The 144,179-nt window shown below is 45.0% G+C and overlaps 6 protein-coding genes and 1 pseudogene across 14 annotated transcripts; 4 read left to right on the top strand and 3 right to left on the bottom strand.

Moving 5' to 3' along the window:
- Positions 1 to 30,501: 30,501 nt before the first annotated feature.
- Positions 30,502 to 34,287, top strand: LOC127316518 (uncharacterized). The gene is made up of 11 exons (XM_051346933.2): positions 30,502 to 30,779; positions 31,557 to 31,651; positions 32,071 to 32,128; positions 32,256 to 32,450; positions 32,607 to 32,683; positions 32,802 to 32,884; positions 33,057 to 33,108; positions 33,262 to 33,330; positions 33,411 to 33,497; positions 33,628 to 33,692; positions 33,787 to 34,287. The coding sequence occupies exons 1-11, from the start codon at positions 30,632 to 30,634 to the stop codon at positions 33,962 to 33,964; spliced, it is 1,107 nt and encodes a 368-aa protein (XP_051202893.1). The 5' UTR covers positions 30,502 to 30,631; the 3' UTR covers positions 33,965 to 34,287.
- Positions 34,288 to 38,731: 4,444 nt separating this feature from the next.
- Positions 38,732 to 40,063, top strand: LOC139833216 (protein ALP1-like). Its single transcript, XM_071823414.1, has one exon. It carries the CDS (start codon positions 38,734 to 38,736, stop codon positions 40,051 to 40,053), a length of 1,320 nt encoding a protein of 439 aa, XP_071679515.1. The 5' UTR covers positions 38,732 to 38,733; the 3' UTR covers positions 40,054 to 40,063.
- A 748-nt stretch (positions 40,064 to 40,811) lies between these two features.
- Positions 40,812 to 48,226, top strand: LOC127316520 (uncharacterized). Of its 8 annotated transcripts, none has more exons than XR_007860468.2 (3): positions 40,812 to 42,422; positions 46,120 to 46,174; positions 46,274 to 46,610. XR_007860468.2 is itself a non-coding variant. In XM_051346940.2 (2 exons), exon 1 carries the CDS (start codon positions 40,956 to 40,958, stop codon positions 42,381 to 42,383), a length of 1,428 nt encoding a protein of 475 aa, XP_051202900.1. In that variant the 5' UTR covers positions 40,813 to 40,955; the 3' UTR covers positions 42,384 to 42,422; positions 47,555 to 48,226. The 8 variants fall into 8 exon arrangements, 5 of the variants coding, with proteins under 5 accessions (XP_051202900.1, XP_051202898.1, XP_051202896.1 ...); XR_007860469.2 differs by having other exon boundaries at positions 40,813 to 42,422; positions 46,125 to 46,174; XR_007860467.2 differs by lacking the exons at positions 46,120 to 46,174; positions 46,274 to 46,610 and adding exons at positions 45,577 to 45,699; positions 45,851 to 46,045 and having other exon boundaries at positions 40,813 to 42,422.
- On the bottom strand, positions 42,944 to 47,898 carry LOC127316519 (toMV resistant protein Tm-2 netted virescent-like). Its single transcript, XM_051346935.2, has 3 exons — positions 47,638 to 47,898; positions 46,292 to 46,506; positions 42,944 to 45,353 (listed from the first exon to the last, which is right to left on the bottom strand). The coding sequence occupies exons 1-3, from the start codon at positions 47,896 to 47,898 to the stop codon at positions 43,217 to 43,219; spliced, it is 2,613 nt and encodes an 870-aa protein (XP_051202895.2). The 3' UTR covers positions 42,944 to 43,216.
- A 3,733-nt stretch (positions 48,227 to 51,959) lies between the features above and the next one.
- LOC127316521 (protein FAR1-RELATED SEQUENCE 5) lies at positions 51,960 to 55,981 on the bottom strand. 2 transcript variants are annotated; one of them, XM_051346941.1, is made up of 7 exons: positions 55,564 to 55,981; positions 55,236 to 55,475; positions 54,647 to 54,911; positions 53,866 to 54,553; positions 53,313 to 53,770; positions 52,934 to 53,221; positions 51,960 to 52,833 (listed from the first exon to the last, which is right to left on the bottom strand). In XM_051346941.1, the coding sequence occupies exons 1-7, from the start codon at positions 55,635 to 55,637 to the stop codon at positions 52,177 to 52,179; spliced, it is 2,670 nt and encodes an 889-aa protein (XP_051202901.1). In that variant the 5' UTR covers positions 55,638 to 55,981; the 3' UTR covers positions 51,960 to 52,176. The 2 variants fall into 2 exon arrangements, with proteins under 2 accessions (XP_051202901.1, XP_051202902.1); XM_051346942.2 differs by lacking the exon at positions 55,564 to 55,981 and having other exon boundaries at positions 54,647 to 54,925; positions 55,236 to 55,395.
- A 2,750-nt stretch (positions 55,982 to 58,731) lies between these two features.
- LOC127316523 (ankyrin repeat domain-containing protein 2A-like) lies at positions 58,732 to 63,644 on the bottom strand. Its single transcript, XM_051346943.2, has 8 exons — positions 63,455 to 63,644; positions 62,377 to 62,495; positions 62,018 to 62,227; positions 61,768 to 61,916; positions 61,502 to 61,676; positions 60,000 to 60,092; positions 59,168 to 59,307; positions 58,732 to 59,086 (listed from the first exon to the last, which is right to left on the bottom strand). Exons 1-8 carry the CDS (start codon positions 63,486 to 63,488, stop codon positions 58,987 to 58,989), a joined length of 1,020 nt encoding a protein of 339 aa, XP_051202903.1. The 5' UTR covers positions 63,489 to 63,644; the 3' UTR covers positions 58,732 to 58,986.
- Positions 63,645 to 82,290: 18,646 nt separating this feature from the next.
- On the top strand, positions 82,291 to 91,664 carry LOC127316524 (disease resistance protein Pik-2-like; annotated as a pseudogene).
- Positions 91,665 to 144,179: the final 52,515 nt, after the last annotated feature.

The raw sequence follows: 144,179 nt of genomic DNA, 5'->3' as shown, positions 1-144,179 counted from the left end.
AAGATACGCTTCCACAGAGCCCAATTAGGTTGGACCCCGAGGAAGCACTCACACAATATGATAAAAATCAACACGTGGAGGATGGAATTGGGCGTCAACTGATGTAGTTGAAGCCCATAGACAAACAAAAGACCCCGACGAAACTCGTGGATTGGGGGAGTGATACATCTCCAACATACCTATAATTTCTGATGTTCCATGCTTGTTTTATGACAATACTTACATGTTTTGCTTGCACTTTATAATGTTTTTATGCATTTTCCGGAACTAACCTATTAACGAAATGCCGAAGGGCCAGTTGCTGTTTTCTGTTGTTTTTGGTTCCAGAAAGGCTGTTCGGGCAATATTCTCGGAATTCGACGAAATCAACGCCCAGAACATTATTTTTCCCGGAACCTTCCAGAAAGTCAGAGGGGGACCAGAGGGGAGCCCTGGGGGCCCCACACAACAGGACCGTGCGGGCTCCACCCTGGCCGCGCCGGCCTAGTGTGAGGAGGCCCCATGGCCCCTCTGACTCCGACTCTTCGCCTATTTAAGCCGTCCTGACCTAAAATATCGATACCGATTGACGAAACTCCAAAAAGACTCCAGGGGCGCCGCCACCATCGCGAAACTCCAATTCGGGGGACAGAAGTCTCTGTTCCGGCACCCTGCCGGGACGGGGAAGTGCCCCCGGAAGCCATCTCCATCAACGCCACCGCCTCCATCATGCTCCGTGAGTAGTTCCCCCATGGACTACGGGTTCTAGCTGTAGCTAGTTGGTACTCTCTCCCCCATGTACTTCAATACAATGATCTCATGAGCTGCCTTACATGATTGAGATTCATCTGATGTAATCGGTGTTGTGTTTGTTGGGATCCGATGGATTGTTACATTATGATTAGTCTATCTATAAAGTTTGTGAAGTTATTATTGCTGCAATCTTGTTGTGTTTAATGCTTGTCACTAGGGCCCGAGTGGCATGATCTTAGATTTAAGCTCTATAATTATTGCTTAGATTGTATCTACAAGTTGTATGCACATGTCTATGTCTGGAACCAAAGGCCCCAAAGTGACAGAAATTGGGATAACTGGAGGGGAAGGCTTAGATATGAGGATCACATGTTTTCACGGAGTGTTAATGCTTTGCTCCGGTGCTTTATTAAAAGGAGTGCCTTAATTTCCAGTAGATTCCCTAGAGGCCCGGCTGCCACCGGCTGGTAGGACAAAAGATGTTGTACAAGTTTCTCATTGCGAGCACGTATGACTATATATGGGAAACATGCCTACATGATTAATAATCTTGATGTTCTGTCTTAATGCTATTTCAATCCTATCAATTGCCCAACTGTAATTTGTTCACCCAACACTTGTTATTGGAGAGTTACCACTAGTGTAGATAGCTGGGAACCCCGGTCCATCTCTCATAATCATATACTCGTTCTACATGTCCTTGGAAGTAGTATCAACTATTTTCTGCTGCCATTGCTCTCATATTATCTTTGCTGCTCGTGTTATCTTATTACTCTTTGCTCTCATATTACTGCTGCTTTCACATCACCCCTGTTACTAGTGCTTTTCCAGGTGCAGCTGAATTGACAACTCAGTTGTTAAGTCTTAGAAGTATTCTTTACCTCCCCTTGTGTCGAATCAATAAATTTGGGTTTTACTTCCCTCGAAGACTGTTGCGATCCCCTATACTTGTGGGTTATCAAGACTATTTTCTGGCGCCGTTGCCAGGGAGGCATAGCTCTACTCATAAGTTCACCTGGGGAGTACACTCCACATCTCTCTCTGTTTTATTTTATTTTGTTTTGCTTAGTTTACTTCTGTCTAGTTTATTTGTGCTTAGTTTATTTCTGTCTAGTATTATTTTGCTTAGTTTACTTTCGTCTAGTTTATTTTTGTCTTGTTTTATTTTCCCTATATACCCAAAAATCCATAAAAATTTGAAAAATCAAAAAATTAAAATCTGCTATTATGGGAGAACCTACAACCTATTTGGATCTTATAGAATTATATAATAATTATAGAGAATCAAGAACGGGAAAAGTTATGAGTGCTGTGATAGAAAAATTGAATACAATTGCTAAAATCTTGCTTAAACGCCATGATATAAACTGTTGCTCAAGACAGGATACTAAACATCTTAAATTTCAATGTGGCTTTAGTGAGGAAGTTTTAATTAAGAACTATAATTAGAATAGCTATCTTCATTTTGGGTTCAAAGAGGTAGAACAATTTGTCATATTTATGGGAGCCTCTGAGATAGAATCCTTCATTGCTAAAAATTATGAAACTTGTGTTGTTTGTAAGGACCTTAAAGATTATGTCTCTTCTATCCTTAATTTTTGCATAGAAAGCTACAGTGATAATGCTTATATCATTGATTATAAAGAGAGACTCATTAATGCACAAGAATGCACTCACAATTTGCAGGAACCAGTGGAAGAAGAAATTGATGAACCTGAAAGCTCATTGGATGAAAAAGAGGAGGAAATTGATGAACCTGAAAGCTCATTGGATGAAAAAGAAGAGGAGAGTGATGAACAAAAGGAGGAAGAATGGATTAGCTACCCATGCCAACCTTCTAATGAGAGTAACTCTTTATCTCTTGCACTATTTGATTGTCCTCCATGCTTACCAAAGGAGGTTGAATGTTATGTTCCTGTGGATTCTCTTGAAATATTTCCTATTAGTAAAACTTGTGAAAATGAATATGCTACTGTTATTTATGATAATCCATGCTATTTTGATAAATCTTATGATAATGCTTTGTTTGTGCCTGATGTCGAAATGCATGGTACTAAAGAGTTTTGCTTGGCAAATGTTTATGATAAATCTCTAGATGATGGTCCTATGTTACTTGATACTATTAATTGCACTACTAATGAAAATGGGATTGGAGAGTTCTTAACTTTATCTATGAGTCCCATATCTTTTGAGATTGATCAATCATCTTATTATATTATTGATAAAAGTGAGTTTGAAAGTTTTGATCCTATTATTTCTGAGCTTGATAAAAATTATGTGTTTATGGATCATGAAAAGCATGCTTTATGTGATAGTTATGTTTTTTTAGTTTATCCATGAAGCTACTGAAAATTATTATGAGAGAGGAAAATATGGTTGTAGAAATTTGCATGGTACTAAAACACCTCTCTATATGCTGAAAATTTTGAAGTTACTCTTGTTTTATCTTCTTATGCTTGTCACTTTGTTCTTCATGAATTTATTTGTGTACAAGATTCCTATGCATAGGAAGTGGTTTAGACTTAAATGTGTTTTGAATTTGCTTCTTGATGCTCTCTTTTGCTTCAACTCTTATTTCTTGCGAGTGCATCATTAAAACTGCTGAGCCCATCTTAATGGCTATAAAGAAAGAACTTCTTGGGAGATAACCCATGTGTTTATTTTGATACTGTTTTGTTGTGTTTTGGAAGTTGTTACTACTGTAGCAACTTCTCCTTATCTTTATTTTATTGCAATGTTGTGCCAAGTGAAGTCTCTAATAGAAGTTTGATGCTAGATTTGGATTTCAGCGCAGAAACAGATTTATTGCTGTAACGAATCTGGGTATAATTCTCTGTAGGTAACTCAGAAAAATCTGCCAATTTACGTGAGTGATCCTCAGATATGTACGCAACTTTCATTAGTTTTGAGTTTTCTGATTGGAGCAACGGAAGTACCTCTTAAAAATTCGTGTTTATTGGCTGTTCTGTTTTGACAGATTCTGTCTCTGTTTTTTGCATTGTCGCTTGTGGACTTTAAGTGAGGCTTTCTAGACGTGGAGAGCTGTAGCTAATGTTTTATTGAGTTCTTGAAATGTGTCACTACATGGATAAAGTGGATTAAAGTTTTTTGAGTACTAACCCCTCTAATGAAGTTTATGAGAAGTTTGGTGTGAAGGAAGTTTTCAAGGGTCAAGAGAGGAGGATGATATATGATCAAGAAGAGTGAAAAGTCTAAGCTTGGGGATGCCCCCGTGGTTCATCCCTGCATATTTTAAGAAGACTCAAGCGTCTAAGCTTGGGGATGCCTGATGCGCGTGAGACACACGTTCGTTGGGAACTCCAAGAGGAAGGTATGATGCGCACAACAGCAAGTTTTCCCTCAGTAAGAAACCAAGGTTTATCGAACCAGTAGGAGCCAAGAAGCACGTTGAAGGTTGATGGCGGCGGGATGTAGTGCTGCGCAACACCAGGGATTCCGGCGCCAACGTGGAACCTGCACAACACAACCAAAGTACTTTGCCCCAACGAAACAGTGAGGTTGTCAATCTCACCGGCTTGCTGTAAACAAAGGATTAACCGTATAGTGTGGATGATGATTGTTTGCGAAGAACAGTAAAACAAGTATTGCAGCAGATTGTATTCAATGTAGAAGAATAGGACCGGGGTCCACAGTTCACTAGAGGTGTCTCTCCCATAAGATAAATAGCATGTTGGGTGAACAAATTACAGTCGGGCAATTGACAAATAGAGAGGGCATGACCATGCACATACATGATATGATGAGTATAGTGAGATTTAATTGGGCATTACGACAAAGTACATAGACCGCTATCCAGCATGCATCTATGCCTAAAAAGTCCACCTTCAGGTTATCATTCGAACCCCTTCCAGTATTAAGTTGCAAACAACAGACAATTGCATTAAGTATGGTGCGTAATGTAATCAATAACTACATCCTCGGACATAGCATCAATGTTTTATCCCTAGTGGCAATAGCACATCCACAACCTTAGAATTTTCTGTCACTGTCCCAGATTTAATGGAGGCATGAACCCACTATCGAGCATAAATACTCCCTCTTGGAGTTAAGAGTAAAAACTTGGCCAGAGCCTCTACTAATAACGGAGAGCATGCAAGATCATAAACAACACATAGGTAATAGATTGATAATCAACATAACATAGTATTCTCTATCCATCGGATCCCGACAAACACAACATATAGCATTACAGATAGATGATCTTGATCATGTTAGGCAGCTCACAAGATCCGACAATGAAGCACATAAGGAGAAGACGACCATCTAGCTACTGCTATGGACCCATAGTCCAGGGGTGAACTACTCACTCATCACTCCGGAGGCGATCATGGCGGTGAAGAGTCCTCCGGGAGATGATTCCCCTCTCCGGCAGGGTGCCGGAGGCGATCTCCTGATTCCCCCGAGATGGGATTGGCGGCGGCGGCGTCTCAGTAAGGTTTTCCGTATCGTGGCTCTCGGTACTGGGGGTTTCGCGACGAAGACTATATGTAGGCGGAAGGGCAGGTCAGGGGGCCACACGAGGGCCCCACACGCTAGGGCCGCGCGGCCAGCACCTGGGCCGCGCCGCCCTCTTGTGGCGGTGCCTCGTGGCCCCACTTCGTAAGTCCTCCGGTCTTCTGGAAGCTTCGTGGAAAAATAGGCCCCTGGGCGTTGATTTCGTCCAATTCCGAGAATATTTCCTTACTAGGATTTCTGAAACCAAAAATAGCAGAAACAAGAATCGGCTCTTCGGCATCTCGTTAATAGGTTAGTGCCGGAAAATGCATAAATATGACATAAAGTATGCATAAAACATGTAGATATCATCAATAATGTGGCATGGAACATAAGAAATTATCGATACGTCGGAGACGTATCAGCATCCCCAAGCTTAGTTCCTGCTCGTCCCGAGCAGGTAAACGATAACAAAGATAATTTCTGGAGTGACATGCCATCATAACCTTGATCATACTATTGTAAGCATATGTAATGAATGCATCGATCAAAACAATGGTAATGACATGTGTAAACAAATGAATCACAAAGCAAAAACTTTTCATGAATAGTACTTTCAAGACAAGCATCAATAAGTCTTCCATAAGAGTTAACTCATAAAGCAATAAATCAAAGTAAAGGTATTGAAGCAACACAAAGGAAGATTGAGTTTCAGCGGTTGCTTTCAACTTATAACATGTATATCTCATGGATATTGTCAATGTAAAGTAATATAACAAGTGCAATATGCAAGTATGTAGGAATCAATGCACAGTTCACACAAGTGTTTGCTTCTTGAGGTGGAAAGAGATAGGTGAACTGACTCAACATAAAAGTAAAAGAAAGGCCCTTCGCAGAGGGAAGCATTGATTGCTATATTTGTGCTAGAGCTTTGGTTTTGAAAACAAGAAATAATTTTGTCAACGGTAGTAATAAAGCATATGTGTTATGTAAATTATATCTTACAAGTTGCAAGCCTCATGCATAGTGTACTAATAGTGCCCGCACCTTGTCCTAATTAGCTTGGATTAACACGGATTATCATTGCATGACATATGTTTCAACCAAGTGTCACAAAGGGGTACCTCTATGCCGCCTGTACAAGGGTCTAAGGAGAAAGTTCGCATTGGATTTCTCGCTTTTGATCATTCTTCAACTTAGACACCCATACCGGGACAACATAGACAACAGATAATGGACTCCTCTTTTAATGCTTAAGCATTCAACAGTTAATATTCTCATAAGAGATTGAGGTTTTATGTCCAAACTGAAACTTCCACCATGATTCATGGCTTTAGTTAGCGGCCCAATGTTCTTCTCTAACAGTATGCATACTCAAACCATTTGATTGTGAAAACCGCCCTTACTTCAGACAAGACGAACATGCATAGCAACTCACATGATATTCAACAAAGGTAAAAAGTTGATGGCGTCCCCAGAAACATGGTTACCGCTCAACAAGAAACTTACTAAGAAATAAGACACATAAGTACATATTCTTCACCACGATAGTTTTTAAGCTATTTTGTCCCATGAGCTATATATTGTAAAGGTAAAGAATAGAAATTTTAAAGGTAGCACTCAAGCAATTTACTTTGGAATGGCGGAGAAATACCATGTAGTAGGTGGGTATGGTGGACACAAATGGCATAGTGGTTGGCTCAAGGATTTTGGATGCATGAGAAGTATTCCCTCTCGATACAAGGTTTAGGCTAGCAAAGTTATTTGAAACAAACACAAGGATGAACCGGTGCAGCAAAACTTACATAAAAGACATATTGTAAACATTATAAGACTCTACACCGTCTTCCTTGTTGTTCAAAACTCAATACTAGAAATTATCTAGACTTTAGAGAGACCAATTATGCAAACCAAATTTTAGCAAGCTCTATGTATTTTCTTCATTAATAGGTGCAAAGTATATGATGCAAGAGCTTAAACATGAGAACAACAATTGCCAAGTATCAAATTATTCAAGACATTTTAGAATTACTACATGTAGCATTTCCCGATTCCAACCATATAACAATTTAACGAAGAAGATTCAACCTTCGCCATGAATACTATGAGTAAAGCCTAAGGACATATTGTCCATATGCAACAGCGGAGCGTGTCTCTCTCCCACACAATGAATGCTAGGGTCCATTTTATTCAAACAAAAACAAAAACAAAAACAAAAACCAACCGACGCTCCAAGCAAAGCACATAAGATGTGATGGAATAAAAATATAGTTTCAGGGGAGGAACCTGATAATGTTGTCGATGAAGAAGGGGATGTCTTGGGCATCCCCAAGCTTAGACGCTTGAGTCTTCTTAAAATATGCAGGGGTGAACCACCGAGGCATACCCAAGCTTAGAGCTTTCACTCTCCTTGATCATATTGTATCATCTCCCTCTCTTGATCCTTGAAAACTTCCTCCACACCAAACTCGAAACAACTCATTAGAGGGTTAGTGCATAATAAAAATTTACATGTTCAGAGGTGACATAATCATTCTTAACACTTCTGGACATTGCACAAAGCTACTGGACATTAATGGAACAAAGAAATTCATCCAACATAGCAAAAGAGGCAATGCGAAATAAAAGGCAGAATCTGTCAAAACAGAACAGTTCGTAAAGACGAATTTTAAAGTGGCACCAGACTTGCTCAAATGAAAATGCCCAAATTGAATGAAAGTTGCGTACATATCTGAGGATCACTCACGTAAATTGGCATAATTTTCTGAGTTAACTACAGAGAATTAGGCCTAGATTCGTGACAGCAAAGAAATCTGTTTCTGCGCAGTAATCCAAATCTAGTATGAACCTTACTATCAACGACTTTACTTGGCACAACAATGCACAAAACTAAGATAAGGAGAGGTTGCTACAGTAGTAAACAACTTCCAAGACTCAAATATAAAACAAAATACTGTAGTAAAATCATGGGTTGTCTCCCATAAGCGCTTTACTTTAACGCCTTTCAGCTAGGCGCAGAAAGTGTGTATCAAGTAATATCAAGAGATGAAGCATCAACATAGGTGTTGGGAGTTTTCTCAACTATACATTTTATCTTATCTATGTGAGTTTCAGAGGCTCCCTTTTCATTATTCTTAGGTTTGCTATCCTCGTCAAACAAATTTTCAGGAACAAGCCAACCATAGTTATTTTCTAGAGCGTCATTCATTCCCAGGAGCTTACAAGGTATTGTTGTCTTAATCTCCCCACCATCATTAATATTATTAGTGTACCTTACTCTCTCCATATCCATCTTTTCAAGGATACTAACAAAATTGGTATAAGAGCCAAGCATATTGTATTTGATAAAGACCTTTCTAGCCTCTCTTGCTACACCACCAAATTCTTTAAGAAGGGTTTCTAAAATAAAATCTTTCTTTTCCCCTTCCTCCATATCACTGAGTGTGAGAAACATGTGTTGGATTATAGGATTGAGATTAATAAATTTAGTTTCCAACATGCGAACTAAAGAAGCAGCAGCAATTTCATAAGTAGGAGCAAGTTCTACCAAGTGTCTATCTTCAAAATCTTCAACTTTACTAACATGAGTGAAAAAATCTTCTATATTATCTCTTCCAATTATGGACCCTCGGCCTACCGGTATGTCTTTTAGAGTGTACTTAGGAGGAAACATGATGAAATAAACAAAAGGTAAATAAAGTAAATGCAAGTAACTAATTTTTTTGTGTTTTTGATATAGAGAACAAGGCAGTAAATAAAGTATAACTAGCAACTAATTTTTTTGTGTTTTGTTTTAGTGCAGCAAACAAAGTAGTAAATAAAATAAAGCAAGACAAAAACAAAGTAAAGAGATTGGATTGTGGAGACTCCCCTTGCAGCGTGTCTTGATCTCCCCGGCAACGGCGCCAGAAAACAGTTGCTGGCGTGTAGTTGACGTGGGAGTTAGAAATCTTTGTGGTGTAGCTTTTCTTCAGTTCCCCGGCAACGGCGCCAGAAAACAGTCTTGATGCGCGTGAGACACACGTTCGTTGGGAACCCCAAGAGGAAGGTATGATGCGCACAGCAGCAAGTTTTCCCTCAGTAAGAAACCAAGGTTTATCGAACCAGTAGGAGCCAAGAAGCACGTTGAAGGTTGATGGCGGCGGGATGTAGTGCGGCGCAACACCAGGGATTCCGGCGCCAACGTGGAACCTGCACAACACAACCAAAGTACTTTGCCCCAACGAAACAGTGAGGTTGTCAATCTCACCGGCTTGCTGTAAACAAAGGATTAACCGTATAGTGTGGATGATGATTGTTTGCGAAGAACAGTAAAACAAGTATTGCAGCAGATTGTATTCAATGTAAAAGAATAGGACTGGGGTCCACAGTTCACTAGAGGTGTCTCTCCCATAAGATAAATAGCATGTTGGGTGAACAAATTACAGTCGGGCAATTGACAAATAGAGAGGGCATGACCATGCACATACATGATATGATGAGTATAGTGAGATTTAATTGGGCATTACGACAAAGTACATAGACCGCTATCCAGCATGCATCTATGCCTAAAAAGTTCACCTTCAGGTTATCATTCGAACCCCTTCCAGTATTAAGTTGCAAACAACAGACAATTGCATTAAGTATGGTGCGTAATGTAATCAATAACTACATCCTCAGACATAGCATCAATGTTTTATCCCTAGTGGCAACAGCACATCCACAACCTTAGAACTTTCATCCTTTGTCCCAGTTTAATGGAGGCATGAACCCACTATCGAGCATAAATACTCCCTCTTGGAGTTAAGAGTAAAAACTTGGCCAGAGCCTCTACTAATAACGGAGAGCATGCAAGATCATAAACAACACATAGGTAATAGATTGATAATCAACATAACATAGTATTCTCTATCCATCGGATCCCGACAAACACAACATATAGCATTACAGATAGATGATCTTGATCATGTTAGGCAGCTCACAAGATCCGACAATGAAGCACATAAGGAGAAGACGACCATCTAGCTACTGCTATGGACCCATAGTCCAGGGGTGAACTACTCACTCATCACTCTGGAGGCGATCATGGCGGTGAAGAGTCCTCCGGGAGATGATTCCCCTCTCCGGCAGGGTGCCGGAGGCGATCTCCCGAATCCCCGAGATGGGATTGGCGGCGGCGGCGTCTCGATGGGTTTTCCGTATCGTGGCTCTCGATGCGGGGTTTCGCGACGAAGACTATATGTAGGCGGAAGGGCAGGTCGAGGGGGCCACACGAGGGCCCCACACGCTAGGGCCGCGCGGCCAGCACCTGGGCCGCGCGGCCAGCACCTGGGCCGCGCCGCCCTCTTGTGGCGGCGCCTCGTGGCCCCACTTCGTAAGTCCTCCGGTCTTCTGGAAGCTTCGTGGAAAAATAGGCCCCTGGGCGTTGATTTCGTCCAATTCCGAGAATATTTCCTTACTAGGATTTCTGAAACCAAAAACAGCAGAAAATAGCAACTGGCTCTTCGGCATCTCGTTAATAGGTTAGTGCCGGAAAATGCATAAATATGACATAAAGTATGCATAAAACATGTATATATCATCAATAATGTGGCATGGAACATAAGAAATTATCGATACGTCGGAGACGTATCAATGCCCAAGGCATCCCCTTCTTCATCAACTTATCAGGTTTCTTCTATTGAAACTATATTTTTATTCGGTCACATCTTATGTGCTTTACTTGGAGCGTCTGTGTGTTTTTATTTTTGTTTATGTTTGAATAAATTCGGATCCTAGCAATCCTTGTGTGGGAGAGATACGCGCTCCGCTTTTTCATATGAACACTTGTGTTCTTCGTTTTACTTTTAATGTTCAATGATAAAAGTTGGAAGCTATTGCATTTATTGCTATTTGGTTGGAAACAGAAAATGCCTCATATTGTCTTGGATAATTTGATACTTGGCAATTGTTTTGAGCTCTCAAGTAGGTCATGATTAAGCTCATGCATCATGTAGTTTAAATCTATTAGTGGAGAATTACCGTAGAGCTTGTTGAAATTGGTTTGCATGATTGGTCTCTCTAAGGTCTAGATATTTTCTGGTAAAAGTGTTTAAGCAACAAGGAAGACAGTGTAGAGTTTTATAATGCTTGCAATATGTTCTTATGTAAGTTTTGTTGTACCGGTTCATACTTGTGTTTGCTTCAAACAACCTTTCTAGCCAAAGCCTTGTACTGAGAGGAAATGCTTCTCGTGCATCCAAAACCTTGAGCCAAAACCTATGCCATTTGTGTCCACCATATCTACCTACTATGTGGTATTTCCTGCCATTCCAAGCAAATACTTCATGTGCTACCTTTAAACAATTCAAAAGCTATTATCTCTTATTTGTATCAATGTTTTATAGCTCATGAGGAAGTATGTGGTGTTTTATCTTTCGATCTTGTCATTTACTTTTGACAGACTTTCACAATGGACTAGTGGCTTCATCCGCTTATCCAATAATTTTGCAAAAAGAGCTGGCGCGGGGTTCCCAGCCCCCAATTAATCAACCTTCATTAATAATTCTCTTCACATGTTTTGCTCTGATTCATCAGTAAGCAACTTAATTTTGCAAATAGACACTCCTTCATGGTATGTGAATGTTGGAAGGCACCCGAGGATTCGGTTAGCCATGGCTTGTGTAAGCAAAAGGTTGGGAGGAGTGTCAACCATAAATAAAACTAAAATACATGTGTAAACAAAAGAGAAGAGGGATGATCTACCTTGCTGGTAGAGATAACGTCCTTCATGGGAGCCGCTCTTGAGAGTCTGGTTGATGAGGTAGTTAGAGTGCCCACTACCATTCGTTGACAACAACAAACACCTCTCAAAACTTTACTTTTATACTCTCTATACGATTTCAAAACTTAAAAAGCTCTAGCACATGATTTAATCCCTGCTTCCCTCTGCGAAGGGTCATTCTTTTACTTTATGTTGAGTCAGTTTACCTACGCCTTTCCATCTTAGAAGCAAACACTTGTGTCAACTGTGCATTGATTCTTACATACTTGCTTATTTGCATTCATCATATTACTTTGTGTTGACAATTATCCATGAGATATGCATGTTGAAAGTTGAAAGCAACTGCTGAAACTTATATCTTCCTCTGCGTTTCTTCAATGCCTTTACTTTGAATTATTGCTTTATGAGTTAACTCTTATGCAAGACTTTTGATGCTTGTCTCGAAAGTACTATTCATGAAAAGTTTTGCTATATGTTATCTATTTGTTAGCAACTATAGATCATTGCCTTGAGTCACTGCATTCATCTCAAATGCTTTATAATAGGATGATCAAGATTATGTAAGTAGCATGTCACTACAGAAATTACTCTTTTTATCGTTTACCTACTCGAGGGCGAGCAGGAACTAAGCTTGGGGATGCTGATACGTCACCAACGTACCTATAATTTCTGATGTTCCATGCTTGTTTTATGACAATACTTACATGTTTTGCTTGCACTTTATAATGTTTTTATGCATTTTCCGGAACTAACCTATTAACGAGATGCCGAAGGGCCGATTCTTTGTTTCTGTTGTTTTTGGTTCCAGAAAGGCTGTTCGGGCAATATTTTCGGAATTCGACGAAATCAACGGCCAGAACCTTATTTTTCCCGGAACCTTCCAGAAAGTCAGAGGGGGACCAGAGGGGAGCCCTGGGGGCCCCACACAACAGGGCCGCACGGGCTCCACCCTGGCCGCGCCGGCCTAGTGTGAGGAGGCCCCGTGGCCCCTCTGACTCCGACACTTCGCCTATTTAAGCCGTCCTGACCTAAAACATCGATACCGATTGATGAAACTCCAAAAAGACTCCAGGGGCGCCGCCACCATCACGAAACTCCAATTCGGGGGACAGAAGTCTCTGTTCCGGCACCCTGCCGGGACGGGGAAGTGCCCCCGGAAGCCATCTCCATCAACGCCACCGCCTCCATCATGCTCCGTGAGTAGTTCCCCCATGGACTACGGGTTCTAGCTGTAGCTAGTTAGTACTCTCTCCCCCATGTACTTCAATACAATGATCTCATGAGCTGCCTTACATAATTGAGATTCATCTGATGTAATCGGTGTTGTGTTTGTTGGGATCCGATGGATTGTTACATTATGATTAGTCTATCTATAAAGTTTGGGAAGTTATTGTTGCTGCAATCTTGTTGTGTTTAATGCTTGTCACTAGGGCCCGAGTGGCATGATCTTAGATTTAAGCTCTATAATTATTGCTTAGATTGTATCTACAAGTTGTATGCACATGTCTATGTCTGGAACCAAAGGCCCCAAAGTGACAGAAATTGGGATAACTGGAGGGGAAGACTTAGATATGAGGATCACATGTTTTCACGGAGTGTTAATGCTTTGCTCCGGTGCTCTATTAAAAGGAGTGCCTTAATTTCCAGTAGATTCCCTAGAGGCCCGGCTGCCATCGGCTGGTAGGACAAAAGATGTTGTACAAGTTTCTCATTGCGAGCACGTATGACTATATATGGGAAACATGCCTACATGATTAATAATCTTGATGTTCTATCTTAATGCTATTTCAATCCTATCAATTGCCCAACTATAATTTGTTCACCCAACACTTGTTATTGGAGAGTTACCACTAGTGTAGATAGCTGGGAACCCCGGTCCATCTCTCATAATCATATACTCGTTCTACATGTCCTTGGAAGTAGTATCAACTATTTTCGGGTGCCATTGCTCTCATATTACTGCTGCTGCTGCTGTGTTACTGTTACTACTGCTCTCATATTACTGTTGCTTTCACATCACCCCTATTACTAGTGCTTTTCCAGGTGCAGCTGAATTGACAACTCAGTTGTTAAGGCTTTGATGACCCACAAGTATAGGGGATCGCAACAGTCTTCGAGGGAAGTAAAACCCAATTTATTGATTCGACACAAGGGGAGACAAAGAACACTTGGAAGCCTTAACAGCGGAGTTGTCAATTTTTTGCACTGAAACAAGACTTGCTCGCAAGAGTTTATCGGTAATGTAACGGTTTATAGCAAGATGGCGATGAGTGAAATAACAGCAGCAGAGTAACGGAGACAGCAGTAGTGATTTTAGTAAACAGCAGGATTAAAATACTGTAGGCACGGGGACGGATGACGGGCGTTGCATGGATGAGAGAAACTCATGTAACAATCATAGCAGGGCATTTGCAGATAATAATAAAACGGTGTCCAAGTACAAAGCAATCAATAGGCATGTGTTCCATATATAGTCGTGCGTGCTCGCAATGAGAAACTTGCACAACATCTTTTATCCTACCAGCCGGTGGCAGCCGGGCCTCAAGGGAAACTACTGGATATTAAGGTACTCCTTTTAATAAAGTACCGGAGCAAAGCATTAACACTCCGTGAACACATGTGATCCTCACATCACTACCATTCCCTCCGGTTGTCCCGATTTCTGTCACTTCGGGGCCATTGGTTCCGGACAGCGACATGTGTATACAACTTGCAGGTAGGATCAATAAACAATGAATATCATGATGAAACAATAACATGTTCAGATCTGAGATCATGGCACTCGGGCCCTAGTGACAAGCATTAAGCATAACAAGTTACAACAATATCATCAAAGTACCAATTACGGACACTAGGCACTATGCCCTAACAATCTTATGCTATTACATGACCAATCTCATCCAATCCCTACCATCCCCTTCGGCCTACAGCGGGGGAATTACTCACACATGGATGGGGGAAACATGGCTGGTTGATGTAGAGGCGTTGGCGGTGATGGCGGTGATGATCTCCTCCAATTCCCCGTCCCGGCGGAGTGCCAGAACGGAGACTTCTGGCTCCCGCGACGGAGTTTCGCGATGTGGCGGCGTTCTGGAGGGTTTCTGGCGACTTCGACTTCTCCCCGTGCGTTTTTAGGTCGAGGCCGATAAATAGTCCGAAGGAGGGCGTCGGAGGCCGGCCGAGGGGGCCACACCACAGGGCCGCGCGGGCCCCCCTGGGCCGCGCCGCCCTATGGTGTGGGGCCCTCGGGCCTCCACCTCAATTGTCCTTCTGGCTCCGTCATTATTCTGGGAAAATAGGGCCTTCTGCATAAATTCTGAGGATTTTCCCGAAAGTTGGATTTCTGCACAAAAACGAGACACCAGAGCAGTTCTGCTGAAAACAGCGTTAGTCCGTGTTAGTTGCATCCAAAATACACAAATTAGAGGCAAAACAATAGCAAAAGTGTTTGGGAAAGTAGATACGTTTTGGACGTATCAGGCTTATAAGTATTCTTTACCTCCCCTTGTGTCGAATCAATAAATTTGGGTTTTACTTCCCTCGAAGACTGTTGCGATCCCCTATACTTGTGGGTTATCAGGGAGAAAGACCTCGGATGAGGTGGTCAATGAAACTGACCTGATAGTCGATTGGAGGCCTTGGATAGCTTTCCTCCTTGGGGAAGCGGAGCGAGTTGTCTTTCTTGCTGAACCCCATCTTCTTCAGCAGGTTGATGTCTTGGGCAGAGATCTTGGATCTCTCCCACTCGGCGCTTCCCAGATCCACCGTCGCCATCTTCGACTCTGGAGTGCTGTGCCTAGTCAAACGGATGCGAGGCGGCATCAATGAGCTTGGCGGCAAAGGGTGTGATTGTCAAAAGGTAAATGCATCAAAGTTATACCACAATCAATCATATTTTGAGACAAGCATATTATACTAAGAATGACAGTCGTGCTCTCAAGATAGTGCTCAAAGAAATAATGGAGACACAACATAAAAGTAAAAGATTGACCCTTCGCAGAGGGAAGCAGGGATTAACATGCGCTAGAGCTTTTCATTTTTATAAAGACAGGAGTAAAATTATTTTGAGAGGTGTTTGTTGTTGTCAACGAATGGTAATGGGTACACTAACTACCTCGCCAACCGGACTTTCAAGAGCGGCTCCCATGAATTATTGCATATTTATGTGGCACTCCTTCCAACCTTTCTTACACAAACCATGGCTAACCGAATCCTCGGGTGCACTTCAACAATCTCATACCATGAAGGAGTGCCTTTTTATTTTATTTTTATTATGATGATGACACTCCCCCCAACCTTTGCTTACACAAGCCATGGCTAACCGAATCCTTCGGGTGCCGTCCAACAGTCACAAACCATGGAGGAGTGTCTATTTAAGTTAATTAATTCGGGACTGGGAATCCCATTGCCAGCTCTTTTTGCAAAATTATTGGATAAGCGGATGTGCCACTAGTCCATATGAGAGTCCGTCAAAAGTAAATGACAAGGTTGAAAGCTAAACACCACATACTTCCTCATGAGCTATAAAACGTAAACACAAATTGAGAAGCATTTTGAAGGTTTTAAAGGTAGCGCATGAGAATTTACTTGGAATGGTTTGAAATGCCATGCATAGGTATTTATGGTGGACACTTTTGGAACAACTTGGTTTTCAGGTGTTTGGAAGCACGAGCAGCGTTCCCGCTCAGTACAAGTGAAGGCTAGCAATAGACTAGGGAGCGACAAATCAAGAGAGCGATAATCGTCATAATCATGCTTGCGGCAAAATAAATTAACGGAGGCATAAAAGTGATACAAGAACTCTGAAGCAATATAGATCATCGAGGCTTAATTGACTTTTTGTTCAGTCATATGCATGCGTGAGCATGTGCCAAGTCGATATAAATGAATTATTTAGAGGAGGATACCACAATGCCATACTTACTTATGAATAAAACAATGCAAGCAAACATCCATGACATGCTACTCATATTAATAGATTGGAGCTAAACATGAGAGATCATAAACTACTAGACTTTCTCAAATAACATATACCTCACATGAACCAACTAAGCATGCTCACATGGATGAGTATATGTACAAAAATGAAAACAAATAGAGTTCATACCAGCCTCTCACCACAATCCAATTGTCGTAGATCGTCATTATTGCCTTTCACTTGTGTAGCTTGGATAATATAAAATGAAAACCACGCTCCAGCCACCGAAGACCATTGAACTCAAGATGAACTTTACAAAACAAAGAAGAACAGCAAATATTTTTGGTGTTTTCAAATTGCAAACAAGAACAAAAGGAAACAAGCAAACAAAGCAAAATCTTTTTGGGTTTTCTTATAGCGAACTAGCAACAGCAAATGAAGCGAAACAAATGCAAGAAACCAAAGCAAACAAATGGTGAAGAGAAACAACAGAAATATTTTTGGTCTTTTTGTGTTTTGGGAAGGAAACAAAGCAAAAACAAGAAATAGCAAACTAGAAGAAACACAGAAAAGCGAGATGGCAGAAATCTGCCAAAACCTGACAGCAGTACAGAAACCGATTTTTACAAAAATCTTACGTTGCTCAGCTCGAAAAGTGTTCAACTAATGAAAGTTAGATAACAACCTGGGGAACCTGCACAAAAATTGGCAGCTCAAAATAACGCTCTGGCTGTGCGCACGAATTTTTCTAGTAACAGTCCAGAATCTGTTTTCAGGCAGCATTTCCCCAAATATCATCTCCCTCTCATTAGAAAACCACTCAAAGAAACTAAACAAGTATGTACGAGTATCCAGCAATCATAATATGCAAAGAATGAGTGATGCCGGTATACCTCCCCCCAAGCTTAGGCTTTTGGCCTAAGTGGAGTTCAATCCCATCGATCCCATGAGGTAGTGTCTCCGTAGTACGACGAAGATGGATCATCTTCCGGGTATGTGCTAGAAGAAGCACCGGGATATGTGACGGTGTAATCATAGGAGGGCTCGACGTCCTCGGAGTCATGCTGCTGGTGGAAATCTTGTATCTTCATATGTTCATCCACCTCCTCCTTAGTGCACGACCATGATTGCCTGTCAATACTGAACAAACCTGGTTGGGGAAGAGGGATTTCCTTCTCCTCCCCGTCAGAAAACAACATTCTATACATCATATTATCTAAAGTAGAATCAGCGGTAACAAAATGATGACTCTTCATAGCAGCAATATCGAGTCTCCTAGGGGCCAATGGCACATCATTAGGATCAATAGGAAGCCTTAGATAAGTTAAAACACGCAGCGCAATAGTTCCTCCAAAAATAGGCCCCCTGTTAGTCAGGCGGTGAGCAATAAGAGCACCAAGGTGATAGGATGTCTGACCAGTAAGTGCAATATTCAAGAAAGCAAGATGGTAGCTAGAAATATTACTAGTGTTCTCCCTACCAAGAATGCTAGTAGCAATGTAATATGCAAAATACTTAATGGCGGGGAGTTGAATGTTCCTTATCTTGCCCCGCTGAATGGTGCGACAATCATCATCGGTGATCCCTCGGTAGAGCTCCAACAAGTCCCGGGGGTTGTCATCAATCCTACTTGCTGTACCTACAGGGGCAATATCCAATGCACGACAAAAATCCTCTAATGTCATAGTAACAGGATTACCATAGATCTTGAATGCCACTGTCGGCTCATATTGCTTGTTGTTGAACTTGAAGCTTTCAACGAAGATTTTGGTGAGCATGTAGTATTGCTCCCTTTCATCTCCCACATAGGTGGTTAAGCCCGCCCTGTTGACAAGGGTAGAGAAATCCTCCAATATTCCTGCATTCCTCAAAAAATCATAGCATGGAAAAGACGAAGCATTAGGAGCCCCGTTGTCCTCTTCGGGCGCGAAGCTAGGCGCGATGATATCTTCATTGTATGATCGCCTAATCCGGGTGGCGGCCCTAGAAGGCCTCCCGGTGCTGGTTGTTCCTTTCTTGAACAACTCTCCAAAGTTGAACTTCTTCATAGCTTCTCTGAAATTTTCAACAGGTGATATAAAATTTGGTTTGGTGACATATAATTGAGGGAAACTACCATAGGAACTTGCTAGGGTACTAATCATGCATCAAAACAAGTTTATATAACTTAGAACAAGCATGCAAGCTCACTAAACATGTTACCTATAGCAGCAAAATATTCAAGATATACTCAACCAAACAAAATTCTACTTGGATGGGTGGAGGAGTCACATACCGAAGAGCAAATGTGCCAAATTTCAGCAGGAAATCTGGGCTGAGCAAAGAGATCGAGAAATCTGGAGCTCTGGAGCAAAAACGCGAGAGAGAGGAACTTGGTACGAGTTTTTTCGGGAGAGAGAAGGTGCTGGGAGAAAGAGATGGCAAAGTGGGGCAAGGAGGGGCCCACACCACATGGTGGCGCGCCCACCACCTTGGCCGCGCCGGCCTGTGGTGTGGCACCCTCTGGTGCCCCATAGGTCATCCTCTGGTGCTCCCAGGTGCCTCGTCGAAAAATAGGACCAACGGTATAATTTTTGTGAATTTTTGAAAACTTTGAAAAATGCACATTTCTGGGTATTTAATTTATTATTACTGGCCAGGAAAAATTTTGAAATCTCCAAATAACTAAGGAACTTTGCAAATTAAAAGTGCTACAGCAACTAGAGCAAGTGGAGGAAGAAAGAGATGTTGTTTACCTCCTCTATGCATATAAAAGGTATTTGTTAACAAGGTTGATCAAGTCTTGCCACCAAATAAATTTTACATAGCATAAGAAGAAATAAACCTCAAATCAATCATGTTACCTTGAATTGTATTGATATGGATCCAATCACGAGAGTTTGATATTCTTCCTTAGGCTCATATATGGGGCAATCAATAGTTCCCACTTTGATAGTTCTCACATTAAAAATAGTATTAACTCCACATACTTTATCAATCTTCTTGGGGAAATAAATGGTATGCTCCCTATCATCAACATTGAAAGTAACCTTTCCTTTATTGCAATCAATAACAGCCCCTGCGGTGTTAAGAAAAGGTCTCCCAAGAATAATAGACATATTATCATCTTCAGGCATTTCCAACACAACAAAATCAGTTAATATCAAGCAGTTAATAGTAACTTGAACAGGAACATCCTCACATATACCAACAAGAATAGCAGTAGATTTATCAGCCATTTGCAAAGATATATCAGTAGGTATCAACTTATCTAAGTAAAGTCTCTTATAAAGAGAAAAAAAGCATAACACTAACACCGGCTCCCAAATCACATAGAGCAGTTTTAACATAATTATTCTTAATAGAACAAGGAATAGTAGGTATACCTGGGTCGCCCAACTTCTTTGGTACTTTGCCATTGAAAGAGTAATTAGCAAGCATAGTGGAAATTTCCTCATTGGGGATTTTCCTTTTGTTAGTAACAATATCTTTCATATACTTTGAATAAGGTGGCAATTTAATAGCATCAGTCAAAGGAATTTGCAAGAATAAAGGTTTCATCCAATCACAGAATTTATTATAGTGTTCTTCTTCCTTTGATTTTAGTTTCTTAGCAGGAAAGGGCATTTGCTTTTGCACCCAAGGTTCTCTTTCATTACCATGTTTCTCAGCAATAAAATCTTCTTTAGTATACTTTTTATTTTTAGCATGCTTTTCAGGTTCATCTTCTACCTCTTCTTTATCAGAAGCATCATTCTTATCATTATCTTTATCATGTTCATTACCACTTTCAGTTTCAGCATCAGAAATAGAAATACTATTAGGATCATTAACAGGTTCAGAGGATTCTACAACATTTTATGTTTCTTTTTCTTCTTAGAATGAGCACTAGGTTCAATGCGTTGAGAATCTTGTTCAATTCTTTTGGGATGCCCTTCAGGATATAGAGGATCCTGGGTAGAGACACCACCTCTAGTTGTTACTTCATAAGCATGTTTCTCTTTAGAATTATTCCCTAACAAGTCATTTTGCACTTTAGTGAGTTGATCAATTTGAGTTTGAATCATATGAAAATGTTTAACAAGCATCTTAACATCATTGGAGGTTCTCTCCACAATATCATGCAATTCACTAATAGCTCGAGAATTTTCCATTAAATGATTCTCTACTCTCATATTAAAATTTTCTTGCTTAACAATATAATTATCAAACTCATCTAAGCATTGTGCAGGAGGTTTCGAATACGGAATATCTTCCCTAGTAAAGCGTTGAAGGGAATTTACCTCAATCATGGATGAAGGGGGAATTATCTCACATATATCTTCTATAGGAGGTAGATTCTTCACATCTTCAGATTTAATACCTTTCTCCTTGAGAGACTTCTTGGCTTCCCTCATATCTTCATCATTCAATTTAATTAAACCCCTCTTCTTCAATATTGGCGTTGGAGTTGGTTCAGGCGTAGTCCAATCATCATGATTCCGGCTTATTTTAGCCAATAATTCCTCAGCGTCGTCTGGAGTTCTTTTCCTGAAAACACAACCAGCACAACTATCTAGGTATGCCCTAGACTCAATGGTTAGTCCACTATAAAATATATCAAGTAAATCATGCTTTTCCAAATCATGATCAGGCCGGGCTCTAATAAGAGAACAAAATCTCGCCCAAGCCTCAGGCAATTTCTCTTCATCTCCCTGGTCAAAATTATAAATTCTCTGCAAAGCAATATGTTGAGCACTAGCAGGAAAGTATTTGCGGAAGAAAACATCAAGCAGTTCTTTCGGACTTTTAATAGAATTAGGTGGCAAACTATTATACCAAGTTTTAGCGTCATCCTTTAATGAGAATGGAAATATTTTAGCAACAAAGTAAGTACGCATCTTGACATTATCAGAAAACAAGCTACTCAGAGTAGATAACTCAGTCATGTGTTCAACAACACTTTCTTTTTCAGTACCACAAAAGGGTGTTTTCTCAACAATAGCTATATGAGATAGATCAAGAGAAAAATCATAATCTTTATCCTTAATGTTTATAGGAGATGTGGCAAACTTAGGATCAGGAGGCAGCTTTATATCTAACAGCATGTTCTGCAAGCAACTTTTTAATTTTTCTTGCATCAGTAGTAGCATTGCATTTTTCAATAAAATCATCATTAAGCTCCACATAATCTTCATCAGGATCATCACTAAAATAATCAAGTTCAGGTGAATTAACAGGTGTAGTAACATTAGGAGTTTCAGTATTTTCAATTTGTCTAGACCTAGCAATCGTAGCATCTAGAAAAGATCCCAATGAACCACTATCATCAAGCACAGCAGAAATATTATCAATATTATGAGAGTTTTCAGATTCAGCAGAAGTACCCGCATGCGAAGCATGTGGCGGTGAAACAAGTTTATCAATCACAGATGGTGAATCAAGAGCAGCAGAGGTATTCGTAATTGTAACTTTTCTTGTAGTGGATGGTAATATGGCGATCTTAGTATCGCGAGGTTTACCCATGATGGAGAATTTGCAGCGAACAATATTAATCCAAGTGAACTTCCAAATAAAGCTATGCTCCCCGGCAACGGCGCCAGAAAATAGTCTTGATGACCCACAAGTATAGGGGATCGCAACAGTCTTCGAGGGAAGTAAAACCCAATTTATTGATTCGACACAAGGGGAGACAAAGAACACTTGGAAGCCTTAACAGCGGAGTTGTCAATTCAGCTGCACCTGGAAACAGACTTGCTCACAAGAGTTTATCAAGAGGTAACAGCTTTATAGCGAGTAAAGAGTGAAATAACAAAGAGAGTAACGGAGACAGCAGTAGTGATTTTAGTAAACAGCAGGATTAAAATACTGTAGGCACAGGGACGGATGACGGGCGTTGCATGGATGAGAGAAACTCATGTAACAATCATAGCAGGGCATTTGCAGATAATAATAAAACGGTGTCCAAGTACAAAGCAATCAATAGGCATGTGTTCCATATATAGTCGTGCGTGCTCGCAATGAGAAACTTGCACAACATCTTTTGTCCTACCAGCCGGTGGCAGCCGGGCCTCAAGGGAAACTACTGGATATTAAGGTACTCCTTTTAATAAAGTACCGGAGCAAAGCATTAACACTCCGTGAACACATGTGATCCTCACATCACTACCATTCCCTCCGGTTGTCCCGATTTCTGTCACTTCGGGGCCATTGGTTCCGGACAGCGACATGTGTATACAACTTGCAGGTAGGATCAATAAACAATGAATATCATGATGAAACAATAACATGTTCAGATCTGAGATCATGGCACTCGGGCCCTAGTGACAAGCATTAAGCATAACAAGTTACAACAATATCATCAAAGTACCAATTACGGACACTAGGCACTATGCCCTAACAATCTTATGCTATTACATGACCAATCTCATCCAATCCCTACCATCCCCTTCGGCCTACAGCGGGGGAATTACTCACACATGGATGGGGAAAACATGGCTGGTTGATGTAGAGGCGTTGGCGGTGATGGCGGTGATGATCTCCTCCAATTCCCCGTCCCGGCGGAGTGCCGGAAACGGAGACTTCGGCTCCCGCGACGGAGTTTCGCGATGTGGCGGCGTTACGGAGGGTTTACGGCGACTTCGACTTCTCCCCGTGCGTTTTAGGTCGAGGCCGATAAATAGTCCGAAGGAGGGCGTCGGAGGCCGGCCGAGGGGGCCACACCACGGGCCGCGCGGGCCCCCCTGGGCCGCGCCGCCCTATGGTGTGGGGCCCTCGGGCCTCCACCTCAATTGTCCTTCTGGCTCCGTCATTATTCTGGGAAAATAGGGCCTTCTGCATAAATTCCGAGGATTTTCCCGAAAGTTGGATTTCTGCACAAAAACGAGACACCAGAGCAGTTCTGCTGAAAACAGCGTTAGTCCGTGTTAGTTGCATCCAAAATACACAAATTAGAGGCAAAACAATAGCAAAAGTGTTCGGGAAAGTAGATACGTTTTGGACGTATCAGGCTTATAAGTATTCTTTACCTCCCCTTGTGTCGAATCAATAAATTTGGGTTTTACTTCCCTCGAAGACTGTTGCGATCCCCTATACTTGTGGGATATCAGGGAGAAAGACCTCGGATGAGGTGGTCAACGAAACTGACCTGATAGTCGATTGGAGGCCTTGGATAGCTTTCCTCCTTGGGGAAGCGGAGCGAGTTGTCTTTCTTGCTGAACCCCATCTTCTTCAGCAGGTTGATGTCTTGGGCAGAGATCTTGGATCTCTCCCACTCGGCGCTTCCCAGATCCGCCGTCGCCATCTTCGACTCTGGAGTGCTGTGCCTAGTCAAACGGATGCGAGGCGGCATCAATGAGCTTGGTGGCAAAGGGTGTGAGTGTGGTTGAGCGCTTGAAGCAATGGGAGCAATGGATGATTTTGCAGAGGAGAAGCAGAGGTGCGGCGCGAGCGAAAGGACTAGAGGAGGAAGACGATACCTTTATATAGAGGTGCGGTGAATCGACGCGCCGTTGGATTGAGAGATTACGGGACAGATGGTGTACACGTGGACAAGGGGTAAAAAGTAATTTCATACAGATGAGAAAGCACAGGAGCTACAGTACATGGGCCAGGAAAAGCGGAGGACGTGTGTCCCCCACTTGCAAGACGTGTCAACGTGGTACGAAATTTGGGCCCACGAGACAGAGGGAGAGATGTTCTCGCGTTTTCCCGATACAGTGACCGTGGCTATCGTCAGCAATGATGTCACCTTGGCAAGAGAAAAACTCGACTATGAAGCTTCATAAAAATGGCGACAGCAGAAGAGTATTGATTATTTCGAGAGCCTTTGAACAAATACAAGTTTTTGCCCAAATGCTCGGGGGCTACTTTGGGAAAAAGAAAAATTTGAGTATGACAAAATAGAAATGTCGAGAGCCTATGACCAAATGCAAGCATTTGTTCATAGCCTCGGGGGCTACTCCCATCGGGAGCGCTGGTCGCGCACCCGATAAATATAAAAAGTTCGAGAAAGAATGAAAATATATTGACATGAGGCAATAAAGTGTTGAGCCTACAACCAAGCACAAGTCCTTGGCTGTAGCCTCGGGGGCTACTCCCATCGGGAACGCTGTTTGCGTGCCCGATGAAATTATAAAGAAAAAAAGAGAGAGAAGAGAAAAAAAAGAGATGAAGTGAGCATATTTCGAGTTAGGTAAAATAAGTCATACATTGACTCGATAAAATGTGCTATTCCAACAGCCGAAAAAGCACTCGACAATATATTCTCAAAGCGCCAAAGTAGCGAATAATCTCTGAATGCCGCAAAACATTGCGAAGGTAAGACCCCAGATCCGTTCTGAGTGGCGTAGCGCCGTCTCTGACGTCGGTTTGCTACTTTTTTCCGTATCAACAGATACGAAGAAAAATCCTAACGGACGCGTTAGGTACCCGATAAAATATGACTGGGACTCGACAGAATGGTAAGACCTTAAGCGGCACCTGTCGAAGTTTACACCAGTATCCCGAGATCATGTCCAGGGACGTGATCTTGAAGTAGGTTTTTGCGGATTGCCACTAGAGCAGTTAACTAGTACCTGATCTGTCAGATGAACTAGCCCCAACTACCATTATCCCTGTACAATATAGAATTGCGTATTTAAAGACATGTGATAAATTCGACAGATGTATTGCACGAATATAAAGTTGGAGATTTTCCCTGACTCTGCGATTCAAGCAAAATCTCGGGGGCTACTGACATAGGCATCCCCAATGGGCCTGCCGAAGATGGTACCCGGGGTTTACTGAAGGCCCACGACCCGAAGGATAAGAAGAATCAGAAGCCCAAATTATTATTAAGGAAAGCTAGAGTTGTATTAGGAAACAATACTTGTAATCTTGCGGGACGGGTCAGAAACCCTCCCGGACTCTGTAAACTTGTGTATTACGAAACCCTCGGCTCCACCTCCTATATAAGGGTGTTGTGGATATACTTCATAGGTATACCATCGACATGGTCCGATTCCGGCAAGCCCGGGTGGCCCACAGATGGTGGTGATGGCTTATGGCCCACCGGGCAGCCCAGTTGCTGTTGATCCTAAAGGATGAAGTCCAGCCCAGGATAGGGAAGCCGGATCCCAACCGACCATCGGAGGAAGTCGGATCCGTGAAGGTCCATGTGGAACCCGGATCCATGGAGGCCCAGGAGTAACCCGGATCCATGGAGGCCCAGGAGTAACCCGGATCCATGGAGGCCCAGGAGTAACCCGGATCCATGGAGGTCCAGGAGTAACCCGGATCCATGGAGGCCCATGTGGAACCCGGATCCAGTACGACGTAGGGAGGAAGGCAGATCCTTGACGTACACGGCAAGACCTTGTACCGTAGTTAGGCAACCAGTAATCCGGCTAGGACTCTCCATGTAAACCCTAGATCCGTGCGCCTTTATAAGCCGGATCCTGGGAGCCCTAGAGGCACGTTCATGTTGACGTTCACGTTCACGTTCACGTGCACGTTCAGAACAACCACAACTCATTGTAACAACGCGAAAGCGCCCAGATAATTCCAGACAAGCAGCAGTAGGCCCTGTCATCGTGCAGGTGTTCCGAAGCTGGGTAACTCGCGTACCACCGTCCCGTGAGCACTCCGCCCTATGGCCCCTACTTCTTCTCCCCCTCGTGAGGATCCCTCCTCCGAGGTACCGTCGATTAGGCAACGACAGTTGGCGCCCACCGTGGGGCCAGCGGCGTCTGGAGGCCGGAACCGGGCGGGTTCCACATCTTCATCTGCGAGACCGTTGATTTCGACGGAAACGCACTGGTAAGTAATGTAGCTACGACCGCCGCCGAGCAGGACGCAGCTGCAAAGATCCGATCCGAGTCGCTGGAGCTTTCCACGGAAGAATCCGCCTTAGACCCGGAAATTTCAAATTCTGGTTTTGGTAGCCGGATCCGCGCCTACGTTTTTGGTAGTCGGATCCGCACCTATGTTTTTGGTTGCCGGATCCGCGCCTACGTTTTTGGTAGTCGGATCCGCACCTATGTTTTTGGTTGCCAGATCCGTGCGTACGTTTTTGGTACTCGGATCCGCACCTATGTTTTTGGTTGCCGGATCCGCGCCTACGTTTTTGGTAGACGGATCCGCACCTATGTTTTTGGTTGCCGGATCCGCGCCTACGTTTTTGGTACTCGGATCCGCACCTATATTTTTTGGTAACCGGATCCGCACCTCAATTTTTGGGTAGCCGGATCCGCACCTCAATTTTTGGTAGTCGGATCCATACCAAAATTTTGGTATGTGGATCCGCACCTAAATTTTTGGAAGTCGGATCCACACCTAAATTTTGGTAGGTGGATCTGCACCACTGCGACAATCAATCTCGCACCGGCTCGACGGAACGCCGAAGAAAAACCGCCACGACCGACATTGACTCCGCTCAAACAGCTAAGTCCCTATTTATATTTCATATTTTAATATTTTATGATCATGAGATTAAGATTGGTTCACTCATATCCTGAGTCTTTTACCGCTTTCGCTGTTGGTCATATCTTTCCCACGATTTGCCTTGCGCTCGTGAAAAACTTTGTACTGTTTTTGCCGCTTAAGGCTCCAAAGATTGCAAAATTTCCGCCTTCGGGCGTTAGCTTGAGTTTTCTCGCCTACACGTTTTCGTTGTTTTATGTGTGGATTCCTTAGTAGTGACATCTCGGTACTTAAAGCCGGCCTCTGTTTCTGAGGTTCTTGATTGTTTCGCTATTAAGCGCTATCGCCTCAGCAGATGTTCTGTGTTTAAAGTTTGCCGTCTCGCGAAAAGTCAAGCATATAAACCAGAAGAACGGATAAACCAGCACTTGCTTAAAACATATAAATTACATTAACTGTTCAAGATAGTCGAGTTGTTTCCGCCTTGACAGTTTTATGTTGTTCAACTGCTGCATAGTTTCAGCTTTAAAACATTTGTTCAAAGGCCGTTTTTGTTCCGCCTTACATTTGTTCGTTGAACATGATCAAAGAAACAATTTAATACAAATATGTTTTTATGTTTATGTATCAGGTACATGACACTTGGACGTACAACAATCTCCCGAGGTTAGGCGGATCCATGGCGTGCACAGCTGGAAAAGCAACTTGAGTCTTGATTCCGCTATGCTTAGCCGGAACCAACCCTCGGGGGCTGCGGTTTGATCTTAGGTGAAAAGTGTGTTTCCTTTCGGGTATCAGTGCTGGAAATTTCCGCCTAGATGCTTGGGATTTACGCTATTCCTAAGTCACATATAAAGATAAAGCTACTCTAAGAGCTCCAAGCCGGATTTTCAAGTAAATTCACCTTGGCGCTCGGGGGCTACATCGATGAAGTTCTCTTTGGAGCAACTAACCGAAAAATTTCCACCTTGACGCTTGGGGGCTAAGTTTCTGAGCATCGAGTCTCCTTGGAGCAAGCCGACTCAATGCTCGGGGGCTACATACATATGGTTATGTCAAGAAAATTTCAAAGATGGCGAAAATCTGGCTAACTAGTCGGATCCGGACCTAATTTTTGGTAGCCGGATCCGCACCTCAATTTTCGGTAGCCGGATCCGCACCTAATTTTCTGGTAGCCGGATCCGCACCTAATTTTTTGGTAGCCGGATCCGCACCTAACTTTTGGTAGTCGGATCCGCACCTCAATTTTTTGGTAGCCGGATCCGCACCTAACTTTTGGTAGGCGGATCCGCACCTCAATTTTTTGGTAGCCGGATCCGCACCTAATTTTTGGTAGTCGGATCCGCACCTCAATTTTCGGTAGCCGGATCCGCACCTAATCTTTTGTTAGTCGGATCCGCACCTATATTTTGGGTAGTCGGATCCACACCTATATTTTGGCTAGTCAGATCCGAACCTACATTTGGCTAGTCGGATCCATACCGAAGATTACGTTGGATGGTGTCTCCGAAGAATCTGACCATTGGATCATGAAGTTTCCGACCAATACTTGGTTGGAGATACGAAGTTTGGAGTCCTTCAAGATTCTCTATTATTCGTTCCAGCCAAAGGATGAAGATACATGCGCAAGCTGAGCTGGATGGAAGAACGGTGAATCTTGGAGAACTCCGGGCTCTTGTTGTGGATATACTTCATAGGTATACCATCGACATGGTCCGATTCCCAAAGCCCGGTGGCCCACAGATGGTGGTGATGGCTTATGGCCCACCGGGCAGCCCGATTCTTTGTTGATCCTAAAGGATGAAGTCCAGCCCAGATAGGGAAGCCGGATCCCAACCGACCATCGGAGGAAGTCGGATCCGTGAAGGTCCATGTGGAACCCGGATCCATGGAGGCCTGTGAGTAACCCGGATCCATGGAGGCCTGTGAGTAACCCGGATCCACGCAGGCCCCGGAGTCACCCGGAACCATGTAGGTCCCGGAGTAACCCGGATCCATGGAGGCCCATGTGGAACCCGGATCCAGTACGACGTAGGGAGGAAGGCAGATCCTTGACGTACACGGCAAGACCTTGTACCGTAGTTAGGCAACCAGTAATCCGGCTAGGACTCTCCATGTAAACCCTAGATCCGTGCGCCTTTATAAGCCGGATCCTGGGAGCCCTAGAGGCACGTTCATGTTGACGTTCACGTTCACGTTCACGTGCACGTTCAGAACAACCACAACTCATTGTAACAACGCGAAAGCGCCCAGATAATTCCAGACAAGCAGCAGTAGGCCCTGTCATCGTGCAGGTGTTCCGAAGCTGGGTAACTCGCGTACCACCGTCCCGTGAGCACTCCGCCCTATGGCCCCTACTTCTTCTCCCCCTCGTGAGGATCCCTCCTCCGAGGTACCGTCGATTAGGCTACGACAAAGGGGGAGTCGAGGGACAAAGAAAGGATGGAATTTACTGTTAACACAACCCTAGTTTCATATTCGTCGAGTACTTTTCGGCTGAAACCTTCGAGATCTACTTGTCCTCTACATCCAACTAAACCCTAGTCTATAATCCGTAGGTATTGACAAGTTAATACCTTGTCACATGGGCAAAGGATGGCCCATCGGCAAGACCAAGCATGCCCACGAGGCTAGCTCGTCTCGGGCGGATAAGAAGAAGGAGCAGGACCGCCGCTAGGTCTCGGTGGACCATGCACGACGACTATTCGACGAGGATCGCGCGGTGCCCTGGCCGAATGTCAACCTTCCGACAGGTTGGCTCTCTACTCGCGGCGGGTGTCGGTGCCTCCGGTCCCACGCGAGGGCCGCGAGCAGTGCGCCGAGATCTGTCGCCGGCGCTTCATTCTCTCGCCATATATGCGTGAAGATGGTCAAGGGCGTTTGACCCGCGTCGTCGAGCGGGCTACCTCGGTAACGTGTGCTTCTTTAACCAGGAGCGTGACGCCTGCTCCGCCTATCGACGCGAGGCCGGAGGTCCAACCATCGAACCCCACGAAGGATGAGGGAATGAAGATAGCCATCCCCAAGAGCCATCTAGACGAGCTCGCCCATAAAATTGCTCCGTATTCAAAATTTTGTAGATTTTTTTTTGCGAAACTCAGTACATACCCAGACGCTCATACATACGCACATACACTTACATGTATCAACGCACACGCACCCTAATTCCATGACTACCGTTTTCGCCCCTACGGGCCTACTCCTCCGGAGCTGGCACGAGTGAGAATCTCCGAGACGTCAGACTCGATCACCAACCCTACGATTCCTACTTCTTCTGCCATACCGGCCTTCCTTTTTCTGTCTGTGACGCCGCCCTTGATAATCCCTCCAAACGCAGGCCCGCACGGCTGTTGTTGTTGAACTCTGTTTGTTTCCTACCACACCAGAGGACCAGGCGCGGCAGCTGCTGCGACTCATCTTGTTGGATGGCGGCGCCGACCGAGGAGGAGAAGGGCGGTGGCTGCTGCGCTAGGTGGCTGCGGCGGGAGGTGCTGCTGGCCCTCGCGCTGGGGCAGATCGTCTCCCTGCTCATCACCTCCACCGGCTTCTCCTCCTCCGAACTCGCCCGCCGAGGTGCGTTCATCCGTCTCATCCTCCTCCTTTCCTTCCTTCCCCGCGCGTCTCCCTGCATGCCCGGCGACGGACGTGCTGCCGTTGGCCGGGTGACGGCTTACGGGAGACGAGTGCTTGGGATCGTCCTTTTCGTTTTCTATGTCTGTAATTGTTCTTTAATTAAGATTATGCCGCTGTTAGTTTTTCTCCTGGATGATGATAAAAGCCCCTGCAATTGTTTTTTCCCTTCTCTTCTCTCCAATTACGGCGATTTGCGGAAAGATTGTTTCTTTTTGACTATTTGAGTGGCGCTGAGGCAAGAGTTGGGGAATCTCTCCCCCTAGATTAATTGGTCGCCTACCTCGTTTTGCTGAGTTCCGTTGCTTTTGCTCGACAGGAAAAGGGACTCTTTGGAGCCTCTCGATTAAATATGGGCTTCAACTCCTTTCCCAGGACTTTACAGTTTACAACATCTGATGCTGCGTGGTTCTCCTCTTTTAGTTTCTAGGGATTAAACAAATCACCATCCCTGCCTCCCTGGGAAAGAAAAAACAGAAACAGTTCTTATTTTATTTGAGCTCTTCTGTGTCAGTTTGGATGCTGTTACCAACTTGCTTCAGAAGGATGCTGCACTTTCTTTAAACTAATATATTCAAGTGCCAAAGTCTTCAGACAGTAGTAGTATGGAGTGCAGAACCGAGATAATTGTTGACTAAATTCAAGTGCCAAAGTTTTAATACAGGTATTAGCATGCCACGTATGGGACAAACTGGGACTGACACTGCAATTGTTTTTCAGGCATCAATGCACCAACATCGCAGTCCCTCTTGAACTACATCCTCCTCGCTCTTGTCTACGGCAGTATACTCCTCTACCGGCGAAAGCCGCTCACGGTAATGATCCACCATCCTCTCTGTTCATCATCTCTGCAGCATACCGGTGTGAAAAGAATCAGGGATTCCTACCTGTACCTTTCAGCATATGAGCAACGTCTAAGCTAGTTTGTTCTTTCTGACTACTAGTAGGTAAAGTATAGTTTGATTTGTGTTGTGTTGTGTTGTTTTCCTCATAAATGATTGATGACTGTAGGCTACAGAGCTGGCACATCTTATCCCTTTAGACTGGACCTATGATTGCCGCCTTTCTCTATGCATGTACAACACGATTTATGCTTATTCTGATTCTGTTCTTAAGAGTTTTGCTTACACTCTTCTCCTTGGCACAAGTTGTCAAAATGCTAACAAGTGGCACGATCATGTTAAATTCTGCTCATGAGGACATAACTGAAGTTTGTTACTTTCTTTTGGTGCAGACAAAATGGTACTACTACTTGATCCTTGGCATTATTGACGTTGAAGCTAATTATATTGGTATGTAATTAACACGACTGAACATTTTAGTGTTTGCATATGTGCCGCTAAGTGTCGATGTGGATTTTACATGCTAGCATATTTTGGGGAACAAAATGCATTTCTTATTTTTTTTAGTATTATGCAGTTGTGAAGTCTTATCAGTACACATCTTTGACGAGTGTGATGCTTCTGGATTGCTGGACAATTCCATGTGCCATTCTTCTCACATGGATCTTTTTGAAGACAAAATATGGACTCAGGAAGTTCATAGGCGTTGGAGTTTGTGTGGTTGGCCTTATATTAGTAGTATTTTCGGACGTCCATGCCTCTGATCGAGCTAGTAAGGATAGACTTTTTTTTATCAAGCTATTACTGTTCCATATCTACATTTCAGGAAGTTATGTCATAAATTAGGATTACTAATACATTATAAAATCTTTGGATTTGTGTGCTCAGTTGTCAAAATTATAAAATTTATTTATGCAATATCTTGCAGAAGGACCCAACCCTTTGAAAGGTGATTTGCTTATAATTTTTGGCTCGATGCTTTATGCTTGCAGTAATGTTGCTGAGGTAACCAGCAATCCTGGCCACACTAAACACTTCAGTTTACTTTGTTTTACTATTGCATCTCAGATTTATTTCATCACTTGTTTGTTGTAGATACTCAGTTTTCTCCCCAATATTTCAGGAGTATCTGGTCAAGAAGAACAACAGGATTGAGTTGATGGCAATGTTGGGACTTTTTGGAGCAGTTGTCAGTGGCATACAGATGTATCCTTGGATTATTCTTCTAGTTTATCTGATAATATTCTGTTAAAATGATCCAATCACATTTAGCATTTGCATGATTTCCAGCACATCCATCAGTTCTGATAAACTGATCACGTACTGCATTATTTTTCCTTTTTGAGATTCCATTTTATTCTCCTTGACAATACTACAGAAGTATTCTTGAGCGAAAAGAACTTCAATCTATTAAATGGAATGCTGGTGCAGTAAGTCCCTCTCACTATTGATTCAATTTCCCTAAAATTTTGTATACAAAGAACATTTGTAATGAAAAATATATTACTTTTCACCGTATATAAAGTATAGATCAACACTCTTTTTTTAAAGTCCACTTCCTTTGCCCACTAATACTGTTTCAGGTGCTCCCTTTTCTTGGATTTGCGCTAGCAATGTTCCTGTTATACTCAACTGTACCTACAGTGCTGAAGGTATTGGAGAAACTGTTGAGCATTACCTGATGATCCTGGCAGAATTGTCTGATAATCATACATTTCCTTGCATGTTGCAGATTTGTGGGGCGACCATGCTAAACCTCTCACTCCTGACTTCTGACATGTGGGCTATTCTCATCCGCATATTTGCCTACCATGAGAAGGTCTGATCGGCCGCATTCCTTACAACTGAGAATCTCGGACTGATAATTGTCACCTTTACTTTTGCATAAACATGTGGATGCATGAAGCTCGATAAACTATACTCATCGCATGCTGTTTCCGCATGGACAGGTCGACTGGATGTACTTCATTGCGTTTGGCTGCACAGTCGGGGGCCTTCTGATCTACTCCTACAGGTAAGTGCTCATTTGCTTTCCATTTGATCTGGTGCTGCTGCACTGCACTCTGATAGGCCATTTGCTCACCTCTAAGATCTCTGGTCGCACGCAGGAGCTCGAAGGAGGCAGAGGAAACGGCGCAGGTCGTTGGAGCTAGCGACGAGCACAGTAGGGAAGGGGACGAGGAGGCTGGAATGCAGAACCCGGTGGGAAGTTCCGTTGCTGCCGGGAACCGTGACCAGATCTCCTACAAGGAGTTGCCATCAGCAGGCAGCCCCTCCAAGAATTAGGCAGTAGGGGCATACGGCAATAGGCAGACGTAACAATTCTCGGTGAGGAAATCTTTATCTGTAGAGTTGAAGGGAAAACCGTTCGGTTCGTGATAGTCGGCTTTCTCATCTTGTTACAAAATTTTGACTATTTTTCTTTGAGATGCTATGGCCAGACAATATCCAGGTAGCAACCACGCGTCCCTGCATAGGAAAGTGCAACAATTCGTATATGCATTTTTAATTTTTTTTGGGTGAATATATACATCCAATGTATGGTGGAGGATTATTTGGCCCTTGAACTGAAAATCCTTGTGAAGAAACGGCAACCTTGCCAAGCCCAAGATCATGATCTCCGCAGGGCTTTCGTCCTCCCAATTCTTGTGGGCACATTAACACCATGCTCATCCCATGGTCCTGAAAGATTATGGTGGAGATCGCAAGGACATTTTCTTTATGCTGCTCGCCAAAGACATTCTAAGGACTTGTTTGATTCATAGGATAGAAAAAGTAGAGAAATGAGAAAAATAGAGGATTGCAAATGTTCTGTGTATACAAAATTTTAGGGAACTTCAATCTATTAAATGATAAAGGAACCTAAAAATTGGTACAACTAGTTGTGAGATGGTAGCATAGGAACCATAGAAAATTTCTATAGAGAGTGAGTGCATAACATAGTCTTTACTATTAAATGAGAGTTGGTCGTTTGACACTCAACGCACTTTGGTGGTCGTCATTGAAAAGATCCTGGCCGTTCAATCAATCTGACGGTCTCCAATTCGTCCGATTTAATTTCTGACAGCGCAATTATGGTATCATCAATCACGCTATCAATTAATTAATTGGAAAAATATATTTCTTTGCCCTGAAAAGAATCTCGCAGCCATTCTAACACGGTAATTGAGATCTAATTGATCAAACCCTCTGCGCTCACGGTCTGCCTTTATTTCTTTTAGCTCACTATCCATATCAAATCAATCTTTACTTCCCAAAATATCTCTAATACTACCGAATATATGCTACCGCATCAAATATGCTACCGTATCAATTGTAGAAAGAAAAAAACCCATACCAAATCTCAATTCCCAAAATCATTGATCTCCCTCTGTGCTAAACACGGCAACACTGCCACATCGACAAAAAAATTCAATTCACCATCGCCCCCGCCTAGCAAATACGAACTCCTTCATGTCTTCCACCCCCAGGCCACCTCTTTATCTTCCTCAAGTATTGGCTGATGGGTTCACCATATCCCTACTCTGACAATCTCGATCGACTATAGATCATGTCATCCACCTCATTAGATCAAGGTAATGTGATTCTCAGTTGATGTTCTATTTAGTATTTATGCAATCTATTCCTGCAGGGTGGCGTTGAGTCACACCACTGTCCTTGCCCTATCATCGTCATCGTCCGTCGCCCCTACCATCATCCACCGCGGCCTAGCCTCACCGCCGGCATCTGGCCCTTCTGCTTGCGTAGTTGTCATATATCGAGGACAATGTCGAGGACCTCGGACATGCTGCCATCCTCGCCACGTCCTCGCGTATCCATCAGAATTTGAACCAGAGGGCCGACGTAGCGCGCCCTTGCCCGTCATGGCGTCATCCATCCGCAGTTGAACAAGTCCCCGCCGCCAGATAGCAGCATCCTGGCCTCTCCGCTGGGCACGCACCTTGCATCCACGCCGTGTTTCTCCGTTGGGTACAATCGTGCAAACTTCTTGCAGGTACATGCCGTTCAGCTCAATTACCGAATTTCTTAGCACATGATTATTGTTGCCTTCACAATTGCAGTTTTTCATTAACTGGGATCACCCGTAATGAACAAAAACCGGACACAGCTTGAGTTTTTTTTTGAGAGAGACATAACTTGAGTTACACATGTGTATGCCATGGTTCAGTTATGATTTAATTGTCTATTGTTTACGCTAATGCTATGAATGGTTTAGAGGAGATCGACAAATTCATTTCTCTAGAAAACTACTACTCCATACATCTCATGAAGTATGTCTGAGATTTCTCTAAATTCAGATATATCTAGACACTAAATAGTACTTAGATATATCTAAATTTTGATAAATCTTAGACAAATTTTGTAAACAGAGGGAGTATTTTCAGTTCTGTACGATACATGTAAGACACATTTCGGCTGGAAGATTACAGGATTAGTGTTCAGTGCTTAGGCCCCAGCATGTTGACGTTTACAATGTTCTTTTTGGAAATTGCAATTTTCCATGAACTAATTTAATAGAGGTTTTCATAGGTGCGTGCTAACAAATGCAGAAACCGTACTATGATAAAAAATAGTTCTTAAATATTCGTGTTCGTAGTATATGCGCTTTAATTTATAATAGCATTGTGAAGGCCAAATTTGGCTTGTAAACTACCTTATTTTGAATACAGTTTTCTTCTTTTGTTTGAGGGGAGAAGCAGGAAATAAATCCACATTGCCATACACGTATAAATGATATGAGACGATTTTTTCAACTTCAGGTTAACTAATACACGCTGTTGTTTTAATCATATCATGTGCAATGCCGTCAAATTTTTATATAGTTTGAAAATTCTGAAAGAGATATCTGTAATTATTTTTGCTACTTCCTATGGCAGATGTGAGGAGTCTATGAACGAAAAACATGTTGGACTGTTGGTGTTCCAATTAAGAAATTTTGAAGCACGATTTTTCCATATAAGCTGGATGGGCTCTTACTGCAGCTATACCAGCCCGGTAATCTCAAGGAGAAGGGTGTAGAGATCATCTGAGGTGTCGAATCAGGTGGAACAAATGCAAATCTATCTTGCATGAATAGGTAGGTGGTTGTACTGTTTTTGGTAAATCAATATCATTATCAAGCAATGGGAGGAGATTCAGGAGCGCATCAAGGAATTGGGTGGATAAGAATGCATAGAAGGAATGAATTGAATCATACGGTACATCACTTTGTGCCTAATACATCATCGTATATTCATTCTTTCCCAGGTGTTTGATCTTTCAATTAGCTCTGATCACTTGAGGTAATGTGCATTTTTTTACTAGATGCCCTTTAGATACAAATAGTGCATTAAAAAAAAGTGTGCTGCCTCATGGAAGTTATGTCACTACAAGAAAGTGTATTTTTCCATTTCTCTTTATTTATTAATTTTTTGAAAACAAAATTTCTCAATGAGTCGATGATTCAATTTGAAGCAAGCTACTTCATGCGAGGACCCACGTGCTATTTTGTCTCGAGTAAATAAAAAAAACTTGAGGTTTAAAGTCTTATGTTGTTGTATAAAATAATTTGATCTTTTTTTTGTCTCATCTCGACCATTAAGGCCATTATTTTAGACACGATCAGCCCGACAACATATCAACAATGGCGAATGTGCAAGGAGATAATATCTCCTCCAGGATAGACATACCAGACTAGGTCAAAGAAAGGATAAAGAAGAAGACACTCTAACTTCCATTATGATGCTCCTGAAGCATCTTTATCATCATCGTCCTCAGATGTGAGCACGAGATTTCCATGCTATATTTTCCTGGCTGTACAGAAAGATGTAAAAATCCTTAGAAAGTATCTATTCGTTCATGGTTAGGAAAACATGTGGAAAGAACCAATAGGCTCAAGAGCAGTAGCGTGGTTATTGTAAACCTCTAGATGACAAGCTAGCGATAAAGTCCTGATAAATCCTTATAACATTCGGTTCAACTATATCATTAGAGTCTCTACAAGTTTAGTTTTCCTCAAAGAAGCCTCTGCAAATTAAGGAAATTTAGGTTTGTCAATTTAGAGCTGACGACCTCTACAATGTTTGAAAGTTATGTCGTCTAGGCAATTCATTCGCGTCGCAGGTTAAAATCATTGCTAAAATGGCTTGTTTTGTCTCTTCATAATAGAGAAGGACGATGACTTGAATTATCTTTAGACCGATGTTTAAATGTGTCTTTATTGATCCGTGCCACTGGTATTATAGTATTGTTATTTCATATTTGTTGCATTTATTTCATGCGATCATTTTCTATGATAAAAGAAAGTTAAAAGAACGTGGCAACGTATGGGCATTTAACTAGTTGTTATAGATAGAGAGAATTTTTTTCAAACTATTTAACCTTTTGTTAGAAGTCCTATAAGATTGTGGTATAGAAAAACAATCCACAAGTACTTTGAAGGATTCAATCTTTCAAATCGAACGGGCTCTATAGAAGAAATCCTATAGGTAAAAATTCTACAAGATTTATTTGAATTTTTTTTAAAATCAAACAAGCCCTAAATCTAGTACTTACTTTGATTCATATTAATTGATGATAATATAGTTATATCTACTAGATATCTTTTAGTTGTAGGTCGCTCAAAACACATGCTTTCAGCTACGATTTCGCGCATAACATTTTCGACTCGGCAGAAGGAAATCGATGTTACGAGTACTACCTCCATTAGGCTGGTGCCAACGCGGGCGGCAGCGCGGGCGCTAGCGGCGGCGACGGGGCGAGAGAGGGGCGAGAGGCAAGCGGCAGGCGACGGCGCGGGCGCCCGGCGGTAGCGCCCGCTACCGCCCGGCTAACGCCTGCGTTGGGGGCGAGAGTGAGGCGAGAGAGGGGCGGTAGCGAGGCGGCAGCGTTGGCGGGGCGGGGCGAGAGAGGGGCGGGCGAGAGGGCGGGCGAGAGCGGGCGGTAGGCGGGCGAGAGCGGGCGAGAGGCGGACGGTAGTGTGTAACGGCTAGCTGAGGTGGCGCGATCTGATTCGTCCACCTCAGCTAGCCGTTGGGGTTCAAAAATGCCAAACCCCCCCTGTAAATACCCCCCATATGGTTTCACTCATTCCACACCTCACTTCATCAGCTCCACTCTCCATTTCCACTCCTCTCAACGCCATGTCTTCGTCTAGCAGCAGTTCGAGCGACGGAATGGAGGGTGATATGATCGAGCAGTTCCAGGAGGAGTATGAGGAGGAGATGCTCAACAAGGAGGTGGTGCCAAGACGTCGACGCCGCCGAGAGTTCATCAGGCGTGATCGTCTGGGTGCCCACGATCGGCTCTTCGAGGACTACTTCGCCGACGACTGCAACTATCCTCCGAGCTACTTTGGGCGAAGGTATCGGATGAGGCGATCCCCTTTTCTGCGCATTGTGGATAGATTGGGTGAATACTCTCCGTATTTCACCCAAAGAGTTGATGCTCTCAACCGTGCTGGTTTTTCTCCCCTACAAAAGTGTACTGCGGCTTTGCGTCTGTTAGCTTATGGAGCCGCTGCAGATACGATAGATGAGTGGCTTAAGTTAGCTAGACAAACTTCATCAGATTGTCTAGATAGATTCTGTGAAGGCATCATTGACTGTTACGGGGAGACGTTTTGCCGTCGCCCAACTGTGGAGGATACTCAACGTCTGTTAGCGAAAGCCGAGGAGCGTGGCTTTCCGGGCATGTTAGGGAGCATCGATTGCATGCATTGGCAGTGGAGGAACTGCCCAGTGGCTCATGCTGGTCAATTCACAAGGGGAGACATCAAACACCCTACCATAATCTTAGAAGCCGTGGCGTCGTATGATCGTTGGATCTGGCATGCCTTTTTTGGAGTGGCCGGGTCCAACAACGACATCAATGTACTCAACCAGTCGCCGTTGTTCACTGATGTGCTTAGGGGAGAAGCACCCGTAGTGAACTTCACGGTGAATGGACACGAGTACCACTATGGTTACTACCTTGCCGACGGCATCTACCCCTCCTGGCCGGTGTTCATGAAAGGTGTTACTCTTCCACAAAGTGAAAATCATCGAGTGTTCACTGCTGCTCAATCAGCTTGGCGCAAAGATGTCGAGTGTGCCTTTGGAGTGCTGAAGTCTAGGTTCAACATTCTAGCAGTTCCGGGACGCTCCTACTCGAGGCGTACTCTTGGGTTGATCATGCGTGCATGTGTCATTCTGCACAACATGATCATCGACGATGAGCGTGGTACAAATTTGGACAACATCTATGAGACAGTTGCTTCAAATGTCGGCCCTGCAATACACCACCATGCACCACCAAGCCTAGCAGCCAGGATTCAGATGGACACCGAAATGAGGGAGTCACCGATGTATACACAGCTCCAGCATGATTTGATTGAGCATGTGTGGGCTAATTCCTAGATTATGTAATTTTTTCAAAATTTTATGTAATATTTTCAAATTTTTATGTAATTTTTTTATGATGTAATCGGTAACAATTTTAGTTCAATAAAATAATTTCCTTGCATTATTTATATTGTTGTAATGTGAAAAAGAAATGCTGATGTTGAAGAGAGAGAAAAGCTGACGTGGAGGAGAGAGAAGTAAAGCTGGCACTATAGCCTGTGCATTGGCACCGTGAGGTGAGAGTGGGGTGAGAGTGGAGTGAGAGTGAGGGAAAAAGCTGACGTGACGGATGAGAATGTAGTGGTGCATTGGCACCAGCCTTAGAGCATCTCCACTCGTCTCCCCACAGAGCCCCTCACGGCCACTTTTTTTCATCCGGACGGCGAAAAACGGCCCAGTCAGGCCCCCGGTTCCTCGTTTTGGTCCGGATTTAAGCCTATTTTCGTCCGGACTCCCCATGCCATCCTCGGTTTCCCGGGGGTCTCCCGGGGACCGGATGAAGCTAAACCAACCGCCCACGCCCACGTGTCTCCTCTTTCGTCCGGATTCCCCGAGCCATCCTCTTTTTTCCCGAGAAACGCCGCTTGGGGAGCACACGACTGGGAAACTACTCCTCCCCACGCCAAATCTTCCTCCAATCCGGACGAAAATTTCGCCGGATATGGGCGTGGGGAGCGCCAACGAGTGGGGATGCTCTTACTGGCTGATGATGTTTTAGATGGTTGGATTGAACCATGCTTCCTTTGACAAGTTACAGGGCCTGTACAATTTCTGCCACTCCCTGGGCAGTGGGCAGTCTGCATTTTCGTAGACTGACTGACCCTCCTTGAACCAGGACCCGTTGTACAAGATACAGGACCAGAACCAGAGCAGAACCGGACCAGATCTCGCTGCCGTTCGTCGCCGTCGCCGTCGCCATGGACCCGAGCCGGCCGCTCCTTGGGCGCGGCGGCTTCCTCCCCTCCTCCGCCCACGCCGTCGCCGCCATGGCTCTCATTGCCTTCCTCCTCCTCACCCTACTCCGCCTCCCCCTCAGCCTCTCCATCTCCATCTACACCCCTCCTCCCCCGCTCGCCGTCGCCGACCAGCACCACCACCAGGAGGACCAAGAGCAGCAGGACGACAGCTCCTCCTGCGACCTCTCCTCCCCGCTCGACTGCGCCGACCCGCGCCTCTTCCACCTCATGATGCGCAGCGCCATCGACGCCTTCCCCGCCGTCCACTTCGCCCGCTTCGGCCGCCCCGTCCCCGGCGACCCGCCCTCCACCTCCTGCGACATGGCCTGGCGCGCCCGCTCCAACTCCAACTCCTCCGCCTCCACCGCCTCCCCCACCGCCACCACCAAGGACTACCGCCGCTTCGCCATCGCGCGGGACCCCCGCACCTGCACCTACTCCGTCCTCTCCATCGGCGACTACCACTCCGGCCCCAACGCCCGCAAGCCCCGCCCCGGCGTCACCAACGCCACCACCGCCGCGCCGCCCCCGCCCCCGCTCTCGCGCTCCCAGTTCGCCGCCGCCGCCTACCTCTCCTACCACGGCGGCGGCGACCGCTGCAAGCCCATGCCGCACTACATGCGCAGCCTCCTCTGCGCCCTCGCCGAGGCCCGCTACCTCAACCGCACCCTCGTCCTCGACCTCACCCTCTGCCTCGCCGCGTCCTACACCGCCGCCGGCATGCCCGAGGAAGGCAAGCGCCTCGCCTTCTACATCGACGTCGACCACCTCCGGTCGTCCGTGGCCGGCATCGTCGAGGAAAGGCGGTTCTGGGAGGACTGGGACAGGTGGGGAGCGCAGGGCCAGCTCGGCCTCCGCCTCGTCGAGGACACCAGGGTTCCCCCCACCAAGTTCTCCAAGGCCAAGGACATCCTCGTCGTCAGGAAATTCGGGGACGTCCAGCCGGGGAACTACTGGTACCGTGTGTGCGAGGGCGAGGCGGAGCGCGTGCTCTCCCCGCCACGCCGTGCCATACGCCTGGCACCAAGTCTGACGAGCATCGTCGATGCTATCATCTCGAGCATGCAACCGGACTTCGATTCAGTCCATGCTGATGCCAATGCCGAGGACCTCAGGCGGAAAATCGAGGAGAGTGTTGATGCGGGGCGGCAGGTGTATCTTGCGGGAGAGGGGATCAGCATGGTCTTGGTTGAGGCGCTCAAGGCAAAATACAGCAACCTGCATTACCTGGATGATTTCCAGGGCCTCTGGAGGAAAGACAGCAAGTGGTTCGTGGAGATGAAGAGGCTCAATGGTGGAGTCCCCGTGGAGTTCGATGGCTACATGCGCGAGCTGGTGGACAGGGAGGTCTTCCTCAAGGGCAAGAAAATGGTCGAGGTGCACCGCTGATTTCTAAGCTGTTTGGGAAACACGGCATACTCTTCTCAAGTGAGTCTTGTACAGATCGTTTCTGAATTTTGTTGCTAGCTTTGCATTTATGTAGATGATCCTGTCAGTATCACTTTGAGGGGTAATCTTGGCAATCAGTAACGTAAAGCTCAGTGCCTCTGCTAAGACTACTTGTTCCCCTCAACCCACTAGTTTCTTAGCACTAGTCGCTGTTCATTTCCTGTAAGGAAATATTCTACTAGTTCATATTATCATGTCCTTTTGGCTATATAGTTCGTGTTTCTCCAGTTCATTTCAACACATGGTAGTTATGATTGGTTCATGATTTATTGCTTTAGCATCTACATGGTGTTATGGGCATCTACCTCAGAATTGCTGTAAGAAGCACATGAAAGCAAATCCACGCTCAATGCACAACAAATTAAGATTTGGCAATACATCCAGAATTTGCATCACAATGTCATGGACACAAAACTAACTCGGTCCAAGATTGCTCTGTATGCTTATTAACAAGAAAGTAATAACTACTGATGGACGCATTTGTACTCACTTTTTTTCTTGCTTTCATTTGACATACATAACCAGTTGGCGTACACCAGACCAACATGAATGGATAGAGTTTCAGTTTGAATCAAACAAGACAAATCAGCAACCAAATTAAATACATACTGTTTCATTGAAGAACATTTGAAAGGATAAAACACAGAACACCTTATTCTTTCACCAATTCTTTTCGCTGCTTGAGATCCTTAGAAATCACAACAAAAACAATCGGTAGGGAAGGCAATTTGCATGAACATTGAGTAGGTAGAGGAACCTGCAGTTTCTGTTACTTAGCCCTGGACCAGTATCTCCTTCAGTTGCTGCTTGATGCTCTGTGGCATGTGAGAGATAGCACCATCATTCATTTTGATTTGAACGAGGTTCGGTCGAACCTTGCGAAGAGGACGATCCGTCACTGGGAGGACGATGTCGTCCCACTTCACGTTCCCACTTAGCTCCATGGTCTGCAGACATCGGAGGCTTGGCTCGGTGAAGACACATGAAGGGATGTCGTCACCTTGCAGGCTCAGGTGGCGAAGGAGATGCATGTTCTGGAGAGCAGCCTCGAATGCAGGGCCTCCGTGTTTCACGTGTTCGAAACCGTGCATCTCTAATGACCGTAGGCTTCTTGTCATGTTGTTGTCCAATGGACTCCACTCTCCCGATCCCGAGGCAACGGGCTTTACGCCATGGAGCGTCTGTAGCTCACTGCCAGCCTCCTCCTCATCATTATCATCACACATTGCAGGAAGCGCAAGGCTCTTTGCGAGCACATGCCGCATCGTCTTGATCTTCCAGAAACTCTGGTCAATCTCCTCGACCTGAGTGTTGCTTATGTTGAGCGTCTGCAAGTTGATTAGTCGGCCAATGCCCGGCGGGAGGCAGCGCAGGTCTGGGCAGTCGAGGCGCATGTACCTCAAGTGGATCATGTCACCAATCTCATCCGGCAGCTCCACAAGTCTCAGTCCCTTCACGGAGAGTACACGAAGGAACTTGGACCAGCGCAGAAACTTGAGATCATTGTGCACACGCTTCTTCCACCGCTGCTGAGCTTCAGCCTCCTTGTGACGCTTCTCATCTACTTGGCATATAAAGGAACGCAGCTTAGGGAACTTGTGGTGGGTGGTGTACATCGTGCTCTTGTCACTGTGGACACAGAGGCGGCGCACCGATGGTGATGGCACAATGACATCATGTACGTCGACGTCGTGGACGATCTCCATGAAGCCAGCCTCGGTGATCTCCGACTGCAGGAACCCCAAGATGCTTCTGTGAACTCTAACAAGCCCGACGCTGCCGTCTGGTTTCGTCTCCTCCAGCTCGACAAGGCATCTCAAGACCAGTTCCTTCAAGTAGTCGTGGCCCACCTCCTCCAGAGTCTTGCGATGGTACGGGCTCTTGTTGATGATGAAGCCTTCCGCTATCCACATCTGAACGATCTCATTGGCATCTTGACATGTGTCATGGGCAGCGAGGTAGAGGAAGCATGACTTGAGGTCGTCAGGGAGGTCCTCGAAGCTCGTCCAGAAGATGGTCTCCATCCCCCTTTTTGTCCGGCCCAGCTGCTGCTGCTGGTAGTGGTAGCCGGAACTCCCTGAAGGATGCATCACTGCATCCCACTGGACCGGATTCTCCTTGAACCGGAGAAGCCCGGCTAGGAGAACGATGGCCATGGGACATCCGCCTGTTACATTATGCACAGAACTCTGGACATTGTTATCTCTTTGCTCCTGCTCCTCCTCTTTCTGATTTCTTCTCATTGAGTGGTAACCTCCTTGATAAACCTCCTGCTCCTGACTTCTCCGTTTTTCGTAGGCCAAAAACCATGGCTCGTACTGTGCTTTCCTCAACACTTTCCAATAGAATAGCTGCATACTTTTTTCTTGATCCAATCGGGTCATCAGGTGTACTCCGTTGAAGCCCTCTCTATTCATGGTATTAGCATGACAAGCGACCTCTTCACTTGCGGTGTCCAAGATGAGCATCACACGGCTGCCATTGCCATTGTTGTCTGGAAGGCTCGCCCTCACGAAGTTGAGAGTGCTTTTGGAGGATGTCCCGCCCAGAATCAACAGGTACCTCTTTCCACTAAGCAAACCATGGATCTTGTCACCGATACTGTCAATTCCTGCTTTTTCCACCTCCAGCTCATAGCACTGATCTGCAGACTGTCGCAATGCCATTTGGTACACATTTGTAAGGAGATCCCCTATGCTTGAACCGGGCTGCATGTCACACCTGATTACAACATCCATCTTTGTAGATATCTGGTTGCAGACAAGTTTTACGAGTGTGTTCTTTCCGGCACCACTCTCCCCAACTATGGAGATAAACCTTTGGTGCCTGCTATCCTCATATTCATTGGCCAGCATACGTTTGAGAATCTCCAGGTCTTTGTCAAACACAGTGTTCTCCATGTCAGCCTGCCTGTTCATTGAGTAGATAGATACAATCAATGTATTTTATTAATGTCCACACATATTTTCCTTGATTTAGATATTTTTCATGCTTAGAATACTTGGAATAGTTTTCAACAAAAACTACAGGAATCCATGGTAGTGTAATAAATATGCAAGAACCCAAATTCGATTCCAGAAAGAGCTTAAACCCAGATGGTTCTTTTAACTGAGGACATTCATCTGCTTAACAGGATTTGGAGGGGCAACTCAAAATGTTCCTCGTGCAGGACGAGAACATTAATTTACTGTGATTTTTCTCATATTGGATGGCAAATTGACCAGTGGGCAGTGGCATCTAACTTATATACTCGAAGGTTTGCTAACATTTTTGTCTTGATTGAGGGGATTAAGCAAAAATTTCAGTGCTCTTATATATCCTGGTTAGGGCTTGGCTCTATGTTAGTCACCGTGATTTTCTAGAAATGTTGCCCTACTTTCAAAAGAGAACTTAATTCTCTTCTGCAGGCAAATATATGCATGAACTCGTTCTAGAATTGGTCTATGCGTCAGCGACTGGAGAAGTGCTAGATTGTGATGGAGGCCTGATGGTTGTAGGGACCTTTTTGTCAGCAAAGCCGCAACATGATTTTAAAGGAGCTTTTGTACCTACTTTCATCTATCGTGATATGATTGACTCATATTGAGCTGGAGAGCTATTTATCCGATTGTCCAGTCTTAGCATGAAAATTTGCCTTCTTTGGCTACTTATCATGTAGGCTTCTACTTTTTTATAGACCAGGTGGTTATATAGGATGTTTATAGCCCCCATGCAATTTTGGAAAACTTCAGGTGAAGCATGTTAAGTTCTGTTTTCCATTCGGAGTTTGCTCTTTATAATTTCGCACAAAACACTAACATAGAATTACTTATATGCTTAATTAACACAAGGTGAAAGGGGTAACGTACCATGCTGCGATGGCTGTGGTGGAAGATGCCGGTGTAACCGACGGTGTATCCTCGGCCCTGCCGTACAATTGGTTCTCTGAGATTTGGTCAATCATGCCTTTGGTTCTTGCGGTTTGACCGGACAACCCACGTCGAGCAATGATCTGGGTAATGAAGCCAGTGAAGTATCTCACGGGCGTTCTCCAGCTTTGGTATTCCTGACTTTTTAGGGATACCTGTAATTAACCAGGTAAAAAAACAGTGTGCATGTGAGTAACAAACAAGCAAACATTTCTGAAGTGTATGTTTCATCAACTTGTTAAGAGTTGTAGTAGTGTCATTGTTGGCCAAAATATGGGCCAGTCCTATACACCGACCAGGTCGGTGCCGATGCGGGTTGCCGCACACCCCTGGTCGGGTATTGGGCCTGGCCCATTTAACTTTTTCGCTTTCGTTTTCTCTTTTTTTTTCCTTTTTTCTTTTTCCGTTTTCTGTTTTATTTTTCTTTTTCTTTCTGTTTATTTTTTCTTTTGTTCAAATTAGAAAAGTTTTTATTCAAAAAACGTCAAATTTGAGAATTACGAAAATTCGAAAACTGTTCAAATATGAAAACTGTTTAAATTCAAAATTTGTTCAAATATGAAAATCGTTCATATTCGAAATTTGTTCAAATTTGAATTTTGTTCAAATTTGAAAATTGTTCTAATATGAAAATCGTTCAAATTCGAAAATTGTTCAAATATAAATTTTGTTCAAATTTAGAAATGTTCAAATTCGGAAATTGTTCATAGAAAAAAAATACATTTTTTGTTCAAATTAAAAAATGTTCAAATCTGAAAATGTTCAGATTTTTTAAAAAGTGATTTATTTTTAATTTGATTTTTTAATTTTTTTTACAAATGTTCAGATTTTTAAAAAAGATTCTTTTAAAAAAGAAAACAAACAACAGAAAAAAAAGAAACGAAAAAGAAAAAACCAGCTTACCTGATGTTGGGCTGCGGCCCAGTTTAGTAATCCGGGCGCGGGGTGTGCGGCAACCGGCTTCCGCGCCGACCAGCTCGGCATACAGCAGCACCCAAAATATGGTCCTAACAGAACTTATTTATGCTGGACATTTAGGAAACAGAAGGACCTATATAAACATAACGCCGCTGTACATAGTTGACTTAAAAAAAAATTATCCTTAGTTTTTTGAAGAATGAAAACTATCCTGCGTTCTATTAAGCGTGTCTATTTCAAAGCTGAAAACTAATAGGTGTCATGTGCAAATTAATTTGTAACTAGCTCTAGAGTGAGCTAGATCTGGAATGCAGGATCATGCTTTGAGATGCGCGTCAAGTCAAGGTGGGTAAAGGGAGGGCGCCTACCTGGCGGTGCAAGATGAGGTCGTCAAGCACGTCCTCGGCGTCGAAGGCGATGCCGCGCGTCCTGCGCACGCAGTCGCGGCCGAAGCCGTCGCCGGCCCGGCGTTTCCGGTCGGCGTCCCGGAGGTACGCCCGCAGCGAGTCGAGCCGGTCGCGCAGCAGCGCCATCTCCTCGCCGGGCTGGAGCGACGCCTCGTCCTCACGTGCAGCCCGCTGGGAGAGCTCCGCCGGCGCCATGACCGGGCCGTAGCCGCCGTACGGCATGGATTAAACGCTAACCTGAATACTACTCCCTAGCCAACCCTGGTGAACAGGTAGTGAGCATAAACTGCAAGTATTACTGTATAGTATATATAGCTAGGTAGTGCCTTGGTGGGCACGTTGACGGACCTAACCCATAGTCGGTGGATCACTCACCAGCCAGCCGCACAAGCAATGCAAGTACGTCTAGTTTAGCGTATTAGTAAGTCGGTTTGCATACTAAATAACAACTACTAGCTCTCTAGAGGGCTGTTAGCATATTTCAAGTTAATTTCAACAACTAGCTCTCTCGAGGGCTGTTGAGCATGGCCACTTGGCCAGTTGACCACTAGCCCATGTGGATGTGGCGGACACCGTAAGTCGCAGCGCACGGTATCTCTACTATTGACTGGGCTCACGTTAGGAATCATTACATTAGCAGTATATACTGTATAAACAGGTTCGTGTCTTATATATATGTTAACACTCAACCTCTAATCATCATGTTGGCTAGTGATCCGTTATCACAAAAAAAAACCCGACTCTTAAGCGAAAAGTTGATCAAGCCCCCTTCGTATCCCGCATAGATCAATGCTATTCCTTCTTTGATTCTGCTTATGTCAACCTTTATTGGAAACGTGGCGTTCCTATTCTTCCAGATTTCCCAGCAAACAAGGATCACCAAAGGGTGCAGTCCTTTGGTAGGGATGCCAGCCTGATGTGCAAAATTGTCTCAAATGACTTCCATAGATAGGCTTAAATTCAACAACAGCGGTTCAGAGAACATCTTCGGATCCCAATCCAAGAAGATACCATCTCCCAAATTGCTTAGAGTATCTACACCCCAAGCAGAGCTAGGTCGGAGAAATAAGCTCTCAAAATTCTTCTTGACAGAAAAGAAGTGTATTCAACCAAAAAGATCAAAATTGATTTAATTTGCATATTTCATCAAGTACAATTACAAAATGACTATCAAGAACAAGATCATACAAAATAGAGCTACATTTTGATTTTGATAAGATAGTATGATACCATTAATTTGTATCAATTATGGCAAGTCGAAACTGTCGAGGAAGATAACCTCTACGGTTACGGTAGGAATGGAACGTAGCATAATCTTTTGTCATCAATTTTTGCAAATATCTATTTCTCAACATAGCAAATCATCAAATCATTGAGCCAAGCATCCCCATTCTGTTTCGAAGATTGACCAAATTTTGTTTTGGGAAAATTATGACCAATTAAACGATTACAGCCTCTTGACAAATAAGCCCATCTCATATTATCTCTGATTTCAAGGATTTCATATTCATCAATTGGTCTCTGAACTCTAGGATCGGCAACGACATTTGCTAGATCAAAGATTTCAGAGACTTTTGATTGTGCATTGTCCTACAACATTTGAGATCGAAATCAATCTTGAGCAATCTCTTACACACTACTAGTCCCTAGACAAGTACACATAAAAAATGAAACCGAAATCTGAAGTAAAAATAAGAAATCAACCTGTTGTTGGCGTTGTTGTTGTTGGCGTGTCCTCTTTCTTGCTAAGCTGCTGGCTCTGCCTCCTCATACTGAATCCACTAAGCTTCCTCGTCGGCGTCCATCAGAGTGGGGCAGACAGGGGAGCAGGGCGTGGCGGGGCAAATGGGCAAGATGTGATGGGGCGGGGTGCTGCCTGCTGCACTCCTCTTTCTTGAGCATTCTGTCTCTCTTTCTTGCTAAGCTAGAGCAAGCGCTGCTCCTTCTTCCTCCTCATACTGAATCCACTTAGCTTCCTCGTCAGCGTCCATCAGAGCGGGGCAGACAGGGGCGCATGGCCGGCGCTGCCTGCTACAGTGCTACGTGACGTGGCGGTGGGTTGCCGGCGAGAGAGGAGGCGCGGGCGGCCGGCAGGGTATGGCGGCGGTCGGGCAGCATGGACGGGGGAGGTAGAGCGACTGAGGTGGAATTTGGGGGCAACACTACCTTGCATAGCTAGAGGATTGTGGTGTCATAGGTGGTCCGCCGTCCGCAAACATTTTGCATTTCGGTGGGGACGTCTTTTAAAATTGCAACATATGTGTTATTTTTTCCGAAATGCTTATAGCAGCTTCTCATGCCTACTTAGTATGGGGATTACTCCCTAATTTAGTCCTTGGTGATGTGTAGTATGACGATGGCACCATCTTTTTTTTTTGTCGAGGAGCTTCGCTAGGAATCTGACATGGATTAACCTGCTTTCTGATCCCCAAACGCAACCCTAGAAACCCAGCTGCCAGTGTGAACTTAGTTGGTTAGTCATGTTACTCGTGTGGTTTGTTATATCTGTGATTGCAATGAGCATGTAAAATGAGTACCCATGATGCAGTTATACTGCCTTCGTTCACTAATATAAAATATTTTACGAACACTTTAAACCAGACTAGATACAAAATAAAAGAAGTGAACAGACACACTAAGAATAAAATAGATACAAACAAAAGTGAGTGAACCTATAAAATGGAACATCTTATAAAACTGTACGAAGTGAGTAGTACGGATAGTAACATGTATGTACGTGATTGCTTTACCAGCACCATACCCTACCCGTTGGCATCTTAGTTAAAATCCACAGGTATAGCGAAAATGCAAAGGAGCTCACGAGCTCGCCTACTCCTGGACAGCGATTGGGCAAGCTGGCACATTGGGAAGTGGGCCTCGGTATTCCAGTCATGTATTCCCCTGTTAGCTACCGTATTCATGATGCTGGCCACACAGCTGCACGTTGGACCCATTTACTTGGCGAGGCGGTACAAGTTTGTCTCCGATTCTGTACCGCGTTATGTGATACTGCGTACCACCGGCACAACAAAGCTTTTATTCGCCACTGACCCGTTCGTGTATATTTTTTTTTTTTTTGAAAGCGTAGAACTTGTATTTAACCAAGTAGGAAAACAGTACAGGTACGATTACAAATACAAGAAGAAAAGAACAGCGAGGATACAGAAGCTATCGCTGTAGATCCGCCATCTTCCTCGTTTCCACCGGAGACCAAAGTCCTCCAACGCCGGCAGAGACGGCGGAGAAGAACAGCGCCCAAGTGGCAAACCCTAGGAGCAGGATGAGCTCCATGCCCGAAGGCAAAAACGAGCCGCAGTAGCCACCATCTCCGTGGAGATGGATCTTGACGCAGAACGACCAACAGCCGGGGACTCACCCCGAGCTCCATCCACCCCGGATCTGGCCAGGTGAGCACATCTCGCCGAAGGAAACCAGATCCCTCCCCTGCAGACCTCCTCCCACAGCAACAGCCGCCGACCTCGCCCAGGCTCCCAGAGCTCCTGGAGCCCACCTCACAAGCTTCACGGAGACGATGGAGCGGGCGTCGCCGTGGCAGGGATGAAGCCGGAGGACAAAAGTCCAAACCGTGGTCGCCGCCGCCGCCTCGCCGACCACAGCTAGACACCAAAGGACCATCGATTCCTCGCCGCCCTCCCAAGGAAGAGCAACGAGAAGAGGAGAATCGAGGCCACCTTATTCGCCGACGCGCCGCCGTCGTCCCCATCCGAGCCGCGGCGCCCGACACACTCCTCCTACTATCTACACGCCGAGACCAAAGCCACAGGGTTCCCCCACCCTCCCGCCGCCGGAGCGGCCGGCGGAGGGCGAGGGAACCGCCGGACTTGGCCGCGGCGGAGCGAGGAACGGGAACCTCCCTGGTCGCCTGCCTTATCGCCTGGAGCGAAGGGATAAGGGAGAGAGAGAAGAGTGCGTTCGACTGAACTTTTGAACTGGCGACCGGTTCGTTCGTGTATATTAAAATCACATCTGCGAACTCCCAACTGCTCTCTTCTCCTTCTAGCTCTCTCGTCTATTTCTCATCCGAGCAAAGGCACCTGCAAATATCCTTTGTTTTTAACTAAGGGGCTTACACATCTCCAATTCAGAAAAAAAAAAGTTCTTCGCCATTGCAGCACCACTCTCTGCTAAAACCATTACAGAACATAGCATCAAAGAGAAAAGTATCTCCAGACTGTACTAGTCCACTACAGGTCTACAGCCACAACATCCGAGAACAGCACTACCAGCATCAATCCTCTTTCTGTTTGGGTACCATCCAAATCTTATACTGAAAAACTGTGAAGACACCCGTAGGTGTTTTCACTTTCCTGTTACCCAAGTACCTATAGTTGATATAACAATCTGTGGACACCAAACAGTGCCTAACTGCCTAACCAGTAACCACAGCCTTCAACACAGCCCAGTACCACAATATTTAAATGTAAAATGAAGTTCTTTTTGAACAATCTAATTTTTTCGTCCGACAGGCAAAATGATGATTTACATGATAACACCGCCATTAGCTCTAAGGACATCAGCGGAATGTTTAGAACATGCGTTCTTTCGGTGACCTGTCAAACCACACTGACTACACCTAGCTTCTTTCCTCGGTTTTTTTGGCATGTCGCCTCTCTGGGGACATGTTGTGCTCTTGTGACCTCTACTACGACAAATACTGCAGAATCTCGAACGCTTGCTGATATCTTCATAAGGTGTCTTGTCACGACTCGTCGTTGGTCTTCCCGCTTTTCGATTCTTCATTGGTGCCAAAAGACTGGACAGCCTCATTGGTGCCGCTGACTCTGTCTCACTATGATAGGCCGCATTTCCTTCAGACGTACGGTCCCGTGCCTTGGCACCCTCCCGGTCTTCCAAACCTAAACCATCCCTTTCAAGGCTTAGTGGTGTCACTGTCACAATCCCATTCTTCAAAATTTCCATAGCTTTCTCATACGCTGCCACATTGGCATCACCGATTCTAACAAGCTCCATTGCATTCACGTACAGGTTCGAGTGCCTAAAAGTTATTGACCGAGCTGCATTCTTATCTCGCTGATACAGCTGGAGGTGTTCAGGCAACACATCTCTTGCATCTCTCGTCCACCTCTTCACAATGTGATCTGGAGGTATCTCCTTAACCTTTAAATACTCCATCACCTAATTAATCATTTCCATACACAACTACATTAGTAAAGCTGGTTGTTTCCATCGGGCTCCCTTAACAGGAAATCACACAAAAAAGAAAAACAAACTATACCTTGAGTGCATGGCAGCACAACAGACCCGTATGTTCAAAATTTCCACACTCGCACACAAATTTTCTTCCATTATCTACCACCTGCACTTTGAATGACACCCTGCACCACGCTTCTCTTTTATCAGCCTGGTTATGCATGGCAACATACAACTTATCCTTCTCAGCTTCCGTTACTTCATAAGCACTGGCTTCGTATAGTTCCTTCCCAAACTGTGTGAACATGGCCCTGGTGTAAATCTTGCTAGCATGCCTCTCAAGCAATGTTTTAGTCTTCAGGACCACTCCACCCTGCATTTTCCAAAAGAAGTAATAATTAAATTTCCATCGGTGAAAAAATTGGCACAGGAAAAACTAGAGCCACAAACTTAGTTATGCTTACAATCTTAGTCATCTTCTCCTCGTAGCTCTCATCAGTGTCCCTATCAAACTGAAGCCTTATATATTGCTTCACAAACATGTGCATTGCACATCCTGGAGGGACATACGACTTCAACATGTGGTTTGCACTCTCACTCCTCTGTGTGCTCGTCATCTTGGCACAGAAAACTCCTTTGAAATATGGCTTTGCCCACTTTTTACGAACTTCATAAATCTGTGTTAGGAATGGGTTATCTTTGACACTGTATTTGTCAATCAATAACTGCCATCCCGTCTCAAACTCATCCTCCGTTAGCATGTGATTCACAACTTTGTGGAAGTCAGATCTAAATTCATTTCTTTTCGCGTACAACTGACCAAGGCACTCGTTAGCTTTTCTCAGCACATGCCACTTGCACCATCTGTGTGTTGTATCCGGCAAGACGTTTCGTATCGCGATCTCCATGGCTCGGTTCTGATCTGCAACAGAACATTGGCGAGAAGAAAAATTAGCACACTAAGCAATGACAAATAAAACCGGCCAGACATACAAGCTAATACTACACATTACTAACCTGTCAGTATTGTTCTTGGTGCCTTCCCTCCCATCATCCGGACAAATTCAGCGAAGACCCACTCAAAGCTTTCCACTTTCTCATCCTGAACCAACACGCCCCCTAGAATAATACTCTGAAAGTGATTGTTTACACCGACAAATAACCCAAAAGGCATATCATATAGATTTGTCCTGTACGTGGTGTCGAAAGTAATCACATCACCAAAATACTTGTACTGATCCCTGCTTGTACCATTGGTCCACATAAGGTTCTTGATACGGCTTTCCTTGTCTGGCTGTACACGATAGCAGAAATCAGGATCCTTTGCTCCCAGCTCCGCAAAGACCTCCATGGTTTTCTTCACGTCATCATCAGCCTGGTTCCGGCTCTGTCCACACAAGCTTCTCAGGGACCTCTTTGTGAATGGTACGTTCTCCATATTGCCAAAAAAACTGCTGATGATGTTGTACACCTTGCTAATGTTGATATTGTTCTCCCTCAACTGCTTTACCAGATCTTTTGTGTAAATGTCAATGTGCTTGTGTGATGGCCAATGCACTAGCTCACCGCAAGTCTTGGACAACGAGTGGTTGTGCGTAGACCGGTGCTCGCTAATATACCAACCATTGTCATCTGTCCGGAGCAAACGAATCATGGCAGGGCACTCGCACCTGCAGGACCGGGTGTTTGTCCTCTTCGGCTTCCCCTGTTTTCAGTTTTACCAAATTTCAGTCCAAAACCAGCCACATAACACTAACTACCCAAAACAACCTCACTAGAGAAAAGTCGGACGACTCACCGAGCATCCGCATACTATTTCTTGCATGCATTTAGTCCTCTCCACATTCAGCCGACTTTTGCCGTACCTTATCCCAAAACCATATTCCCAAGAATAGAGATTGTAGAAGTCATAGGCTTCGCCAATAGAATCAAAGGTCATCCCAGTTTCAGGGTATACCACGACTTGGGATTTCCTTTCAGCGAACCCTCGGATTGACTGCTCAAGCGCCCCAACTCGTGTTGCGCAAGGTGTCCTGTCGGGTGGCATTGAAGCAGCTCGGACCCTGTGATAGATCATCTTTTTCTAAAGGCGTGAGCTCGGTTCATCAGGCTACAAAACATATGCTATGCAATTATAGTTTCGTAATGCTAATTAAGGAATTATTCACATCAAAAAAAGAACCTGCCATTCTATCTATTCTGCGAATAGTTCCGTAAATGTGCATGACACATCTTTCCATGTTTTCCTCGATGATGCTCAGGACAAATTCCTAAGTTGGTGTCGAGCCAGCATTACCGATAACAATTCATTTGGTAAGCTACAGGCCTTTAATTACTGAAAAGGTCAGCACTAAAATCGTTTAAATAAAATAGCTACGGACACTGACCTTTTTATCCATCCAGGAGCTTCTGGATTAAGACCGTCTATGGACTCCTGTGAATCAGCTGGCCCGTGGTTGTTAGAGTTATGGCCCTTACGCCGCCTGCCGAAATCCACTTCCGCAGTCCAGCGAATATCCGCCATGGCTGAGCTATCAGATTCCACTTCATGAGAAGACATCCCATGGCTCCATGTACTTCCAAGGCCTGGTGTGTTCTCCCCAACCGCATCGGCGAAGATTGGTAACCTAAAATAGGGGTAAAGTATAATCCGTACAGGACGAACAAGAAACGCAATTATCGGACAGCTAAGGAGATTGGCATTGACGAACTCACCTCTCCACTGGTTGGAGAAAACAATCGATTCCTGCGCCGATGCCCGTTAGCCCAATCTGCTCTGGTTCGTTCATCGCCGCGAGGTAGTAGCTCGTTTTTCGATCTGCTCAGCCTGGTGAGGAAGAAAGGAGTCTGCATCTGCATTAAATTAGGACCGTTGGCCGCGTGGCGCAGCTGATGGCGATGACGCCCTTGTTCTTTTCTGTGCCATCGGTACAAGGAAACCGGTCCGACTGTACCACTGGTCCACCTTGTCTCGGTCCAAATTCCATCAGCGCTCCTATCGGACCCACCTTGTACAATACGACGCGCGGTACGCTTGATCCATTTTGCACGCCCCGTATAGCCCAAGGTAATGACCGAGGCCCACCTCCCAATACGCTAGCTCGCCCAATCGGTATCCAGGTGCAGGCGAGCTCGTGTGTCGCCGCTTCTTATAGCGAAAATGCAACGATCTTGATTACTTGGTGAAATCAATAGAAACGAAGTGAATACACATGTCACCCCAGACAGTAAACAGTCTAAACCTATGCCAGTATGCCTGCAGGCTTAGCTAGCACACGTAGCAGATTCTCTTACACAAAGAATAAACTGACGTTTCGAGTATAGATGACTATCCGACCAATGCCAAGGAATGTAAAGTATGATGGAACTAAAAGTCCACGTCTCCACGGGAGCCAAGTGAAGCGATTTACAGGAACGCATCCTTCTCAAGCAGCGTGAGGACCTCGTTCTAGTTGTTGAGCTTGGCAACATCAATGGGCGTCTTCCCATCCATCAATCCATGTTTTGTAACGTCCTGCAGGGCATTGGAGACGGTCAAATAAGCTCAAGGGACCAAAGAACATACTCCGTACATTAAATTAGATGATACTCCCTCCGTTCTGAATTATAAGACGTCGGAGGTTTCATGGTCAAAAATATTTGCGTTACGTAATTTTACGAGTTTCCCTTTCTGCCCCTGCGTCGCACAACGCTTGCACGGACATGCCCCCGTCGTCGCCCACTAGCTCTCCCCCGTCTCTCGCCCCCCTCGCCGGCGCCCGCCCGCGTCGCTAGAGCCTTTACCCTCGCGCGAATGCCTCGCACATCTCCCATCGGTGGTATCTTATTTGTTTCCTCACGACTAAGCCTTCTTTGTAGTTTTGAACATGCCCGTGGGGCATGTGCCCCCCCCCCCCACCCACCCACCCCCACCTGAAAAATAATTAGCACAATACCCGTGCGTTGCTACAGGTAATCCAACAAATGCAAAATACATTGTTCCTATACTTTGAATTAAAGCATGTTCATGTGAAACTGTTAGCCTCCCAAATTAAATCATATTCATCACAAACTGCTTCGTCGAGCTGCTATCACGTTCAGACTGCCAATACTTTGATGTATGATTGGCTGTTCCGTTTCTTGCAAATAGATGTCGGGGCAATTGACCGAAGGCAACACTGGATTTTTTTTTTATCATTAGGCCTCACCACATACAATAGTCTTAGTTTTCTTGAAAATATAATTTTTCAGTCAAATAGTAAGTGCGCTGCAATAATGTTAATATAATATTACAACAGTAGTATTTTTGATGCAGCTATACTAATGCTAGTTCAACTCAACAAATGGATATATATACATCCGATAAAAACATGTAGCTCTCTATTGAAAATTATAATTTTCAATAGATCTCTGAATCACTTGTTCATTTGTTCCAGTACTGGACAATCACTTTGATTAGGATCGTAATTCTTAATTGAAAGGTAATCTTGAGAATATGTAGGTGGTGGTGCATATGTAGATCTCTGAATCTGAATCACAAGCTATCCACATGTTAAAGGGCGGACAATCTGCGCTAATGTATATAGAATTAATGGTGAAAAAGATAAATGAAATCCCAATGCATTATATTAGAGGTCTCATTATATTTGGAGCATGGAGATCAGAAAAGCATGAAACTCGTCCTAGCTGTGTAACGGGCTTCCCTGTTTCTTGAAAAAGAATACCTCGCCGGGCTAGCCATCAGGATCAGGTAGCAATCCAGATTAGACATATTTTTGGGAACGATGATGATCATGTCTGAAAAATTGTAAGAAAAAGTTGCTTCAATGGAAAATCTATGTACGCGAAAGTTGTAGAGAGTTTAATTACAAACTCAATTTAAGAAAAATCATCTAAAGCTGATCTCTGGATTGAGAGATATGAAATTTACAATTTTTCTCACGTGAATCAGCTAGCACAAAACGCACCGATGTACCGTGCAGCACGGGCGTTGTGCCGCTTTTTTTTTTTTTTTTTTTTTTTTTTTTTTTTTTTGGCCGCGTGGGCTTTGCTTACGGACGACGTACGGCGTAGGGAGATTAGTGGATCGATTACTTCATGGAGTTGGATTTACAGGGTCTGAGCTGTTCGAAAATTTACTGGGTCTTTAGCGAGTAGAGATCTTGGTCGATCGTTGTGAACGGTGCCAGACGAGGAACGTGGGGTCTCCGCCTATACCTGATTTTCATTGGCTAGCCAAGCAAACATTTTGCATTTCGGTGGGGACGTCTTTTAAAATTGCAACATATGTGTTATTTTTTCCAAAATGCTTATAGCAGCTTCTCATGCCTACTAAGTATGGGGATTACTCCCTAATTTAGTCCTTGCCTCCTTGGTGATGTGTAGCATGACGATGGCACCATCTTTTTTTTTTGTCGAGGAGCTTCGCTAGGAATCTGACATGGATTAACCTGCTTTCTGATCCCCAAACGCAACCCTAGAAACCCAGCTGCTAGTGTGAACTTAGTTAGTTAGTCATGTTACTCATGTGGTTTGTTATATCCGTGATTGTAATGAGCATGTAAAATGAGTACCCATGATACAATTATACTGCCTTCGTTCACTAATATAAAATATTTTACGAACACTTTAAACTAGACTAGATACAAAATAAAAGAAGTGAACAGACACACTAAGAATAAACTAGATACAAACAAAAGTGATTGAACCTATAAAATGGATCATCTTATAAAACTGTACGAAGGGAGTAGTACGGATAGTAACATGTATGTACGTGATTGCTTTACCAGCACCATACCCTACCCGTTGGCATCTTAGTTAAAATCCACAGATATAAATCTAAAGATGCCAGCTTTCCAGTAAACAGCATGCGTATCAACGTCAACCTCTGCACAACGCCGAAAATAATCTGTCGATACACAATCTTGATTACTTGGTGAAATCAATAGAAACGAAGTGAATACACATGTCACCGCAGACAGTAAACAGTCTAAACCTATGCCAGTATGCCTGCAGGCTTAGCTACCACACGTAGCAGATTCTCTTACACAAAGAATAAACTGACGTTTCAAGTATATACGACTATCCGACCAATGCCAAGGAATGTAAAGTATGATGGAACTAAAAGTCCACGTCTCCACGGGAGCCAAGTGAAGCCATTCACAGGAACGCATCCTTCTCAAGCAGCGTGAGGACCTCGTTCTGGTTGTTGAGCTTGGCAACATCAATGGGCGTCTTCCCATCCATGTTTTGGAGCGTGCTGCAGGGGCATTGGAGACAGTCAAATAAGCATCGAGGGACCAGACTCTGCAAAGGGGAGAACAGAGCAGATTTAACTTACACAGCAGCACCGTGCTTCAGCAGAAGATCCACACACTCTTTCCGACCATAGCCGGCTGCGTAATGCAGTGGGGTGTTCTTGTTCTTATCCACAGCATCTACTGCAGCACCCGCCTCAAGGAGGATTTGCGCACACTTGAACTGAAATTTATAACACATACCAAGTAAACAAGGAGAAAATGTAACATAGGCTATAGATAGCGGCAGATGATAGTATGTCATTAATAGATTTTGTGTTTCAACATTGAATATAGCTATCAAAACTGAAATGACATTCCTAAAGACCACCTAATGCAAAAAAATTGAATTGCTGGATCAGGAAACATGCAGTCTGGGACAGTGGTAGAGGACCTTTATATAGCTATAGGTAGGTAGGCATTACCAGCTCCAGGCAAGTTAATGGTGATGGTTAACAATATAGTTTGCTAAAGTCATACTGCATACTGTAGTGTGACCTGTCAGAGAGACTATGAGGCGCATCAATGAACTGGAGAAAATAAAATGCTTAAAACCAAGAGGAGAAAATAAAGGCAAAACTAGTATAGCCTGTGAAACTAAATAAATTAAGCTCACAAGTATACTTAGGAACCAAACAAACTCATTATTCACCTGCAAAAGAGCTCATTACTCAAAGCCTAGCTTGTTACTAAACAGTAACTATAAAACCTTTTTTTAGATAAACAACTATTAAACTGCAATTCCACTAGTATCATTTTTCATGGTAATAACAAAGTAAATACTAGTATCTATTTGACATTTGTCACTTATACAAGCTTAATTATTGGATTACTGTTACATTTTAAAAGGGGTGAGCAATGAGCAGATCTACATACCTCACCATATCCACATGCAAAATGTATGGCCCTTCTTCCCTCAGAGTCTTCTTCATCCTTGTCTGCTCCACCATCTAGAGCCTTCTTCAGACCCTATTGGATGACTTAACTTGTTAAATAAAAGGTCCAATAGCAATGGAAAAAACAAATTCAACAAAAAAATAGCAGCAGCTATCTTTAAAAAACTACTCCCTCTGATCCATAATAAGTGTCATGGATTTAGTTCAAATTTGAACGAATTGTAATGAAAACAGCAATCATGAAGACTGTAAATGGAGACGACGTTAGAATCTTAGTTGCATAAACTTGCATACATCTTACAAGAAAGACTTTCTATCAATGCATTGAAACACAAGGCAAAAAATCTTACAAAAACGACACCATATTTGTGATCATGTAAGTGTGAACACTGGTTACATCATTGCATGCTCCACATGAGAGGAGGCCACAGAATTAAATTGCAGCAGATAAATATGCAGGAAGATGCAACGGAGGGAAAGATTGCAAGTTGGCATATTCAGGGTTTAGAAAGGCACTAGGCAGTGACTGGTGTTTTGTCGCCGTCCAGCAACGAGCCTGCCTAGGTGTGTCGGAATTTTGTACGGAATGGAATGCATTGCAGCATAAGAAAACACATGGATAGACTGTAGTCTGAAATAGAATAGGAAGAACAAAGACAAATAAGCTAGATGGGCTGAGCTAGCCTAAAGCACTGGCTATGTATCTCAAGCACACATATGGAAAAAGAACGCCAATTGTCCCCATGCAACCTCTCGCACTCTTCCTTTTCCTCCCTCCCTGCAGTGACAGCGTGGTGAAGCTCAATCCCTCGCTGCAATAGGCCTTCGAACCTTTGCCAGGGAGGTTGAGTCCTCAACAGGTAGATTGATTCCTCGCCTGAGGACCTTGGCGGTCACCTAAACCTCAGCCTATGGCCAAGGCAGGCCTTTTCTAACCTTGGCCATATTTGTTGACCATACAAATGAACATATACTACACGCCAAGAGCTTCCTGTCTCTCCAATTACCAACGTAAGCTTAGTGTTCATATATTCAAACGTGTACATCATTTTTGGTGTTTCAACTAGTATCGCCCAAACAATTCCTTAAAACCCTGTAGTAACTCTGGTCAAAATGCACACCAACGAAGTAATTATACAGTGAAACGCCAACTTTCAATTAAGATCTCAACTGGTGGTGGCTGTTCATTCATCATCAGGCCACCTATTGTTTTTGCATAGACCATTGAGATGAGAGCAAGGATGGGTGGTTCGATCTGAGATGGTAAACAATAGCAAACCTTTCTCTTTTAACAAAAACTGTACAAAATTAGTCTGTTGCAGCGCACAGGTGTAGTGATAGTAATATGGTAAAAAAAAAGACCATGATTGAGTGAAACTATTCAGTGTAACGCCAACATAATATACAACCATATGCAAAGCACAAATCAGATCAAAAGAAAAATGCAATTCGTGTACATAGTTCTATTGTTAGCCCCATTACCTCATCATCCCCAACACTGGCAGTGTGATGGACAATGGACTCATCATCTTCGTCTTCACCTTCCTCTTCAGTTTCTTCGGTACCAGAAGGTTCAGGAATGGAGATATTGGGGAATGGCATAGCAGTTCCCATTGCCTGGCCAAACTTTTGAAGAGTTTCAGGGTCATTCCAGTACCTACATGAGCAAATGAAAAGTATATGAGTCAAGATTTATGGACATTCATTCATACATGGATATCAGTAGTAGATAACTAGGTATGCCCTACTTCATCATTGCAGCAGGACCACCATTCTCTAACTCGTCAAGAATTGGCTTCAAGGCTGGGTCATCCTTAATACGAGACATGTGCTCTTCAAGCTCCTCCTTTCGTGTTGGACTAGTGAAGTTCTCCAGCATACTGGACATGCCAGGATCCTAAGCCAAATAAGTTGAGTATAGACAACTAAGGCCTTGGCAACCAAGTAAACAGCAAAGAAGGGAAACCAGAGGAGTCTCTTGGGCAAAGTAGGTGGTACCTGCATAAGAGCAGTCCCAAGACGCTCAGCCATTGTCATAAACTGAGGATTTTCCATGACCTTTTGCATTGTTTCAAGGTATTGATGAGGGTCCAATGCAGGCATGCCTTGTTCTGCTGTACCCTGAGCACCTTTCTGTAGCTGTTCAGCCATCTGATTGAATGCGGGGTCCCTTGCAATTTGGTCTGCCATCTCCTTTATAGATGGATCCTGGAAATCGCAATTTGTTTTTAAATGAAGTCAAAAGATACTGCTCGTTCAGAAATGAAGTGCATGTGTGACTGAAGCAAGCATAAGAAGAATCATGTAAAAGCTAGTCAGCATGCTATAGACTTATGATGGTAGGGGGAGGGGCATACATTGAGCAAACTTTGCATAGAGGAAAAATCGAAAGGGCCTGAAAGTCCTGCAGCTGCAGATGGAGGAACCCCCTGACCTTCGTTGGATGATCCTTCTGATTTTTTAGTTTTGCTCGCATCTGCAACAGAAGTGGTTAAGAGAAGAAACATACATAACATAGTAAGTAACTGTGGCGGCAAAGCAAATGAAGTTGGCAGTAAAGAAGTTGCAACAGAAGCACTGTGATAAACTGTGCATAGTTTTGAGATACGACATTTTGCCTCCATTCCCAAATAAGTGTCGCAACATTCTCTAGGTGCGGATGTATCTACACATACACATTGAAATGCGTCTAGTTACGTCCACATCTAGACAAAGCTGCAACACTTGTTTTGGAATGGAGGTAGTACGTGATTTGGTTAAAAAAAGGGCATGCACTTGTATATATATTTAATAAACAAACTCTAAGTTACATCAACTAACAATGTTAGTCACAAACAGGCCCCAACATCTTCAAACTAAATCAAGTGTTCTGCACAGCAGCATCTGTCTTCCTTACCAAGCATGAGAATAAGGGTGAAAAACTAGCATGGCACCAATCGTCTCGCGTTTACAGCAAACCAACAATGCTCTCCGCGAACACACATGAGTAAGAGCCGAAGAGGAACATATGGGGTAGTAGAACCAGTTGAAGCGGAACCTCTCCTTCTCAACAAACAGTAGCAGAAATATATTTCGCTCTACTTCTTATCGGCTCACTGGCATTACTTCCGAGCAGGGCATGGCGGACTTAACGAGGCTCGAATTTTCGGGGAATCGAGGCTGATACCAGTGGCGGTAATTTAGGGTTCTAGACACCCTCGCACTTAGGTTTCGATCGCGCTGAAGGAGACGAACCGGATCGAGACACGGGTGGGTAGACCAGATCAGTATATTCAACGGCACAACAAGCAAATCCGTAACAAACTAGATGGATTGGAGAGGCTGGAGCACCCCGAATTCCAGGAGCAGAGACTGGGATCGATCGCTCGCTCGCAGCGGTGGTGAGATCGGAGCAGGCTAGAACGGGTGATCCGAGCAAGGGAGGGCGTAGCTCACCAGCGAACCCGGACGGATCTCCGCCTGATGCCATCGCGGTAGAGGCGAGGAGGAGGGAGACGAGGAGGGGGAGCAGGGTGCGAGATTCTTCAGAGGTGAAGCTCGCCGGCACGGCGGGGAAGGGACAGCGCTGTGCTGTGCTGGGCGGCGCTGGCGAAGATGGCGTGGCGTGCGAGACTTGGTTTGACGACTGCCACGCGATGACGGGAGATGGGAGGAGGGCTGTGGTGCGGGCTGGACCGGGCTGGGCCGGATTCTGCCGGGCCAGCGGCAAGACGCATTTCACTGTTCCCACATTTTTTTCCTTTAAATAAATAATTTACATAGCCTTAAAAATTGTAAAACATGAAAACATAAAAAGGCCATGGCCTGCTAAAACCCTAACCCTAGCCTACCCCAAACCCTAACCCTAGCCTACCCCTCACCGTCACTGGGCAGCTGGGTCCGGTTGACGACGTCCGGGATCGCCCATGCAGCGAAGCATATGCCGGTGTGGTCGTTGGTGGAGGTGGAGGTGGCGCGGCCGCTGGCAGAGGAGGCGGCACCTAGTAGCCTGGCGGCATGAGGTCGATGACATACCGGGGCAGCACAGGCTGCGGCATCTCCGATATGAGGATGCCGAGGCTCGTCATCTCGTCCTCGGTCAGCTCCTCTGGCAGCTCGATCTGCCTGCCCTCCTTCTGCGCCATCTGGATCGCGTGCAAGACGTAGGCGACGTTGTCGTCCCGCGGTGGGGTCGATTTTGGTGGTGGCGTACGTGGCCTTGGCGGCCAACCGAAGTTGTATTCCTTGTCGCCGAGGAACCTCGCCTTCCGCCGCTTGTCGAGCACTACGTGGCGGCGGTGTTGCGGTCAGAAACCCACCGGCGAGCAGCAACGGGCAACACAGGAGAGCCGGGAACAACTTAGGGCTGCGGCTGGCCCTGGTCCCTCCGAGCGACGGCCCGCAAAGACTCCGGCACGTACGTCCGATGTTGGTGCAAGGGCGTGCCACCTGACCTATACCTGGTCAGGAAGGTGATGGAGATGCCTCGCTTAGTTTCCTGCATGGCATACACGTAAACATTAAATACGAGCCTCGATCGGCTCTCAGGTTGTCCTGTGAATCGGCTCAAAGAGCCGATCCACCCATGATTCGCACGAGGTGTACGAATATATGGTGGTCCTGCTTGATCAAGATAAAGCTAAAACGATCTACGACGATTTGGGGTTTTCACCGCATAATCGGATCATCCTACTCGTGATTGGGCCTCGCGGCCGCGCACGGTGATCGTAAGCCGATCCTAGACAGGGCCTAAAAACCAACACGAGGTTGATCCCCGGAACGTCCTGTCTAGGGCTAGCAAACTACACCCTACGCGTCGCTGGATCCTCCAACCCTTTGTAAGGCCTAACTATGCAGATATTAAACTAATCCTTGAAGAATCAAGGAGCAACCATAACGGATCGGATCTACTAAATAATGATCAAGCGGGGTGCCGCCCCTACACCTAAGATAGGTGTAAGGGCGGCTAGATGTCTAAGGGTTGCACTACGACAGCATATGATACGAAGAACAATGCTAACCCTAACACATCTAAGATAACTACGTTGCTCGCCATCAAAAAGGCTTCAGTACGAGCAACGCATGAACAACGAATAAACTTGTACTGCCTATGCGATCTAGGCAGCATGATGCTTACCCGGAAGAAACCCTCGAGACAAGGGAGTTGGCGATGCGCCTAGATTGATTTGTGGTGAACGTGATTGTTGTTTATTTCATAAACCCTAGATACATATTTATAGTCCGTAGACTTTCTAACGTGGGAATAATCCCAACCGTGCACGAGCCAAACTCTAACTAACCGACACGTAATCTACTATATTACAGATACATGGGCAAACTAGCCCAAACTTTGCAGATAAGGCCGATTCACGTATATTCTTCCATGTATATTCTTCAAGCCCATCTTGATCGCGGCCCACCTCTGATTCGGTCAAATTCTGGTGATAACACATGCCCCCCTGGTTTTGGAATTGATAATTCCAAAATCACTCTGCTTTTCTTCGTCGGGTCATGTCGTGGCAGAACCGTTGCAGTATCCTTCATCATGATGCTTTGCCTCTTCCACTTCCGCGTGTCCTGGCAATTTTTTTTTGTTGGGCACCACTTCCTCGGAAACTGCTATGGCATTGAATTTCCACTATATCCCTTTTATTTAACCGCTCCAAACAGTTTGCTTTCTCATCCCCTTCGCATTAGCACTCCAGAAAGCTCTCCTGCGCCACCATGTCTTCCCCCTCCTCTGCCTCATCGGGTCTTTCCACCCAAACCTCCTCCTCTCGCGAGCCGACGCCGGAGTTGAACCCGGAGGAGGCCCACGCGGCGAACATCCGCCGTGCCATCGAGGCTGGGGAGGAACCCAGCCATGATTTCTCCGTCTGGTCTGAGGACGACAAGTCCTCAACCGACGGGGAAAGTGACCTCCGCTTCCTCGCCGACGGGGAAACGGAGGAGGAGAGCGATGACGATCGCTTCTCCTGCGACTTCACCTCCCCCGAGGAGGAGGAGGAGCAGAAGGAGGAGGAGGAGGATGACACCTCCTCCGACGAGCCGCCGGCCAAGCGCTTCTGTCCCTGGCCGGGGAACCTCAGCGATTTCGACAGCGACGACGACGACGCTGACGAGGAGGATGAGGACAACGAAGGCCCGGCCGGCGGCCGCTGGAGCAGCGACGACGAGCCCGCCGGGAGCAGCGCCGACAGCGGCGACGACGGCGATGACGAGGATGACGACGAGGGCAGCAACGACCCGTAGATAGGACCCTTAGCATAGGATCAGTAGTGGTAGATGGGGCAATGTATCCCCTAGTATTTCCTTTTGAGAGTAATCAGCTCTTTTGTAAGAGATCTTGCTTATCAATGAAGAATTTCCCCCAATTTGATTTTGCCGATTACCTTCAAGCTAATTTAGCCGATCTCCCCTCATACTGATCTTGCCGATTTGTCCCTTTAGCCAATGCTTAATGAGCCGATAGCAACGCATCGGTCCTTCACAAACCATCCTTCAATTCTTCAACTGATGACTTTGAAATCTGCGGATAATGTGGAGTCTTCAAAAGAGCCCTTAAATTCCTCCCACCAGGTCCAGTGATCTTCTTTTGCCAGACTTCACCATTTTTTGAAGAAGGTTGCGACGAAGGATCAGCCGATGACGCCCCAATCGGCTTTTAAAACAGAGCATCTACCAGGCCAGCTGCCCCCCGAGCCTTAGTCAAGGCGAGAATCACGGTGAGGCTGCACAGATCAGACAAAGAGCTTTGAACTCAGGTAATTCTGAGACAGCCACCATGCCCCCATCGATCGCCTTTTCTCCCGCTGCAAGCCGATATTGTAGACGAAATACTAACCAAAATCGGCTCATTGCAGCTGAGGAAGCTCTCATTGTTCACTCCCTCGAGGAAGCAGAAGGCCTTGAAGCTGAACTGAAGATCGTCTCGGCGAAAATCCGCGCCTTGGACACACAGCTGGTAGATCGATGGCGGTACATCGGCTTTGTTTCTTAGTTCTAAAGTCGATGTCCTTGCATCGGCTGTATACCATGAATTTTTTTTTACTGGCCGATTTTTCCTATCGGCCCCCAATATTTCACTGCACACATGTTCATCTGCACATGTTCATCTGATATCGGCCCCCAATATTTCACTGCACACATGTTCATCTGCACATGTTCATCTGATTAGGTGCCCCCCGAGCCGAATCTGTCAGGGAACTGCAGATATCGGCTCTGTAGTTAACCAAGGCACATGTATTTGCACGTCGGCTCCGGTAGGACCAATGTTGATTTTTCCTAACTCATCAGCCGACGTAAAACCGCTGCCCAGTAGATTGATGTTGAACACAAGCAGAAAATGTGGTGAGGATAATTTTGGCCGATTGCTGGAATCGGCCTTCATATTGATCGAAGCGTTCAATGAAGGTTTTGTAATGTTCCTTCATAGATCTTTGGGGCCGATCCCAAGGATCGGCCTCGCCACGTTTGCTCATCGGTTTGTTCTTGCTACACGGTCAGGCCGGTGGATAAGACCAGCCTAACCTTGCCCTTCGTCACGTCGATGCGCTCGCAGTCGTCCCAATTGATACCTGAGAGTGGCTCCTGGCCTGCTGTTTCCCAAGCGTTCATGCCAGCCGTTGAAATCTCGGCTGAGTCATCGGCCTGGACGACCTCTACCTCATCTCCATCCCACTGTATTACGCATTGGTGCATCGTGGAGGGAATGCAACAGTTGGCGTGGATCCAATCTCTTCCTAGCAGAACAGCATAGGTGCTCTTGCTATCGACGATGAAGAACGTCGTAGGGATAGTTTTCCTTCCTACGGTCAGATCCACGTTCAGAACACCTTGTGCGTCAGACGCTTGGCCGTTGAAATCGCGCAATGTCACGTTGGTCTTGATCAGATCCGAGCTAGAGCGTCCCAACCGACGTAGCATAGAGTATGGCATAATGTTGACTGCCGCTCCGGTGTCCACCAGCATCTTGTTGACAGGCCTCCCATCGATATAACCTCGCAAGTACAGGGCCTTCAGATGTCTGTAGCTTCTTTCTCGTGGCTTCTCAAAGATAACCGGCCGTGGGCCGCAGTCAAGTTGTGCCACAGGTGCCTCGTCTAATCCTGGAGCACTGAACTCCGTAGGAAGGATGAACACCATGTTTGTGCCAGCCGATGTTTCATCATCGGCTTTCCTTTGCTTGGGGCGCCACTCCATTTTTTGTGGTCGACCCTCTTCATCCAGGGTTCACTGAATTTTCGCGGCCAGATCAGGCCGCGCCTTCCTTAGCGTGTGCAGGTATAACCTTTTGGCTTCCTCCAAGCCGCGCAATCGCTGAACCCTACGCTTTTGGGAACGGCTGAGTCCATCAGGGCACCACCTTGGCCGGTGGTACCTGTCTTCTTCTTCTTCTTCTTCTTCCTCGTCTTCCAAATCCTCGAGATCTTCCATCCGAGGGGACTCAGCGTGTTTGCTTCGAGGTGGGAGAGGCCCTAGACGTTTGAACACGGACACGTTAGCTGCATCCTTCCTCTTCTGTCTACATTCTGGGCAGTTGCCGATTGTAGGCAATCGGCTCATTCCTGAATCCCAGCAGTGTCTAAAGAAGGGGCAGTCCCAGTGCCTATCCTCATCGTCTTGCTCCCTCGATTTTTCCTTGGCACGGCACTCGTATTCCTCCTCGTCGCGGTCATGCCGACGATGTCTCCTGGCGTCCCTAGCCAGACGGTCTCTATCATCATCGTCGCTGGATCGTCGGCGTTGGCTATATTGACTCACGTACTTGTTGAGGAGGTGATCAGAGAGAGGTCGTTGATATCTTACGTTCCTTACTTCTCCCTCTGTGATATAGCGCTTGCCATCGTGCTGGAGCCGATCGCGTGGAGCGGCCTCCTCTGTGTCCTTGCTACGAGAGCAGCTGCCCTCGTCTCCAGCCTTGCCAGAGTGGTGTCCAGGTCCTACCATGTTGATGCTGAACGAGAATCCTGGCTGGCAACCTTCAGGGTAAGTGCACTCCACCATGTTGACGGCGGGGAAGGGGTGGGTGTCGACCTTCATGGCGTACTGGTTAAAAATCAGACGTCCTTGTTCTATCGCCATTTGGATCTGCTGACGCCACACCCTGCAGTCGTTGGTGGCATGGGAGAACGAGTTATGCCATTTGCAGTATGGCTTTCCGTTCAGCTCCTATACCGTGGGGATTTTGAGGCCTTCGGGTAACTTCAACTGCTTCTCCTTGAGTAAGAGGTCGAAGATTTGCTCAGTTTTAGTCACGTCAAAATCAAACCCTCTGGGCGGACCTGGTGGCTTAACCCATTTGCAGGACACGGGGGTTGCCCCCCGAGTCCATTCAGCCACTGCTACTTCTTGATCTCCCGCAGAGCCTTCGTCTTCATCTGCCTCAACCAGGACTACCGCACGCTTGAACTTGTCCTGGTACAAGTCCGGGTGGCGCTGTTCATATAATGACAGTTTCTGAACCATGTGCGCCAGTGAAGGGTAGTCTGCTTGGGAGGCCATGTCCTTGATTGGTGACGCAAGGCCCACCACTGCCAACTCGACTGCTTCCTTTTCAGTCACACGAGCCGAATAACATCGGTTCCTAAGATTTCTGAAGTGCTGGACGTATTCTGCCACAGTTTCTCCATGCTTCTGACGTATTTGTGCGAGATCGGCAAGGCCAGACTCGGAAGCCTCTGAGTGATACTGCATGTGGAACTGTTCTTCCAACTGCTTCCAAGTCCGGATCGAGTCTAGTGGCAATGAAGTGTACCACCCGAAAGCCGATCCTGTGAGGGACTATGCGAAGAACCTCACACGTAGCTCATCTGCTGCTGAGATCGTGCCCAGCTGTGCCAAATATCGGCTCACATGCTCGATGGAGCTGGAACCATCTGATCCATTGAACTTGGAGAAATCAGGGAGCCGATATTTGGGTGGTAGCGGGATCAACTCGTACTCGTTGGGGTACGGCTTGGAATAGCCGATTGTCCTCCTTTTCGGCACCATGCCGAACTGGTCTCTCAGTATGGTACTGATTTGATCCGCGGTGCTGGCTGCAGAAGTCGAACTCTGAAGATTTGCCGGAGTGGCATACTTAGCCAGCCATGCTTGCTTTTCCAGCTCTGAGCCAACTGCAGGAGCTGAGCTCTGGAGGTTTGTTGGAGTGGCATACTTAGCTAGCCACGTCTGCTTCTCAAGATCTGTTGCTGAAGTTCCTCCTGCTTTTTCCAGAAGTCCCTGCTGTTGCGGCCTGGTTTGTGAGCGCCCAGTTACCGCAATCTGGCACGTATGTGCACATGTATCCGTGAGGGATCTCCTTAGGCGCCTCGTGCAAGAACTGGTAGTCACTAGGGTCACCACCGATCTTGTAGACGACGAATGCCGGTGAATTCGGCACTTCTGGTGCTGCCAACGCGAATGGCAGCGGTGGACGGGACTGGAGTGGCATCTCTCCTTGGTATGTCCCGAGAGCTGGTCCTGACGGAGAGTACTGGTGCCTCATGATCTCCTGGATCACCCGAAGAGCGACACGCTCCAAAGTGTTCACCAGGTTCTCAGAGTGGCGGTGCAGCGAGTGAGCCACCATGTAGTTAATCTCCTGACGCAGGGACCTGGTGCGTTCTTCCGACGGGGCGGACAGGTCTATTCCATCGAGCGCACCTTCAGGCGAGAACCCTTTCCACCTGATGCCATGTGAACGGGTTTTGTGAAAAGAGCCGATGAGGTCGGCTTCGAGGATCGTTTTGACCTCGTCATACTTCTTCTTGAGCTCCTCGGTCAGATCCTCGTACGTGACTGGGGTGCCGTCCGCCATCTCAGATGTAGATGGCGATGTGGTTGATGTCGAAGATTGTCCCACCGGGCGTGCCAGAATGTGTTGCGGTCAGAAACCCACCGGCGAGCAGCGACGGGCAACACAGGAGAGCCGGGAGCAACTTAGGGCTGCGGCTGGCCCTGGTCCCTCCGAGCGACGGCCCGCAAAGACTCCGGCACGCACGTCCGATGCTGGTGCAGGCGTGCCACACGACCTATACCTGGTCAGGAAGGTGATGGAGATGCCTCGCTTAGTTTCCTGCATGGCATACACGTAAACATTAAATACGAGCCTCGATCGGCTCTCAGGTTGTCCTGTGAATCGGCTCAAAGAGCCGATCCACCCATGATTCGCACGAGGTGTACGAATATATGGTGGTCCTGCTTGATCAAGATAAAGCTAAAACGATCTACGACGATTTGGGGTTTTCACCGCATAATCGGATCATCCTACTCATGATTGGGCCTCGCGGCCGCGCACGGTGATCGTAAGCCGATCCTAGACAGGGCCTAAAAACCAACACGAGGTTGATCCCCGGAACGTCCTGTCTAGGGCTAGCAAACTACACCCTACGCGTCGCTGGATCCTCCAACCCTTTGTAAGGCCTAACTATGCAGATATTAAACTAATCCTTGAAGAATCAAGGAGCAACCATAACGGACCGGATCTACTAAATAATGATCAAGCGGGGTGCCGCCCCTACACCTAAGATAGGTGTAAGGGCGGCTAGATGTCTAAGGGTTGCACTACGACAGCATATGATACGAAGAACAATGCTAACCCTAACACATCTAAGATAACTACGTTGCTCGCCATCAAAAAGGCTTCAGTACGAGCAACGCATGAACAACGAATAAACTTGTACTGCCTAGATCGCAAGATGCGATCTAGGCAGCATGATGCTTACCCGGAAGAAACCCTCGAGACAAGGGAGTTGGCGATGCGCCTAGATTGATTTGTGGTGAACGTGATTGTTGTTTATTTCATAAACCCTAGATACATATTTATAGTCCGTAGACTTTCTAACGTGGGAATAATCCCAACCGTGCACGAGCCAAACTCTAACTAACCGACACGTAATCTACTATATTACAGATACATGGGCAAACTAGCCCAAACTTTGCAGATAAGGCCGATTCACGTATATTCTTCCATGTATATTCTTCAAGCCCATCTTGATCGCGGCCCACCTCTGATTCGGTCAAATTCTGGTGATAACAGGCGGTCGTAGTTGTTGCACATGGGGGAGTCGGCGATGAAATCGGAGTCGTGGAGGAGATCTGGAGGGAGGTTGGTGCGCTGGCGCTCGATCTCTACGTCCCGCTCAGGGCTGGAATGTGGTACCGGCAGGATGGGCACCTGCAGCAGCTACGTTGGCCCAGTCATTGCACGACATCCCATAAAACAACCGCGCGGTGGAGGAACGAAGGGGACCCTGAACTGCCGCTCCTCTCCGCCAGTTGCGACGGTCCTGCCTCGTGGTTGTTCTCTTCTTGCGCATGGCGTGGCGGTGGCGCGCAGTGCTGTGTTGTCGGTTGTTTGGGTGCAAACGTGGGTTGCTAAGGATGGGCGGGCGCGGGACACGAAGGCGTGTGCTCGATGGCGGCGCAGACGGCCAGCCGCCCGCCAAGGCGTGGCCTTTGAAGAAGAGGCGCCATTGATGGCGAAAGCTGCGGCACGCCCCCAAAGCGACGCAGCCGAAGCGATGCGGCCTTGCACCCGCTGCCAGTCGGGCCCGTGGTCCCACGTACACGTGGTGCGTTGTGCCGTATCCACGCAGACGCATTCGCGGCGCAAATTTGGGCCACGTTTGCATCCCCGCGCACAGGCCGGTCATTTCGTTGTGCGGGTGGGGGGAGGGGGGGGTGATGAGGTCTGAGACCCCGTGTGTGGCCCGATCTCGCGGATTGACTTCGAAACCAAGGGTAGAGATGGAAGAACGCGAGGAACACGAGGAACACGAAGAACACCGGTACTCACGCACGCACACCAACCCGATACACCCGATACTTACCCCCGTGGCTCGATGGACCACGCCAATAGAATCACCCGGAAGAGGCACGCGGCAGAATTCCCGGTGAGAGATTGGTGTTGGAGAAGAAGAGATTGGTGAGGGAGAGAGAGTAGCTTGTACTAGAATCTCACTCAACAATATCCAAATCAACAACAAGGATGGCCTTGATTACAGAGGGATGATACCCAAGGGAGACTAAGCTCAAAGGTAGGTTTGAGTTCAAAACAAGTCTAAAAAGTAAAGGAGGGGTTCCAGCTACTTATATAGGCACACATGGCCAGCAAGGGCGAACAGGTACGCGAATGGATAAGTTAAGGCAGTTTGGTGGGGCACTCCCGTCAGATCCGGTTTGAGTCCGGTCTGACCGGGCCTGTGACCGGGCTGTCCGGCCAGGGGTCCGGTCTGACCGGGCCTGTGACCGGGCTGTCCGGTCATGGGTTCGGTCGACCAGTCGCCAACCGGGATTCTGCGAAGAATCCGGTCCTGGGTCCGGTCGTCGTCCGGTACGAGGGAGCTGGCCCGGTTTGCGACCGGTTGACCGGGCCTGTGGCCGGGGCGTCCGGTTGTGGGTCCGGTCTGACCGGGTCCTGGACCGGCCAGCGTCCGTCTCTTCCTTGGAGTGCTTTGAGTGACGTCGGCTTCGACTTCATGATCCTCTCCATGTCCAGCTGCTTCTCTCCCTCCCTTGACCTTGGCGTCTCCTCCTCTCCGAGGTCTTGACGCGCCTTGTACCTAATGACACATAGCACGTCGGAATGAGGTAGCAATCCATCCAAAGGGGTACCAAGATCAAGGGTGGTGAGGAGCGAATTCACCTCATCATGAAGAGCTTTGACTCGGGCTCGTGTCATCGGTCCACTTGGGGGACTTGTTGGTCTTGGTGTAGCGACGTCGGTGACCGGGGCTACATCATCTCCCCCCCCTTGGGAAAGAGTCGTCCTCGACTCTTGCACCTCTTCATCTCCATGATAGGGTGATAAGTCCGAGACGTTGAACGTGTTGCTCACCAAGTACTTTGATGTCGGTATGTCGATGACGTAAGCGTTGTTGTTGATGCGTTTGAGGACCTTGAAGGGGCTCCTTGATGTAGTCTTGTGCTTGGCGCGGTTGTAGGCGAACTCCGCGTGGGGAAGGCACTCCTCCCATGACTTCAAGTTCTTTTTCACGAGGATGCGTAGGAGGGTGGAGAGGCTTCGATTGACCACTTCCGTTTGGCCGTCCGTTTGCGGGTGCGAGGATGATGAGAATAGGAGCTTCACCCCAAACTTTGCCATGAGCGACTTCCAAAGATAACTCATGAACTTGACGTCTCGATCCGACACAATGCTTTGCGGTACTCCATGTAAGCGAACAATTTCCCTGAAAAACAATGAAGCAATGTGTGAAGCATCGTCGCTCTTATGGCAAGGTATGAAATGAGCCATCTTAGAGAATCTATCCACTACCACGAATATAGAATCATGACCATGCTTAGTGCGAGGTAAGCCTAGAACGAAATCCATGCTAATATCGGTCCATGGTGCATAAGGAATAGGCAATGGGGTGTAAAGACCGTAAGGGTTGGAGGTAGACTTAGCTTGTAAGCAAGTGGTGCACCGGCGGCAAAGGCGTGCCACATCTCGCTTCATCTTTGGCCAATAGTAGTGGGTTGATAGCATGGCATATGTCTTGTCACGTCCAAAGTGACCCATAAGACCACCTCCATGTGACTCTTGCAAAAGCAATTTTCGAAGCGAAGACTCGGGAATGCAAATCTTGTTAGCTTTGAACAAATAGCCATCATGCAAATAGAAATCATCCACTCCTCGTTCAACGGAGCACTTCTCAAAAATTGGAGCAAAGAAAGAATCGGAAGGATAGAGTTCTTTGATCTCTTCAAGTCCCAAAACATGAAAATCCAAACGAGTTAGCAAAAGGGTGTTTTTGCGGGAAAGAGCATCCGCCACAACATTGTCCTTGCCCTTCTTGTATTTGATCACATATGGAAAGGACTCAATGAACTCGACCCATTTTGCGTGTCGTTTGTTCAAATTGTGTTGGCTTTTCAAATATTTCAAGGACTCATGGTCGGAATGAATGATAAACTCTTTTGGCCAAAGATAGTGTTGCCAAACTTCAAGAACACGAACCAAAGCGTAGAGCTCCTTGTCATATATAGGATAGTTGAGGCGTGCGCCATCCAACTTCTCACTATAGTATGCCACGGGTTTTCCATCTTGCATAAGAACGCCGCCAATACCAAGTCCACTCGCATCACACTCAATCTCAAAAGTTTTTGCAAAGTTTGGAAGGACGAGAAGAGGAGCTTCGGTAAGGCGTTTCTTCAACTCATCAAAAGCATCTTGTTGGGCCTTGCCCCACACAAACGGAACATTCTTTTTGGTAAGCTCGTTCAAAGGGCAAGCAATGGTGCTAAAATCTTTCACAAAGCGACGGTAAAACCCGGCAAGTCCATGGAAGCTTCGGACTTGACCAACATTGGTAGGAGTAGGCCAATTGTGGATGGCCTCCACCTTGGAAGAATCAACTTCAATCCCATTGGCGGAAACCACGAAACCAAGAAACACCAATTTGTTTTGGGCAAAAGTGCATTTGGGAAGATTTGCATAAAGCTTCTCATGACGCAAGATGCATAAGACTTCTCTCACATGTTGCACATGGTCCTCGAGATTGTGGCTATAAATAAGAATATCATCGAAATAGACAACCACGCTCTTGCCAATGAGACGATGCAAGATGTGATTCATGAGGCGCATGAAAGTTGATGGAGCATTGGAAAGACCGAAAGGCATAACGAGCCATTCATAGAGACCGAGTTTGGTCTTGAATGCCGTTTTCCATTCATCACCAATAGCCATGCGGATTTGATGGTAACCACTACGCAAATCGATTTTAGAGAAAATCGTGGCACCACTAAGTTCATCAAGCATGTCATCTAAACGCGGAATTGGATGGCGGTAACGGACGGTAATGGCATTGATGGGGCGACAATCCATACACATCCGTTGCGTCTCATCCGGTTTAGGCACAAGAATCACGGGAACCGCACAAGGGCTAAGGCTTTCGCGGACGTACCCTTTGGCGAGGAGATCTTGAATTTGGCGTTGGATCTCCTTGGTCTCTTCGGGATTGGTGCGGTAGGCGGCACGGTTTGGAAGCGGGGCGCCCGGAATGAGGTCGATGCGGTGTTCGATGCCTCGGAGTGGTGGTAGACCATGAGGGAGCTCGTCGGGGAAGACATCTTGAAATTCCTGCAAAAGAGACAACAAAGACGGAGGAATGTTGGTTAAGTCGTTAGTCGCCGGCGAGGGTCCCTTGCATATAAGCACATAGTGTAATATGGTGGATGGGTTCTCTTGGAGCTCTCTCCACTCACTCTTGGTGGCTAGAAGGACACTCTTGGACTTACTCATATATGGCTTGTGGCGCTCACTATCTTTGTGGTGGGTCGCTCCCTCTCCTCTCATCTCACTATGGTGGGTGCGGAGTTGTGCCCTCGCTAAAGCCTTCGCATTATCGGCGATGATTTGGCTAGGAGTCATCGGGCGCAACTCGAACTTCTTGTCGTTGACCTTGAAGGTGTAAGTGTTGGAGAGTCCATCATGTATAGCCTTCTTGTCATATTGCCAAGGGCGGCCAAGCAACATGTGGCACACCGTCATGGGTACCACGTCACACTCAATAGTGTCTTCATAAGGTCCAATCTTGAAAGTGACGGTGACGGTATGTTGTATCTTGACGTTGCCCTTGTCACTCAACCATTGGATATGGTAAGGGTGAGGATGCTTGCGTAGAGTGAGGTTGAGCTTCTCACACAACTCGGTGCTTGCAAGGTTATGGCAACTTCCACCATCTATGATGACCTTGATCGACTTGCCACCAATTCCGGCACGGGTTTGGAAGATGTTACACCGTTGCTCTTCCATAGCATGAGGTTGTGTGGTTAGCACCCTTGTGACCACAAGTGAGGGACTTGGGTCATGCTCACATAAGAGAGGATCTTCTCCACTTTCTTGCTCATAAGCTTCTTCACTTTCCACGGCGGCTTGCACAAGGGCTTCATATTCATCTTCATCTAGTGTCTCGATGTCACCATTCTCCATAGTGATCATAACCTTGGTGTTCTTGCACTCGAACGATTTGTGACCTTGGGTGCCACACTTGAAGCAAGTGACACTAGAGGGTCCCGTGGATGCCTTAGAGGAGGCGGTGGAGGAGACCGTTTGCTTCATTCGACTTTGGATAGTCGGTTTCTTTGATGGAGTAGAGGACACATCGGCCTTGGCACTTGTAGCATGAGGAGTTGATGTAGTAAGAGGAGTCGATGTAGCGAGCTTTGAGGAGAAGTAGGTCTTGGCCTTGGAGTACTTGATGTCCTCAATCACTTGGCGCTCGGCCTTCGATGCTTGGTGTACCAACTCAACCATGTTGGAGTAGGGTTGGAACTCGACGATCCTCTTGATGGGGTAAGAGAGGCCATTGAAGAAGCGAGCAATGGTTTGTTCCTCGGACTCTTGGATGTTGGCTCGCATCATAGTGAGCTCCATCTCCTTGTAGAACTCCTCAACGGTCTTGGTGCCTTGCTTCAACTTTTGGAGCTTGTTGAAGAGGTCGGTCATGTAGTGCGTTGGAACAAAGCGGGCATGCATTTCTTTCTTCATGTCTTCCCAAGTGTCAATTGGAGGTTCACCCTTTTCTTCTCTAAGATTGAGGACTTGCTCCCACCAAGTGTTGGCATAGTCTTCAAACTCGAGTGATGCCATAGCCACTTTCTTGGCACCGGAGTAGTTGTGGATGCGGAAGATCTTGTCCACCTTGAGTGCCCATGAGAGGTAGGCTTCGGCGTCGTCTTCACCTTTGAACTTGGGCATGTTGAACTTGAGTTTGCCATACATGTTCTCTTCATCTTCCAAATTTCGGCGGCGAGGACGGTTGCCTTCATCTCTTGCGGCTTGAGGTGGTAGAGGAGGTCTTTCACGTCCAACCATAGCATTGGGTTGGCGGTGGAGTTGAACATTTGCTTCACTTGGTTCACGTGGAATATGTTGTTGAGGATCTTGACGAGGTTGTTGGCGATGTCCAAGGATGGCCCTCTCGTCTTGATCATGTTGTGGGTCTCCTCTTCCACGCTGGTCATGGCGAGGATGATTCCGGAGATCACGTCTCGGTTGGTCTTGACGACCTTGGCCTTGAGCATCGCCATGTGGCTCCATGTTGTGGAAGACATTGTCGTGGGGATGGTCGTCATGCCCATGGTGGGCATGGCGATCCGGTTGAGGACGATCTTGTGGAGGACGTTCATGTGGACGAGCATGGCGATGGATCTCTCCTCGCCTAGAGTTGGAGCGAGAGTCTTCATGACGAGCATGTGGGCGATGAGGTCGATGATGGTCTTCATGCCTTGAAGAGGAGCTTGAGGACGAACGGTGACCATGAGAGTAGTAATCTTGTGACGAGCTTGATGATGATGAAGTAGAGCGGTGTCGGCGATGACGACCCAAGTTGGTGATGGCGCGCTCGAGGCTATCCATGCGCCGCTCCATGTTGGCATCATTGGCCGCCATTTGGCCATTCAAGTTGTCCGTAGCTTCACGAAGAAGAGCCAAGTCTTGGTTCACGGCGGAGAAGTTGTGAGCCACCTCATCGTATTGCTCATCGATGCGCGTCTCGAAGAGTGTGAGTTGCTCCTTGAACTCTTGTCGTTGCGTCCATAGGTTGTGTTGAGTAGCCAACCTCTCGGTGTTGCGGAGGATCTCTTCATCCCTTGTGGTATCTCCGTTCCTATCCATGATGGAAAGACAAGAACTATGTTGTGTATGTTAGTGGAAGGGGACTACCTCGCACTCTTACCAAGGTAAGATAGTATTGAGGCAATCCACCAAGTCAAAAGTAAGCTCAAGTGTATCGGGAACACACGCAAAACCACACGCAAAAGCTAGCAAATATGGTGTTAGGCGAGTGTTGTGGAAAGCCAAAAGACAAATCCAAGATCGAGTATGTTGTTAAAAGTGGGTGAGGTCCAAAAATCCAAATGTCAATGTGAAGATCACTATAAACACGGAAAAATGTAGAACACACACACGAGATAAGCGGGGTTAGTGCGACCAAAAGTGAGCGGAAAAGTGTATGTATAAGTGCTCGGTGTCACACTAACACAAGGAGAGCCAAAGCTTTGGTTGCAAACAAAGAGACAACAAGATTCACACGCGGCCTCTCTTCTCGTATCTCTCTTTGCTTAAAAGCTTTTTCTCTCTTGTATATGGTGGCACTTGCACTCGTTTGTATCTTTGGTGGCACTTGGACACTTTTGTATATATGGATGTATGGATGTATGTATGTATGGTGCTACTCGCACTCTTTTTGTGTTTTTGGGGCTTTTTGACGCACTATGTTAGCGTTAGCCTCGCTTTTGCTATCTTGCCACACGAGTGTTTGCTTGGATGCCTTACTCAACGCGACACACACACCTCACAATGCGGGGCCACGTGCAATGTCTCGCAACACTAGACAAGCAATGCTCAATGGGATAGATCGCAAAAGGAAGAGGGTTACAAGGTGAAAGCTGCAAGTTATACCTGCGATGGTGGTGGTGGTGGTGGTGGTGGTGGAGATCGCCGGAAGTCGAGGTCGAAGTGGGGCGCGAAGATGCGCCCGGTCTGGGGTCCGGTTGGACCGGCTCCTGGACCGGCCTGTCCGGTTGCCGCCCGGTCGACCGGGTTCTGGGCTGGCTCGTCCGGTCGTGGGCCCGGTTGACCGGGTTCGAAACCAGATTTCACGATTTGGAGCTTTCTCTCTCCTGTTCTTCCCCAAACCAAAACCAAATCGACCAAAACGAAGGGAAACGATGGAATTGGAGGCTCAAAGTTGGGGAAATAGTAGATCAAGCACAACAACACCAGATCCATGGACCAAAACCACTAAAAACGCAACCAAATCACAGATCGGTCAAGAGGCAATTTGGGGCTATTTTTTGGAAAATTTTCTAGGAACGAAATCGGGTGGGTGGAGGGTCAAATCCGCGGTAACCAAGAGCTGCTGATACCATATGATGAGGTCTGAGACCCCGTGTGTGGCCCGATCTCGCGGATTGACTTCGAAACCAAGGGTAGAGATGGAAGAACGCGAGGAACACGAAGAACACCGGTACTCACGCACGCACACCAACCCGATACACCCGATACTTACCCCCGTGGCTCGATGGACCACGCCAATAGAATCACCCGGAAGAGGCACGCGGCAGAATTCCCGGTGAGAGATTGGTGTTGGAGAAGAAGAGATTGGTGAGGGAGAGAGAGTAGCTTGTACTAGAGTCTCACTCAACAATATCCAAATCAACAACAAGGATGGCCTTGATTACAGAGGGATGATACCCAAGGGAGACTAAGCTCAAAGGTAGGTTTGAGTTCAAAACAAGTCTAAAAAGTAAAGGAGGGGTTCCAGCTACTTATATAGGCACACATGGCCAGCAAGGGCTAACAGGTACGCGAATGGATAAGTTAAGGCAGTTTGGTGGGGCACTCCCGTCAGATCCGGTTTGAGTCCGGTCTGACCGGGCCTGTGACCGGGCTGTCCGGCCAGGGGTCCGGTCTGACCGGGCCTGTGACCGGGCTGTCCGGTCATGGGTCCGGTCGACCAGTCGCCAACCGGGATTCTGCGAAGAATCCGGTCCTGGGTCCGGTCGTCGTCCGGTACGAGGGAGCTGGCCCGGTTTGCGACCGGTTGACCGGGCCTGTGGCCGGGGCGTCCGGTTGTGGGTCCGGTCTGACCGGGTCCTGGACCGGCCAGCGTCCGTCTCTTCCTTGGAGTGCTTTGAGTGACGTCGGCTTCGACTTCATGATCCTCTCCATGTCCAGCTGCTTCTCTCCCTCCCTTGACCTTGGCGTCTCCTCCTCTCCGAGGTCTTGACGCGCCTTGTACCTAATGACACATAGCACGTCGGAATGAGGTAGCAATCCATCCAAAGGGGTACCAAGATCAAGGGTGGTGAGGAGCGAATTCACCTCATCATGAAGAGCTTTGACTCGGGCTCGTGTCATCGGTCCACTTGGGGGACTTGTTGGTCTTGGTGTAGCGATGTCGGTGACCGGGGCTACATGAGGGGGGGGGGGGGGGGGTCAGCGGTCAGCCCCATCTTTCCACCCGCGGTCACAACGTCTGTTTGCGTCGAGCCGCTGGAGATGCCCTTAGTTTAAGTGTCGAGGGTAAATGTAGAATTGGCAATCAACTTCAGGGAAAGGATTAATGCAAATGGCTCAACTCTGGAAATCGTCAAAAGTCGACAAACTTTGGGAGAAATTTACAGTGGTGTCCAAATAAACACTTAGACATGTTTAATTGGTTGTGGATAGACTCCAGCTAGTCCTCCCCGTATCCTCCCTTGCTGTAGTAGTTTTCAAAAGGCTTACCTTCCTGGCCCATCTATGAAAGATTCCCAACAAGGAGCTCAGTCTACAGTTACGGTGCTTAGCACGTGCTTTCCTGGCTAAACTGAATTTAATTACTAGTTTGGACTTGACTTGCACCTCTCACAGCCTGGAGTTTTCATCTTATTTTTTTTCTCTCTTGATGCTCCATCTACTTAGTAGTAAATCAGCCAACTAGTGGGCGCACACTTGCAGCCCACAACTCCTTTTTTTTTTCGAAATGGGGATACCCAGCCTCTGCATCAATTGATGCATACGGCCTCATTTATTTCATTATTTGGTATCGTGTCTGTTACAATTCAAGGATCACATAAGGTCGCTACATGAATCAACCATCGAAATAAAACTAAGAGATACGTGATATGTGTAATCAACATGTAACTCTAAAAACAGGTCGCCAGCTGAACTGGTTGAACAAATCCCGAGCAACCGTCTCCAAACGGCTGCACCCAATAGCCATATCGTGTCGCCGCTCCTCCGGCTGTAGCAAGGACCACGTACGGATCCAGTGTGTAGTGAGGGGAATAACCTGCAAAAAAGATATTTTGTTTGTTTTGTTAAACACATAGTCATTCCTAGTGTTCCATATAGCCCATAGTAGTGCACAAGCTCCAACTTGGATTTGCATTTTCTCATGTTTATCAATACCCAACAGCCAGTCACCGAAGAGATGTGTAATATTGTTGGGAGGTGTGATATTCAAAGCTATGTGTATTATGCGCCACATAATTTTAACCAGCGGGCAAGATATAAAGAGATGTTCTATTGTTTCGTCTTGATTACAAAAGCAACATTTCAAACTACCGTGCCAATTACGCCTCGCTAGATTATCCTTTGTTAGAATAACTTTGCGGTGAAGAAACCACATAAAAATTCTGATTTTTAGTGGTACTTTCAACTTCCAAATATCCTTATGCAAATATTGAGTGTTGTCATTCATGAGATCTAAATATAGTGATTTTACTGTAAAAACACCATTGCTTGTCAACTTCCAAGTAAAATTATCTTCTTGAGCTTATGTTTCCACGCTCACCAGTAGCACCACTGCATCTACTCATCAAAGCCTAGCTAAAAATGGAAGCAACAGGTTTGAGCGTGGGCAAGTCTGTGCTGCATGGAGCGCTTGGCTACGCCAAATCCGCACTGGCGGAGGAGGTGGCTTTGCAGCTCGGAGTTCGGCGTGATCAGGCCTTCATCACCGACGAGCTTGAGATGATGCAGGGTTTCCTTATGACTGCACACGACGAGCAAGATGACAACAAGGTGGTCAGGATCTGGGTAAAGCAAGTTCGTGACGTGGCCTATAACGTCGAGGACTGCCTCCAGGATTTTGCTGTTCGTCTGGACAAACAATCTTGGTGGCGCGCGCCTCTTACGTTGCTAGACCGGCGCCGTGTGGCCATGGAGATGAAGGAGCTTAGAGCCAAGGTTGAAGATGTCAGCCACAGGAACGTACGGTACAATCTCAAGAACCCTGGCTCCAGATCTGCCACTTCTACTAGCCAGTCCAGCATCGCAGGTAAGCTCATAGATTTGATTTCTTTTATATGGACCTGTATTCTTTTGCATATACGACAGCAACCAAATTTTGAGAAAATGCGTTCATTTTTAAATTTCTCCCTGGTCTTATCATCTTGAAAATTGGATGAAAATATGGTAAGCAACATGGGGTGACTTTTGATTCTCAAAGAGAGAAGTGCTTCTGAGCTCCTACAATTGTGCCCCCCCCCCCCTCCTCCTATCTTGATCGTCAACCTCAAAGCATTCATTTTGGGATCTCAGTAGTATCAGAAACGATTTTTTTGTGTGTGTATTACTTCCTCCGTCCCATGAAAGATGTCTTAACTCTTTATTTAATGATAGATAGAGAGGGAGTACAAATGATAGAAATGATAGATAGTGGTGAACAGTTAACACGAGCTTGAAATCAGGCAGTAAAAGTCAACACACACACACACACTCTCTCTCTCTCACTGCGTGTCTCTTTCACTGAGTCACTGACGCAAATTCCAAGGTCCACACTCTATCTCTCACACACTCCTCTCCCTCTCAGACTGCTCATAGTGCAAGTAACTTCACTAGTAACTAAGTGTCCAACTCAACAAATTTGCTTATGTGGCAGTGAGTTAATGAGGAGAGAGGAGGATGGAGTAACATAGCTAGTTACTGTAACATCACACTTCCCAAGATACAATGAGTCTACAAGCTAATTAATAAAGACATCTAAAATACTACTTTGATGTTACTAACCACTATGAAGGTAGTAACATAGAGTAGTAACAAGTGCATGTTACTACTTACTACTCTATGTTACTTCCCACTATGACTAGTCTCATGCTTCACGTGAAAGAGTTGACTTAACGTGAGAGAGTCACTGACTCAGAAGTCACTGTTTTTTTAGGGGACTCAGAAGTCACTGTATTTACTCCCTCTCACGCTTCATGTGAGAAGCTGACTTTGACATGTTGACTCTCTCTCTCTCACACACACACACGCGCACAATCTGTCAGCCAATGGGTCTAGATTGACTATGTTGCACCTCGCATAATTAAGTAGAACATTTATTTAATGCATCTGACATAGATGTGGAAATGGCATATCAGAAAGTAATAGATGGTAAGGATAATTAGAGCAGGTAAGTGCGCGCTCAGCCACAATTTCTCCCTTCTCGAGTACTCCTATTATTTTATCCTATCATTCATACTACCTCTGATCCAAATTAGTTGTTGCAGGTTCATTGAACCTAGACAAATTTAGGCAACATTTTTCCTAAATCCGCGACAATTAATTTGGATCGGAGGGAGTAATTAAATTTGTGGCTGCATGACTCATTGATGCAGAAGCAGGGGGATTCTCTTCCTTTATCTTAATTGATATGATAAAGAAATATATGTACGTATGATGTTGGAGCATGTCTAGTACGTTGAATACAAATCCATGTTCCTATAGATGAAATGAAACAAAATGGACTTACTAAGTTGCCTACATATGTGGATATATTGTCAGAAACACCTTATCATTGCATATTTTATAACTGTATTTGCATCCGTCTGATTCAAGTAGGTATGCAGTTCGTATTGAGTAAGCGGCATGACAATTCAATTTGTCTTTTATCCATTGACACCTATAATAACAGGTACAACAATGCTTGGAATTGAGGAGGCCATGAAGCACAAAACATCAAAAGTGGATCTTGTCCAGCTGATAAACAAGAAGGATACCGACCTTAGGGTGATTGCATTGTTGGGGAAAGGTGCTGATCTCGAGCAGACATCGATCATCTGGACAGCTTATGAGAATGAAGAGGTCAAAAAAAAATTTACGTGCAGAGCATGGGTGAGGGTGATGCATCCTTTTAATCCAGAAGACTTCATTCAAAGTTTGGTGAAGCAGTTCCACACATCAGTAGGGGTTGACATTATGTTGGAAACAAAAAAGAAGGGGCAAGAGTTGGCTGATGAATTCAATGGATATGTCAATGGAAAGAAGTTCTTGATTGTGCTTAATGACCTGTCAAGAATTGAAGAGTGGAATCGGGTTAAGAGGTGTTTTCCAAGCAATAATAAAGGGAGCCTCATAATAGTGTCCACAAGGCAAGGTGAAGTTGCAAGCTTATGTGCAGGACAAGAAAGCATGGTATCAGAGCTCAAGAAATGTTCCTTTGATCAAAATCTTTATGCATTTTATGAGAAGGTAATACTGAAAGTTCTACCACTAGCATTTCTTCTAATTCAACCTTTTGGCTAATTAATTGGTCTTGCATTTAAGTCATATTACTCATTAGGTAATATTTGGCAAGGGAACCAAACATGACAAGCACACTAGCAAAACCATCCCAGTTAGAGCGGCCCATGTGGCAAAGTGACTAAAGTGCAGTTGTTAAAATATAAATCGCTAAACATTTCTCGTTTGTGCCCAGGGTTCTCAAGATGGAACAGATTTAATGAAGGCTGCCAGGTCAAGCTCAAGAAATGCCATCACCAATGGTACATACCATTCTCATTCTCAGGATGCTGAATGGAATCGTTCAACCAGTAAGAGCTACAGTCGTGCCATGACCATGGCGATTTCTCTAGAGGAATCACATATTGTTGGTCGAGATACAGAGATAAAAAAGATCATCGATCTAATTTTGGATAAAGCTGGCCAACAACTTAAGGTGATCTCTGTGTGGGGAATGGGTGGCCTGGGGAAAACTACACTGGCCAGAGATGTCTATCAGGAGATCAGTGGCAAGTTTGAGAAGCGTGCATGTGTCACTATCATGCGGCCTTTCATTCTTGAGGAACTCTTTAAGAGCTTAGTTATCCAACTAAATGCAGAAACTTCTGAAAAGAAGAATGCAGTAGGTTTGTTGGGTAGTACAAAGATAACATCACCACCGGCAATTTCTCTTTCAGAGTTGACCAAGGAGTTGGCCAGGCTTATAGAAGAAAAAGAGTTCCTTGATTGTTCTTGATGATGTGTCATCTGTTGCAGAATGGGACCTGATAGTGCAAAGATTCCCTAAAATGGCAAAAGGAAGCCGGGTCCTAGTCACTACTAGGGAAGAGAATATTGCTAAGCTTTGTTCAGTGCAGAAGGATTATATATATAAACTAGAAGCTCTGAAAAAAGAGCATGCGCGGGACCTGTTCACGAAAAAGGTATGTATAAAATATAAGTTGTTATATTAATTTCTTTTGAGTTAAAACTAAATTATAATTTGCACACTTCTCGCCGAACCCGTGCACCTGCAGGTCTAGCACTGTTTAGTATAAGTAGATTGGTGATTAATGTACTTCGGGGAGAAAACTATCTGTTGTAATATACTAATAGTGTTGATGCTGCCTTTTTATAAGTTTTTATTTCTAAATCAGTCACATCTTTTTTAGCCTTTGAATTAACAAACAACCATCATCAAATCCATCCTTTTTGTGACAATTTAGTCCAAAATCTAGTTCTCGATAGTAGACCTGTAATTCAATGAAACGAAACACATGTCTTTTGTGTTTTCATGAAAAAATAAGTATTGAAAAATAAATCTGATTGAAAATAGACATAAAATAATATTTTGATAGCATAGCACATTTCTTTCAACTGGTGGGGATTTATTTTTGCCAAGGGTAATTATTGAATATAGTTATGTCGTCCAAATATTTTTATCTTTTTCTTATGTTTCTCCCAGATTCTTATAATGATTATTACTTTATCCATATGTTATATTAAAACTCATGAAAATACTATATATTTGTATAGGGTTGAGATAGCCGATAGGAAAAACATTTGTGAGTCCACAATCCCAACCCCCGACTCTTTTTCTAGTTGTTGCTACTCTCTCTCTCTCTCTCTCTCTCTCCACATATCACACACCAGGCGACGCGCTACCCTAGCGGCAAAATTGTTGGCCGGCACCCAAGTCGTGGCCCCCACCGCCAGTCTACCACGACTCCCACCAACCAGAGCCGCTATCTCGGCATCCAAAAGACCAGTCTCGCCAGCCACCCAACGGACAACAAGTCGAAAGTTGACATCAAATCACGCGAGGCCGGAGCTGATCTACACGAATCTGGTGGACGTTGCATTAGCCCTTGCTCTAAACGCACATATGGTGAGGGTCGTGCCATGAGGCCTCTGGCCAAGGCTGTGAGACGATTCTCGTACCTACGATGTTGCCAAATCAATGTAGTGCCCATGTGGTGCTAGGCCCGATTCCCAGCCCCCAACTCGAAGAGGGGCTGGAAACGATGGCCCCGGTCACGTCCTAGCCCGCATAACCTCGAGACATTGTTCACATGCTCCAAGGTTGCATCCCTAGCTGCTTGCGCTGCACCACAAGCTAGATTCAGCGGTATTTGCGGTGTCATACACGGGGTCGAGCACACACGAAGAAGGGGGCAAAAGTAAGAGGAGCCTGCAAGAGAGCCTCGACATAGCGAACATGGGCCAATAGGTGATCGTGCTGAGGGAGGGCGGTGTGGAAGAGGGGGGCTGCGTTTGTTAAACCTAGTCATCCATGGGAGGATGAAGCAGGGGTCACCCAAATTTCCAACACCGCCTCATTCACTCCAGTCCAACTAATTTAACGATCTTAGGTACCTCATGCGAATTATTGACAATGACTCTAAGATGTCGTCGCTTTTGAAGGGGCTGGCGTTCGACTCGCTGGCAGAGTGTTGATTACGTTGGTCTTCAGATGGGCTCTCTGGTGGCCCTAGGATTCTTCGGTTCGGCTGTGGTGGGCTCTTTTTCTGTGTGGCGGCGTGCGTGAGGCGCTGGCTAGCAGTGTAGTGAATGTTCCTAAGCACTTTGCTGATGTATTCGTGTTGTATGATATTGTTAAGCTTCATGCACTAGCCAACGCAACCAAAAGTCCGAACTGATGGAAAGGGCTAGACAATCTACTTATACACTTCAACACCCCTCTTCCCGGGAAGACAAGTCAACACGTGTATAGTCAGAGGCAGGCTCAATAGGCCTATACGTGCACGTGGACTCCGAGGGGGCAACAACAATTTTTAGGATAAATTGCAAAAGCTAGGACTCGAACTTGAGACTCTGGGCTCTGATACCATGTTAAGCTTCATGCACTAGCCAACACAACCAAAAGTCTGAACTGATGGAAAGGGCTAGGCAATCTACTTATACACTTCAACACCCCCCCCCCCCTCACGTGTGACGGGAAGATAAGTCAACACGTGTAGAGTCAGAGGCAGGCTCAACAAGCCTATATGTGCCTATACGTGGACTCCGAGCGGGCAACAACAATTTTAGGATAAATTGCGAAAACCAGGACTCGAACTCGAGACCTTGGGCTTTGATACCATGTTAAGCTTCATGCAATAGCCAACGCAACCAAAAGTCCGAACTGATGGAAATGGCTAGGCAATCTACTTATACACTTCAACACCCCCGTCACGTGTGACGGGAAGACAAGTCAACACGTGTAGAGTCAGAGGCAGGCTCAACAAGCCTATATGTGCCTATACGTGGATTCCGAGCGGGCAACAACAATTTTAGGATAAATTGCGAAAGCCAGGACTCGAACTCGAGACCTTGGGCTTTGATACCATGTTAAGCTTCATGCACTAGCCAACGCGACCAAAAGTCCGAACTGATGGAAATGGCTAGGCAATCTACTTATACACTTCAACACCCCCCTCACGTGTGACGGGAAGACAAGTCAACACGTGTAGAGTCAGAGACCTATACGGACCTATACGTGGACTCCAAGGGGGCAACAACAATTTTAGGATAAATTGCGAAATTTGGGACTCGAACTCGAGACCCTAGGCTCTGATACCATGTTAAGCTTCATGCACTAGCCAACGCAACCAAAAGTCCGAACCGATGGAAATGGCTAGGCAATCTACTTATATACTTCAACACCCCCCTCACGTGTGACGGGAAGATAAGTCAACACTTGTAGAGTCAGAGACCTATACGTGCCTATAAGTGGACTCCGAGGGGGCAACAACAATTTTAGGATAAATTGCGAAATTTGGGACTCGAACTCGAGACCCTGGGCTCTGATACCATGTTAAGCTTCATGCACTAGCCAACGCAACCAAAAGTCCGAACCGATGGAAAGGACTAGACAATCTACTTATACACTTCAACACCCCCCATCATGTGTGAAGGTAAGACATGAAGACAAGTCAACACGTGTAGAGTCAGAGGTAGGCTCAACATGCCTATTCGAGCCTATTCGTGGACTCCGAGGGGGCAACAACAATTTTTAGGATAAATTGCGAAAGCCAATACTCGAACTCGAGACTACCATGTTAAGCTTCATGCACTAGCCAACGCAACCAAAAGTCGGAACTGATGGAAAGGGCTAGACAATCTACTTATATACTTCAACAGATATCACCCCGTACCTAGTTTATCTAGGTAGTGTGGCCATGGAATTATGGCTTTTGCCCAGTTTTTCTTTTATGAGTGAACTACATAAGGTTCAGCTGGATCAATTCTCTTCTACTAATGAAACTGCAGGCAATACCTACCCTCTTGGCGGGATTCGTGAAAACTCATTAATTGACAAATACCTATAGCTCAAAGTGGATTTTTCATGACTAAGTAAAACTAATCAATTTTTTTCCTTGTCGATCTTTGGGTTTATGTCCTACTGTTGCTTTATAAACAAATAGGCATTTACCTGTGGTTTCTGAAAAGAAATGCCAAAGTATTGCACCACATTGGCTCCAATAAAGAAATCATAGTGACTAGTATATTATAGTATATAATAGGAAATCTAGAGTACTAAGTATATTACACTCCAATTTCAGGTATTTAAGGAGGCTGTATATCTGGATGAGCAATATCCTGAGCTGGTTGAACAAGCTGAATTGATCCTTAAGAAGTGCCGTGGGCTTCCTCTTGCAATAGTAACTATAGGTGGGTTCTTGGCAAACCAACCAAAGACAGCTGTGGTGTGGAGGAGATTGAATGAGAATATTAGTGCTGAATTGGAGATAAATCAAGAGCTTGGGACCATATTAGCTGTCCTCACTAAAAGTTATGATGGTTTACCATATGAACTGAAATCTTGTTTCCTGTATCTTCCCATCTTTCCTGAAGACTACAAGGTTAGCCGGCGACGTTTGGTGCGGAGGTGGACTGCGGAGGGTTACTCAAGGGAGGTGCGTGGCAAGTCCGCAGAGGCAATAGCAGACAACTACTTCATGGATCTTATAAGCAGGAGCATGATCTTGCCACACCAACAATCAATTCATAGTAGAAAAGGAATTGACGCCTGCCATGTCCATGATCTCATCCGTGAAATTGGCGTCTCCAAGTCAATTGAAGAAAATCTTGTGTTTAGGCTGGAGGAAGGTTGTAGCCTGAACACCCAGCACACAGTACGTCACCTTGCAATAAGCAGCAATTGGGAGGGAAATCAGAATGATCTCGAGAGCATAGTAGATATGTCTTGCGTACGATCAATAACAGTTTTTGGAAAGTGGAAATCATTTTACATTTCCGATAAGATAAGGTTACTACGGGTGCTAGACTTGGAAGGCACCTCAGGTGTATTTGATCATCACCTTAAGGACATTGTGAAGCTTCTTCACCTAAAATACCTTTCTTTAAGAGGATGCACTCCTATTTGTCACCTGCCAAATTCTCTAGGAAACCTAAAACAACTTGAGACACTAGATGTCAGACGTACACAAATAGTCAAGCTGCCTCATAGCATCAGAAAACTTCGGAAGCTAAACTATCTTCGTGCTGGTAAGGAAACCATAGATGAGGACATCTCATATGAACAAGTTGTAGAGGACTTGCCAACGGTGATGAGGAACAGTCCATGCCTTTTGACCGTCTCGTCAATGATACTCTGTGCACGTTGCATTGCAGACACAGATCCTAACGGCAGCAACCACCGTGACTTGTGCACTGCCTTTTGTTGTGTGTCCTTTCCTGTTGTTTCCATGAAGCTGGACGCACATGGCATTGTGGTGCCAAGAGGGGTGAGAAAACTGAAAGCTTTGCACACACTAGGTGTTATGAACATCTCAAGGGGGAGGACAATTCTTCAGAACATAAGAAAACTAAGTGGACTGCGAAAGCTAGGAGTGACTGGCATCAACAAGAGAAACAGTCAAGAGTTACGGTCCACGGTTGCTCATCTCAGTCGCCTGGAGTCGCTGTCGTTGCGCTCAGAGGGGATGCCTGGATTATCTGGCTGCTTGGATGGCATTTCCACTCCTCCAGAAAACCTGCAGAGCCTTAAGCTCTATGGCAACCTGGTCACACTGCCTAAATGGATTCAATGTCTCAGAAATCTCGTGAAGCTGAAGCTACGCAACTCCAGGATACTGGACCACAGTGCCGCCATTCAGGTGCTTGGGAAGCTACCAAACCTGGCCATCCTGTGTCTATGGATGAAGTCCTTCGAGGGTAAAGAGGTCACATTTAGTTTCAATCAGCACGCATTCCCGAGCCTGGTGGTGCTGCACCTGGATCGGCTAGATGCCCTCAAATTACTGGATTTTTCGATGGGAGCAGCACCTAAGTTTGAGGTACTGCAGCTTTCCGAAACTTACATTCAAGGTTGTAATGGGCTTCTAAACCTCCCAAGGCTCAAGGAAGTTGTGCTCAAGGGAGGATACACGTCTGTGGACGGATTGCGTGCGGACCTTGTCGAGCATCCAAACCGACCCGTTGTCAAGTTGAACTGAGCTTAGCTGCAGAGTTGATCCATCTAGTTAAGTTGGTATTGTTTTCTTATTATTTGAATGTGTGCGTCCTGTATATATTGTTGCCTCCTGTTGGTGCATGAATCACGATTGTTTATGTGTTCAATTTGTGCTCAAATGTATGCAGCCATTGTGGTATTATCTCGATTAGGTGCACACTAGGGTTGTAAGACCGAGATTGTGGTATCTCCATATTGAACTTGTCTCTGACCATTGATGGTAATGAACTAATGACACTACATGTTTACTCCTTTGTTGTCTTGGGGCCATGGTTTGCTATTTCTACAGGTTTTGGCAAGTCCAATTAGATGGCTTTGCAACCTTGTCTGCAGGCCGGCCGAGCAAACCATCTGCAAGCATAGTGCACATGTTGTGGATAAAGTTTATTTAGTGATTCTTCTGAAATCTGTAACAAGTAGTTTTACATGAACAAAGTTGTTGCCGATGTAATCTATATTTGACTGATTTACTCAAAAACCGATAATTGCCTCTCTTTTTTTTACTGAACGGTAGGAGCTCTGCCTTTGCATTAGTAGTAGAAAAAGAAACAACTTGTTTTGCATACATCCTCCCAACCCCAGGCTGACTGGAGAATGACTCAAACATTTTTTTTTTCGAACCATGCAAAAGCCTTGCATGTATATATTAAGGAGAAAGAATGACTCAAACTCAAGGAGAAAAGGACGACTAAGTCAAACGACTGCGGTTAGCCTGTCTATACAATATACATCGCAAGGTCCACTCTTGCCTTGTCGGCAACAACGTGAACTTGCAACTCGATGCCCTAGAAAATACACCTTGCTCGTTCCATAGGTTCCATAAAATATATACTGCCACTTTAACCTCCCTTTTGGCGGTCCTGATGCTGACCCTCGCTGATATTCTTCCACCAGCTCTCCAGGCTGGGAGAGGTGTCAGCCACCCGCAGTACCCCTCCACTTGATCAATGTTTTGTTAAATCTAAATAGACGTGAAAATAAAATAACATATACATCCAGTTGGCTTTTTTAGGAAAAACTTGCCTTTATTTAAGGTGACAGCAAATCAGCGGACAACGCCGACCTGATACATTCCGTCGCCTCACTGAACCAAGACTTAGAGCATCTCCAACAGACGCGGCAAAAGATCGCGCGCTAAAAAACCCGTCAGTTTGGCGCGCGTGACCCTCAGCGTACGCGCGAAAAAGAGGCGCGCTCTAAAAACTTTACCGCGCCCGCGCGGGAAACTTGCCGCTCCGGCTGACGCACGCGCTATAAATGCCACGCGCGCACGCCAACTGCCCGGAAAGTTCAATCGCTCCGCGTGTCGCTTCGCCTCTGCCTCCCCTCGTCTCGCCGCTCTGCCTCCCACGCCGCGCCGCCGCTCCGCCTCCGACGACAAGATGACTCCCCGCCGCCGAGCGTGAGCTCGAGCAGCGGCTTCTCATTGCGGAGCGCGACGAGCGCCTCCGCCTCGAGTGGGCGCGGCAATTCCCGGAGAACGTCGCCACGATGGAGGCATTCTACACACAGAAGGAGGAGCAGAAGGCGGCGGCGAAGAAGAAGAAGGCGGACCGCGAGAAGCGCTGGGCGGAGTCGGCGGCGAGGGCGGAGAAGGCAGCGAGGAGGGCGGAGGAGAAGAAAAACGGTGCCGGGCCGTTGACGATCGTCCTCTCCTCCTCCTCCTCCTCCTCCTCCTCCTCCTCCTCCTCCTCCTGGATGTCTACTCCGGTGTCCGACACTACTCCGGCGTCCGACAACACCCACTCGTTGGACTTCGACTGGGACTCGGATTAGATTTTAGGGTAGTTTCAAATAAAATGTCGTTGTACCGTCGAACTTTTATTATATTTCGTATTTTTAGTTAATGTTTCGTGTTTTGTTATTTCGAACAAAAAAGATCAAAATAGTCGTTTGAGCCGTGTCGCGCGCTGCATAATGGCGCGCCCGACGGAGGAGCACTTTTACCACCCGCGCATGCGCGGCAAAATAGAGCATCCGGCGGGGCAAATTTCCGCCCAGAGCTATCTGTTTACAGCGCGACGAAAGCGAGGTTTAGCGCGTCAAAGTATAGTGCGCGTGTTGGAGATGTTCTTACCGAGCTTATTCTTGCAGCCTTCCCTATAGCTCGTGGGCTACTGAAATAACCGTGTGGTGCACGGCCTTTACTTCACAGAACACAAAATCCCGGAACATAGACTTCATCTCTTCGATCATCGGCCCTAACACCGATCTGTACCATCATTATGAGCAAAACAGCTATAAGCACTATGAGCAAAATAGATTTTTCGGAAGTTTTAGATTGCGCTGCAATTTTTTTTAAAGCCTCACTTACCTATGTTGCACTGATAGTAGTGGTGTGCCACGGGAAAGTTTTGCCCCGGCCTAACTTTATCAGCTGGACATGAAAGCCTCTTTCTCACGCCTCTCACTTCGCCTTCTTTCCCCTTCTCCACCAAAGCGAGATCAACAATGCTACACCTACGGACTCAAATTTACGGAATCAGGCTACGGGATCACGTGGAGAAAAGGAAGAGAATCATGGCCCTACAATTACGGGGCTTCAGAAAAACTGAACCAGTCCAGTGGCTCCACATCAGCCCGTAACTTTTTTCCGTAACAAACCTGCCCGTAAGTCTAGCATTATTGAAGCGAGATGCTCCGTTCCGATCTCTCCATCGTGTCGTCCTCTCCATCCTCATGCAAGGAGATGCTCCGCTCCGACCTCCTTCTACTGCTGTTGTGTAGCTACTCTCCACGCCCTTGTTGCTCTGCTTCATCCACGAAAAATACCTCCGAGCGCTCGTGCTCCTTCCTCCGTCGCCGACGCACGTGCTCCTTCCTCCAGCGCCAGCGGCCCTGCTGAAAGCATTTCTCCCGTAATGTTGTTTTGTGTGTTTGTTGACAACCTAAGGATATTTAACCGTGCGCTTTGATTTTATAGATTATCTACTTGTGAAGTTGTCACGGTGGTCAACCCCTTTAAATTTTATAGATTATCTACTTGTAAAGTTGTCACGGTGGTCAACCCCTCAAAAGTGAAAAGAAGCTTGGCGCCCGTAGCTTTGTGGTGAAGTGTCTACATGAGCTCAAGATATAGTATAGGGGTTGGCAGTGAATTGTGGTGGAGAGAACCACAATGGTTGTAGCTGTTGCAAGCCTCCAGTCCAAAGACTCCGGCCCTGCCAGCACTGCAGACTCCGAGGAAGTCCCTAGACCCCTTTCGAACCCATGGCTTGTGTGCCTCACTCTCAGTATGGGGGTCTGAAGTCTTTGTTGGCAAGACCGGAGACTCCGGTAAAGTCCCTGGTCACCCAGATTCTAAGCAGTTGGCCTTGTGCCTCACTCTCAATATGGGGGTCCGGGAACTTGTCCGAGGACTTGGTCCGGAGACTCCAGTCTGGAGTTGTCGGTCGCCTAGGACCGGAGACTTTGGTCCCCCCACCCCCCACACCGGAGTCTTCGTTCTAAGTGAACATCAGACCGGAGACTCCGGTGTCTGCAGGCCGGAGACTCCAGCCTAAGTTAGTCTGCAAATGGCTACATTTATTGTGGGGGGTATAAATAACAACCTTCTTCTCCAAATGAAGGTTGCGGCCTCTACTCTCTCTTCTCCATTGTTCCAAAGATCAAAATCTTGTTGGTCTCTTGGGAGTCAAGGGAGGAACCCTAGATCTACAATTTCACCAAAGGGATTTGACTATGCCGACCATTTGAAGAAGATTCATGTTGTGAAACCGCAGCTTTGTAAGAAGTCGCCCTTGGAGCTTGCTTTTTTTTTGTAAAAGCTCCATGGTCGGATCTTCATGGAGATTAGTTAGCTCCATTTTTAGTTATCCATCCGTCTTCATGGAGATTACAAAGGTAAACTTCATGTTGTTAATGAACAACGTCTTAAACATTATATTGCAGGAGAAAAGTTCATAGGGAATATGGAAGAGTTACATCTCCGTATTCCGTAAGCTATCATCATCGAGAATTACCCTCTGTCAGACACTGGAAACAAATAAAAGTCGAGCAGGTACGTAGCAATCTCGGAATCTTTTCATATTTTAGGACAGTTACTTTCTTGCAAAATAAGAAGGTTTCGCGAAATATTTGGGCAAAACAGAGTCACAGGGGGGGGGGGGGGTGGGGAAGACCCCAGGTGGCGTGCCCTACCTTGCTGGACGCGCCACCCGAGGTCGTTCGCTCCCTGGGCTTCCTTTTCGCCTCGTTTTCGACTCAAACTCTTCGTTTATACCCAAAAACCGTCAATATATACCCCTCTGCCGATCTAATCTCGCATCAAGTCTTTTCGAGCGAAACTTGTTTTTCTTGTCGAAACCTTTCAGCGTTTTTACCATGTCAAGCTCCGGATCCAATCTCGGAGGTGAAGACTCCAAGGAGATGGGCATGGTGAAACGGTACCTCAATTCCGTGGTGGCTTCTCTGAAGACCTTGACCTTCAAGGAGGGGATTCCTCTCATGGAGGAGGTGAAGGCTCCGAAGACCGAGGGCACCATGGAGGAAAGACTGGAGATTCTGGAGGACACCGTCTTTAGGTATGGCACTGTGATTCAGCGTAGTCTTGATGCACAACACCTGATGAACATCGAGATGGACAAGAAGGTTGAAGCCTATGAAGCAAGGATCAATGACACAGAGGAAAAGATCTTTCACATCCTCACACAGATGGATAGGTTCCAAGCCCTCATGTGGTATGTGAAAAAACAGAATTGTGAGTATGAAGATCGCTTCAACAAGATCGCCAAAGCTGCCTCCACCAAGTTCAACGATCCACCTACATCCTTCTATAATGGGAGGCCTATCCTTGGAAACTCAAGGAGTGGGACGCCCATTATGAGGAGGAGAGCGCCAAGAAGGATGACACTACTTCTACAAACTAAGCTTGGGAGAGTTATATCGAGTCTTTTATGCTTTTTAGTTTATCATCTCGTTTTTAGTTCATCATCTTAGTTTGGTTTTTTGCTTTCATCTAGTAGTTATCAAGTCTCTCATGGTTTGGAAATCTCTTAGAGCATTATCATCTATCTTTGGTCAAGTGGGTTTTAATGAAATTTGAAGTATGGTGTCATCCATGATTCTTTTGTATGGAGATTTAGGGTAACAATCATGCAGAAGTGTTCGTCGTATTTAGAAATTTCGATCACATCTTATCTTGAACTTAATTAATTTGAGCATGTTGGACAAGCATATAATTTTGTAAGTATAGTTTGCAACAAAGGAAAGATCCATGCAAGCAATACTAAGAATTATAAGAAAAGCAAAATACCTTCAAGTTGTGTTGGAGATGTGGTCTTGGAGAACAAATAGTTAGGAAGATGAGATGACAAGGAGGTATGAGATACTCTTGTGCTACTTGGTAATGAATGGGTAAACTGATTGTCATGGATACTTTAATACATATGCTCAAACAAGTTCGTGAATGAAAAGGTCGGCACCCGAGGATTCAGTTAAGCATGGAAAGTGAAATACAAAGGTGGATGTAGAGCATATGACATGATTGAAAGATCCATGGATTAGTTTTATACTGGTTACTAGGGGGCAAGACTATTAACCGATTTCATCAAGAAAATGGCAAAGTGTTTGGTAAGCATCAAACTTCATGCCCATCTTGTCATTTAATAATTTCTCTTCTTGTAACTAGTTGTTCTATGAGATTTTATCTTCAGTACAAAGGCAAAGTAAAAGCAAAATAAAGCTGGTAAAAAGCCAAGCATAGAAGTGATTTATATATGTTTGCATCATCATTATTATTATTGCTACATATATGTTTATTTTTCATTGTTATATGTCATCATACACTTTTATTTGTGCATTTTAGTTGATTTCTAGGACTTTCCTACAAAGTCCCCTTCATTGGTATTTAATTCGTGGGAGGTAGAAAACCTCCTTTTTCATATTTTATTTCTTTCAGGGCTTTCTGGATTGCTAAAAACGAGGCAAAAGTACCTGATCAGTTTTTCACCCGGAGAAGGGCCGTGAGCGAAACAAACACGCGAGGGAAGCCACGAGGAGGAAAGAAGGCCAGGTGGCGTGCCCTACCTGGATGAGCGTGCCACCCAGGCTCTTTTAGCCCTCGAGCGTCGCCTCGGGTCCTCCTTTATACCAGAACCTCCGTTTCGCCTAAAAACCTAGGCCATATTTTTTCCAAGATTTATTGAGGCGACATCGGAGGAGAAAGTCCTATCCTACTCCAGGAGAGGGCAGATCCTGTTGCACCGGTGCCTTCGGTGAAGGGGAAATCGACGCCATCGACATCACCACTCTTCATTGGCTTGGGAGGAGACATCTCCATCAACATCTTCACCAGCACCATCAACACCACCATCTCCATCTACGAGACCGACGTCATCCCCCTCATGTTGAATTGAACCCTGGATATTGTTTTTAGTGCTATTGCATGTTTGTGATTGGTACTTTGTCATCATTTGGTGGGGAGATTATATATTCAGATTGTGTTGTAATCATTATGCCTATGGTTCATATCATGTTTGACACTTGTGAGTAGTTCCCCACGTTCCCGAGGGCATAGGATGATCTGGCAATGATTCTATATGATGTGCAATGAGTATTTGGTCAATTTTTATATCTTTTATATCATTCTATGATGGTTTTATGCGAACGTCGACTGTATATTACTTCACCTATATGGTCTCATAGGGCTGCACTTTAATGTAATTCATTAGTGTTGGAAGGGACGGACTGATAGAAACCGTTTCCAATACTATAAGTTACATTAGAGGGGTTTATATCGGGGACCAATGATCTTATTTCTATGGTGAAACATTTATATTTTAATGATTCCTATACTTGCACATGAAAATGGCTCTAGGACCAATCATAAGGGGTGTGTTTGCACATATCTATGGTTGCACTGAATAAAACTCAGATGCTAGTAAATCCATGCCACCCTTGGAAACTTTAGTCACATATAAGCACACCCACTTGAGCTTGTCCTCTTGCTGCATAGAGGACTGAGCTTTTATCTCATTGAGAACTTTTACTTATTTGCTATTTACTTTCTGCACTTTATTTTTATTTCAAACTATACACCAAAATACCAAAACTGCTACTTTATTATTATTTTTGTCAATTCCGCTAACCAATACCTTCAGCTCCTCGTGGGTTCGACAAACTTTCTTATTGAAAAGTACTACAATTGATCTCCTGCACTTGGGAACTTTCAGATACCTATACGGAGTCAAACTGAGCTAGGATAATGTGGACGTCATTTTTTTGGCTGTCACTGTCCGATTCGCTTGATTCTTTCGCGAACTGACTTCTTTTGACCTAAAAAACACTATATATATGACCCCCGAGTGTCGTTGCCTATTCGACGGTACTCCAGAGGAGGGATCCTCATGGAGGGGTGAAGAAGTAGGGGCCATAGGGCGGAGAGTCCTCGGGACGGTGGTACGCGATTTACCCAGCTTCGGAACACCTGCTCGAAGACAGGGCCTACTGCTGCTTGTCTAGAATTATCTGGGCGCTTTCGCGTTGTTACAATGAGTTGTGTTCGTGCCTCTAGGGCTCCCAGGATCCGGCTTATAAAGGCGCACGGATCTAGGGTTTACATGGAGAGTCCTAGCCGGATTACAGGTTTCCTAACTACGGTACAATATCTTGTCGTGTACGTCAAGGATCTGCCTTCCATCTACGTCGTACTGGATCCGGGTTCCTCATGAGCCTCCACGGATCCGGCTTCCTCCGAAGGTCGGTTAGGATCCGGCTCCCCGATCCTGGGCTAGACTTCATCCTTCACGATCAACAGCAACTCGGCCACCCGATGGGCCGCATGCCACATCACCGTCTGTGGGCCACACGGGCTTGCCGGATCTAGGCACTGTCGATGGTACACCCATGAAGTATACCCACAACAGTAGCCCCCAGAGTTCTCCGAGATTCACCTCTTGTTTCCGCCTTGCTAAAGCTTCGTGGCTTCCGACAATCTCGGCAACATGGGGAAACTTGAAGAACTCCAACTTCATCTTATCTCCTTTCCCAACTTTCAGTCGGAAAATACCTCTATCCCGCGGGACTTCATCCATCGACAGCACTGTTTATAACGTGTCTCCGGGTTACTTCCCTGCTTGGATAAGGATTGATAGCCTTTAAATTTTTACCCGGAACCTCAAAAAGTTCAAAACAGTTCCGCCAATCCTAGCGCCATTTTCGGGCAATTTGAGCGGTAACTTATCCTTAGCCATTTTCACTGCTTAGGGTTTTGGACATGTGTCAGTCATCCAACGGCGCGACGCTTGCATTCCGACCACAGGATGCGGAGCACGAATCTCCTCCCGCGGTCTATAAATATCCCACCGTTCACCCTAACCTCCTCATTCGCACCCTTTTCACCTCTCTCACCAGCGGCGCCTCCAAGCTCCTCCTCCGCCGCGCCGGAACTCGCCGGAAGATTGCCGGAGCTCAAATGCCACCGCGAGCTGTTCTTCGTGTTCTTAAGTCCGGCGAGCCACCGCAGAAAATACCTCACCGCCGGTGACTCCGACCACCGCAAACTCCATTCCGGTATGTCTTCCGAGCTCGAACTTCGGGCCGAACCTGGTAGGGATGACTAGGTTATCAACGTTGGATCCGGCTAAGTTTAGTTATCTTCGCATTTTCTTTACATATGTCTTCTTCGACTCCGCCTCCCTCCTCCGATCCGATCATGGCGATGTCAATCTCTTCCGCCCCTCCCCCCTTCGTCCCAGTTCAGCTGGAGCCCTCGAAGGATTCCGACAAAAACATTGAAGGGACGTCTGCCAACACGGAAGAAACCGCGGGGGTAGAATAGATGGAAAAGAAAGCGGAGGAAGCAGCCGCCAAAAAAATCCAAGGCTCGCGCGCGAGACAGCGAAGCCAAGGGAAAGTGGTGGCCCTGCACCACCACGGAAACCGAGCTCCGCAACCTCGAGGCGGAAGGATTCTTGAAGCCCGGGTCCTGGCGGATGATTCCGGGTTCGTTGACTCCAGCTCCCGAAGCCGGAGAAATGGTGGTGACCAAGGCGCTCGTTGAGCGGGGCTTCTCTTTTCAGCCTAGCGATTTTTTCTCAGAAATTCTAAAGGCGTACGGGCTGCAGCCACACAACATCTCGCCGAACAGCATACTAGCCATCAGCAACCACGTGACGCTGTGCAAAGGCCACCTCCGGGTAATCCCAGAGCTCTCCCTCTTCCAGTACTTCTTCTCTGTCAAGAAGGAGAAGATTCCTCAAACTTCGGAGCTGGCCACCTGCGGAACAATTACGTTCAAGCTCCACCCTGGCCGCGTTTATCCTCCCACCGACCGCCATGAATCCACGTGATACTGGTCCGGAGGCTTCTTTTATCTGAAGGACGTTTCCAACCCGGCAAGCGCGAGGGTGTTGCCAGCCTTCAAAAATGGCCCCGCCAGTGAGACTCCGGCCTGGACTCAGTGCCCGCATCTTTCCGAGTCTCCGCAATTAACTCGCGCAGTAAGGCGGATCTGCAAGCTGACGGAGGACGGCCTGTCAGGGAAGGACCTTACCATGTCCTGGTTTACTAAACGGATCCAACCTCTTCAGCATCAGGACCGCCTGATGTTCCAGTACGCGGGGCGCGACGATCTTATGCGCGCCTCCAAGGACAACCTTTCTGCTGACGCCGTGGATAAACGGATCCGACTTCTGATCAAGATTTCGCGTGATCTTCGGATTCACGCGTGCAACATGGATATCCACACCAACGGCTCCGGAGTCGCGGTATGTATCTCGACCTAGCACCAATTCCTATGTTGTTCTTTGTAAAATTTGTTTAAGTGTTTGCATGCTCAGCTGGAAGAACTAGAGGAGAAAGATCTCGGAACCTTACTCCGAGTTCCTCAATCCGGAACCAATGACCCCGAGGCCGCTTCCGACGCGGAGGTCCCTGAATCCTCAGGTCCTACCAAACGGAAAAGAGCTGATCCCTCCGGCCCTGCCCCAAAACGCGCCCGCGAAACACCAAGTGCCGCGGCTACCCGGAGGGCGGAGAAGGAAAAGCAGCGCCTCAAGCAGATCAACACCAGCAAGCAGCTGCAGCCAAACATTGACCAGTTTTTCATGACGTCTTCGTGAGTACTTGATCTCCGTCTTAAATTCCTTTGCTAGCATTTAATCAGGCGTTTGCTAAGTGTTACACCTTTACTTGTATGCAGCAAAACTTCCAGAAGCAAGCTCCCCAAGAACCCCAAGAAAAAAGCTAAGCCATCTCCGGCTTCTGTGCCTGTTACCCCAGAAGTAGAGATTCCGCCCAAGGCCTCTTCCTCCGCCAAGCTGGATCCCAAGGATGTCATCAACCTTGATGATCTCCCGGAGGAATCAACTACTGAATCCGGTAAAGGTGATTCCGGCAAGGGCGCGTCCTCGCCTCCACCTCCGCCTGAAAGACCCGATGTTACTTCGGCTGAAGCTCCGGCTGATGATGTTGAAAAGAAGTTACTCCTAAGTCGTGCCACTGGCACGCCCCAGACGCACCCTCATCTCTTTCCAATTCTGCAAAGAGTCCCCCTCTCACAGCGCCACGCGGAAATCTCCAGCATGATGGACAAAGTGTGGGGACCTGCGAACACGGGGCAACAAGAGCTGAATGAAATTGAAAGCAGTCTCAAAGTTTTCTTCGCCAAGCACAAGGATGTGCGCCAGGTAACACCAGCCCCCAAGCGTTGGTTTATGCATTTTCCGAGTAACATGTATGAGCCAATGTCTTTAAATGTGTACCTTAGCGGAAACTCAAAATTTTCGCACACTTTAGCTTCGCGTCCAGCCCCCAGAATTTTTAATTTCCGGCTAACTCTAACCTGCTTCTCAGAACACGCGAAAACTGCATGAAGATCTACGCATCCATGTGCTGGAGCAGAAGACGGAGATCGAAATGCTGCAAAAGAGGGACGCGGAAAAGCGTAAGTCCATCGCGACCCTGGAGACCCGCCTCAAGAACTATGAAGGTAATGATTCCGGCTTAGCCCCCAGGTTTTGCAATGCAACTAGTTTTTCAAACTAACTTTATTCTTCTATTTCCGCCTTTCAGAGCAACTTGCCAAAAAACCTTCCGTCGACGAGCTTTTCGCTGAGCTTGAAGTGCTTAAAGCCGAGCATGACTCTCTCCAGGAGTTCCTCAAGGAATCCACCGAAAAAGAGACAAGGGAGAAAAAGGAGCGAGAGGAGAAACATGCTCAGGCCATCGCGGAGCTGAACGACAAGCTGAAGAAGAGCAACGCGCGGATAAAGACGCTGGTCTCGAAAGCAAAAACTTCCGAGATGGAGGCGGAGGATATTGACAAGCTGATCTTCCGTAAGGACTTATTGTTGTTTTCCGGCTTCTTCATATTGATCCTGCCTTTATCGCGGAGGGAACTGACCGTTTTGTTTTACAGCGACTCTCGGATTCGAATGGAACCAGGAGACTGTCAGCAGGACAGAAGCTTATGAAGATGCACGGAACTCCATCAACGATCTCTTCGAAGCATTCCGCGGAATCGCCAAGTCCCTGAGCTTGAAGAGAGCCGGAACCATCGTGATTGATAGCATGACCAAGCTTATGCGGATGGTGCCGGATCTTATCAAAGACTGGCAAGCGTCTTCCGCCCGCGGGGTCACCTCTCTCACCCTGGCAACGTGTAAAGCTCATTGCCCTGAGATGGACTTGGCAGAGGTCGCACGCGGAGTTCCCAAGGGCACCAACGTCAAGCTCGCCCTTGCGGAGACCCAAGGGTATGATTGGTTGTTAGCCGAGCGAGTGAATCACTCGTTCTGGTACAACAAGTATGATCTTCTGATGACCCACAAGTATAGGGGGTGTATCGTAGTATTTTCGATAAGTAAGAATGTCGATCCCAACGAGGAGCAGAAGGTGTTGACAAGCAGTTTCGATGAAGGATTCACTGTAAATGCTCACAGACAAGTATTCAGGGGGTTTTGATGTAGCAGATGAATAAAGTACGAGTAAGTAAAATGCGCGAGAAATAATTGCAGCGAGTGGCCCAATCCTTTTTAGCACAAAGGACAAGCCGGTTTGTTTACTTATAATGACCAAACGTTCTTGAGGACACACGGGAATTTAGTCTAGTGCTTTCGCTTCATATAGCCGATTAATCTTCATTGTTTTGATAAGTGTTGTGTGGGTGAACCTATGCTAATGCATCGCCCTTCCTAGGACTAATACATACTTGTGATTATACCCCTTGCAAGCATCCGCAACTACAAGAAAGTAATTAAGATAAATCTAACCACAGCCTTAAACTCTGAGATCCTGCTATCCCTCCTGCATCGATATACCAACGGGGATTCACGTTTCTGTCACTCCGGTAACCCCACAATTAGCAAACGAGTACAAGATGTATTCCCCTAGGCCCATAAAGGTGGAGTATCATGTAGTCGACGTTCACATGACAGCACTAGAAGAATAACACCACAACTTAAATATCATAACATTGAATATTTCTCAACCATAGTTCACTACTAACATTTAGACTTCACCCATGTCCTCAAGAACTAAATGAACTACTCACGAGACATAATATGGAACATGATCAGAGGTGATATGATGATGAATAACAATCTGAACATAAATCTTGGTTCAATGGTTTCACTCAATAGCATCAATAACAAGTAGAAATCAATACCGGGAGAGTTTCCCCTATCAAACAATCAAGATCCAACCCAAATTGTTACAGCGGTGACGATGTGCAGCGGTGGAGATGGCGGTGATGATGATGGAGATGATGGTGATGACGATGGAGATGATGTCCAGCTCGATGATGGTGACGATGGCGTCGATTTCCCCCTCCGGGAGGGAATTTCCCCGGCATATTTCAGCCTGCCGGAGAGCTCTTTTCTCTCTGGTATTTTCCGCCCCGCAGAGGCGGCTGTGACTCTTCGCGACTATCCCCCCGAGCTTAGGTTTTCGGGATGAAGATGTACGCGAAGGAGAGGAGGCCAGAGGGGGCTGTGGGCCCCCTCCCCACAAGGCGGCGCGACCAGGCCTTGGCCCGCGCCGGCCTGTGAGGTGGGCCCGTGGCGGCCCTCCTCGGTCCTCCTTTTGGCTCCCTTCGTCCTCTGGAAAAATAGGATATTTCATATAATTTTCGTCAATTGTTGATCTTTCGAAATATTGCATTCTGACGGCGCTTTTTCCAGCTGAATCCTGACTCCGGTGCGCGATCCTCCAATAATCATGAAACATGCAAAATAGATGAAATAACATAAGTATCATCTCCAATTATGAAATATATCAATGAATAACAGCAAATTATGATATAAAATAGTGATGCAAAATGGACGTATCATCTTCCCGAAGGTTTCTCCAAAGGGGAAAATGAAGAACAAGACGAAGATGTCGAGAAAGGCTTAGGCTCCAGCGCGGATCAATCCGACGAAGATTCCGGTGAAGATTCTGGCGACGCTTCCGCGTATGTGTTCTCGGAGGATGAAGATCATGTCTCCGAGTAAAACCTGAAAAACAATGAAAAGCATCATTTTGGCCCCGGAGTGGGTTTGTAATATAACTTAAATTCTTAAGTAGCTAGGAACGAAACAATTATGCATGTGCGGAAAAAACTTATCCTGCTATCCGTTATAATTATTTTGCATGTTTCGTTCGTTCGAAAAGCAAGCGCTGGTTTCTAAGTTCTTCGGCTAATTCACTTGACCTTCCATGAGCCGGGAGACCTTTGGCCAGAAACGCTCGCCTGCGGCGACGAAGCCCAATGGCAGTCCGTCAATAACCGCGAAAACAAACCCCGAGTTAAGGTGCCGGAAGTCGCTACTAGGAATCCATGAATTCACAACAAAAAACTTATCCACCAGAAAACTTAAGCTCACGTCCTAAGGGACGATTTTGAAAATCACAACTTTCATACACGCCTAGGCGGAAATATCCAGCTCTGCGGTTTTAGTCGGAAAACATACATGATCCAAAAATGAAAAAATTAAAGGAGGTAAAAGACTTTAAGAGTGAACCATATGCTTTATTTCATTGATCATTTATCATAGATATTACAAGGTATGTAATGCGAAAATTTGCTAAGTGTGGAAAGGACGTAGCTGTGCTATATTCCAGGGACGATCTGTTTCATCATATATGTCATCCGGATCCTCTCGCTTGCGTTTCCGGTGCCAATTAGCAGGTCTATCCTTTAACTCCCGTAAATCGACAAGGTAGTACGATCCGTTGTGAAGCACTTTGCTGATGACAAAGGGTCCTTCCCATGAAGATTGCAACTTGTGATCTTTCACCTAGCGAAGGCGGAGGACTAAGTCTCCGACCATGAACGAGCGATTCCGAACTCGACGGTTGTGATAGCGTCGGAGTTTCTGCTGGTATATGGTGGAACGGTTGTCAGCTAAATTCCGAGCTTCTTCGATCAGGTCCACAGAAAGATGTCGAGCCTCGTCAGTAGTTTCTTCATTGTAGGTGGAGACTCGCGGTGAATCGTAGATGATGTCGGAGGGGAGCACGGCTTTGGATCCGTATACCAGGAAGAACTGAGTAAATCCGGTTGACCTGTTAGGGGTAGTTCGTAAACTCCACAGAACAGAGTCTAACTCATCAACCCAATCCCCAGCTGCGCGTCGCAGCGGTTCTTCAAGGCGCGGTTTAATTCCGGATAATATGAGGCCGTTGGCTCGTTTGACCTGACCATTGGATTGTGGATGAGCCACAGACGCAAGATCAAGCCGGATGCCTACGTCATTGCAATAATCCTTCAATTCTCCTTGTGCGAAGTTTGTGCCATTGTCTATTATTATGCTGTGCGGGATGCCAAATCTCATCACGAGGCTGCAAACAAAATTTAGTGCCGTAGCACCGTCGGCTTTTCTCACTGGCTTTGCCTCGATCCACTTACTGAACTTGTCAACAGCGACCAGGAGGTACTCAAAACCGCCAGGAGATGATTTCTTTAACTTTCCAACCATATCGAGCCCCCAGACCGCAAACGGCCAGGTGATAGGGATGGTCTTCAGCTCTTGGGCTGGAGCATTTGGTTGAGTAGCATAATACTGACAACCTCGACAAGTTTTTACCAGCTTGTCATCATCTTCCTTGGCCCGCGCCGACCTGTGAGGTGGGCCCATGGCGGCCCTCCTCGGCTCCTCCTTTTGGCTCCCTTCGTCCTCTGGAAAAATAGGATTTTTCATATAATTTCCGACAATTGTTGATCTTCCGAAATATTGCATTCTGACGGCGCTTTTTCCAGCAAAATCCTGACTCCGGTGCGCGATCCTCCAATAATCATGAAACATGCAAAATAGATGAAATAACATAAGTATCATCTCCAAATATGAAACATATCAATGAATAACAGCAAATTATGATATAAAATAGTGATGCAAAATGGGCGTATCAACCCCCCAAGCTTAGACTTCGCTTGTCCCCAAGCGAAACTGAACTCGGTAAACAGGACCACATGTTTATGGAGTGAAGAGTCGATAAATAAAATACGGACAAGAAGCATCATATTAATTCACACAAGACATTCTAGTGAACAACTTCCTCATATAATTCAGCTTGAAACAAGTAGAACGTAATCACAAATAAAGGTGCATAAGAAATCATAATTGGTGATGGCAAACTTCGTTCTTGGTCAGAGAACAATTAACAGATTGTACTTATCTATCGAGCAGTGCTCTCATGTTAAAGTTTATATGGCACAACTTGCATACTCAATCATAATAATCTCCTCATAATCATTGATAACTTTCAAAGCTATATTCATTCGGATAAAACTTGTACTAAACGAGGAAGAGTAAAAGACATGATGAAGTAAATCACAATATAGATGGTTTGATCACAACAACTCAAATGCTTTCTTGAGATGGAGGGAAATAGGTTTACTGACTCAACATAAAGTAAAAGACAGGCCCTTCGTAGAGGGAAGCAGGGATTAAATCATGTGCTAGAGCTTTTTCAGTTTTGAAATCATATAAAGATAAAAGTAACATTTTGAGAGGTGTTTGTTGTTGTCAACGACTGGTAGCGGGTACTCTAACCCCCTTGCCAGACAAACTCTCGAAGAGCGGCTCCCATAAAGTTTTATTTTTGGGTGGCACTCCTTCCAACCTTTGCTTTCACAAACCATGGCTAGCCGAATCCTCGGGTGCCTGCCAACAATCTCATACCATGAAGGAGTGCCTTTTTATTTTAGTTTTATTTAGATGACACTCCTCCCCACCTTTGCTTTCTCAAGCCATGGCTAACCGAATCCTCAGGTGCCGTCCAACAATCACATACCATGGAGGAGTGTCTATTTGTAAAATTATGAAGGTTAATTAATCGGGGCTGGGAACCCCATTGCCAGCTCTTTTTGCAAAATTATTGGATAAGTGGATGAAGCCACTAGTCCATTGGTGAAAGTTGCCCAACAAGATTGAAAGATAAAACACCACATACTTCCTCATGAGCTATAAAACATTGACACAAATAAGAGATAGTAAATTTTGAATTGTTTAAAGGTAGCACACGAAGTATTTACTTGGAATGGCAGGAAATACCATGTAGTAGGTAGTTATGGTGGACACAAATGGCATAGGTTTGGGTTAAGGTTTGGATGCACGAGAAGCATTCCCTCTCGGTACAGGTTTTTGGCTAGCAAGGTTAATTAGCAAGCATAAGAGTTGAGGGAAACAAAAAAATATACATGTGATAGAAACAATCATGCATCTTCCTTGTAAGCACAAACAGTTTTAACTTCAGAATAATAAGCTAAGGAGCTAACAAGAAAGAAAGACAATGAAACAACATATCTACATGTATTTCTCTTTTCTACTTAAACCTCAAAGTGTTGTTGCTATTGACCAATGCTAAGATTGCCAAAACGAAATAGATTTACTCAATGCTCCAAAAGTGATACCAATACTAATAACAAGATCAATCATATAATAGAGATTGCAAACTAAAATAAGATGTGCAATATGTAAATGATAAGACTTCTCATTAATATTCCATAACAATAACTCACACCAAGGGATACATAGACAACCAACTAAGGAGAGATACTTCCACATTGCAACTCATCTTATATGATAACTTCCCTACTCATGATATGACACTACTTGATAATAAAAAGTAAAAGATAGTGATGATGTGATACCGCGACACTCCCCCAAGCTTGGAACAAACCAAGGGGATGCCAATACCGATGATGAATTACTCCTTCGGCGGTGGTGGTGATGCATTCTTGACAAGCTTCTCAACAAGCTCCTGAAGCTCATCAATCTTGTACATGAGGTTGCGGATCATCTCCGAATTGTGCTCGACGCGGCTAAGAAGTATGTCCGACGGCGAGTCCCAACTCTTGGAGTTATTCCCCCACTCTTCAGCTTCAGGCTTCATCCTTCCTGCAGTGTTAGAACGATCTATATCCAAATTGCTAGGCAATGCTGCCTTGGGAGTCCTTTCAATTTGACTATTGTAAATTAGATTGCGGAAGGGATGGTAAGTGCTTGGAGAAGACGTCTTTGGAGCTAGGTAGTGACATGGAACCCTTCCTCCGGTGCGAATTCTTGTGCTCCTCGTGGCACTGGAAGGGTTTTCAACCACCTCGATGCTTGCGATGGCAGCACGCGGGTACGCACGCGAGTCTTCCTCCACTTCTTCTTCATCTTCTTCCTTCACGCTCTCATCCACCTCTTTCCACTCGGGATCTTGAATATCTTCATCCAAAAGCCCCTTGCCCTTGTTGTTGGAGACCATGGTGCTTCCAGATTGAAAACAGATCCTGGCAGAAACAGCTCGAAACAAAACACGTCGAGAAAACGATATACGGACCTCCAGGGGTCCGGGGGATTATATAGCAGGAATTTTACGACAAAAGGAAAGTACCAGGTCGAACCAGAGTCGGGGAGGGGCAACGAGGGAGCCACCTCATAGGGCGGCGCGGCCAGGCTGGGGCCGCGCCGGCCTATGGGGGCACGCCCTCGTGCGTCTCCTCCACTCCGTTTCGATCTCGTAATTTTTCATATTTTCCAAAAACAACAAAAACATTGTTCGGAAAGTAAAACATGAACTTTTTATTACCAGTACTGTTACCTATTCAAAGTCGAATTCTGCCGGACTGTCAATTTGACCTTTGATGAAAGCTTCCAGAGTTTCCACTCGAATAACATCAACATCTTCATTATAAGAATCACCTGAGATATAATGCTTGAGTCTTTGTCCATTCACCACTTGTGAGGCATCGCCTTGGAGAGAACTAATTTTAATCGCCCCTGAACGATATACCTCCTCAACGACATATGGTCCTTCCCATTCTGAGAGTAATTTCCCTGCAAAGAATCTGAGACGAGACCGATACAATAGGACTTTATCCCCAATATTAAATTCTCTTTTGATAATTCTTTTATCATGCCATTTCTTAACTTTCTCTTTAAAGAGTTTAGCATTCTCATAAGCTTCACTTCTCCATTCATCTAGAGAACTCAATTGTAGCAATCTTTTCTTACCGGCTAGTTTAGGATCTTTATTTAGTTCTCTTACAGCCCAATAAGCTTTGTGCTCTAGTTCTAAAGGTAAATGACAAGCTTTCCCATAAACCATTTTATACGGTGACATCCCCATAGGATTTTTATAAGCAGTTCTATAAGCCCATAGTGCTTCCTTCAATTTACTAGCCCAATTCTTTCTAGATTTGTTAACAGTCTTTTGCAAGATAGATTTAATCTCTCTATTTGATAGTTCTACTTGCCCACTAGTTTGAGGATGATAAGCGGAAGCAATTCTATGATTAATACCATATTTCGCAAGAGTTTTTCTAAAACCACCATGAATAAAATGAGAACCTCCATCAGTCATAATATATCTAGGAACTCCAAATCTAGGAAAAATAATATCTAAAAGCATTCTTAGAGAGGTCTCACCATTGATACGTCCAAAACGTATCTACTTTACCGAACACTTTTGCTATTGTTTTGCCTCTAATTTGTGTATTTTGGATGCAACTAACACGGACTAACGCTGTTTTCAGCAGAACTGTTCTGGTGTCTCGTTTTTGTGCAGAAATCCAACTTTCAGGAAAATCCTCGGAATTTATGCAGAAGGCCATATTTTCCCAGAATATTGGCGGAGCCAGAAGGGCAAGCCAGGTGGGGGCCTGAGGGCCCCACACCATAGGCCGGCGCGGCCCAGGAGGGGCCCGCGCGGCCCTATGGTGTGGCGGCCTCGGTCAGCCCCCGACGCCCTCCTTCGGACTATTTATTGCCTTCGACCTAAAAACGCACGGAGAGAAGTCGAAGTCGCCAGAAAGCCTCCAGAACGCCGCCACATCGCGAAACTCCGTCTCGGGAGCCAGAAGTCTCCGTTCTGGCACTCCGCCGGGACGGGGAATTGGAGGAGATCATCGCCATCATCACCACCGACGCCTCTCCATCAACCAGCCATGTTTCCCCCATCCATGTGTGAGTAATTCCCCCGCTGTAGGCCGAAGGGGATGGTAGGGATTGGATGAGATTGGTCATGTAATAGCATAAGATTGTTAGGGCATAGTGCCTAGTGTCCGTAATTGGTACTTTGATGATATTGTTGCAACTTGTTATGCTTAATGCTTGTCACTAGGGCTCGAGTGCCATGATCTCAGATCTGAACATGTTATTGTTTCATCATGATATTCATTGTTTATGGTCTTACCTGCAAGTTGTATACACATGTCATTTGTCCCAGGAACCGATGGCCCAGTGACGTAAATCGGGACAACCGGAGGGGATGGTAGTGATGTGAGGATCACATGTGTTCACGGAGTGTTAATGCTTTGCTCCGGTACTCTATTAAAAGGAGTACCTTAATATCCAGTAGATTCCCTTGAGGCCCGGCTGCCACCGGCTGGTAGGACAAAAGATGTTGTGCAAGTTTCTCATTGCGAGCACGTACGACTATAATTGGAACACATGCCTATTGATTGCGCCCGTCATCCGTCCCCGTGCCTACAGTATTTTAATCCTGCTGTTTACTATAATCACTACTGCTGTCTGTGTTACTCTGCTGCTGTTATTTCACTACTGCTACTGCTATAAAACTGTTACTACTGATAAACTCTTGCGAGCAAGTCTGTTCCCAGGTGCAGCTGAATTGACAACTCCATTGTTAAGGCTTCCAAGTGTTCTTTGTCTCCCCTTGTGTCGAATCAATAAATTGGGTTATACTACCCGCGAAGACTGCTGCGATCCCTTATACTTGTGGGTTATCAAGACTGTTTTCTGGCGCCGTTGCCGGGGAGCATAGCTTTATTTGGAAGTTCACTTGGATTGATATTGTTCGCTGCAAATTCTCCATCATGGGTAAACCTCGCGATTCTAAAGTCGCCATATTACCATCCACTACAAGAAAAGGTACAACTCTGAGTACCTCTGCTACTCTTGATTCACCATCTGTGATAAGTCAACTTGTTTCACCGCCACAAGCTTCGCTTGGTGGTACTTCTGCTGAATCTGAAAACTCTCATAATATTGATAATGTTTCTGCTGTGCTTGATGATAGTGGTTCATTGGGATCCTTTCTAGATGCTACAATTGCTAGGTCTAGACAAATTGAAAATGCTGAAACTCCTAATGAAAATGCCACTACACCTGTTAATTCACCTGAACTTGATTATTCTAGTGATGATCCCGATGAAGATTATGTGGAGCTTAATGATGATTTTATTAATAGATGCAATGCTACTGCTGATGCAAGTAAAATTAAAAAGTTTCTTACACAATATACTGTTAGACATAAGTTATCTCCTGATCCTAAATTTGCCACATCTCCTATATGCATTAAGGATAAAAATTATGATTTTTCTCTTGATCTATCTCATATAGCTATTGTAGAGAAAGCACCCTTCTGTGGTACTGAGAAAGAAAGTGCTGTAGAGCACATGATTGAACTTTCTTCTATGAGTAGCTTGTTTTCTGATGATGACAAGATGTGTACTTACTTTGTCATTAAATTTTTTCCTTTCTCATTAAAGGATGATGCTAAAACTTGGTATAATAATTTGCCTCCTGGTTCTATTAAAAGTCCAACTGATTTGCGTGATGTTTTCTTTCGGAAATACTTTCCTGCTAGTGCTCAACATATTGCTCTACAGAAAATTTATAGGTTTGACCAGGGAGATGAAGAGAAATTGCCTGAGGCGTGGGCAAGATTTTGTTCTCTTATCAGAGCTCGACCTGGGCATGATTTAGAAAAGAATGATCTACTTGATATATTTTATAGTGGACTAACCATTGAATCTAGAGCATATTTGGATAGTTGTGCTGGTTGTGTTTTCAGGAAAAGAACTCCAGACGAAGCTGAAGAATTATTGGCTAGAATAAGCCGGAATCATGATGACTGGAATACACCTGAACCAACTCCAACGCCAATATTGAAGAAGAGGGGTTTAATTGAACTGAATGATGAAGATATGAGGGAAGCTAAGAAGTCTCTCAAGGAGAAAGGTATTAAATCCGAAGATGTGAAGAATCTACCTCCCATAGAGGATATATGTGAGATAATTCCCCCTTCACCCATGATTGAGGTAAACTCCCTTCAACGCTTTACTAGGGAAGATATTCCGTATTCAAAACCTCCTGCGCAATGCTTAGATGAGTTTGATAATTATATTGTTAAGCAAGAAAATTTTAATATGAGAGTAGAGAATCATCTAATGGAAAATTCTCAAGCTATTAGCAATTTGCATGATATTGTGGAGAGAACCTCCAATGATGTTAAGATGCTTGTTAAACATTTTCAAATGGTTCAAACTCAAATTGATCAACTCACTAAAGTGCAAAATGATTTGCTAAATAATAATTCTAAAGAGAAACATGCTTATGAAGTAACAACTAGAGGTGGTGTATCTACCCAGGATCCTCTATATCCTGAAGGGCATCCCAAAAGAATTGAACAAGATTCTCAACGCATTGAACCTAGTGCTCCTTCTAAGAAGAAAAAGAAGAAGAAACATAAAAATGTTGTAGAATCCTCTGAACCTGTTAATGATCCTAATAGTATTTCTATTTCCGATGCTGAAACTGAAAGTGGTAATGAACATGATAATGGTAATAATAATGATAAGAATGATGCTTCTGATAAAGAAGAGGTTGAAGATGAACCTGAAAAGCATGCTAAAAATAAAAAGTATACTAAAGAAGATTTTATTGCTAAGAAACATGGTAATGAAAGAGAACCTTGGGTGCAAAAGCAAATGCCTTTTCCTGCTAAGAAACTAAAATCAAAGGAAGAAGAACACTATAATAAATTTTGCGATTGGATGAAACCTTTATTCTTGCAAATCCCTTTGACCGATGCTATTAAATTGCCTCCTTATTCAAAGTATATGAAAGATATTGTTACTAACAAAAGGAAAATCCCCAATGAGGAGATTTCCACTATGCTTGCTAATTACTCTTTCAATGGCAAAGTGCCAAAGAAGTTGGGCGACCCAGGTATACCTACTATTCCTTGTTCTATTAAGAATAATTATGTTAAAACTGCTCTATGTGACTTGGGAGCCGGTGTTAGTGTTATGCCTTTTTCTCTTTATAAGAGACATTACTTAGATAAGTTGATACCTACTGATATATCTTTGCAAATGGCTGATAAATCTACTGCTATTCCTGTTGGTATATGTGAGGATGTTCCTGTTCAAGTTACTAATAACTGCTTGATATTAACTGATTTTGTTGTGTTGGAAATGCCTGAAGATGATAATATGTCTATTATTCTTGGGAGACCTTTTCTTAACACCGCAGGGGCTGTTATTGATTGCAATAAAGGAAAGGTTATTTTCAATGTTGATGATAAGGAGCATACCGTTTATTTCCCCAAGAGGATTGATAAAGTATGTGGAGTCAATACTATTTCTAATGTGAGAACTATCAAAGTTGGAACTATCGATTGTCCTATATATGAGCCTAAAGAAGGATATCAAAATCTTATGATTGGATCCATATCAATACAATTCAAGGTAACATGATTGATTTGAGGTTTATTTCTTCATATGCTATGTAAAATTTATTTGGTGGCAAGACTTGATCAACCTTGTTAACAAATACCTTTTATATGCATAGAGGAGGTAAACAACATCTCTTTCTCCCTCCATTTGCCTTATTTGCTGTAGCACTTTTGATTTGCAAAGTTCCTTAGTTAATTAGAGATTTCAAAAAAAATTCCTGGCCAGTAATAATAAATTTAATACCCAGAAATGTGCATTTTTCAAAGTTTTCAAAAATTCACAAAAATTATACCGTTGGTCCTATTTTTCGAAAATGCACCTGGGAGCACCTGGAGATGACCTGTGGGGCACCCCAGGGTGGACCCCACAGGCCGGCGCGGCCTGGAAGGGGGGCGCGCCACCCTGGCGTGTGGGCCCCCCTTTGCCCCACTTTAGCATCTCTTTCTCCCAGACTCTTCTCTCTCCCGAAAAAATCAACACCAGCTTCCTCTCACTCGCGTTTTTGCTCAAGAGCTCAGGATTTGTCGATCTCTTTGCTCAGCCCAGATTTCTGTCTGAAATTTGGCACATTTGCTCTCCGGTATGTGACTCCTCCAACTATCCAAGTAGAATTTTGTTTGGTTGAGTATATCTTGAATATTTTGCTGCTGTAGGTAACATGTTTAGTGAGCTTGCATGCTTGTTCTAAGTTGAATAAACTGGTTTTGATGCATGATTAGCACTCTAGCAAGTTCCTATAGTAGTTCCCCTTGATTATATGTCACCAAATCAAATTTTATATTGTATGTTGAAAAGTTTCAGAAAAGGAGGATGAAGAACTTCAACTTTGGAGAATTGTTCAAGAGAGGGACAACCAGCACTGGAAGGCCATCTAGGACCGCCACCCGACTTAGGCGATCCTACAATGAGGATATCATCGCGCCAAGCTTCGTGCCCGAGGAAGACAATGGGGCTCCTAATGCTTCGTCATTCCCATGTTTTGATTTTCTGAGAAGTGCAGGGATATTGGATGATTTCTTCACCCTTGTCAACAGGGCGGGCTTAGCCACCTACGTGGGAGATGAAAAGGAGCAATACTACATGCTCACCAAAATCTTCGTCGAGAGCTTCAAGTTCCACAACAAGAAATATGGGCCGACAGTTGCATTCAAGATCTATGGTAATCCTATTACTATGGAATTGGAAGAATTTTGTGTTGCATTGGATATTGCCCCTGTAGGTACAGCAAGGAGGATTGATGACAACCCCCGGGACTTGTTGGAGCTCTATCGAGGGATCACCGATGATGATTGTCGCACCATTCAGCGTGGCAAGATAAGAAACATCCAACTCCCCGCCATTAAGTATTTTGCCTATTACATTGCTACAAGCATTCTTGGTAGGGAGAACACTAGCAATATTTCTAGCTACCATCTTGCTTTCTTGAATGCTGCACTTACTGGACAGACACCTTATCATCTTGGTTCTCTTATTGCTCGCCGCCTGTCTAACAGGGGGCCTACTTTTGGAGGAACTATTGCATTGCGCATTTTAACACATTTAAGACTTCCTCTTGATTCTAATGATGTGCCATTAACCCCTAGGAGGCTTGATATTACTGCTATGAAAAGCCATCATTTTGTTACCGCTGATTCCACTTTAGATAATATGGTCTATAGAATGTTGTTTGCTGACGGGGATGAGAAGGAAATCCCTCTTCCCCAGCAAGAATTGTTCAGCATTGACAGGGAACCATGGTCGCGCACTAAGGAGGAGGTGGAGGAAAAGATAAAGATACAAGACTTCCACCAGCAGCATGACTCCGAGGACGCCGAGCCCTCCTACGACTACACCGTCACGTATCCGGGTGCTTCTTCTAGCACATACCCAGAATATGATCCATCTTCGTCGTACTACGGGGATGCTACTTCATGGCCTCGCTGGGGTTGAACTCCACTTGGGCCAAAAGCCTAAGCTTGGGGGGAGGTATACCGGCATCACTCATTCTTTGTGTATTATGGTTGCTGGATACTTGTATATACTTGTTTAGTTTGTTTGAGTCGTTTTCTAATGAGAGGGAGATGATATTTGGGGAAGTGCTGCCTGAAAACAGATTCTGGACTGTTACCGAAAAAATTCCCAAAAATAGCCAGAACAGTATTTTGCGAAGCCAATTTTTGTGCATATTCCCCAGGTTGTTATCTAACTTTAATTAGTTGAACACTTTTCGATTTGAGCAGTGGAAGAATTTCTTAAAAATCGAGTACTGTACTGCTGTCAAGTTTGACGAATTTCTGCTGCTTTGTGTTTATGTGACTTTTCTAGTTTGCTATTTCTTGTTTTTGTTTTGTTTCTTTCCCAATACACAAAAAGACCAAAAATATTTCTATTGTTTCTCTTCACCATTTGTTTACTTTGGTTTCTTGAATTTATTTCGCTCTATTTGCTATCGTTGGTTTGCTACAAGAAAACCCAAAAAGATTTTGCTTTGTTTGCTTGTTTCCTTTTGTTTTTGTTTCTAATTTGAAAACACCAAAAATATTTGTTGTTCTTCTTTGGTTTGTAAAGTTCATCTTGAGTTCAATGGTCTTCGGTGGCTGGAGCATGGTTTTCATTTCATATTATCCAAGCTACACAAGTGAAAGGCAATAATGACGATCTACGACAATTGAATTGTGGTGAGAGGCTGGTATGAACTCTATTTGTTTTCATTTTTGTACATATACTCATCCATGTGAGCATGCTTAGTTGATTCATGTGAGGTATATGTCATTTGAGAAAGTCTAGTAGTTCATGATCTCTCATGTTTAGCTCCAATTTATTAATATGAGTAGCATGTCATGGATGTTTGCTTGCATTGTTTTATTCATAAGTATGTATGGCATTGTGGTATCCTCCTCTGAATAATTCATTTATATCGACTTGGCACATGCTCACGCATGCATATGACTGAACAAAAGTCAATTAAGCCTCGATGATTTACATTGCTTCAGAGTTCTTGTATCACTTTTATGCCTCCGTTAATTTATTTTGCCGCAAGCATGATTATGACAGTTATTGCTCTCTTGATTTGTCGCTCCTCAGTCTATTGCTAGCCTTCACTTGTACTGAGCGGGAACGCTGCTCGTGCTTCCAAACACCTGAAAACCAAGTTGTTCCAAAGTGTCCACCATAAATACCTATGCATGGCATTTCAAACCATTCCAAGTAAATTCTCATGCGCTACCTTTAAAACCTTCAAAATGCTTCTCAATTTGTGTTAATGTTTCATAGCTCATGAGGAAGTATGTGGTGTTTAACTTTCAACCTTGTCATTTACTCTTGACGGACTCTCATTATGGACTAGTGGCACATCCGCTTATCCAATAATTTTGCAAAAAGAGCTGGCAATGGGATTCCCAGTCCCAAATTAATTAATCTAAATAGACACTCCTCCATGGTATGTGATTGTTGGATTGCACCCGAAGGATTCGGTTAGCCATGGCTTGTGAAAGCAAAGGTTGGGGGAGTGTCATCATAATAAAATTAAAATAAAAAGGCACTCCTTCATGGTATGAGATTGTTGGCAGGCACCCGAGGATTCGGTTAGCCATGGTTTGTGAAAGAAAGGTTGGAAGGAGTGCCGCATAAACATAAAAATAATTCATGGGAGCCGCTCTTGGAAGTCCGATTGGCAAGGTAGTTGGTGTACCCATTACCATTCGTTGACAACAACAAACACCTCTCAAAATAATCTTACTCCTGTTTTAAAAATGAAAAGCTCTAGCGCATGTTAATCCCTGCTTCCCTCTGCGAAGGGTCAATCTTTTACTTTTATGATTGTGTCTCCATTCTTTCTTTGAGCACTATCTTGAGAGCACAACTGTCATTCTTAGTATAATATGCTTGTCTCAAAATATAATTGATTGTGGTATAACTTTGATGCTTTTATCTTTGACAATCACTACTTCTAGTCTTTCTATGAACTTCAGAGGTGCCTGGGCATTTATGTTTTGCCGATCAAATACGGGCAAGCGAGATACCACTTTATCATACTCTCTTATGAACATTGCAATCCTGCTTATAGACATGATTTATGATGCTTATTATTAATTGTTGGTACCTCTCCATGATTGACATAGCTGTTAGATGATCTTATTTGTATGCATCTCATTATGAACTGCCTAAGTGTTAGCCATAGCATGGGAATATATACATCATATGAGCAAATGTGTTCGTGAAAGTTCTTTTATCGCTCAGTTGTTAACTGAATTGCTTGAGGACAAGCAATAAGCTAAGCTTGGGGGGAGTTGATACGTCCAAAACGTATCTACTTTCCCGAACACTTTTGCTATTGTTTTGCCTCTAATTTGTGTATTTTGGATGCAACTAACACGGACTAACGTTGTTTTCAGCAGAACTGTTCTGGTGTCTCATTTTTGTGCAGAAATCCAACTTTCAGGAAAATCCTCAGAATTTATGCAGAAGGCCCTATTTTCCCAGAATATTGGCGGAGCCAGAAGGGCAAGCCAGGTGGGGGCCCGAGGGCCCCACACCATAGGCCGGCGCGGCCCAGGAGGGGCCCACGCGGCCCAGGAGGGGCCCGCGCGGTCCTATGGTGTGGCGGCCTCGGTCAGCCCCCGACGCCCTCCTTCGGACTATTTATTGCCTTCGACCTAAAAACGCACGGAGAGAAGTCGAAGTCGCCAGAAAGCCTCCAGAACGCCGCCACATCGCGAAACTCCATCTCGGGAGCCAGAAGTCTCCGTTCTGGCACTCCGCCGGGACGGGGAATTGGAGGAGATGATCGCCATCATCACCACCGACGCCTCTCCATCAACCAGCCATGTTTCCCCCATCCATGTGTGAGTAATTCCCCCGCTGTAGGTCGAAGGGGATGGTAGGGATTGGATGAGATTGGTCATGTAATAGCATAAGATTGTTAGGGCATAGTGCCTAGTGTCCGTAATTGGTACTTTGATGATATTGTTGCAACTTGTTATGCTTAATGCTTGTCACTAGGGCCCGAGTGCCATGATCTCAGATCTGAACATGTTATTGTTTCATCATGATATTCATTGTTTATGGTCTTACCTGCAAGTTGTATACACATGTCGCTGTCCGAAACCGATGGCCCCGAAGTGACAGAAATCGGGACAACCGGAGGGGATGGTAGTGATGTGAGGATCACATGTGTTCACGGAGTGTTAATGCTTTGCTCTGGTACTCTATTAAAAGGAGTACCTTAATATCCAGTAGATTCCCTTGAGGCCCGGCTGCCACCGGCTGGTAGGACAAAAGATGTTGTGCAAGTTTCTCATTGCGAGCACGTACGACTATAATTGGAACACATGCCTATTGATTGCTTTGTACTTGGACACCGTTTTATTATTATCTGCAAATGCCCTGCTATGATTGTTACATGAGTTTCTCTCATCCATGCAATGCCCGTCATCCGTCCCCGTGCCTACAGTATTTTAATCCTGCTGTTTACTATAATCACTACTGCTGTCTGTGTTACTCTGCTGCTGTTATTTCACTACTGCTACTGCTATAAAGCATTACCTCTTGATAAACTCTTGCGAGCAAGTCTGTTCCCAGGTGCAGCTGAACTGACAACTCCGCTGTTAAGGCTTCCAAGTGTTCTTTGTCTCCCCTTGTGTCGAATCAATAAATTGGGTTATACTACCCGCGAAGACTGCTGCGATCCCCTATACTTGTGGGTTATCAACCATCAGCATTTTTCGTGGGTATGGCTTCCACCCATTTAGTAACATAATCAACAGCGACAAGTATATGAGTGTTACCTTCTGAAGAGGGAAAAGGTCCCATGAAGTCAAATCCCCAACAATCAAATGGTTCAATAACAAGAGTATAATTCATAGGCATTTCATTGCGTCTGGAGATATTACCAACCCTTTGACATTCATCACAAGATAAAATAAACTTCCTTGCATCTTTGAAGAGAGTTGGCCAATAAAAACCTGATTGTAGAACCTTTTGCGCGGTTCTATCTCCGGCGTGATGTCCTCCATAAGCACTACCATGACATTTACTCAATATCTCTTGTTGTTCATATTCGGGAACACATATTCGCAGAATACCATCCACTCCTTCTTTATATAAGTGTGGGTCATCCCAAAAATAATGCCTCAAGTCATAAAAGAATTTCCTCCTTTGCTGGGCTGAAAAGGTTGGAGGCAAGTACTTGGAAACAATAAAGTTAGCATAATCAGCATACCAAGGGCTATCTCGCGAGCTCACCTTTATTACAGCCAATTGTTCATTTGGAAAACTATCATTAACAGGAACAGGATCATAAGCAATATTTTCCAATCTAGAAAATTATCAGCAACAGGATTATCAGCACCTTTCCTATCTACAATATGCAAATCAAATTCTTGCAACAGAAGCACCCATCTAATAAGCCTTGGCTTAGCATCTTTCTTTTGCATAAGGTATCTGATTGCAGCATGATCAGTATGAATTGTAACTTTTGAATCAACAATATAAGATCTAAACTTGTCACAAGCAAAGACTACAGCTAACAATTCTTTCTCAGTAGTAGCATAATTTCTTTGAGCAGCATCAAGAGTTTTACTAGCATAATGAATAACATTCAATTTTTTATCTACTCGCTGTCCAAGAACAGCGCCTACAGCAAAATCACTAGCATCACACATAATTTCAAAAGGTAAGTTCCAATCAGGAGGTTCAACTATAGGAGCAGTTGTTAAGGCTTTCTTTAGAGTTTCGAAAGCTTCCTTACAATCATCATCAAAAACAAAAGGTACATCTTTTTGAAGAAGATTAGTAAGAGGTTTTGAAATCTTGGAAAAGTCTTTAATAAACCTCCTATAAAACCCAGCATGACCAAGAACACTACGAATACCTTTAACATCCCTAGGATATGGCATCTTCTCAATTGCTTCAACCTTAGCTCTATCAACTTCAATACCTCTCTCAGAAATTTTATGTCCCAATACAATTCCTTCATTAACCATAAAGCTGCATTTCTCCCAATTAAGAACAAGGTTAGTTTCTTCACACCTCTGCAAAACTTTATCAAGGTTCCGCAAGCAATTATCAAAAGAATTCCCATAGACAGAAAAATCATCCATGAATACCTGTACAATATTCTCGTAAAAGCCATGAAAAATAGCAGACATGCATCTTTGAAAAGTAGCAGGAGCATTACATAAACCAAAAGGCATGCGTCTATAAGCATAAGTTCCATAGGGACAAGTGAAAGTGATTTTCTCTTGATCCTTAGTTTTAACAGCAATTTGTGAAAACCCAGAATAACCATCAAGAAAGCAAAAATGAGTATTTTTAGATAACCTTTCTAACATTTGATCAATAAAAGGTAAAGGGTAATGATCTTTCTTAGTAACCTTATTAACTTTTCGATAATCAATGCACATTCTATACCCTACAACTACTCTTTGAGGGATGAGCTCATCATTATCATTAGGTACAACAGTCATTCCTCCTTTCTTAGGAACACAATGCACAGGACTAACCCATCTACTATCAGCAATATGATATATAATACCAGCTTCAAGAAGTTTTAATACCTCATTTCTTACCACATCCTTCATCTTAGGAATTAGACGACGCTGATGTTCAACAACAGGCTTTGCATCATCTTCCATATTAATGGCATGTTGGCAAATAGAGGGAGAAATCCCCTTCAAGTCATCAAGAGTGTAGCCAATAGCTCCTCGGTGTTTCTTCAATATTTCCAATAACCTTTCTTCTTCAAACTCTGAAAGCTTAGAGCTAATAATAATAGGATATATTTTCTTATCATCAATATGAGCATATTTAAGATTATCAGGCAATGGTTTTAAATCAAAGACAGGATCTTCCTTTGGTGGTGGTGTCGTACCTAGATCCTCTACCGGTAAATCATGTTTAAGAATAGGTTGACGAAGGAAAATTTCATCAAGCTCATTTCTTTCTTCCCTAAAAACTTCACTCTCACTATTCTCCAAATGTTGCTGCAAAGGATTATTAGGAGCAAGAGCAATAGATGCACACTGTTCAACTCTAAAATCATTATTAGGCGAATCAACTTTATAAGGAGTTTTGGCAAATTTAGAGAAATTAAACTCATAAGATTCACCAGCAAATTTAGTCAAAATTTTCTCTTTCTTGCAATCTATAACAGCTCCACAAGTATTTAGAAAAGGTCTACCAAAAATGATAGGACAATACTTACTAGCAGCAGAACCAAGTACCAAAAAGTCGGCAGGAAATTTAATCTTACCACATAGAACTTCCACGTCTCGAACAATACCAATTGGAGAGATAGTTTCTCTATTAGCTAGCCGAATAACCACATCAATATCTTCAAGTTCACAAGAACCAATTTCGTGCATAATCTCCGTGTAAAGCTCATAAGGAATAGCACTAATACTTGCACCAATATCGCATAAACCATAATAATAATGATCACCAATTCTAACAGATAGCATAGGAACACTAGTTTTCTTAGACTTATTAGGGTGTGAAACAATATTAGAAGCATCTTCACAGAAAATAATATGACCATCCTCCACATTTTCAGTCACAAGATCTTTAACTATTGCAACAGCAGGTTCAACCTTTATTTGTTCTTCAGGTTCTATAGGTTTCTTTTCATTTTTATTAACAGCACTATTTATAACAGAGTACTCCTTCATTTTAGCAGGGAAAGGAGTTTTTTCAATATAAGCTTCAGGAATTACATGATCAACAGTTTCAACTACAACACATTTATTTATAGAAGAATCAATTTTATCTTTATACGGTTCATGATACTTATCAAAGTTCTTCTTAGGCAATTCGTAATGAGAGGCAAAAGCTTTATAAAGATTTGCAGCAACTTGAGAATCAAGACCATAAGTAGCACTAATATTACGAAATTTATCAGTATCCATAAAAGCTTCAATGCATTTATAATCATAGTTTATACCTGACTCTCTACCTTTGTCGTTCTCCCATCCTTCAGTATTCTCCTGGATCCGATCAAGAAGGTCCCTTTTAAACTCTTGTTTGTTGCGTGTAAATGATCCAGAGCAAGAAGTATCCAGCAAGGTCTTGTCTTGAAAAGAAAGTCTTGCATAGAAATTATCAATAATAATATTACCAGGAAGCTCATGAATGGGGCATTTGAGCATTAAAGACTTCAATCTCCCCCACGCTTGGGCAATACTCTCTCCATCATGAGGCCAGAAATTATATATGCGATTCCGATCCTTGTGAATTTCACTTGGAGGATAGAATTTAGAATAAAACCGGGGCACAATATCATTCCATTCAAGAGAATCCCCATTATTCAGTAATTTATACCAATGCGCCGCTTTACCAGAAAACGATATAGAGAATAGTTTCTTCCTAACTTCATCCATAGCAATACCTGCACACTTGAATAAACCGCATAATTCATGTAAGAATAGTAAATGATCTCCAGGATGGACAGTTCCATCCCCTGTATAGCGGTTATCCACAACACGTTCAATAATTTTCATAGGTATTTTGTATGGAACTTCTTCCTCACCTGGCGCCTCATCCACTACCTTTGCAGTAGTAGTAGATTTTCCAAATAGAAATTCAAGAGAAGATCTCTCCATAATGAATTATAGCAGCAGGCAGGAATAAAATCAGCACAAACAGTAAAAGTTTCCCTTACCAATTCCACTTACCAATAGCGCTTCACTCCCCGGCAACGGTGTCAGAAAATAGTCTTGATGACCCACAAGTATAGGGGGTGTATCGTAGTATTTTCGATAAGTAAGAATGTCGATCCCAACGAGGAGCAGAAGGTGTTGACAAGCAGTTTCGATGAAGGATTCACTGTAAATGCTCACAGACAAGTATTCAGGGGTTTTGATGTAGCAGATGAATAAAGTACGAGTAAGTAAAATGCGAGAGAAATAATTGCAGCGAGTGGCCCAATCCTTTTTAGCACAAAGGACAAGCCGGTTTGTTTACTTATAATGACCAAACATTCTTGAGGACACACGGGAATTTAGTCTAGTGCTTTCGCTTCATATAGCCGATTAATCTTCATTGTTTTGATAAGTGTTGTGTGGGTGAACCTATGCTAATGCATCGCCCTTCCTAGGACTAATACATACTTGTGATTATACCCCTTGCAAGCATCCGCAACTACAAGAAAGTAATTAAGATAAATCTAACTACAACCTTAAACTCTGAGATCCTGTTATCCCTCCTGCATCGATATACCAACGGGGGTTCAGGTTTCTGTCACTCCGGCAACCCCGCAATTAGCAAACGAGTACAAGATGTATTCCCCTAGGCCCATAAAGGTGAAGTATCATGTAGTCGACGTTCACATGACACCACTAGAAGAATAACACCACAACTTAAATATCATAACATTGAATATTTCTCAACCATAGCTCACTACTAACATTTAGACTTCACCCATGTCCTCAAGAACTAAACGAACTACTCACGAGACATCATATGGAACATGATCAGAGGTGATATGATGATGAATAACAATCTGAACATAAACCTTGGTTCAATGGTTTCACTCAATAGCATCAATAACAAGTAGAAACCAATACCGGGAGAGTTTCCCTTATCAAACAATCAAGATCCAACCCAAATTGTTACAGCGGTGACGATGTGCAGCGGTGGAGATGGCAGTGATGATGATGGAGATGATGGTGATGACGATGGAGATGATGTCCAGCTCGATGACGGTGACGATGGCGTCGATTTCCCCCTCCGGGAGGGAATTTCCCCGGAAGATTTCAGCCTGCCGAAGAGCTCTTTTCTCTCTGGTGTTTTCCGCCCCGCAGAGGCGGCTGTGACTCTTCGCGACTATCCCCCCGAGCTTAGGTTTTCGGGACGAAGATGTACGCGAAGGAGAGGAGGCCAGAGGGGGCTGTGGGCCCCCTCCCCACAAGGCGGCGCGGCCAGGCCTTGGCCCGCGCCGGCCTGTGAGGTGGGCCCATGGCGGCCCTCCTCGGCTCCTCCTTTTGGCTCCCTTCGTCCTCTGGAAAAATAGGATTTTTCATATAATTTCCGTCAATTGTTGATCTTCCGAAATATTGCATTCTGACGGCGCTTTTTCCAGCAGAATCCTGACTCCGGTGCGCGATCCTCCAATAATCATGAAACATGCAAAATAGATGAAATAACATAAGTATCATCTCCAAATATGAAATATATCAATGAATAACAGCAAATTATGATATAAAATAGTGATGCAAAATGGACGTATCATCTTCCCGAAGGTTTCTCCAAAGGGGAAAATGAAGAAGAAGACGAAGATGTCGAGAAAGGCTCAGGCTCCAGCGCGGATCAATCCGACGAAGATTCCGGTGAAGATTCTGGCGACGCTTCCGCGTATGTGTTCTCGGAGGATGAAGATCATGTCTCCGAGTAAAACCTGAAAAACAATGAAAAGCATCATTTTGGCCCCGGAGTGGGTTTGTAATATAACTTAAATTCTTAAGTAGCTAGGGACGAAACAATTATGCATGGGCGGAAAAAACTTATCCTGCTATCCGTTATAATTATTTTGCATGTTTCGTTCGTTCGAAAAGCAAGCGCTGGTTTCTGAGTTCTTCGGCTAATTCACTTGACCTTCCATGAGCCGGAAGACCTTTGGCCGGAAACGCTCGCCTGCGGCGACGAAGCCCAATGGCAGTCCGTCAATAACCGCGAAAACAAGCCCCGAGTTAAGGTGCCGGAATTCGCTACTAGGAATCCATGAATTCACAACAAAAAACTTATCCACCAGAAAACTTAAGCTCACGTCCTAAGGGACGATTTTGAAAATCACAACTTTCATACACGCCTAGGCGGAAATATCCAGCTCTGCGGTTTTAGTCGGAAAACATACATGATCCAAAAATGAAAAAATTAAAGGAGGTTAAAGACTTTAAGAGTGAACCATATGCTTTATTTCATTGATCATGTATCATAGATATTACAAGGTATGTAATGCGAAAATTTGCTAAGTGTGGAAAGGAAGTAGCTGTGCTATATTCCAGGGACGATCTGTTTCATCATATATGTCATCCGGATCCTCTCGCTTGCGTTTCCGGTGCCAATTAGCAGGTCTATCCTTTAACTCCCGGAAATCGACAAGGTTGTACGATCCGTTGTGAAGCACTTTGCTGATGACAAAGGGCCCTTCCCATGGAGATTGCAACTTGTGATCTTTCACCTAGCGAAGGCGGAGGACTAAGTCTCCGACCATGAATGAGCGATTCCTAACTCGACGGCTGTGATAGCATTGGAGTTTCTGCTGGTATATGGTGGAACGGTTGTCAGCTAAATTCCGAGCTTCTTCGATCAGGTCCACAGAAAGATGTCGAGCCTCGTCAGTAGTTTCTTCATTGTAGGCGGAGACTCGCGGTGAATCGTGGATGATGTCGGAGGGGAGCACGGCTTCGGATCCGTATACCAGGAAGAACGGAGTAAATCCGATTGACCTGTTAGGGGTAGCTCGTAAAATCCACAGAACAGAGTCTAACTCATCATCCCAAGCCCCAGCTGCGCGTCGCAGCGGTTCTTCAAGGCGCGGTTTAATTCCGGATAATATGAGGCCGTTGGCTCGTTTGACCTGACCATTGGATTGTGGATGAGCTACGGACGCAAGATCAAGCCGGATGCCTACGTCATTGCAATAATCCTTAAATTCTCCTTGTGCGAAGTTCGTGCCATTGTCTATGATTATGCTATGCGGGATGCCAAATCTCGTCATGAAGCAGCAAACAAAATTTAGTGCTGTAGCACCGTCGGCTTTTCTCACTGGCTTTGCCTCGATCCACTTACTGAACTTGTCAACAGCGACCAGGAGGTACTCAAAACCGCCAGGAGATGATTTCTTTAACTTTCCAACCATATCAAGCCCCCAGACCGCAAACGGCCAGGTGATAGGGATGGTCTTTGATACGCGTACAGCACGCGTCCGTTGGGAACCCCAAGAGGAAGGTGTGATGCGTACAGCGGCAAGTTTTCCCTCAGTATGAAACCAAGGTTTATCGAACCAGTAGGAGCCAAGAAGCACGTTGAAGGTTGATGGCGGCGAGATGTAGTGCGGCGCAACACCAGGGATTCCGGCGCCAACGTGGAACCTGCACAACACAAACCAAGTACTTTGCCCCAACGAAACAGCGAGGTTGTCAATCTCACCGGCTTGCTGTAACAAAGGATTAGATGTATAGTGTGGATGATGATTGTTTGCAGAGAACAGTAGAACAAGTATTGCAGTAGATTGTATTTCAGTATAGAGTATTGGACCGGGGTCCACAGTTCACTAGAGGTGTCTCTCCCATAAGATAACAGCATGTTGGGTGAACAAATTACAGTTGGGCAATTGACAAATAGAGAGGGCATGAGCATGCACATACATATTATGATGAGTATAGTGAGATTTAATTGGGCATTACGACAAAGTACATAGACCGCTATCCAGCATGCATCTATGCCTAAAAAGTCCACCTTCAGGTTATCATCCGAACCCCCTCCAGTATTAAGTTGCTAACAACAGACAATTGCATTAAGTATTGCGCGTAATGTAATCAATAACTACATCCTCGGACATAGCATCAATGTTTTATCCCTAGTGGCAACAGCACATCCATAATCTTAGAGGTTTCTCTCACTCCCCCAGATTCACGGAGACATGAACCCACTATCGAGCATAAATACTCCCTCTTGGAGTTACTAGCATCAACTTGGCCAGAGCATCTACTAATAACGGAGAGCATGCAAGATCATAAACAACACATAGATATAAATTGATAATCAACATAACATGGTATTCTCTATTCATCGGATCCCAACAAACACAACATATAGAATTACAGATAGATGATCTTGATCATGTTCGGCAGCTCACAAGACCCGACAATTAAGCACAATGAGGAGAAGACAACCATCTAGCTACTGCTATGGACCCATAGTCCAGGGGTAGACTACTCACACATCACTCCGGAGGCGACCATGGCGGCGTAGAGTCCTCCGGGAGATGAATCCCCTCTCCGGCAGGGTGCCGGAGGCGATCTCCTGAATCCCCCGAGATGGGATTGGCGGCGGCAGCGTCTCTGGAAGGTTTTCCGTATCGTGGCTCTCGGTACTGGGGGTTTCGCAACGAAGGCTATTTGTAGGCGGAAGGGTAGGTCAGGGGCGTCGCGAGGGGCCCAGGAGACAGGTCGGCGTGGCCAAGGGTGGGGCCGCGCCGGCCACCCTCCTGGCCACCTCGTGGCCCCACTTCGTTGACTCTTCGGTCTTCTGGAAGCTTCGTGGCAAAATAGGACCCTGGGCGTTGATTTCGTCCAATTCCGAGAATATTTCCTTACTAGGATTTCTGAAACCAAAAAGAGCAAAAAACAGCAACTGGCACTTCGGCATCTTGTTAATAGGTTAGTTCCAGAAAATGCACGAATATGACATAAAGTGTGCATAAAACATGTAGATATCATCAATAATGTGGCATGGAACATAAGAAATTATCGATGCGTCGGAGACGTATCAGCATCCCCAAGCTTAGTTTCTGCTCGTCCCGAGCAGGTAAACGATAAACAAAGATAATTTCTGGAGTGACATGCCATCATAACCTTGATCATACTATTGTAAGCATATGTAATGAATGCAGCGATCAAAACAATGTATATGACATGAGTAAACAACTGAATCATAAAGCAAAGACTTTTCATGAATAGTACTTCAAGACAAGCATCAATAAGTCTTGCATAAGAGTTAACTCATAAAGCAATAATTCAAAGTAAAGGTATTGAAGCAACACAAAGGAAGATGAAGTTTCAGCGGTTGCTTTCAACTTATAACATGTATATCTCATGGATATTGTCAACATAGAGTAATATAACAAGTGCAATATGCAAGTATGTAGGAATCAATGCACAGTTCACACAAGTGTTTGCTTCTTGAGGTGGAAAGAAATAGGTGAACTGACTCAACAATAAAAGTAAAAGAATGGTCCTTCAAAGAGGAAAGCATCGATTGCTATATTTGTGCTAGAGCTTTGATTTTGAAAACAAGAAACAATTTTGTCAACGGTAGTAATAAAGCATATGTGTTATGTAAATTATATCTTACAAGTTGCAAGCCTCATGCATAGTATACTAATAGTGCCCACACCTTGTCCTAATTAGCTTGGATTACCGGGATTATCGCAATGCACATGTTTTAACCAAGTGTCACAAAGGGGTACCTCTATGCCGCCTGTACAAAGGTCTAAGGAGAAAGCTCGCATTGGATTTCTCGCTATTGATTATTCTCAACTTAGACATCCATACCGGGACAACATAGACAACAGATAATGGACTCCTCTTTTATGCATAAGCATGTAGCAACAATTAATTTTCTCATATGAGATTGAGGATATTCGTCAAAAACTGAAACTTCCACCATGGATCATGACTTTAGTTAGCGGCCCAATGTTCTTCTCTTACAATATGCATGCTCTAACCATAAAGGTGGTAAATCTCCCTTACTTCAGACAAGACGAACATGCATAGCAACTCACATGATATTCAACAAAGAGTAGTTGATGGCGTCCCCAGGAACATGGTTATCGCACAACAAGCAACTTAATAAGAGATAAAGTGCATAAGTACATATTCAATACCACAATAGTTTTTAGGCTATTTGTCCCATGAGCTATATATTGTAAAGGTGGAGGATAGAAATTTAAAGGTAGCACTCAAGCAATTTACTTTGGAATGGCGGAGAAATACCATGTAGTAGGTAGGTATGGTGGACACAAATGGCATAGTGGTTGGCTCAAGGATTTGGATGCATGAGAAGTATTCCCTCTCGATACAAAGGTTTAGGCTAGCAAGGCTATTTGAAACAAACACAAGGATGAAGCGGTGCAGCAAAACTCACATAAAAGACATATTTTAAACATTATAAGACTCGACACCGTCTTCCTTGTTGTTCAAACTCAATACTAGAAATTATCTAGACTTTAGAGAGACCAAATATGCAAACCAAATTTTAGCATGCTCTATGTATTTCTTCATTAGTAAGTGCAAAGCATATGATGCAAGAGCTTAAACATGAGCACAACAATTGCCAAGTATCACATTATCCAAGACATTATAGCAATTACTACATGTATCATTTTCCAATTCCAACCATATAACAATTTAACGAAGAAGAAACTTCGCCATGAATATTATGAGTAGAGCCTAAGGGCATATTTGTCCATATGCTACAGAGGAGCGTGTCTCTCTCCCACACAATGAATGCTAGGATCCATTTTATTCAAACAAAACAAAAACAAAAACAAACCGACGCTCCAAGCAAAGCACATAAGATGTGATGGAATAAAAATATAGTTTCAGGGGAGGAACCTGATAATGTTGTCGATGAAGAAGGGGATGCCTTGGGCATCCCCAAGCTTAGATGCTTGAGTCTTCTTGATATATGCAGGGGTGAACCACCGGGGCATCCCCAAGCTTAGAGCTTTCACTCTCCTTGATCATGTTGTATCATCTCCCTCTCTTGATCCTTGAAAACTTCCTCCACACCAAACTCAAAACAACTCATTAGAGAGTTAGTGCACAATCAAAATATACATGTTCAGAGGTGACATAATCATTCTTAACACTTCTGTACATTGCACAAAGCTACTGAAAGTCAATGGAATCGAAATATCCATCGAGCATAACAAAACAGGCAATGCGAAATAAAAGGCAGAATCTGTCAAAACAGAACAGTTCGTAAAGATGAATTTTATTGAGGCACCAGACTTGCTCAAATGAAAATGCTCAAATTGAATGAAAGTTGCGTATATATCTGAGGATCACTCACATAAATTGGCATAATTTTCTGAGTTACCTACAGAGAATTTTGCCCAGATTCGTGACAGCAAAGAAATCTGTTTCTGCGCAGTAATCCAAATCTAGTATGAACCTTACTATCAACGACTTTACTTGGCACAACAAAACACTAAACTAATATAAGGAGAGGTTGCTACAGTAGTAAACAACTTCCAAGACACAAAATATAAAACAAAGTACTGTAGTAAAAACATGGGTTGTCTCCCATAAGCGCTTTTTTCTTTAACGCATTTCAGCTAGGCGCAGAAAGTGTGTATCAAGTGTTATCAAGAGACGAAGTGTCAACATCATAATTTGTTCTAATAATAGAATCATAAGGTAACTTCATTCTCTTTCTAGGGAAGTGTTCCATACCTTTCTTGAGAGGAAATTGATATTTTATATTACCTTCCTTCATATCAATGATAGCACCAACAGTTCGAAGAAAAGGTCTTCCCAATATGATGGGACAAGATGCATTGCATTCAATATCCAAGACAACAAAATCAACGGGGACAAGGTTATTGTTAACGGTAATGCGAACATTATCAACTTTCCCCAAAGGTTTCTTTGTAGAATGATCAGCAAGATTAACATCCAAATAACAATTTTTCAGCGGTGGCAAGTCAAGCATATTATAAATTTTCTTAGGCATAACAGAAATACTTGCACCAAGATCACATAAAGCATTACAATCAAAGTCATTGAACTTCATCTTAATGATGGGCTCCCAACCATCCTCTAGCTTCCTAGGAATAGAAGCTTCGCGCTCTAATTTCTCTTCTCTCGCTTTTATGAGAGCATTTGTAATATGTTTCGTGAAAGCCAAATTTATAGCACTAGCATTAGGACTTTTAGCAAGTTTTTGTAAGAACTTTATAACTTCAGAGATGTGGCAATCATCAAAATTCAAACCATTATAATCTAAAGCAATGGGATCATCATCCCCAATGTTGGAAAAAATTTCAGCAGTTTTATCACAGGCAATTTCAGCAGTTTTAGCAGTTTCGGGCAGTTTTTCGCGCTTTGCATTTGAAGTGGAAACATTGGTAACACCAATTCTTTTATTAATAATAGTAGGAGGTGTAGCAACTTGTGGAGCATTAGCATTACTAGTGGTGGTAATAGTCCAAACTTTAGCTATATTATCTTCTTTTTCATTTTCTTCTCTTTCCCACCTAGCACGCAATTCGGCCATCAATCTTATATTCTCATTAATTCTAACTTGGATGGCATTTGCTGTAGTAACAATTTTATTATGATGATTTTCATTAGGAATAACTTTCGATTTCAAAAGATCAACATCAGCAGCAAGACTATCGACTTTAGAAGCAAGTATATCAATTTTCCCAAGCTTTTCTTCAACAGATTTGTTAAAAGCAGTTTGTGTACTAATAAATTCTTTAAGCATGGCTTCAAGTCCAGGGGGTGTGTTCCTATTATTGTTGTAAGAATTCCCATAAGAATTACCATAGCCGTTGCCATTATTATAAGGATATGGCCTATAGTTGTTACTAGAATTGTTCCGGTAAAGCATTGTTGTTGAAATTATTATTTTTAATGAAGTTTACATCAACATGTTCTTCTTGAGCAACCAATGAAGCTAACGGAACATTATTAGGATCAACATTAGTACTATCATTCACAAGCATAGATATAATAGCATCAATCTTATCACTCAAGGAAGAGGTTTCTTCGACAGAATTTACCTTCTTACCTTGTGGAGCTCTTTCCGTGTGCCATTCAGAGTAATTGATCATCATATTATCAAGAAGCTTTGTTGCTTCACCAAGAGTGATGGACATAAAGGTACCTCCAGCAGTTGAATCCAATAGGTTCCGCGAAGAAAAATTCAGTCCTGCATAAAAGGTTTAGATGATCATCCAAGTAGTCAGTCCATGGGTTGGGCAATTTTTAACCAGAGATTTCATTCTTTCCCATGCTTGTGCAACATGCTCAGTATCCAATTGTTTAAAATTCATTATGCTACTCCTCAAAGATATAATTTTAGCAGGGGGATAATATCTACCAATAAAAGCATCCTTGCATTTAGTCCATGAATCAATACTATTCTTAGGCAGAGATAGCAACCAATCTTTAGCTCTTCCTCTTAATGAGAAAGGGAACAATTTTAATTTTATAATGTCACCATCTACATCTTTATACTTTTGCATTTCACATAGTTCAACAAAATTATTGAGATGGGCAGCAGCATCATCAGAACTAACACCAGAAAATTGCTCTCGCATAACAAGATTCAGTAAAGCAGGTTTAATTTCAAAGAATTCTGCTGTAGTAGCAGGTGGAGCAATAGGTGTGCATAAGAAATCATTATTATTTGTGGTTGTGAAGTCACACAACTTAGTATTTTCAGGAGTACCCATTTTAGCAGTAGTAAATAAAGAAAACTAGATAAAGTAAATGCAAGTAGCTAATTTTTTTGTGTTTTTGATATAGCAAACAAGATAGTAAATAAAGTAAAACTAGCAACTAATTTTTTTTGTATTTTGATTTAATGCAGCAAACAAAGTAGTAAATAAAACTAAGCAAGACAAAAACAAAGTAAAGAGATTGGGATGTGGAGACTCCCCTTGTAGCGTGTCTTGATCTCCCCGGCAACGGCGCCAGAAAAAGAGCTTGATACGCGTACAACACACGTCCGTTGGGAACCCCAAGAGGAAGGTGTGATGCGTACATCGGCAAGTTTTCCCTCAGTATAAAACCAAGGTTTATCGAACCAGTAGGAGCCAAGAAGCACGTTGAAGGTTGATGGCGGCGAGATGTAGTGCAGCGCAACACCAGGGATTCCGGCGCCAACGTGGAACCTGCACAACACAAACCAAGTACTTTGCCCCAACGAAACAGCGAGGTTGTCAATCTCACCGGCTTGCTGTAACAAAGGATTAGATGTATAGTGTGGATGATGATTGTTTGCAGAGAACAGTAGAACAAGTATTGCAGTAGATTGTATTTCAGTATAGAGAATTGGACCGGGGTCCACAGTTCACTAGAGGTGTCTCTCCCATAAGATAACAGCATGTTGGGTGAACAAATTACAGTTGGGCAATTGACAAATAGAGAGGGCATGACCATGCACATACATATTATGATGAGTATAGTGAGATTTAATTGGGCATTACGACAAAGTACATAGACCGCTATCCAGCATGCATCTATGCCTAAAAAGTCCACCTTCAGGTTATCATCCGAACCCCCTCCAGTATTAAGTTGCTAACAACAGACAATTGCATTAAGTATTGCGCGTAATGTAATCAATAACTACATCCTCGGACATAGCATCAATGTTTTATCCCTAGTGGCAACAACACATCCATAATCTTAGAGGTTTCTCTCACTCCCCCAGATTCACGGAGACATGAACCCACTATCGAGCATAAATACTCCCTCTTGGAGTTACTAGCATCAACTTGGCCAGAGCATCTACTAATAACGGAGAGCATGCAAGATCATAAACAACACATAGATATAAATTGATAATCAACATAACATGGTATTCTCTATTCATCGGATCCCAACAAACACAACATATAGAATTACAGATAGATGATCTTGATCATGTTCGGCAGCTCACAAGACCCGACAATTAAGCACAATGAGGAGAAGACAACCATCTAGCTACTGCTATGGACCCATAGTCCAGGGGTAGACTACTCACACATCACTCCAGAGGTGACCATGGCGGCATAGAGTCCTCCGGGAGATGAATCCCCTCTCCGGCAAGGTGCCGGAGGCGATCTCCTGAATCCCCCGAGATGGGATTGGCGGCGGCGGCGTCTCTGGAAGGTTTTCCGTATCGTGGCTCTCGGTACTGGGGGTTTCGCAACGAAGGCTATTTGTAGGCGGAAGGGTAGGTCAGGGGGCGTCGCGAGGGGCCCAGGAGACAGGTCGGCGCGGCCAAGTGTGGGGCCGCGCCGGCCACCCTCCTGGCCACCTCGTGGCCCCACTTCGTTGACTCTTCGGTCTTCTGGAAGCTTCGTGGAAAAATAGGACCCTGGGCGTTGATTTCGTCCAATTCCGAGAATATTTCCTTACTAGGATTTCTGAAACGAAAAACAGCAGAAAACAGCAACTAACACTTCGGCATCTTGTTAATAGGTTAGTTCCAGAAAATGCACGAATATGACATAAAGTGTGCATAAAACATGTAGATATCATCAATAATGTGGCATGGAACATAAGAAATTATCGATGCGTCGGAGACGTATCAGTCTTCAGCTCTTGGGCTGGAGCATTTGGTTGAGTAGCATAATACTGACAACCTCGACAAGTTTTTACCAGCTTGTCAGCATCTTCTTTAGCTGTGAGCCAGTAAAATCCTTGCCGAAAAGCTTTTGCAACGGGGGACCTGGGGGCGGCATGATGCCCGCAATCCCCTACATGGATCTCTCTGAGGATTTCAATGCCATCTTGATTCGAGACGCATTTGAGAAATATCCCGTTTGCACTTCGTTTGTAGAGCTGTCCATCAACGATTGTGTAGGATCTTGCTCGTCTGATGATCTGTCGTGCGAGGACCTCGTCCTCTGGCAACTTTTGATCGATGAGGTAGTCCAGGAACGGCTGTGTCCAGGCCGGAATGATAGTCATCACTTCCTTAGCCGGAGATACTGCCATGTCCGGGTTTTCCGAGTTTGCGCCCTTCACCGAGGGTATCCATAGGTTCTCCAGGAAGATGCCAGGCGGAATTGGTTTCCTGCCAGATCCGAGCTTGGATAGCATATCTGCCGCTGTGTTATCGTCTCTCCTGACATACTTGACTTCGTATCCGAGGAAGCACTTGGCGATCTCGTCAACTTCGTCTCTGTAGACCGCCATAACGGAGTTTCTGGCATTCCAGGTTCCGGCTACTTGTTGTGCCACCAGGTTGGAATCTCCGCAGCATATGATGTGCTTGATCCCAAATTCCTTACGATGCGCAGACCGTGTAGTAGAGCCTCGTATTCTGCCATATTATTTGTAGCTTCGAAGTGAATCTGCAGGACGTAGTACAGTTCTTCTCCGGTAGGTGACTTCAGGGTAACTCCAGCCCCCGAGCCTTGATGTTGCTTGGATCCATCAAAGTGCATGATCCATGGTTCTGGTTCCGGGTCAGGCGCGCCCTCCGGCGTTTCCGTCCAATCGGTAAGAAAATCTGCCAATACTTGGGATTTGATCGCGGTTCTGGCTTGGTAGTTGATGTCGAAGGCAGATAATTCAATGCCCCATTTTGCCACTCGCCATGTCGCGTCGGAATTGTGAATGATGGTTGACAAGGGAACCTTGCTCACCACTGTCATGGGGTGCTCCTGGAAGTAGTGCCTCAGCTTCCGGCTGCCAAGGAAAACTCCATAGACTAGCTTCTGAAAGTGAGGGTAGCGTTGCTTGGATTCCGTTAGGACCTCGCTTATGTAGTAAACTGGCCTCTGGACTCCGTGCTCGTAGCCTTCTTCCTTTCGCTCCACCACGATAACTAAGCTTACGACCTTGTTGGTGGCTGCCAGATAGAGGAACATTGGTTCTGACTCAGCTGGTGCCGCCAAAATAGGTGGGGATGTGAGTAGTTCTTTCAACCCCTGGAGTGCTGCATCTGCTGCGTCATCCCAGACAAATTGTCTGATTTCTTCATTAACTTGTATAAAGGTAGCGCCTTCTCGCCAAGACGGCTAACAAATCTACTGATTGCGGCGACGCAACCATTAACCATTGCACATCTTTGAGACAAGTTGGCCTTTTGATGCACAGAATTGCCTTGATCTTTTCCGGGTTAACTTCGATGCCTCTGTGAGACACAATGAAGCCAAGGAGTTTTCCGGCTGGCACGCCAAAGACGCACTTCAGCGGATTCAACATCATCTTGTACCTTCGGAGATTGCCAAAGGTTTCCGTGAGGTCGCTGATCAAGTCGGATCCTTTCCGGGTCATGACCGCGATGTCGTCGACGTAGACGTGCACATTCCGGCCAATTTGGTCACTGAGGCAGCGCTGCATCGTACGTTGGTAAGTGGCACCTGCATTTTTCAAACCAAAGGGCATGGTCACATAGTAGTAAGTGCCGAAGGGTGTGATGAACGAGGTCGCCTTTTGGTCTGATTTCTTCATCCGGATCTGGTGATACCCGGAATATGCGTCAAGAAAACACAGAAGTTCTGCCCCTGCCGTCGAATCAATGACTTGGTCAATGCGCGGCAAGGGGAACGGATCCTCCGGACAATGCTTATTCAAGCCGGAGTAATGGATGCACATTCTTAGTATTTCAGAATTCTTTTTTGGGTACAAGGACGGGGTTTGCGACCCAATCAGTATGGATAACTTCTACTACAAAACCTGCCTCTAGTAATTTTGCTAATTCCATCCGTATCACGCGGCGCTTCTTATCTCCAAAGCGTCGCATAGCTTGCTTCACCGGTCTTGCTCCCGGATTTATGTTGAGGTAGTGCTCGACGAGTTCCCTTGGTACCCCGGACATGTCAGAAGGTTGCCATGCGAAGATATCCATGTTAGCACGGAGGAACTCGACGAGCGCGCTTTCCTATTTGGGGTCCATGTCGGCTCCGACTGAAACCTGCTTGAGGTTGTCGCCTACCTTGAGGTCGATCTGCTTAGTTTCTATCGCGGCCTTGAACGAGTTCTTCTGTTTGGAGATCTGCTTCTTGGTGGTATGCATCTCTGTCGGATCCACCGCGGCTCTGTAGCCTTGCAGCTCCTCTCCAGTTATGACGGATTCTGCAAAGGCGGCTTCGCCCTCCTCGCAGTCTTGCGCCTTTTTGTAGTCTCCGGATATGGTAATCATACCATTAGGACCCGGAATCTTGAGCTTGTTGTAGATGTAGCATGCCCTTGCGTGGAACTTGTGGTAGGTGGGCCTACCGAAGATTACGTGGTAGGAGCTTTTGAACGGCACAACCTCGAACGTGATCATCTCTTCGCGGAAATTATTGACGTCGCTGAAGGCCACGGGAAGTTTGATGCTGCCGAGGGAGTTGGCCTTTTTACCCGGAACCACACCATGAAATTCAGTGGTGCTGTGCTTGAGCTGTTTCTTGGTAAGGTTCATCCTCTCCACAGTCTCCAGGTACATGATGTTTAGGCTGGCCCCGCCATCCATAAGGCACTTGGAGAAGTCATACCCGTCTATGCGGGGACTTACAACCAGGGCGTAGCACTCTTTTGGGATGATGGTCGGGTGATCCGCCCTGTCAAATGTGCAGGGTTTCTCCGACCACTTGACATACTGAGGTACGGCCGGAACCGTCGCATTGAGGATCCGGAGGGCCGATTTTTTGGCCTGGACCGTTGGAGTTCCGAGGAAGGTGTGGTAAGCTCCAGCACTCTTTTTTCTGAAGGGGTTGGATTTGTTAGCTGCGGAGCCCTCTTTGGGATTCGGTGAAGCATCGTCCTCGTCCATGGTCTCGGAACCGTCCTCTTCTTTGTCCTTGTTCTTGCCCTTGCCTCCTTTGCCGCGTGGGCGGTGCTTCCGTGCTCGCTTGTATCCTGCTTCCGGGTCAGATTTGAGATCATTGACCCACTTGCAGTTGCGGTTGGTGTGAGTGGACTTTCCCGTAGCCGGATCCAGATGGGCCAGGCAGGGCATGTCTCTGTACTCTTCGTAGGTTTGGGGGGTGCGGGTTCCGGCAGCGGTGACCTTGTCAGCACGCTGCTGGCCCCTGCCGGCTCCGCCTCCGTGACCGCGGCCTCTTGCACCTCCTTGACCTCCGCGTTGGAACGCCATGGCAACCATGTCGGATCCTCCGCTCTTCTGGTCCTCAGAGGGGTTTTTCCGCTTGTTGTTGTTGTTGCCGCCGTTGTCGCGGTTCTTCTTTTGCTGATGCAGGGGTAAGGCTGTAGCTGCAAGTTTTCCGCCTACGTCGTCATTGGCGGCGGTGTGGTTGCCGGCGATGTTGATCATGTCATCCAAAATCAGCTTATTCTCATTAACTAAGCAGGTCAGCTTATGCCGGAGTAGGTTTCCCCTCTGAATTCGCCTATGAAGGCGTGCATAGCTGTGCGATTATCCACGTTCTCGCACTCGTTCCTCGTTTGCAACCATCGGCTGAGGAAATTTCTTGACGTTTCACCCTTCTTCTGGATACATGCCTGTAAGTCGCTTGTTGTGGCAGGTCTTTTGTAGGTACCCCTGAAGTGCTTCTCGAAGGCGTTCTTCAGGTCAAACCAGCAAAAGATTGAATTCCTCTCGAGGTCACTGAGCCAGATCCAGGGCTGGGCCTACAAGGTACAACTGGAGCATGCGGCAAGCTATATTAGGGGTTCCTCCGGTGAAGGTTACTGCATTGTAGTAATCTTTGATCCAGGTATCCGGCCTTTCGCTGCCATCATAATGCTTCAAGTTTCCGGGTAGCTTGAGGCTCGTCCTTGGCTTTGGTTCCTCACGGGTCATCCTGCCGAAGCACTTTGGGCCGATGTAGTCAATTCTGTACTCGTTGAGGCGTTCTCGGGCATCGCGTGGGCCGCCGCCGGGGGTTCTTGAGCGGGATCGAGATCTCCGGCCTCCGCCTCCGCCTCCACCTCCTCCACTTGGCGGTGGTGAGGGAGACCTGCGAGGGGGCCTGTAGGATTTTCTGCTTCCGCCTTCGGATTCCCGGTGCTCTTCCCGCGGCTGGCTCCGGCTTCGGTGGCTACCTTCTCCTTGGTGATGGTCGCCTCCGTCGTTCCGGCTCCGGTGGGGCTCTGGCTCGCGTTCTGCATTCCGACTCCTCCTGGGCTTGGGTTCACGATCGTTGTTCCAGCTTCGGCGGGGTTCCGGTGTACACTCCATGTTCCTTGGATGCGGCACGTTGTCGCGGATGTTGATTCCACCGGCTCCATGAGGCCTAGTGTTTCCGACTGGACTACGGCATCGAGGGGGTGGAGGATGCGGGTACCCGTTGGGCGGAGGTGACGGGTTCCTGTACTTGTCCCTACCAATGTACATCACATCTTTTCCCTTCTTCGGATCTGACGGAGGCGTCTTTGATGGCACAGGGATCGGATTTGGGTGTTCTCTTGTTTTTCTTCTGCGTTCCGAGGATCCGGTTCGTGACTCATCATCACGATGGGCGTCCTTCTGCGCGGTAGACACACACTGATCCGTGTTGGATTCCAACCTGCGAGAAGTATCTACCTTGCTCTGCTGCTTCATTGCTGAGGCAACGAGCGTACGGACGTAATTGATATCAATCTCCTCGTCCTTTTTTTTCAAGAGCTCCGCAGCCTTTTTCATGTTATCTTTTGGAGTTGTGAATGGCTGTTCCTCGGTGGGAGTTTGATGACCCACAAGTATAGGGGATCGCAACAGTCTTCGCGGGAAGTAAAACCCAATTTATTGATTCGACACAAGGGGAGACAAAGAATACTTGAAAGCCTTAACAGCGGAGTTGTCAATTCAGCTGCACCTGGAAACAGACTTGCTCGCAAGAGTTTATCAGTAGTAACAGTTTTATAGCAGTAGCAGTAGTGAAATATCAGCAGCAGTGAAACAAAGACAGCAGTAGTGATTATAGTAAACAGCAGGATTAAAAATACTGTAGGCACAGGGATGGATGACGGGCGTTGCATGGATGAGAGAAACTCATGTAACAATCAAAGCAGGGCATTTGCAGATAGTAATAAAATGGTGTCCAAGTACTAAGCAATCCATAGGCATGTGTTCCGTATATAGTCGTACGTGCTCGCAATGAGAAACTTGCACAACATCTTTTGTCCTACCAGCCGGTGGCAGCCGGGCCTCTAGGGAATCTACTGGAAATTAAGGTACTCCTTTTAATAGAGCACCGGAGCAAAGCATTTAACACTCCGTGAACACATGTGATCCTCACATCACTGCCTTCCCCTCCGGTTGTCCCAATTTCTGTCACTTTGGGGCCTCGGGTTCCGGACAGCGACATGTGTATACAACTTTCAGGTAAGATCATAAAACAATGCATATCATCATGAAACAATAACATGTTCAGATCTGAGATCATGGCACTCGGGCCCTAGTGACAAGCATTAAGCATAACAAGTTGCAACAATATCATCAAAGTACCAATTACGGACACTAGGCACTATGCCCTAACAATCTTATGCTATTACATGACCAATCTCATCCAATCCCTACCATCCCCTTCAGCCTACAGCGGGGGAATTACTCACACATTGATGGGGGAAACATTGCTGGTCGATGGAGAGGCGTCGGTGGTGATGATAGCGATGATCTCCTCCAATTCCCCGTCCCGACGGAGTGCCAGAACGGAGTTTCTGGTCCCGAGACGGAGTTTCGCGATGTGGCGGCGTTCTGGATGCTTTCTGGCGACTTCGACTTCCCGTCTCGCGTTTTTAGATCGAAACCCTTAAGTAGTCCAGAGGAGGGCGTCAGAGGCCGGCCGAGGGGGCCACACGCTAGGGCGGCGCCCCCCCTCCAGGCCGCGCCGGCCTGTTGTCTGGGGGGCCTGGGCCTCCCCCAGGTCTGCCCTTCTGGCTCCGTGATTCTTCTGGAAAAATAGGCCCTTCGACATAAATTCCGGGGATTTTCCTGAAAGTTGAATTTCTGCACAAAAACGAGACACCAGAGCAATTCTGCTAAAAACAGTGTTAGTCCGTGTTAGTTGTATCCAAAATACACAAATTAGAGGCAAAACAATAGCAAAAGTGTCCGGGAAAGTAGATACGTTTTGGACGTATCAACTCCCCCCAAGCTTAGCTTATTGCTTGTCCTCAAGCAATTCAGTTACCAACTGGGCGCGATAAAAGAACTTTCACGAACACATTTGTTCATATGATGTAAATATTCTCATGATATGGACAAGTACTTAGGCAATTCATAATAAGATACATGCAAATAAGATCATCTAATAGCTATGTCAATCATGGAAAAGGTACCAACAAATTAATAATAAGCATCATGAATCATGTCTATCAGCATGATTGCAATGTTCATAAAAAGATATGATAAAGTGGCATCTCGCTTGCCCGTATTTGTACAGCAAAACATAAATGCTCAGGCACCTCTGAAGTTCATGGAAAGACTAGAAATAGAGATTGTCAAATATAAAAGCATCAAAGTTATACCACAGTTAATCACATTTTGGGACAAGCATATTATACTAAGAATGATAGTTGTGCTCTCAAGAAAGTGCTCAAAGAAAAGATGGTGACACAACATGAAAGTAAAAGATTGACCCTTCGCAGAGGGAAGCAGGGATTAACATGCGCTAGAGCTTTTCATTTTTAAAACAGGAGTAAAATTATTTTGAGAGGTGTTTGTTGTTGTCAACGAATGGTAATGGGTACTCCAACTACCTCGCCAACCAGACTTTCAAGAGCGGCTCCCATGAAGGACGTTATTTCTACCAGCAAGGTAGATCATCCCTCTTCTCTTTTGTTTACGCACGTACTTTAGTTTTATTATGGGTGACACTCCCCCAACCTTTGCTTACACAAGCCATGGCTAACCGAATCCTCGGGTGCCTTCCATCAATCTCATACCATGGAGGAGTGTCTATTTGCAAAATTAAGTTGCTTACTGATAAATCAGAGCAAAACGTGTGAAGAGAATTATTAATGAAGTTATTAATTGGGGCTGGGCACCCCGTTGCCAGCTCTTATTATGCAAGTCTGTCAAAAGTAAATGACAAGGTCGAAAGATAAACACCACATACTTCCTCATGAGCTATAAAACATTGACACAAATTGAGAAGCATTTTGAAGGTTTAAAGGTAGCGCATGAGAATTTACTTGGAATGGTTTGAAATGCCATACATAGGTATTTATGGTGGACACTTTGGAATAACTTGGTTTTCAGGGGTTTGGAAGAACGAGCAACGTTTAGTACAAGTGAAGGCTAGCAATAGACTGGGGACCGACAATCAAGAGAGCAGTCACTGTCATAATCATGCTTGCGGCAAAATAGATTAACGGAGGCATAAAAGTGATACAAGAACTCTGAGGCAAAATAAATCATCAAGGCTTAATTGACTTTTGTTCAGTCATATGCATGCGTGAGCATGTGCCAAGCCAATTCGAATGAATTATTCAGAGGAGGATACCACAATGTCATACCTATTTATGAATAAAATAACGCAAGCAAACATCCATGACATGCTACTCATATTGATAAACTGGAGCTAATCATGAGAAATCATGAACTACTAGACTTTCTTAAATGACATATACCTCACATGAACCAACTAAGCATGCTCACATAGATGAGTATATGTACAAACAGGAAAACAAATAGAGTTCATACCAGCCTCTCACCACAGTCGAATTGTCGTAGATCGTCATTATTGCCTTTCACTTGTGTAGCTTGAATAATATGGAATGAAAACCACGCTCCAGCCACCGAAGACCATTGAACTCCAAAATGAACTTTACAAAACCAAAGAAGAACAACAAATACTTTTGGTGTTTTCGAATTGGAAACAAGAACAAAAGGAAACAAGCAAACAAAGCAAAATCTTTTTGGATTTTCTTATAGCAAACCAACGATAGCAAATAAAGCAAAATAAATGCAAGAAACCAAAATAAGCAAATGGTGAAGAGAAACAACATAAATATTTTTGGTCTTTTTGTGTTTTAGGAAAGAAACAAGGCAAAAACAAGAAAATGAAAACTAGATGAGTCAAATAAACACAAACCAGCAGGAATTCGTCAAACTTGACAGCAGTACAGTAATCGATTTTTTAGAAATTCTTCTGCTGCCCAGCTCGAAAAGTGTTCAACTAATGAAAGTTAGATAACAACCTGGGGAACATGCACAAAAATAGGCTTCGCAAAATAACGTTCTGGCTGTTTTTGAGATTTTTTTTGGTATCAGTCCAGAATCTGTTTTCTGGCAGCACTTCCCAAATATCATCTCCCTCTTATTAGAAAACCACTTTAAGAAACTAAACAAGTATATACAAGTATCCAGCAACTATAATATGCAAAGAATGAGTGATGCCGGTATACCTCCCCCCAAGCTTAGGCTTTTGGCCTAAGTGGAGATCAACCCCAGCGAGGGTCGCTGTTCCACGCCGGTGGATGATACATGGCGTAGTCATAATAAGGTCCCGGTGCAGAAGAAAAGGGTGAAGGCTCCACATGCCCAAAATGTTGATGCGAAGAGCTCGCTGCAT

The sequence above is a fragment of the Lolium perenne genome, chromosome 7, assembly GCF_019359855.2.
Source record: "Lolium perenne isolate Kyuss_39 chromosome 7, Kyuss_2.0, whole genome shotgun sequence".
In the NCBI taxonomy this organism is placed as follows: Eukaryota; Viridiplantae; Streptophyta; class Magnoliopsida; order Poales; family Poaceae; genus Lolium; species Lolium perenne.
The sequence above is the reverse complement of the archived record's forward strand: the minus strand, read 5'-3'. Positions and strand labels throughout refer to the sequence as shown.

What these genes read in the sequence shown, in the direction of transcription:
- LOC127316518 (XM_051346933.2), top strand. Translation starts at nt 30,632, where the DNA reads ATGGCGGCGCCGACCGAGGAGGAGAAGGGCGGTGGCTGCTGCGCTAGG. An exon ending in TTAAATGGAATGCTGGTGCA is followed by an intron (nt 33,109 to 33,261) that starts GTAAGTCCCTCT and finishes ATACTGTTTCAG; the next exon opens with GTGCTCCCTTTTCTTGGATT. An exon ending in CTGTACCTACAGTGCTGAAG is followed by an intron (nt 33,331 to 33,410) that starts GTATTGGAGAAA and finishes TGCATGTTGCAG; the next exon opens with ATTTGTGGGGCGACCATGCT.
- LOC139833216 (XM_071823414.1), top strand. Translation starts at nt 38,734, where the DNA reads ATGGTTTCACTCATTCCACACCTCACTTCATCAGCTCCACTCTCCATT.
- LOC127316520 (XM_051346940.2), top strand. Translation starts at nt 40,956, where the DNA reads ATGGACCCGAGCCGGCCGCTCCTTGGGCGCGGCGGCTTCCTCCCCTCC.
- LOC127316519 (XM_051346935.2), bottom strand. Translation starts at nt 47,898, where the DNA reads ATGCCGTACGGCGGCTACGGCCCGGTCATGGCGCCGGCGGAGCTCTCC. An exon ending in ACCTCATCTTGCACCGCCAG is followed by an intron (nt 46,507 to 47,637) that starts GTAGGCGCCCTC and finishes GGTTAATTACAG; the next exon opens with GTATCCCTAAAAAGTCAGGA. An exon ending in ACCACAGCCATCGCAGCATG is followed by an intron (nt 45,354 to 46,291) that starts GTACGTTACCCC and finishes CTCAATGAACAG; the next exon opens with GCAGGCTGACATGGAGAACA.
- LOC127316521 (XM_051346941.1), bottom strand. Translation starts at nt 55,637, where the DNA reads ATGAACGAACCAGAGCAGATTGGGCTAACGGGCATCGGCGCAGGAATC. An exon ending in TTTCTCCAACCAGTGGAGAG is followed by an intron (nt 55,476 to 55,563) that starts GTGAGTTCGTCA and finishes CCCCTATTTTAG; the next exon opens with GTTACCAATCTTCGCCGATG. An exon ending in GCTCCTGGATGGATAAAAAG is followed by an intron (nt 54,912 to 55,235) that starts GTCAGTGTCCGT and finishes GATCTATCACAG; the next exon opens with GGTCCGAGCTGCTTCAATGC.
- LOC127316523 (XM_051346943.2), bottom strand. Translation starts at nt 63,488, where the DNA reads ATGGCATCAGGCGGAGATCCGTCCGGGTTCGCTG. An exon ending in TTGCATGTGGATATGGTGAG is followed by an intron (nt 59,308 to 59,999) that starts GTATGTAGATCT and finishes TATAAATTTCAG; the next exon opens with TTCAAGTGTGCGCAAATCCT. An exon ending in CTGAAGCACGGTGCTGCTGT is followed by an intron (nt 59,087 to 59,167) that starts GTAAGTTAAATC and finishes ATGCCCCTGCAG; the next exon opens with CACGCTCCAAAACATGGATG.